The 124,207-nt window shown below is 40.0% G+C and overlaps 1 protein-coding gene across 2 annotated transcripts; it reads left to right on the plus strand.

Annotated features, from left to right (window-relative positions):
• The first annotated feature begins 24,902 nt into the window (after positions 1-24,902).
• Positions 24,903-89,015, plus strand: SLC27A6 (solute carrier family 27 member 6). 2 transcript variants are annotated; one of them, XM_066274262.1, is made up of 10 exons: positions 24,903-26,233; positions 37,388-37,591; positions 39,298-39,456; positions 41,196-41,320; positions 63,430-63,624; positions 73,212-73,302; positions 79,231-79,429; positions 80,847-80,944; positions 82,225-82,355; positions 87,967-89,015. In XM_066274262.1, exons 1-10 carry the CDS (start codon positions 25,753-25,755, stop codon positions 88,141-88,143), a joined length of 1,860 nt encoding a protein of 619 aa, XP_066130359.1. In that variant the 5' UTR covers positions 24,903-25,752; the 3' UTR covers positions 88,144-89,015. The 2 variants fall into 2 exon arrangements, with proteins under 2 accessions (XP_066130359.1, XP_066130360.1); XM_066274263.1 differs by having other exon boundaries at positions 82,225-82,387; positions 87,967-88,093.
• The last annotated feature ends 35,192 nt before the right edge of the window (positions 89,016-124,207 follow it).

A 124,207-nucleotide genomic window follows, 5' to 3' on the forward strand; every position in this document is an offset into this window, starting at 1 on the left:
GTTCATAGTGATATATGTCCAAAGAAATTAATATACTTATTTTTAATAAAAATATTTTTGGCCCTGGCCAGTGGCTCAGTGGGTAGAGCGTCATCCTGGCATCTGGATGTACATACTGGGTTCAATCCCAAATCAGGGCACACATGAGAAGCAACCATCTGCTTCTCTTTCCCCCAGTTTCCTTCTTCTCTTCCTCTTCCTTTCTCATAGCCAGTGGCTCAGTTGGTTTGAGTGTGGCCCTGGGCACTGAGGATAGCTCTGTTGGAGCACATCAGCCTCAGGTTCTAAAAATAGCTCAGTACTTGAGTATCAGCCCCAGGTGGGTTTGCTGGGTGGATCCTGGTAGGAGAACATTTAGGAGTCTGCCTCACTATATCCCATCCTCTCACCTAAAAAAAAAAGAGAGAGAGAGAGAAAGAATATTTTCTACATTTCCTAGACTTACAATTGCCTTCATGATAAAAAAAATTAAAATGTATTCATTAAACCTGATTATTACCTAACTTGATATTCATGATTCAATTTTAAATGATACTTCATGGAAGAAATAAGAGAAAAGGATATGAGGCACAGCAATGCTGATTAGAAAGACTGTTAGTCATTAAAATCAGTTAGCCTTCAGAATCTCAGAATTATTCCCATGGGCTTTGAAAAATATCATAACAGGTATAACTGGGCCTGGTCAGAAAGTATATTCTTCTAAGTTTCCTTTGTTAAAGAAAAGATGAATTTACAACTAGTACAACAGAACAGGGATGATATGTGGACTAAATCCTTTGGCTTCTAGAGCTTCTTTCAAACACTTGAAAGTCCTTAAAACTCTAGTTAATAAAAATGTAAAATTGTGCAATATCTCTTTCCATATTGCTTCTCTAACCTAGCAAAAAAAATTTTAAAACCCTCTTTTATAGTCTTTACCAAACCAAAGACTGGAGAAATGAGACTAAATTGTCTAACATATGCTAAACAGGCCTGGAACCTGTCTGCCAATCTGAGGTACAAGAGCAATGGAGGATATCTCTCCAAAAACCGTTGAGATTGAATTATTAGACATTCTTTAGAAAAAAGGATGTTGATTATGTTAAAGAATCCTGAGTTTCATATCTGACTTTTAAAACCCTTGACTGCCTTGCCTGGGTAGCTTAGTTGGTTAGAGCATTAACCTGATAACCGTGATTGCGTGTTCCATCCCCAGTCAGGCACATACAAGGGGCAACCAACGAATGTATAAATGAATAGAACAACACATCAATGTTTCTCTCCCTCTCTCTCCCCCTCCCCTTCCTCTAAATAAATAAATAAGTAAAATTCTTGATTTAGCCAGTTCAGTTGTGAGAAATATTTCAAACATCATGCATATTTCTATTCTTAATGAATTTGTTTGACATGTTAACAGTATCTGGACATGATATCATCTTCTTACTAATATCCTATTTTTATCCAAACTATAACCAAAATTAACTTGCTTATAATTTATTTCACCACTGTATCTCCTCCATCATGAACTCGCTCGTTTCAAGATGCAGAATTCTAGCATTTTATTTTTCATCTCTATCAATTTTTAAGAAAAGTGAAAGAAAAGCATTTCTGGAATAACCTAAATCATGCTTAAATGCAAAGGAATTTGTCATTCTCACTTACCACATCAACAAAACACTCACAAGCAATTTTTATTTTTACTGATGATCCATAGAGCAGATGTAGTGTGTGTGTGTGTGTGTGTGTGTGTGTGTGTGTGTGTGTGAGGGAGACAGAGAGAGGGACAGATAGGGATGGACAGACAGGAAAGGAGAGAGATGAGAAGCATCAATTCTTCATTGCGGCTCTTTAGTTGTTCATTGATTGCTTTCTCATATGTGCCTTGACAGGGGCTACGGCTAAGCCAGTGACCTCTTGCTCAAGCCAGCAACCTTGGGCTTAAGCCAGAGACCTTGGGCTTCCAGCCAGTAACATTTGGGCTCATGTTAGCAACCATAGGGTCATGTCTATGATCCCACACTCAAGTCAGTGATCCCATGCTCAAGCTGCTGACCTTGGGGTTTTGAACCTGGGTCCTCTGCATCCCAGTTGGATGATCTATCCACTGGGTCAGGCTGTATTTCAATTTTTATGGACATCTAAAATATGGTAAAGTCATGTACAACTGCTGGGACTCATGAGAGAAAATTCTGTGAGGCTCATGCTGTGCAGAGCATGATCACATCTGAATCTAGAACTTGGTAGTTAGAGATAAAATGGAAGTCTGTTCTAGATGATAAATCACTTCATAGAGCAAATAATTTTGTTAAATTTATGAAAATTCTAAAAACATATGTCAAATTGAACACAGTTTTATGAGAGTAATGACAGAGAAGTTTATGAATCATTCAAGTTCATTTAGCAGAGAATGTTGGAGAGAAGTATTAGTCCTTCACTTCTTAATACGTACTCCTAGATTTTTTTAAATAATTTTTAATTTTTCAATTATAGTTGACAGACAATAATATATAGAGTGGGGCAAAAGTAGGTTTACAGTTATTCATATGGAAAATAATACAATAATTAATAATAATACAAGAATAAACTCTTTTGCACACTCACAACTATAAACCTATTTTTGCCACACGCTATGTTAGTTTCAGATATACAACATAGTGATTAGACATTTATATACCTTGTGAAGTCTAGGGCCTTGCTGGGTAGCTCAGTTGGTTAGAGCATCATCCTGACATGCCAAGATTGTGGGTTCAATCCCCAGTCAGGGCACATAGAAGAATCAATCAATGAATACATAAATAAGTGGGACAATAAATAAATGTTTCTCTTTCTCTCTCTCCTTCCTTTCTCTAAGATAAATCAATAAATAAAAATAAAAAATAAAAATATATATACTTTGTGATCATCCCAATAAGTCTAGTTCCCATCTGACACTATATTACCTGTGCCATGTTTTACATTCCTATGACTATTTTTATAAATGGCGATTTGCACACCTTAATCCTTTTCCCTTTTTCACCCATTCCTCCTCAATCCTTTCTCACCTGGCAACCATCAAAATCTTTTCTGTATCTATGTTGTTTGTTCATTTATTTTGCTTTTTAGATTCTACATATAAGTGATATCCAACGGTTATTGTCTTTTTCTGTTTGATCTGACTTATTTCACTTAGCATAATGCTCTCTGGGTCCATTCATATTGTTGCAGATAGCAAAATTTCATTTTTTATGGCTGAGTAATATTCCATTCTATATAGGTTCCACCTCTTCTTTATCCACTCATTGATCTATGAGCACTTAAGATTGCTTCCATATCTCGGCTATTGTAAATAATGCTGCAATCAACATAAGAATGCATATGCCTTTTCAAATTAGTGTTCTGGGTTTCTTCAGATACCATAGGTTCAAAGAGACCTTTCTGAATGTTTCTACCAATAATCAGGCATGCTACAGTATCAGATATGAGCTCTTCTTCCTTTGACACTATTAAGAAATATACTATTTTTTCAGCTTTTTAAAGATGAGTTTCCAAGGAAAGCTTCTCCTTCATTCATATAATAGTTTCTCTTTTTAAAGTGTTTTTCTGTTTTAGATAGTACTGATGATTTACTCAGATGGCTTGCATTTGTTTATATTCTAGACAACCTCCTCATTTGTTTAGAATATCCCTGAAGTCAGGAGTAATAAAAAGGATTATAAGCTCATCATTTGCATTTTCCGTGTTATTGAAACATGACTGCATGATGCAGTAAAATTATCTCTATTACTTAGCACTCTACTTAGGTCAAAATAAATATTCAAATAATTCTATTTATTGGAAAACCTATACTCAGTGATATACTGGAAATCATCTATATGTTATGTATTAATATTAACATAATTTATAAGCATTCTTTAGTTTCTCTAAATGGTACCTAAGAAAGAGACCCAATTGGTACTTTAATTGAACATCTACTCAATGTAAGTCTTGTTCTTGGTGCTTCCTGGAATGCATAGAGAACTGAGAGAGTGTCTGACTTCAAGGGTCTGACCATCAAATCATAAAGATAAGGCAAGAGAACAGTGTATAACAGATAACAAAAAAATGCAATTAAAAACACAAACAAGCCCTGGCCGGTTGGCTCAGCGGTAGAGCATCAGCCTGGCGTGCGGGGGACCCGGGTTTGATTCCTGGCCAGGGCACATAGGAGAAGCACCCATTTGCTTCTCCACCCCCCCTCCTTCCTCTCTGTCTCTCTCTTCCCCTTCCACAGCCAAGGCTCCATTGGAGCAAAGATGGCCCGGGCGCTGGGGATGGCTCCTTGGCCTCTGCCCCAGGCGCTAGAGTGGCTCTGGTTGTGGCAGAGCGACCCCCCGGAGGGGCAGAGCATCGCCCCCTGGTGGGCAGAGCTTCGCCCCTGGTGGGCGTGCCGGGTGGATCCCGGTCAGGCGCATGCGGGAGTCTGTCTGACTATCTCTCCCCGTTTCCAGCTTCAGAAAAATACAAAAAAAAACAAAACAAAACAAAAAAACCCCCCACAAACAATATGTCATTGGATTCAAAGTAAGGAGAGATGAAATAAGATTAGAAGTTAAAGATTTTATGGACTAAGTGACATGTTAGGCATTATGGCAGAAACTGTTAGTTGTCTACCTGGATATCCATGCTTCCTCTTCCTTTTTAGTCCAGTATCCTGAGTTTTAGCTGAGCATATCGATGTATGAAAAGGAAAACTACATTTCCCAGCTTCCTTAAAGCTAGGTACAGTCATGTGACTAAGCACTAGCCAATGAGATATCAGCAAAAGTGTTCTGTGTAATTTCTGTGAATGTTGCTTAAACATAGCTGACCTTCAGGAAAGAGTCTCTTTCTACCATTCTGCCTTTTGTGCTCCTTCTGGCCCCACTTACATATGGCTGGAGTTCCACAGCCCATCTTGGGTCATGAGGTAACTTGGAGATGAAAACCTTGTGTTAGGCAGGTAGAATAGAAAGCTAAGAATTGGGGTTTCTGATGAAAACAGGATGAGCTTCCTACCTTCAGGTTTATTTTACATGAGAATAAAAATAAACTCACCTGACCTGTGGTGGCGCAGTGGATCAAGCGTCGACCTGAAACGCTGAGATCACCAGTTCAAAATCTTGGGCTTGCCTGGTCAAGGCACATATGGGAGTTGATGCTTCCTGCTCCTCCCCCCTTCTCTCTCTCTCTCACTCTTTCTCTCTCTGTCTCTCTTCTCTAAAATGAATATATAAATAAAAATAATTTTAAAATAAACTCCTAATTTATGTAAGCTCCTATTATTCAGGTATATTCTGGTCTATATAGCTGAAACAGATCCTAATATTATAGGCCCTAGAGTGTTTCACTCAAGGGAGGCAGAGAAGAAAGTTACTCTAGCAAAGGAAATAGTACTCTACTAAATTATTTTATCATTTTACTTATATGCTCACTTTAATAGTTTCTGTAACGCCTTTGGTAATATTCCTGTGTTCCTCTTTCCTATCAACAATACTTCAACATCAGGAGGGGTAGTTGGTATGGTTTTTTAAGTCAGACTATGTGGTTAGAACCCCAGATTGCCCTCTCGTGTGCTGTGTGACTTTGAGCAATTATTTAGGTTTTCCTAAAACTGAGTTATCTTTAACTTGAAGATATTGAGAGTCAGTCTGTTTTCCCTTTTTGTGGGGGAAAAAAATCTCATCTCATGATACTATCACATTTATATTCTTGTTGCATCTCTCCAAAGGCATCTCTTCTTTGAACTGGAGGATGGGGAACCATGGATATCCAAGTAGACTATTAACCATTCTCAGTTTCCTCATTGATAAAATCTGGTTCATTGGGGTTTCATGATTATTCATTGGTAAAGTATGTAATGGTAAATGTTGGAGAGAAATATGGCTATCACATTCAAGAATGATTTGTTGAGTGTCAGTTGTGTATTGAAATCTGTATTCAACCTGGGAACACCGAGTTAAATAAATTATATTCCTAACTCTCCAGAAGTTTATGATCTAATAATGCTCTGTGAGAGAAAATGTGTTTGCATTCTTGGGGTTGGCTCTCTTTGAAGTTCCATGTCCTGTGAATTACATTATGTTCTGAGTTATAGAACAGTGTTTAATTAGCAGATAAACTATGCAATTCAGTGCATGCTCCAGTTCAAACAAGAGATGCCCTTGGCATGGTACACAAGAATATCAACTCATAGTATCATGAGATTTTTTTTCCCCACAAAAAAAAGGAAAACAACTGGCCCTCAATATCTTCAAGTTAAGGATAAATCAGTTTTAGGGAGACCTGAAAATGAATAATGACAAAGTATGACAACATTAAAAATGTCTACTATTACTTAAATTTGTGAAAATGCCAAATTAAAAGCTTTTTAAAAATACTTTTGTAGTAAGAAAAAAAATGACAAAGCAATTTCTACATATTTATATATTTTTACTGAGAGATACTTCCTTTATTATCCACATGACAGTCCACATGTTACTTAGAACTGTTGGTGGAAATTAACAAATCATTAAAAAGTTGTGTCAGTTCTTTAAAAAATGAACATATTTCTTATAGAAGTAATGTTATACATGTAGCTTACTTAACTCACGATGTGCCTAAATATAGCAGTAATAATACTGTGAACTCTAGCATTGTACTCCACTCTCTCTCAGGGAACATTTATAACAGATTCTAACTTAGGATGTCAGGAACCATGTCCCAATGCCTAACCCTTCACGACACTTTCTCTTCAATCACTGGGAATGATTATCAGGACCTAGTCAAGAGTTCCAGCCATGTGGAGCCTGGGTGAAGGACAAATAGGAAGAGAAAAAGGAGTCCTTGGAAGTCCTTGGTTTTGCATCAGCTACTAATTACATTTCTTACAAGGCCCTGAGAGTGGTCCACAAATTTCTAGTTCTGCTACCCTGACAGTGTCCCTTATGCCCACAGGTTGTCTCCTCTTCTTAGGCTGTTGCCAGAAAAGACTAAAGTTATTCCCTAGTCTCAGAGTCCATGAATCAAAGTGTACAATCCTTGGGAGCAGTGGTTTTCAAATTTTTTGAAACTATAATCCACAATAATAAAAGCATTTATGTCATAATTAAATAAATATATACCTACATTTATACATAATTGAGACAAAAGTTTAATGGGACAAAACTCATCAAATTATATGATACGCATATTGATAATTTTAACTTCATTCTATTCTATTGCAAATGGTAGTCATGACCCTGGCCAGTGGCTCAGTGGATAGAGGTTCGGCCCAGCTTATGGACATCTTGTGTTCGATTCCTGGTCTGGAAACACAGGAGAAGTGACCAGTTGTTTCTCTCTCCCTCCCACTCCCCCTTTTCTCTCCCTCTTTCCCTCCTGCAGCCAGTGACTCCATTGGTTCCAGCATGGCTTCGGGCACTGAGGATAGCTGGGTTGGTCCGAGCATCAGCGTCAGGTGCTGAAAAAAGTAGCTCGGTACTTGAGCATTGGCCCCAGACAGGGGTTGCCTGGATGGGGCACATGCAGGAGTCTGTCTCACTATCTCCCCTCCTCTCACTTAAAAGAATAAAAAATAGTATTCACAGCTCATTGAATTGCTTTCACATCTGATTTACAGATTACATCCCACTATTTGAAAAACTCTTTTTAGTAGGTTTCTTAAATTTTTAACAATAAAAGTAAAACAAAAACTGCTTGCTACTAACAAATAAGGAAAAATTCACAAAATTTCAAGTTCTCTCAAAAATGTCACTGTACTTAGACATTTAGTTTACTTTGGATGTTTAGGTGTTTTAGCCCATTTCTGTTTGGAAAATTCTCCACCTCATGACACTTGGGGAGGCAGGGGGCTCATCTCCTACTACAAAATCTCAATTGTCCAAAATACTATCTTTCCCCAGACCTAGAAATGAGGGATGAGTACATTCTAGGCCCTTGGTCTGGAACAAGAAGTCATCTGGCAGCACGAATTACTATTGGCTGCGATCAGCATGGTGCCACAGTATACACCACTTCGCACCAAGTGGACTGCGGTGCCAGATGCTGCACCCAGTAGCAGTGGGTGCACACACATGGTGTTCGGTGGTGCAGTTCAGTCACAGTCATTGTACCCAGCCTCCTTTGATTCTTGTTCTGCCTGTGTCTGATTCTCCAGCTTTTCTGACCATTTCCTTTTTGTCTGAATCTGCATAGTGTAAGCTAGTTTCTCTTGTTTGCGGTCAGTTGCAATCAGTTTCCCTATGACTTAGTTAAACATTAGGGATTTATCTCTGCTTTATGCAAAAATAGACTATCTTGGCAAGTCTTGCAAACAGATGCATTAGAATTCCAGTGAAGAGAAGGATGGTGGACTCTACGAGGTGAAAGTTTGATTAAGAGTGGAGAATTGGCTTGCTCATGAGACAGTAAGTAAAGGAAAAATCTATCTTGGAGTTTTTCCACTTTCTTTGTCAACTAGCTTCCTCATGATCTCCCTCTTGCACTCTAAAATTCTGGAGAGGGGAGCGAGTACTGAAAGACTAAGATTCTATGGGAAGAAGAGGAAGTCAGTTATCAGATGAAAAGGAAGGGAGCCCCAGTTACATCACTGGGGAATAAGAAGCAAGCCATTGTGGTTACGCCCTGAGATAGTCTTTGTCCACAAAAGAAGGTCCAGCCTGAGAAAAAGTCTTATATGAGTCTATTTGGGCCAAACTGATGACAATTTCCGGGAAGCAGAATCTCAGTGTATTGAGAAAATGTTCTGGAGAATGGCAGTTTTGCAGCCTGTTTTATACATTAGAATCAAAGGAAGAGACATAAGAAGGGTTGCAGGAAATCCAATGCTGGTGGATTAGGGAGGTGGGAAAAAGCAAAACTGGGGAAACCTCTGAGATTAGATAAAAAGTTAAATGAAGAAACACATAGTTCTTTTACATTGGTGGGTACAGGAAGTTAACAAAATTAACATTTAAAGCACATAGAGATGGTATCCAGAGAACAAGGTAACCACGAGGGGTCCTGTGATCTAATGCGATGGGTATGCCCTACAGTCTGTAAGAGAAGGTTACTCTGACATTTCAAAGGTATTTTATCTCAGATGCAAAAAGACAATATACTGGCTTAGTCTAGTTAAGGTAAAGATTGGCCTTCATTAAGGAAGCAGGTCTAGGACCTCACTATCCATCATAACTTGCTTTTAGTTAGGAAGTTTTATGTTCAGACCATCCTGGTGGTCACTTTTGGGGTCTAAGTTTGCAAAACCCGCCCTTCAGGCTTTCCCTGAACTTGTCAAGTTTAGTATGTGGCTCCTTTTTTGTTCACACCTTTCACATCCAAGAGGCCAGTATATCTACTACCCATGAGCAGTCATCTGAATATAAATATAATTTTTTTTGGTCAATAGACTCTGAGATCCAGTTTATTTTTTTCCTAATCAAAATCTAGATGACAACTATAAATTCTCCTGGTTGACTCATTCAGATGGCACCTGAATTTTTGTACAGTTTCTAGCCAATAGAATTGGAACAAGACATCCGCAAGCACAGAGTCAGGAGCTAACGTTCATTAAACTCCATTGTTGCTTTCCCCTTTGGAACATTGTGTTTTGACATTTCAACCATCCTCGTTGCACAAGATATTTCAGACTAAATGTTTTAGGTACAAGTCTAGTGCAGATTTGTGGAAAATTTTTTAATTCATACCCAAAATGTCACTAGCCTACTAAATCTGCACTGGATTTATACAGATGTGTAAATGTGATAACTCTTTTTTTTTCTTTTTTCTTTTTTTTTTTTTTCATTTTAGAGAGGAGAGGGAGAGACAGACATTTAAAGCACCAGAGAACAAGGTAACCACGAGGTTACCTTGAGAGAGAGAGAGGAGAGACAGAGAGAGAGAAGGGGGGGAGGAGCTGGAAGCATCAACTCCCATATGTGCCTTGACCAGGCAAGCCCAGGGTTTCGAACCGGCAACCTCAGCATTTCCAGGTCGACGCTTTATCCACTGCGCCACCACAGGTCAGGCAACGTGATAACTCTTGATGCCCGTTTCCAAGCTAAATGAGTGTAATGTGTGGAAGGAAGGATTTTAAAGTGAGGCTAATTTGGGAAGGATGGACATACGACTTACCTTGATTGTGGTGATGATTTCATAGATCTATATATATATGTCAAAACATTAAATTGTACACTTTAAACATGTAGTTATTATATAATATGTATATATATTAATTCTCAAAGTTGCTTAAAAACAAAATATTCACAAAAACTCAGTCACATAAATTTGACTAATAGTATCTTATTATTAGATACCAGAGAGTGAAAGAACAGACACACATGCACACATACATATATACCTGAGCTAATTCTGAGTTGTTTACCTTGCTGTTGTTGGGAGAAAGAAACTTTCCTCTACCCTCAAGGTTCTCTGGCTGGTCTAATAACCAAATACACATGAGACAGATTAAGCAAGAGAAAATAGCCCAATACATACTGTGTATAGGAACCTCACATACATGAGTCAGAGACCCTACATGCAGGAGAGGTTCAGAAACAGAAAGGGATCATGGGGATATAACACATCCTGACCTAGGGATGAGGTAAGGTGCCTTGGGGCTTCAGAGTGTCATCGGGATGGTAAGAAGAGCAGACCTTTGGTAAATAGAAGTTTGCTTTGCCCTATAGATAGGCCAAAAGAAGTTATTTCTGTGCTTTGGTACGATGCTACAACCAACTGAGCTATCTGGCCAGGGCTCAGAAGTTATTTCTGATAATCTTTTATCAGAAAAGGCTTCTAATTCAAATTCTTCTAGGTAGTTTGAGAGTGGAGAGAAGAATAGGGCAGAAGTGTATCTTGAGCCTGTGGCTAGTTAACCTTTAGCTCACAACAATGTGCATACCACACAGACACATATTATGACCCCCCACATTGTGAAATATAAACAAACAAAAAGAACCCATATACCACTGCAAATGCCTCAATGGTAGACGTTTCTGTATATGCATGTTGTTCAGCCTCTATTTTTCATCCAGTGAACAAACATGCATTTTTTTTTCCAAAACCAAAACTTCGTAGAAGACAAACATATCATGAAAGCACATTAGAGAACAACCTACAAGCAGAAGAGGAGCTGCTGAAATAAGTGGTGTATAAATGGGTAGACTAGCCCTTGCCTGGTGCTTTAAATAAATCATAATTCTCAGCAATACAACAGAAAGAATTAATTTATTTGTTCTAATCCTTTTATTCTATTTTCTAAAACACTGAACCCATCTTATAACCCTCAAATTCATTTTCAAAGAATTAAGAGGTTTTAAGGAAAAATAAAATCTTCATTAAGATTTGTCAATCCATTTCTCATTCTAACTCCATAATGAATCTGTAGTAATCTGTAAATTTACTCCATTTTTTCCCTAATACAGTATGAAGAAATATACCTAGCATTGTGCCTGGGAAGAAAAATGTTGAACTATTTGGAAAGTTCCCATTTTGCTAAATGAGGTACCTGCCTCCTCTTATCTCTTCTCTTGTTCCACCATCTACACTTGACCCTGTGTTGACCTTTCTGTTTATATTCAATGGTGGAATGGAAGGACCCTCAGCCCATGTGCAACAGAAATGTCACTGCTGGCATTGAAACTTAAGCTCTCTGCATCTCAGTGTCACCCTGCTCCTGGAGGTGGGTCTGCCCCCCCGCCAATGACAACAGTGCTGAAACTAATCATTTTACCCATATTCCAATATTTGTCTGATGGCCTTTGGAAGGCACAAGGGCTAGCCTGAGACATTGCTACCAATAGAGTAAGATGAAAAACAAACAAGTAAAAACCCTGAAATGTTTTTTAAAATTCTCAATATCAGCAAATTATAGTTTAGTGAATTAAACTTTGGTATATTTGTCACTAATCAGATTGATCTTTGATACATCAATAATAAAGAATCAATCAAGCAGGCAGGTCAGTGGGGGATCACCAGCTGTAGAAGTTGAAAACGGGGATATGCCAACCTGTGGACGTCAGAGCCAGTAGCGCTTCTAATGGGGAAACTCAAGAGTGGGTCCCAGCAGTGACACTTCTCTTCTGTGTGGGCTGAGGGTCCTTCAAGTATCAGGTGACATAACTCATCGATCTTCCAGTAGGTGCTTTTGAATAAAACAAGGCAGGCTGTGTTCCTTGGTATTCTGCTGATTAAACAGAGCCAAGAAACTATAGTATCCTTGAGGTAGTCCTAGATCCCTCCCATTTCCCCTCATTCTACAACTGACAATGGTGGTTATGTGAGTACATGATTGTCTAGTACTTACACTCTTGGTACTCAGGCTGGTGAAGAAAGGGTTGCAACTAGGGAGCATCCTATTGGCTAATAAAAGAAGAAAATGGTGGAGGCCAGGTTCAAATCTTAAAAGAAGGGGCGAAAAGGTTCAGATAGACATAGTCTTGGGGCATTAGCTTGGTCCCTGAGCATCAGCCAGGGAGCCTCACTTTTATTTATTGAAGGTCCATGCAGAATGCTTATGGAGAGATGAGAGCGATAGCTTATGCCTACCATGGCTCCCCAATATGTACAGAGCTGGAGAATGTAGGCCAGGGGTCCCCAAACTACGGCCCGCGGGCCGCATGCGGCCCCCTGAGGCCATTTATCCGGCCCCCGCCGCACTTCCGGAAGGGGCACCTCTTTCATTGGTGGTCAGTGAGAGGAGCATAGTTCCCATTGAAATACTGGTCAGTTTGTTGATTTAAATTTACTTGTTCTTTATTTTAAATATTGTATTTGTTCCCGTTCTTTTTTTTTACTTTAAAATAAGATATGTGCAGTGTGCATAGGGATTTGTTCATAGTTTTCTTTATAGTCCAGCCCTCCAATGGTCTGAGGGACAGTGAACTGGCCCCCTGTGTAAAAAGTTTGGGGACTCCTGATGTAGGCCTTGTTGGGTATAGTTTTCTGTCTGATTTACCTACTTTGAACCCTTTTATTTGTCGTGCAACTTCTCTAAATTCAGACCTGCTATTGGAATAGTCACAATGACAGTGAGAAGAATAAAAGCTGTTATGGTGAAGAATATGTACTAATTAAATGCCTGGAGAGAATTAAAGTATGTCAATTTTGTCCAGAAAAATGTACGATACGCTAGGTGGCACAGCACTAGAGGTAGCCTCACCTTGCAGTTCTCTCTGCATTTGTTATTGGCACAGGAGTGGGTACTGAATAGAACTATGTAAACACCTGAGATTTTTTTTTAAAGGGCCCACCAAGAGAATGTGAATTAGAATTCTTTAGTCTTACGTGATCTCGGAAACCAGAGGACATAAAGACTAAGTGTGGAGCTCCGACAATGATTCACATGAAGGGGTTGAATTGGGCAACCTTAGCTAATATGAGTGTGAAGACAAATATGCAGGCCCACCGAGGCCAGATTCCAGGGTGCTTGGGCATCAAAAGCAGATACAGAAAATGCTTCGGCTCATCTGGTAGATGAATACATTCATTATAGTATGGGTCATTATGTCAAGTGAACCTCACCAAATGACCCTGAAGCTCAGATTCTGTATGTTTACTATTGCTGGTAATCCACCAATATTGTGCCTGCACACAGGCAGAGTGAGATATAAATTTTTCTGGTGAGGCACAAGTTAATTAATTAACATTCCCTCCCATTTTGTCAAAGATAGCTCTGAGTTGCATCAAGTACTCCTTGTATGTCTCTGGTACCTTTCAAGCTGCTGCTGCAGCGCTGGAGCTCAGAGGGAGCGAGTCCAACAAGTCCATGCACGGGCCCTTTAAGAGGAACTGCCTGGGACTCCAGCAGCCCTCTGTCTGTCTCCCTCAGCTTCAGTCCCTGCTGGTTTTTACAGCCAGAAGTTATGGGGACTTCTCTTCCCTGCACTGGAGCCCAGGATAGGGGTCCTGATGTGGGGCTGGGACCCCATGCTCCTCAGGGGGGATCTCTGCAGCTGAGATATCCCTCCCAGTTTTTATCTGCCACACATGGGTGTGGGACCAGCCAGTTCTGTATCTCCATCCCTCCTACCTGTCTCACGTGGCTTCTTTAATTCCCTAGTTGTAGGACTTCCACTCAGCTCAATTCCAGGCAGTTTTGACTGATGGTTGTCCCATACATTAGCTGTAATTTTGATGTGGTTATAAAAGAGAAGGCCAGTATCATGTTTACCTATGCTAGTGGTCGGCAAACTCATTAGTCAACAGAGCCAAATATCAACAGTACAACAACTGAAATTTCTTTTGAGAGCCAAATTTTTTTAAACTTAAACTATATCGGTAGGTACATTCCTTATCGAGGTAGCAATCTCACATGGTATTTTGTGGAAGAGCCACACTCAAGGTGCCAAAGAGCCGTCTGTGGCTCGCGAGCCGCAGTTATGCCATCATCTCAACAAGAAGTCCCTTGTACTCTGATCTTTAAACAAGGGTGTTGGTCACTGTGTTTGTTCTGGCATTAATTCTGGAAAGCCATAGTTCTGACAGAGTAGCAGGTTTTCTTCATCTGTTTTAGGGGTTTTTCAGCGGCAAAAGAAAGCATTTTCAAATTTGTAGTTCTATTCATGAAATTTCCACATTGAAATGATCTCTACTAGCCTTTTTGGAATCTTTCTGTGTTCAAAAGCCAGTTTTGAAGAGTTGACAAGTTTTTCATTTTGGTATTATACTATGCAATTCATGTATATCACTAATTAGCCAAAATTTGCCTGACCGGTGGTGGCGCAGTGGATAGAGCATCAGACTGGGATGCGGAAGACCCAGGTTTGAGACCCTGAGGTCACCAGCTTGAGCGTGGGCTCATCTGGTTTAAGCAAAGCTCACCAGCTTGGACCCAAGGTCGCTGGCTCGAGCAAGGGGTTACTCTGTCTGCTGAAGGCCCACGGTCAAGGCACATATGAGAAAGCAATCAATGAACAAATAAGGTGTCACAACAAAAAACTGATAATTGATACTTCTCATCTCTCTCCATTCCTGTCTGTCCCTATCTATCCCTCTCTCTGACTCTTGCTCTGTCTCTGTAAAAAAAAAAAAAAAAAAATTAGCCAAAATTTGTTTGTGCCTCCTGTAGCAAATCAGAGCACACATTCATATAATGATTTGGAGAACAATATATCTTTGAAGTTTGTGGTTTGGATTTTCAGGCCACTTTGCTGCTGTATTCTTATCTCTGAAAAGATATGTTAATTTAGTTCAGCTTTTGTTTTAAATGTTTTTCTTATTTACTATATAACACAGGCTGAAGCTTAGTACTGCGCGGTCGTAAAGCAGATGTGGATTCTGAATACATAGTTTCATGTAAAATAAAATAAATATGTACATTAAATAGTTATGATACATTTCAATAATGGTGTTAGAACACAGAACAAAAACCTTTACAATATATAACATAAATTAACATGTACATGTCTGTGGGAACATTATTATAGTCCCTAGTATTTTCAGAAGGGCATTCAGGTGAGTTGTACAAAATAGAAGGTTTTTATAGACAGAGGTAGAATTAAGAAGTTAAAAGAGTAGAGTATATACTCTTATTATAGAGACTTCTTTTGCACTTCCCAAATATTCTCATACCTGGAAGATGGGCATGCCAATGAGCCAGTGATAAAACTGACATGGAGGGGAAATTGACAATATCCAGAAAAAAATATAAATATGTTTGCCTTTTAACCCAGCAATCCCATTTCTAGTAAACTATCCTAACGTTACCATGGCAAAGGTATATACCATGTACACACTCATTAATTGTAATACTGTTTATAATGGCAAAAGATTAAAAACAAGGCCATCAGTAGACATGAGTTAAATTATATCACACAATAAAATATATGCAACCTTTAAAAAAATAAGGAGGATTTCTGTATAATGATAGATTATAATCACAGGATATATACTGATATTAGGTGAAAAAAAGCAAGGTGCAGATCATTGTAAACAGCAAGCTGCATTTCATCATCAATAGTGATGACTGGTGATCAATAGTGAGATTAGTTGTCTACTGCACAACGAATCGATATTACGTTTATCTTGATGTAATATAACGTAAAGTACATAGCATCACCTATGGAGTATCTTGCCAATACTGTTTAACCTGAGTCTCATCCAGTCACAGGTCTGATTATCCAGTTTACATGAAACACGGGGGGGAATGAATGTGTTCATGGTGTCAAAGAACAAAATTCAACCCAGTGAATTTGAAGCTCTCATTGGCTTTATTAAGCAATTCATGAATGGGGCCATGTCCCGTCTAGCAACCAGAAGGGCATTCAGGTGAGTTGTACAAAACAGAAGGTTTTTATAGAGGGATGTAGAACTAAGAAGTTAAAAGAATCGAGTATTTCAGGCAAGGACAGCTCCCATTAGGGGAAGACAGGAAGTATTATCAGGCATATTACTTCATTAGTATTGATCAGAAAATTCCAGATTCGTTGGTTTAAAATTCCACTCCTGAAAGAGGCTATAACTGCAATTAGGTTATTTATTAAATTTTGCATAGCTTAGCAAAAGTAACTCCATTGGGGCCTGTTGTTGTTTTTTTTAACAAAGGAGAATATAGGGAAGCGATCAGACCAGTGCAGAACCTGGGACACTCTACAAGACCACTGGCCTATTATCTTTACAAGGAAAAATGTCTTGAGAAAAGATAAAGAGGTTGCAATAAGGACTAGTCTGTATTAAAAGATAACTTAGATTATAGAAGTTGATTTGTGTTTTGGACCAGTCAATTCCATAAGATATTTTGGGAGGCATTAAATATGGGCTAAACATTAAATGGCATTAAGACTTATTGTTAATTTTACCATATATGATCATGATATAGTGATTAGGTAGGAAAATGTCCTTTTTACAGAGATGTACCCAAAGGTATTTAAGGTAGAAATGTCATGCTGTCTGTAATTGAACTACTTCAGAAAAAATAGTTGAAACACATTGGGCAGAATGTTAATCATGAAATCAAAGTGATGAGTAGAGAGTGGGTTTTTTTGTTTGTTTGTTTGTTTTTGTTTTTAGAGAAAGAGACAGACAGACAGAAAGGGAGAAAGATAAGAAGCACTCTAGTTATTCATTGATTATTTCTCATACATGCCTTGACTGGGGGCCCCAACCAAGCCAGTGACTCCTTGCCCAAGCCAGCGACCAGAGGTCATGTCGATGATCCCATGCTCAAGCCAGTGAGCCACACTCAAGCTGGATGAGCCTGCGCTCAAGTCTGATGAGCCCACGCTCAAGCCGATGACCTCTGGGTTTCAAACCTAGGACTCCAACCTCCCATTGTGGCACAACCATCAGATGAGTATCATTTTTATTATTTATAACTTTATGTATACTTGAAACTTTTAATTTAATAAAAAGCTAAATAGCACTGAAACAAAGAAATACCAATTGACTTCACTTCCTGGTGACCACATCTCCTCTCTTGATGACTTGTGTCGGGAAAGAGCTGCAGCAGCTGCTTTGACTCCATAGGTGGAAACCCCAGATTGACATTGGCAGAGTCATGTTAGCCCTGGATCTATCTGCACTAGACTTTCTGTCCACCGAGAAAGAAATAATTATCGTAATAAAGCCATTAGGGAGAAACTTAATTTTAAGTGTTATAAATTTGCATGATGTATCAAGAAATGAGATATTCTGTTAAACCTTTGAAACTCCCACTCCCCCTATTAAACCTTTGAGATTAAATCTTAGACCTCGTGGGACATGCTCAAGTAAGGGCCCACAAAACAATTCACTGCAATATTCAGAATATTGTTAATGCCTAGTAAAAGTTGCCAATTTCTTTGATTTATCTCACTGACAATCCAATGGTCTGTTTCTATGTAGGTGGCTTATAAAACAGAAACAAAGCTGCCCTCACAACTCAGAATCCATGATGAAACTTGACATAAATACCTTTTCCAGATAGTACACCTCACCAACACTGAGGAAGGGGAAGTTTCATAAACAGAAGTAAACAGAAGTATCTGGAGATAAGAAAGCTATTTTTAAAACCATGAATAAAATATATGTGTAAAATATCTTGTCAGGATCCTGACAGGCATAAATTTTTGAATATAGTTTATAGTCTGTAGCAAAAATAATAGTTAAATATTTAATTTGTTTGAGAATTGTTCCCAAGACTATTATTATAGGATCAATTACTTGGTGCCATAAATTTTTTATATTTCAAGAAGTGTTTGATGTGTCTAAGACATGTTGTAAAGTAAATGCCTTCCAACCCTCTAACAGCAGCCTTCATCTTTAATGTTCAGTTTGCTTCATGAGTCCTTGTGAGGAATAATATTCTGGGAAATGATTGCTCATTAATACAAACAGATTGTCGGAAGAGTAAGCTTTCCATCAAAACCAAGCTAGTCAGAGACCGAAATTGTGATTAAAACCTGAACACAACTCTGTTCCTGCACGGAATTGTAAATTGATGAATCATACATTCAGTATCTGATCCTTATTTTGAGAGCTATCCACTCCATCACATATCCACTCCACCTCTATCCTTCCCCAAGTACCAATTGCAATCTAGGTACTCAGAGCTCCTTGGCCCATTGTATACACCCGTTGTCATGTTTTGGTACCAACAAAGTATCATTTGGGTCCTTTCTGAACCTTTTCCTTCTCATACAAACTTCTCATAATCCAAAACATGACTGCCATAGAATTTCAACAGAATTCTTCTGAACACAAGTAACGTGTTTGCACAAAGTCAGAATTCTCAAGTTACAGTGGTGAAATCCTATGAGCATAAGATGAGTCAGTATCCATCGTATGATGCTATTGTCCAGTCTTACTTTGACCTACTCACGAAACAGTGGATTCAACAGAACTGAGGGTGCAGAGGGATCTTGGAGTGCATTCAAAAGAAAACTCAAATCAGAAATGAGAAAAGGGTAGTCGAGAGCATATTTAGATCAAAAATAAAAGAATTTTCTTTTCTTCTTTATTAATTTGCATTATAATAATATTTATTTTCAAATAACGTTAAAGAAAAATGTAATATCTCTATTACATTTTTTTATTTATTCATTTTAGAGAAGAGAGAGAGAGAGAGAGAGAGAGAGAGAGAGAGAGAGAAGGGGGGAGGAGCAGGAAGCATCAACTCCCATATGTGCCTTGACCAGGCAAGCCCAGGGTTTTGAACCAGGTTCTATATTTTCTAAAAGGGTACCTAAGAAATACTGCACTGTCCCTGATCAAAAGTAATGTCAATAAATGTCTAAATTATTTGCAATTATTTTTGCAATTCTTTATTTCTATTTATTTTAGTTAAATGATAAATTTACTCACTTGCAACTACCTTACTGTCTTTCCCTCATTTTTGCAATAATTAAAAACTCTAGTTTATAATTATATGTATAATATTTACTCAGATGTCTTTGACATGATTTGAAAATTAATTCAAAATTTCCGGAAAAAATAGGAAACAAACACATGGGCTGATGTAAATGCACACAATCCCAAGATTTTCATTGATTCCTTCCTTCATGATAAGGTTTCAGGACCTTGCTCAATATAAATTTTGGCAACATACGCTTGTAGTTCTCCCAATAGGTCAAATTGTCTCACATTTATTTTATTTTTAAAATTTGTATTTACTGATTTTAAGAAAGAGAGGAAGGGAAAGAGGGAGAAAGGGAAAAGAGAAGCATTGACTGATTTTCCACACACTCATGCATTCATAGGTTGATCCTTGTATGTGCCCTGTCTGAGAATCCAACCTGCAACCTGGGCATATCTAGACAACGCTCTATCCAATGGGACTATCTGGCCAGGGCTGTCTCATATTTATGGCGCCAAATATATTCTCAGACCACAGCAGTAGTTGCTGAAAATTTAGTTCTATGACTTGAGGGTCTTAGCAGGTCCATGATAAGAAGTGTAAGTGCAACACAATGAATTTTTCATGAAGATAATTTTATTTATTTTGAAATATGGTCCTTTATTATAATGGTATTCTCTTTCTTTTTAATTTTAATAAAATAACTTTAATTTAAAATTTTTTTAATTTTAATAAATTCTCCTTTTATGAAGCAATGGTGACAATAGATGTGTTGGCAGCGAAAATGACACCAGGTGTTAAACTGGTGGAGTCAGACCCAACCCCTCGGTTCAGCAACCTCAGTACTTGAGTTCTGGCTAGGAAAGAATTCAGAACCAAAACTCAAACTATCGGAGGGGGTTTATTTAGTCAGAGGGAGAAGTGAGCAGTAGAAGAAATGGGCTCAAGAAACAAATTACAGAGGGAAAGAAGGGGTCCTCGGCGAGAGAAAGGTAAAGGTAACGCACGTGCGGGGAAGAGGAGACAGATGGGGGAAAGCAGAAAAGAGCAGGCGTGCTCCTGGGAAGGAGAGCCCCTGGGGACGGAAGGGCTGGGGAAGGTCATGGGCCTGCTCCCTAGAGAGAGCTGCACTGGGCCCTCCCTCTTGAGGATATTTATCTGGACATCCCAGGGGTGGATCTCAATAGAATTTCCAGGTATGCCCTTTCAGGGTCATGGGCTCCACTGATTGGTTGGCACCAGGACAGGGGCTTATTAGTCAATACAGCTGGTCATGATGTCAGCCATGGTGTCACTTGTCTGGTTTTGTTGCTTTTCTGGGCCTGGAGCTGAAACACAATGGAGGCCTAGATGTATTTGATGTGGGTCAGAACTTTATTGTCCTTGGGGTTTAATGCTCAAGGGCTGTTCTCCAGGCCCCTTGTTTATTCCCCTTTAAATTCCAACCCACATGACTAGCAACACGCTAGGGGAGAAAAGGTTACCCTGGGGGGCGAGGTCCTTGTTTTCCTAGGTTTTTTCTTTGTGAGGCACCTAGGGCCCTCCACCCTGGTGACCTGCTGTACCTGGCCTATGGTCCTTGCTCTGCTCATATCTGTCTAACTGCCTACCACAAATGGTAATTGTTTTAATGTGTGCTAAATGTTTCTAACTTAAAAAAATATGGATAGGTATCTTTTGTCTTTACTCATTTTCTTCCACTACAGGAGGGCAGATTTTACTTGCATTGGAAGCCAAAAGTCTGAGACCAAGCCACTCCATAGTCTGTCCTTTGATTCAAATGTTTTCTAGGAGGTAACTGAATCAGACTAGAGCCAGGAGTGAATAGGAGAGAATTTCAAAGATGCTTTTCAAGTTGTCAACTAATTTTCCCAGTTGCAAACCACTTGATACTTGTAATGCTGGTGGCTGAGGCCAGGCAGGTCCACATTGGATTTTGGGAGATGGTAGAGAAACTGCGGAGCCCGAAAGTACTGAGCCATTCTCATTTAATAGAGTCGCGTAAATAGCAGTCAAGCAAACAAGCAGGGGAAAACTGTTCCTCAGGCCAACGAATGGCAAAATGGCCCCTCTCGGTGGTGGGCAGGCAATCCACAACCCGCCACTGCCCTGAGGGCAAGCACTCGAAGCCTTACATAGACTATACACATGTGGCACTGTCACATACTCACGCACCAATCAAGCAAAGTGTTTGCAGCTGGTAAACCAGCAAGCAAGCCTAACACAACTGTTTTTCCAACCTTCCACCCCTTTAGGCTTGTTCATGTCACAATCTATGTGACAGGGATCTTTAGCAATGGTCTCTGTACAAGGAGTGAGGTACATTATATAAACAGAGTCCACAGCAACAGCACAAGTTATACGATAATTACAAAGGTGTCCTTCACAATGTCTCCCTGAGCACTCTACCCAGAGAGGTAACTAGAGGTCCCCCTCTAACCCTCTACCCTACAGTAGGTGGGAGGGCATATATCACCTTTCCATAAGTGCTCTGTCCATTGCCACAAGCCCCATCCAAACCCCTCAGAGGTCCAAGCTCACAGGGCCTGGCGAGGTCAAACACACTCAAAGCCTGTGCCACCTTGACAGTTCTTTGTGCTGCTGCAGCAGCAAAAAAGCACTTATCTTCTTCTAAGGTCAACACCTGCTGCACATTAGACCAATTCCACATGGGGCCTCCAGCCGCCACTCGTCCCTATTAGACAGGTCCCTCAGCCTTCCCCCTATTCAAACTGGGACAGTGGGTCTTGGGTGCCCTCTTCGCCCTCAGCTTTCTCCAATAAGTAATCCTGCAACCGTCCAACCTGAACGCCAGCCATTTTCTTGGCAGCTGCCAGAGAAGCCTGCTTCCTCCACTTTTTCAGCGGCTGAAACCTCTATTGCAGCTTACGCTGCCACCAAAGCTCTAAAGGGATTTTATTAGACCTGCCATCTAATTTCTCTTTATTTTCCCCAGCTGCAATAAAATCTACCAACATCTGTGTTTTGGGGTAACCTTTACAGGCCTGTTTCTCTTGTTCATCGGGGGGACAGGACGGGCAGCAGCCCACACAGCCTTGGAGTCCCATGCTATCTCCAGCTCCCCCAAATCTGCTACCATCTGTGTAACTGCATTGATGGGCTGCCCAGCATAGGGGCCCAAGATAGCCACTAGTGACCCAAAAATGGCTGACGGGGTGCTACAGAGAATAAGGTCACTCATCCCTGACATAAGCACTTCCTCATCTGGCCCACGGGACCTCAGGTTGAAAGCAGGATTCTTTATACCTAGTTCCCAAAGGATCTGAGGCAGCCTATTATAGGACCGCCACTGACTCACTGCCCCTGGCAAGTCTCCAGCATTCTGCCAGACTGTACAAATGGCGGCCATCAACCATTCTAATAGGTATGGTACCCTGGGTTGTCATGCAGTTCTAAAGACGCTGCCTCAAGGAGGAGTGCATCATAATAGCAGCCAGTCTCTCAATCTCTGTTCCAGAGAGCATGGTGCCATCCACCACCATGTCCCACAACTGCAGCAATCAGGCTGCCAGGGGCTCAGTGGGTTTCTGCCTGAATTGCACCCCTGACTCCATCAGCTCTGCCTGGGGGTAAGGCCAGGCCACAGAGTGCTCCACTACGTGCAGAAGGGGGTGTGCCTGCCCCTAAGGTGCTCTTGGCTGCTGGGTTTTTACCTTCTGGGTGACCACTGGCTGGACTCTGAGTCTATGGATGGCAGTTTTATCCTAAACCTTCTCCTCAGAAGAGTTGGAAACAACTACAACTGCTGACTCAGAGTCACTCCTCCTGCACGGATACAGCTCCCTCTTCAGCGCCTGCTTCAGCTCCTGCAGCTGCCAATTCTCATCCTGAAGAGGGAACTTGAGCTCTTGAACCCACAGTTGTTTCTCCAGCAACTGTTGCTGCAAACATTCAGCTTCTAGGGCAAACTGCAGCTCACAAAACCATAATGCCTTCTCCAGCAACCATTCCAGTTCCAGGTGCTGCTGGTGTTCAGCATGCATCTCACACTGCAGCTCTCAAAAACGGTCAGCCTCTTTTTCCAGCAAGGATTGTAGTTCCTTGCCACTGTTGGTGCTCAGTCTGCAACTCATCCTGGAGGTCTTGAACTCAGGCAGCCTCTCGCACAGAGCTTTCAGGTTCTGCTCGTAGAACTGTAAAAAACACCCAGCCCATGGCCCCCAAAAGGATAGCCATGAGGAACAGCCACTCCTCTATTCCCACCCTTCAAGGGTGTTGGTGGCTCCATATTAATCTGCTCCAAATCCTGCCCACTACTCCAGAAGTAATGCTGGTGGTTGAGGCCAGGCAGGTCCACACTGGATTCGGGCAGACAGTAGAGAAACTGCAGAGCCAGAAAGCATTGGGCCATTCCTGTTTAATAGTCTCACAAACGATGGATGAGCAAACTGCTCTCAGGAGAAAACTGCTTCTCAGTCCAACAAACAGCAAAAACGGCCCCTCACATTGGTGGGCACGCAACCCACAATCTGCCACTGACCTGAGGGCAAGCACCTGTAGCCTTACATAAACCTTATACACATGACACTGCCAAAGGCTCACACACTAATCAAGCAAAATGCTTGCAGCCGGTAAACCAGTGAGCTAACATAGCTGTTTTCCCAACAATTCCAATACTTTTTTTTTTCCTTTTTAACTGAAAAGACCAGAGCTTCTGAGTAAATTTAGAAAGTGATTTCTCTATCTACCCAAAAGGGTTTTAAGAGCCTGGCATACTTCTGGGCTCTTCTCTGTGACTACAAGAAATCATTTTCAGATTAATAATCCAGAATCTGTGCTTGTACTTAGCCATTTTACTTTATTAGAAAATCTGAGGTTAGCTAGAACCGAGTTGCAGAACATAAGACAGAAGAAGCAGAAGCCTAATAAAGTGAGGCAATGCTTAATCATTTCAGTATGTACAATTAATTGTGTATACACACTTCTTAAAAACAGAGAGCTGAGATAAGTGTCTGCAAGGGGGATAATGTGTAATCAAATGCCCTTTGTTTGTTTTTTAATCTTCAGTAACATTTCGTCATTGTATAAAATTTTGTTATTCTTTGCAATAACCTGTTCCTGCTCCACCTCCTTCTCCTCTATTTAGAACCCTTAGTTTGAAATCTGAGAATTTTTTAATGATCTAACTGTTAAAAAAAAAAAAGTGGGTTTTTTTTTATTTTTTATTTTAAAAGACAGAGAATAGCCAGAATTTTATACATTTTAAAAATATATATGTGGATGTACATAATCCCCAACATCAATCAGTAGTTTTGGAAATTTTGTGAAAAGTACTGTCTAGTCATTCTAAGTTGAATTCCAATACAAATGTTAATACCAACCTATTAATATGTTTTAAAAAACTTTTTGTAGAACAAACTAATGTTGAGGCGTTCTATGAACAAAGAATTCAAGAATTCAAATATTCCATGACTGTCCAATTCATTTATCTCTCTCTCTCTCTCTCTCTCTCTCTCTCTCTCTCTCTCTCTTCCTCCCCCTCTATAATGGTTTTCTATAGTTCCCTTAATTCTTTATCCATGAGCAACTCCGACCCAATTCCAGCAGCCTGGTTCTTCCCGACCCTATGCCATGCCCTCTGGCATTCCGGGCTTTCCCTCCGTGACCGGAACCCCGCCAGAGGCCCCTGTCTGGGCGCACAAGCCCGGGTGGCATGACGAGCGGAGAGGGAGGAGCCGCCAAGAGGGAACCCGAGCAGTTCCCGCGACCGAGCCACCGGACACGGTTGGCCCGGAGCCTGGAGGTGGGAGGAAGGCGGCGGACACCGCCACCGCAGTTCAGAGAGCTAAAGCGGCCCAAGGTCACTGGGGGCGGAGGAGGCTGCGGCCGGGATTGGAGGCAGCGCCTGCAGCGAGCGCGGTGGTCTCCGGGGAGCAGTTCTCCCGGGCCCGCGGCGGGAGGGGTGCTCGGAGCGCACCGAGGGCGGCGCTGCCCGGCCCATCCCACGGGCCTCGCGGGCTCACACCGGGCAGGGCGGGGCCCCCAAGCCCTCCGCGGATCCTGGCGTGTGCGGACGGGAAGCCTCTGATTTCTCAGCGGTCGCCACGCCAGTTTCTCCCGGGTACAATTCAGCCCCCAAGTCACAGCCGCTGGGAAAACTACTCCGAGAGAGAGCATCTGCCCCGGAACCTACTTCACCTGTAGTGGCGGGGCGGCTTCGGGCCGCAGAGGCAGCGGGGACTCCCCCAGCACGCCCCCGCAGAGGGCTGGCGAGTGCGGGGCGCCGGCCGTCGGAGCTCCCACGGCGCGGGGCTCACTGACTCCGTGACCCCTGCAGCGACCTGCGTTGACTTCGCCGGAATCCCTCTCTCTCTACCCCGCCACCAGCTGTCTCAAGCCCTATTCCCGGCATCCCCTCCTCTGTGCAAACTTCTAATTGTGTTTAACAAGCTCCTCCACCGCCATCCCCAACCTGCCAAAGGCTGGTCCGAACTTCAGGTGCCAGTCCTGAGCGCTGAGGACCGGCCTGGAAGAGAAGTACACTGGCAGGGCTGGGATCAGAGAGGCCTTCTGGCCGCGTGGCCCCCATGCTCCTGTTGTGGATATCGGGACTAGGGGCCGGAATGGTCTTGATGCACTTTGTGCAGAAACTCCTGTTCCCTTACTTCTGGAAGGACTTCTGGTTTCTGATGAAGGTGGTACGCTGTGGAATTCGGATGGAGTTGTACAGTCGGAAAGGGAAGCTGGTCACTGTCCTGGATAAATTTCTAAGCCATGCCAAGAAGCAGCCTCAGAAACCTTTCATGATCTATGAGGGAGACATCTACACCTATGAGGATGTGGACAAAAGGAGCAGCAGAGTGACCCATGTCTTCCTGAACCATTCCACACTGAAAAGAGGGGACACCGTGGCTCTGCTGATGAGCAATGAGCCCGACTTTATCCACGTGTGGTTTGGCCTGGCCAAGCTGGGTTGCGTGGTGGCCTTCCTCAACTCCAACATTCGCTCTAACTCCCTCCTGCATTGCATCCACAGCTGTGAGCCTAAGGCCCTGGTGGTGGGCGCAGGTAGAGTATGGGGGGTCCTCTGCAGCGGGATGCCAGCCCTGCCTGTTCTCCACACACACACCCCACCTTTTTCTGTTAGAACTGTGCATAACTAATACTGTGGGTATGTGATGAAGTTTGCATGTTACAAAATAATTTTACAGTTCTAAGACTGGTGGTTTAATACCCCCCAATCTCCCTTTGATTACTTACTCTGTTGTAGATCAGTAAATATCAAGACAGTTTTGGAAAACGTATGAAATCTCTGCTTCTAACTATTTTAAGAAGAGGGCAATTTTGCTGCTGTTTATTATAGCTTCATTGAGTGCAAGAACACAGAGGCTTAGAACTCAGTTCTAGATTTTACAAGATTTGATAAAAGTATTGATGAGTAAGAAAGTTATCTTGATTCCATTGTGAATACCTACCAGCTTCTAATAGTAACACCACAGAGTTGACTACATTCACAGAACAAATAGTTTTAATCTAAACTGCATGAATTCCTATCTTCCTTGTCTACTCGTACTTCGCACTTCTTGCAAACTAGGATTTGCCTAGCAAGATTGGGCACCCACCTCCCAGCCAGTGGGAGGGTTCTCAGCAGACACCAAGCCTCTTTCTCTCTTGTCCCCTGTCCCCATCTGTACATCATTTATTTCTTTAAGTTCTAATCCTTTCTCCCCTCCCCTTGGAGTTAGGCTGGGGATACACCTGTTGACACTGAACTAAGAAGAAAAGTCTTTGGTTGAGTGCCTAATTAACAAGGAACCTAGGAGGATGGGTTACATTACAAAGTAAAATCCCAGCATGAAAAATGAAACTTACTCTGACCTGTAGCAATAAGTAGGATAAAAGAGTCACACAGAGTTTTGATAGCATGGTGAAACAACCGTTACCACTTGTGGAGGTGCAAGTGATAATGGGAATGCAGCAGGAAAAAATAGCACAGTTCATCTCTGGCTTCATTCTGATGTATTCCACTGCCCATATTACTGCTCATTCTAATCTAGATCGCAGTTTCTGGAGCAAATCTAAACCTCAAATTGTGCTAAAAATTGGTAAAGGTATAAATTCACTTTAGAAAAGCCAAGGAAGAAGGCTATACTATCCTTGAAAAGATTTCTGAACCCGTGATTTTAGGCCATCCTGAGAAATATGCCAGAGCCAGTCGCCTGCGGGCCTTTTAACATGCATAGACCTGGTTACCTCTCAAAATAGATATTCAGACTTTGCTAGTGACTGAGCTGTTGCTTAATTAGGACCAATTATTTTGCAGTTTTTACCTGTGCCTACTTTTCCTTGCTTGCCAATCACTAATTTCATTGTTTTCTTGTTCTTGTTTTGAACATTAGCAATCATTTTTTAAATACATAAAAACCACTTTGGGATGCTGGAGTTTTAAGCCAGAACCATTTAGTAAATTTGCCATGTAAGTAGGTATCTGGAGAAATCAACCTTAAATCTTACTAATGGTTCTTTTTAGCATGCCTCCAAAATATATAAATTGCATATGTTTTTCAAAGATGAGACAATTTTATTTGATTAATAACTAGATTTTTTTTGTAAAACATAGATTAGATTACAGTCACTTTTCTGTATTTGAAGCTCTTACCCTGAAATACTGTATTCTTAGTATCTTGAATCTAATTAGTGAATAGTATATGTATATAGATATTTTAGAATTATTGACAGAGGTCTTAGATTCTCACTGGATATTTATTTTAAAATTTTTTATTGAATTTATTGGGGTGACATTGGATAATAAAATTATCCATTTCAGGTATAGAATTCTATAAAACATCGTCTGTATATTGCATTGTGTTCACCCCCAAGTCAAGACTCCGTCCATCACCATCTATCCCCCCTCCACCCTCCTCTGCCTCCCCCTACCTGCTTCCCTCCTGCAATCCCCACACTGTTGTCTGTGTCTTTTAAGTTTTTTTCTTTGCTTAGTCCCTTCACCATTTTTCTCCCAACCCCTCCACTACCATTTCCTCTGACAGCTGTCAGTCTGTTCTCTGTATTTATGAATCAGTTTTTATTTTGTTTGTTAGTTTATTTTGTTCATGAGATTCCACATATAAGTGAAATGATATGGTATTTGCCTTTCTCTGACTGGATTCTTTTAGCATAAAAATCTCCAGGTCCATTCATGCTGTGGCAAAAGGTAAGATTCCTTTCATTTTTACAGCTGAGTAGCATTCTGTTATGTAAATGTGCCACAGCTTTTTTATTCACTCTCACCCATTGATGGGCATTTGGGCTGCTTCCAAATCTTGGCTATTGTAACAATGCTGCAATGAATATAGGGTGCGTATCTTCTTTCACATTAGTGTTTCAGGTTTCTTTGGATATGTTCCCAGAGTGAAATTGCTGGGTCAAAAGGCAGGTCCATTTTTAATTTTTTGAGGAATCTCCATACTGCTTTCTACAGTGGCTGCACCGATCTGCATTCCCACCAACAGTTCATGAGGGTTCCATTATTTCTTGATTTATTGATGATAGCCATTCTGACAGGTGTGAAGTGATATCTCAGAGTGGTTTTAATTTGCATTTCTCTGATGATTAGTGACTTTAAGCATCTTTTCATATATCTTATCACTCATCTGTATGTCTTCTTTAAGGGTCTATTCAGGTACTTTGCCCCCTTTTTTAAAATTAATTAATTAATTAATTTTTTTTTACAGAGACAGAGACAGAGAGAGAGTCAGAGAGAGGGATAGATAGGGACAGACAGACAGGAACGGAGAGAGATGAGAGGCATCAATCATTAGTTTTTCATTGTGCATTGCAACACCTTAGTTGTTCATTGATTGCTCTCCCATACGTGCCTTGACCGCGGGCCTAACGCAGACCGAGTAACCCCTTGCTGGAGCCAGCGACCTTGGGTTCAAGCTGGTGGGCTTTTCCTCAAACCAGATGAGCCCGCACTCAAGCTGGCGACCTCGGGGTCTCAAACCTGGGTCCTCTGCATCCCAGTCTGACGCTCTATCCACTGCGCCACCACCTGGTCAGGCCTTTACCCCTTTCTTAATTGTTTTTTGGGGGTTTTTTTTGTTGTTGTTGTTGAATTTTATAAGATCCTTGTAAATTTTGGATAATAAGCCTTGATCAGATGTACTGGTGAACATGTTCTGCCACTCAGTGAGTTGTCTTTTCCTTTTGTTGATTGTTTCCTTTGCTGTGCAAAAACTTTTCAGTTTGATATAGTCCCATCTGTTTGTTTTTTTCTTTTATTTCCCTTGCCCAAGGTGATATATAAGAAAAAATATTACTTCAGGACATATCCGAGATTTTACTGCCTATGTTTTCTTCTAGAATTTTGATGGTGTTGAATCTAACATTTGTCTTTAACCCATTCTGAGTTTATTCTTGTGTATGATATAATACTTCTGATGGAAATGTAACAGTTAAATCATTATACCCCCAGGGAGAGTAAGTATATAGAGATGGAAAGACAGGTCAAGTGGTTTAGACAGACATAAGCCAGACCGATTTGTATTTCATTTATGGGCAGCCTCTTCTTAGCTGTGTGACTGTAGATAAAATCAGTTGCTCTGGGATCACTTTGCTTAGTTATGAGATGGTGTAATTCTAAAAATTAAATGATATAGCTTTTGTAAAGTGGCTAGCTGAGTGCCTGGTATGCACTAACCAGATCCTGTTGAATTGAAATAATTGCTATTACCTGTATTATTACAAAGTCATCTGAGGCCTTTGATAAGGTATCTCATTTAGATTTTGCTGCTATAGCCTAATTTGGTGTTAATTATAAGAAAGAGTAGTAAGTCACTTGTTTGGAATAGGACTTTGAAGACTACTTTGGCGTTTTTTAGCAAAAAATTTTTTTTTAGAGGTATTTAGAACCAATTGCAAAAAGATTTCACAGGCCGGTCGGATAATGTTCATGGTGATAGTTGAAGATTCAGTCATGGCAGCTGTCTAATAATTCTGTCTCCAAACACAAGCCAAAGGAAAAGCCAAGCCACCAGGCTAATGTTATTGTTGCTGTTATTGTCATTAAGAAAAATACCAACAGTTGCCATTTAGTCAAGGCTGACTATGGAAAAGGTACTCTCAGTGATTCTGAGAGGCAGATGGAGAACTGTATTTTGGAGATTAAGAGGGAAAGAAATTCACCTAAGTGATTGAGATGACACAACTTAGTAGAGTCCAGCACAAAGACTCGAAACCTGGTCTCTCGCGGAAGACTCTGCTGTACTGTATAATCCAGCTGTTTCTGGGGCTGTCAGTCCCCTTATGATACAACTGTGGAAGCTATACGTATCCCACTATGTCAAAACAATAAAGTAGTCTGACCTGTGGTGGCGCAGTGGATAAAGCGTCGACCTGGAAATGCTGAGGTCACTGGTTCAAAACCCTGGGCTTGCCTGGTCAAGGCACATATGGGAGTTGATGCTTCCAGCTCCTCCCCCTTCTTTCTCTCCGTCTCTCTCTCTCTCTCCTCTCTAAAAAAAACAAAAAACAAACAAAAAAACAAAAAAAACAATAAAGTAAAAGTTGCAAATATTAAAATATCAAGTTTTTAATACACAGATCACTAGAAAAAAAATAAAATGTTTACAAAATTAGTATTCCTTTCTCAGTTGCAAGACTCAAAAATACTTGCAAAAAAGTGAGAGATGTAAAAAGGGACAAACATATGGTGACGGAAAACAATCTGACTTTAGGTGATGCGCACACAACACAATCAACAGTTCGAATGCTACAGAGATGTTCACCTGAGACCTGTGTACTCTTATTGATCAATGTCACCCCATTCAATTTCATTTTCTAAATAATTTTTTTAATTTTAAAAAAAGAAATGTTATATCTGTGTATTTTGGTTTAGAAGATGTGTCAAGTAGCATTTCAAATTTCCCTGGAAAATTTCAGTGTTTATTGAAAATGTAATAGTCTTAGATTAAACCTACTCCTTTCCCCCAATATTTCAATTCTAATTATTGCTAATAATGCCTGTTGCCAAAGTTGTTGTCTACCTATATATTCCTTTCTCTTTACTTCAAACAAACAGGAGATGTTGCGATACTTGTCTATCACTTGAAAAAGTATATGTAATTATATACTTTGTCATATTTAGCAATAATAATAATAATAATAATAATCCATTTTACTGTTTTTCCACATGTTCTTACATAATCCTCACCACACTCTTTCAAAGATGAAGAAAGCAGAGAGTGGGCAAGTAGTCTCTAGCTCAAACATCTGGGGAGGCAGTGTGGGGATGTCGCCCAGATTTTGTGATGCTAGGTCCTAAAAGCTCGTCAGGTGCGTGACTGTCTTTGTTCTCCTTTCTGCTCCTTCATAGTCCCTCATCTCTGTCTTTCCCCTTCCTCTCTCCTTTCCTTAACATCCCTTCACCTGTTCCTTTTCATTCTTCTCTCTTACCTTCCATGTATCCGTCTACTTGCTCTCAACATCTTTTACACCTCAGGTGTGCTATGATTCACAGCAGTGCCGTGGAATGATAAAGTTTTATTAGCCAATTCACCAACAGATATTTGTGTGGCTTTGAGGAATAGTCCATGAACACAGATGTAAGCTCTCTGAGCTGAAGAAGTTTGTTTCGTTCATTGATACATTCTCAGAATTTAGCACAAAGGAAATGCTCAATAAATATTCATTGCCTGAAGAATGAACGCCCTAACAGAAAATTATGAGGTACACATGGGCATGCAGCAACTTTATTTACTTACAATTTTTTGCTTGTCCATTGTCCTGTCCATTTAGTAACTGATTTTGAGAGTAGATATATCAATGGAATTTCTTTGTTGTGTTATTTTATGTCAATGCTGCTAAGTGCTAGAATCGTGACACCCCAAAAGTACAGTGTTTTAGACACACTAAGAATCCACAAGATTGCAGATTTACTTGCAGGTATATATTCTGCCCTCTCGCCTTTGTCAATATACCACATACTAAGTCATCATAATTATAAATATATAACTACAATATTATGTTCATATTACCCTGAAGTCTTTTCCTTTATATTCAATAAGTATTTTGTGTCTCAACATGTTTAGAAAGGTTTTTGATTTCTGTTCCCAAGAAGTAAAAATCCTGCCAGCTCGCTAATCTTAAAATAATGCATGCAGCCTTGCCCTGTTAGTTTTCATGAACTGCTTGCTGCATTCAGACGTGCAGGGCAAGTATTCCAGTTAACAATCGAGCCATTGTAATTCTCCAAATGACTTTCAGCCATGAAGGCATCTGTTTTTTTAAAGACCAAGAGGAAATGTTAGAGGAAAAATAAAGACCCTTTAAGTCTTTAGAAAGTGGTATGTATTCAGACAGATAAAATGGCTTATGTGAACTTTTATTATTTTATCCACCATGTACTATGATATCCTGCTGTAAATTATTTTAATTTTCAGGGAATTTTGATATTTTTACTTATATTTAGTAGAATGACTGGTTGTTTTGCATTTTTTTAAAGTTTTAGACTTAGCTAAGCCAAGAATTACCTCAATTCCAAAAGAACACAACTGATTTTTTTTTTTTTTTTTTAGAATACAACTGATTTTGATAGGAAGTTTAAGTGGTTTTGTGGTTCAGGCAGTGCTTAAGCACAGATGATACAAGGCTAATTCTTTACTGACTGTGGGGATACTGGCCCTGGGATTCTTCAGAATACTGCTGCCATGTAATTACTATAAGGGAATGATGCTTGAATACTCACAGGAGCAAAAACAATTTCAAGGGAGGTTGTGCCTTCTCAGACAAGTGGTAAGGCTGAACGGGAGAAATGCCCATCTTGGACTCAGACAAACATGGACTTGACTCCTAATTCTGCCACTGACTGCGAACACATTGCAGATGACTGATGGATATCACTGGGTCTTGTATGACTTAAATGTAAAGGACACACCAGAGTGCCTGGATCATAATATATATTCAATAAATGGTTGCCCCATAATTATTTTTAATTGCATGGTGGCAGAGACCTATATGCAGTGGGCAGAGGGCTGACTGAAGGGAAATCCAGGTATATGTAACATGACCCAAGGGAACTGGTATTAAGCAGCTGTCCTGTTCTCCCCAGAAGAAGGGCACTTCCCAACCCTCAGAGGCCGGGGCTGGAATGCTGTCAGACACAGTTAGGAACTAGATAGTTACCTTTTCTCTGGCTAAGAAGAGGAGTCTTCCATTTATAACCAAAAAGCACATGGCAGATAGCCCTGCTGGAGTCTTAATCTTATAAAATACCACCTTGAAATTGCCTAATTTTTAAAAATATATGATTTACTTACTAATTAGTCTAATTGTATCTAGAGAGATACATTTTTTGTGCATTTATTTTTCTAATTTTCACTACTTTCTCACTGAAAAATAGTAAAAAAAAATAGATAACATAAACTTAACATAAAATATATAGTAAACTTAACATAAACATAACATAAAATAGTATACTTTCTCACTGAAAAATAGTAAAAAATAGATAACATCATTCCATTGTGATCTCATTTGAGTAATAATTATTCACTGGCAATAGATGGATTGGAAATAATATCAAAAGAAGTATTCTACTTTTTTCTTTCTTGTATGGTTTTACCGGACTGTCCCCCAAAAGATGTGGGGACAACTCAGAGGGAAAACACATAAACCCACTTACAGACTTGTGTGCGGTTAGTAGAACTGTTTCAAGGAAGAATATGTAATCACAAGTGAAAGATGTGGTTCTGTGCACTTCCCAAGGTTGTGATGATTGTCAATAAACTAATATTTGTAAAAATAGCTGACACATTATTTATGATAAAATGAATTCCTGGCCTGATGTGAAAGATTACTATCTATCCCATGATCTAAATTGTTTTAGAACATTGCTTACTTACACGTGAGTCTTCTTAGCAACCGTAGTCTGCCCGTGCATTCCATGAGAAACTCATAGAGTTGCTCTACGTAGTTGGGTGGTATTTAGAAGCATGTGGTTAGATCTGTAATTCCACTTTGCATTTTTTGTGAATATTGCTTTGTAATCATGGAAAACTCAAGTTGACCATTTGTAGCTGAATATCGTATTAGTTTTATTAATGCATAAAAGTTTAAAGTTGAAATGTTTGCCAGTGTATTAAGAACGATAAGCAATACTTTTGAAAATATTAGCTTGTTTTATGTAGAAAATAAGATAATTTGAAGAGTTTTTAATACAGCATGACTAACTCACTGAGCTTATAGTCTCAGAAATTTTAATTAGATATATTGATATAATAATGAGGCTCTGGCTGGTTGGTTCAGCAGTAGAGCGTCGGCCCGGCGTGTGGAAGTGTCGGGTTTGATTCCTGGCTAGGGCGCACAGGAGAAGCGCCCATCTGCTTCTCCACCCCTCCCCCTCTCCTTTCTCTCTCTTTCTTCCCCTCCTGCAGCCAAGGCTCCATTGGAGCAAAGTTGGCCTGGGCGCTGAGGATGGCTCCATGGCCTCCACCTCAGGCGCTAGAATGGCTCCAATTGCAGCGGAGCAATACCCCAGAGGGGCCAAGCATTGCCCCCTGGTGGGCATGCCGGGTAGATCCCAGTAGGGCACATGCGGGAGTCTGTCTGTCTGCCTCCCCCACTGCCACCCTTGCTTCTCACTTCTTGCTTCAGAAAAATACAAAATATATATATATATAATATATAATATGTAGAATCAAGGCATTATATTGTACAAAAAGTGCCAAAGGATGGCAGGGAGAGACCCGTTTTTGTGCATGCAACCCCACCTAATGCAGTGCAAGAAATAATTTGTGTTTTCTGGAAGAACCTGTTGCTTTGAAAAGAGAGCTGAGCTTTCTCCTGTAATGCAGACTATTAAAGTTCATAGAATATTCAGCTATCTCATTGTTTTTATAGTAGTTGACTGTCAGGACGTGCATGTACAGTGGATCCCATGGGCAAAGCTCAATTCTGTGACCAAATATCTATCCAGCCCTTAATGGTGTGTGTGCCAGACGCAGTCAGCCAAAAGCCAAACAGGACACGTGTCATTGTTTTGAGGCACTTAAAATTCTATAGATTTCAGTGGTGATACAATTCACTAAAGAGTAAATATTCATAAAACACAGCCAAGTTTCCTTGAAGTATTTAAACAAATGTTATTTTTTTTTTTGTCAGGGCTTAATGTTCAGAATTTAGTTTCCAAATACACTAAAACGTTTCATCTTATTATGAAAGATTAACAATGAGAAGTAAATAATGATTCTTTATCCCCTACATGGTGTTTCACTTTTTAAATTTTCACTGTTCTCACCCACATTTCCTACCACTATTCAAGAAATGGTTTTGTTAGATAAATTTCAACTTGAAAATTCTAAAAGCCCCAGCTAAGTCAATTTACTTTTAATGTATGAGGGAAATTAAATTGTATTTCCTCTGATTCTTAGGAATCTGCTCACTTTTTCTGTAAAGGTCATCACTCCGTAAATCCTCACCCTTTCTTTAGACTACAATTCCAACAAAGATTCTGGGCCACAATTAAATGAGTCCTATTGTGACTTGCTTTGCATTTACATTGCCAACTTAGATATACATATCATTAAGAACATACAACAGTGTATGCTGCTAATTTATCATTCCAGATGAGAGATTTGAAATTGAGGTAATGAAATGAGTCAGACTACAGACTTGTACTTACACATACGAAGTGAGATGAAAACAAACTTTAACATTAAAAATTAAAAGAAAATAGGAAGTCTAGATTATTTGCTTGCCTTGTTTTTTCACGCATCTCTGACATGTGCTTCCCCCAGCGTCCTCGTGACTTTTCACTTCTCCTTCGGACCCGAGAAGTCTGTGCACAGCAGTTTGCTGTGTGCTCAGTAGAACTATTGATAGATGATTTCTCTGGACTCTTACAGTTTGCTTTATTTCAATTTGTTATAGATATGAAAGTTAATTTAAAAAATTTCAAGTCCCAGTGTGCCTGCCACCTACGACATATCACATCCTGATCCTTTTCTGTGTTTCCTTCATTTTCTGGCTGGTTTTGTGAACTGCCTCATCCCATTTGACATATTTTCTTGCTGCTTCTTTGTGATCAATCTGGATTATAGGTTTTGAGGAAGGAAATCATGAGTTTTTCTCAAATGCGCTGCATTATAGTGGAAGTAAACAGTGGCTGGCAGATGGCTTTCTGAGATAACTGGGCAGAGATTTGCATTTCCAGGAAAATGTTGAATGCAATACCGGGGGTTCAGCTTCAAAGCAGACTGTATCTTTCTTGTGATTGTTGTTAAAGTTTTGTTAAAAAAAAAAATTAGAATGACTCTAATTGCTTAGAAGGAAAGGTCCAAATTTACATGCACTTGAGCGTTCTGACCTGGGTGTATTTTACATGTAATAACATAATTCTTTATCATTGGTTTCCTTTATGAAATAATGTACAAATTTTAGAGTTAGACTTGGGTTAGAGTAACAGCAATTTCACTGTCCGCCCACTTGTGACCTGGTGTATCAGTTCCCTGGGGCTACTGTAATACAATACCACACTGGGTAGCTTGAAACAACAGAGTTGCTCTGGAGGTTGGGAGTCCAAAATGACGGTGCCTACAGCGCTATTCTCCTCCGAAGGATCTCAGAACGAATCTCGTCTTGCTCTTTCTGGCTCTGGTGGTTGCCAGTAGTCTTTGGCATTTCTTATGTAACTACAAAGGCCCGTGGCATCGCTAACTCTCCTCGCTTAACTTTTGACTCTGAAACAGTCTCTGAGTCATAATGACCTTGTTATGCCAAACAGGTCAGGGGAGTCTTCCAAATGTATTGCATTATGATAGAACTAAACAGTGACAGACAGATGGCTTTTTGGAATAATGAGCTCCTGAATTATATTTCAAGGATGTTTGGTGCAGTGTCCTGAATTTAGATTTAAAACAAAGTATAAAAATACTTTTATTTAAAACTTGGGGGGAAAATCATAGTCTGGATAATAAAGTCTCCAAAACCCTATTTGAATTGGCTTAGTTGCATTGATGACATTAAGTGATGACTAGATTTCCCTCTCAGTCAGTCCTGTTGAAACAGAATCATAAAATGATTTTGATATTACTTATCCAACATAAAAAGGAAATCAACACTGTATTTACATTTTATCTCTGTTCCAACACGCCAAAGAAAGCACAGGGTGCATGATGGTTTGAGATTTATGTTCTGTTTACCACTTCCAAATCCTCTGGTTTTTAGATTTGCTTGAAGCCATAGAAGAAATCCTTCCCAGCCTCCCAGAAGATATCACTGTTTGGGGGATGAAAGATTCCGTTCCACGCGGTGTAATTTCACTCAAGGAAAAACTTAGAACAGCATCTGACAAGCCGGTGCCACGCAGCCACCATGTTGCCTCAAATCTCAAGGCTCCATTTCTTTATATTTTTACCTCTGGAACAACAGGTATGCTTTATTTTTTTCTTAAGACCTAAAAAGAAAACAACAGTGTTGAGCAAATTTCTGCCATGAGTAGTGACGTTAACTTTCACTTGGTTTAATGATAATTTGGCAGGTCACCACATTCACTTACTTGGCTCTTGTCTTCAAGTTTGATAGTACCAGGAGCAAAGGACTGTCCAAAGACTTGACCAGCTTTTTTTGACATGTTCTTTGCTAGCTTCTCTGTTCCTCGATTCCTGATATAAAAAAAAATGAAGAGATTTGTTTAAATACTGTCTATCCTGGCCCTGGCTGGTTGGCTCAGCGGTAGAGCGTCGGCCCGGCGTGCGGGGGACCCGGGTTCAATTCCCGGCCAGGGCACACAGGAGAAGCGCCCATTTGCTTCTCCACCCCCCCACTTCCTCTCTGACTCTCTCTTCCCCTCCCGCAGCCAAGGCTCCATTGGAGCAAAGATGGCCCGGGCGCTGGGGATGGCTCCTTGGCCTCTGCCCCAGGCGCTAGAGTGGCTCTGGTCGTGGCAGAGCGACCCCCCGGAGGGGCAGAGCATCGCCCCTGGTGGGCGTGCCGGGTGGATCCCGGTTGGGCGCATGCGGGAGTCTGTCTGTCTCTCCCCGTTTCCAGCTTCAGAAAAGTACAAAAAATAAATAAATAAATAAATAAATAAATAAATAAATACTGTCTATCCTGCAGGATTAAAAAACTGATTAGTCTACTTTAAAACAGTTTTTTTTAATTTTCTTGTGTAAAATGTTAAATCCTAAACACAATCCAACTCCAGCTGCAATGTAAGCTACTGTTGCTGGCTCTCCTGGTTTTCCCGGGGTGACTGGAACATATCACAAACAAGAGGTCTTCAATGCATTGCCGGTTTGGGAGAAAATACAAAATAGAATCAAAACTTAGTTTCCCCTCTTTTTAGGTAAACAATAACAACATACACTCACACACAAAATAATGAAACTGCATAAGAATTCAAAGGAAATGTTGAACTTAATTGATTCTTAGGAAAAACTGAATAATATTTCATAGGCTAAAGAAGCTTTTGCAATTCGTTTGAAAATAACTGGGGACTTGAATTAAACATATGAAAAATATTGTTACTAATTACTTGTGCACAGGTAGTATTATAAGCACAACTACTATTGCTTAAGTAAAGTTTTCTTCTTTTCTTTTCCTTCTTTCCCTCCCTCCCTCCCTTTCTGTTTTCCTCCTTCCCTCCTTTCCCCTTCTTTCATTTTTTCTTTTTTTCTTTCTTTTCTTATCCTTCTTTTTCTTTCTGTTTGAAGCCTAACAATGATCTATTTTAGACGACGAAGCAGACTAAACTTTTTACTATGTTTACAACAGCTTTCATAAATGAACTGGAAAGTGCTAATATGTATCAAGTTGTCAGCATAAATTCAGCCTGACTTTGGACATTGAAAGACACAATAAAATTCTAGAAATGATAAACTTTGAAAAATTCTTCAAAGCTTCACCTTAGTTTTCTTGAGTGAATGGTGTCAGTCGATTATCTGCTTTTCTAACTTTTGTTGCTGTCATCTCTAATTCCATTCTTTTTCCCTTGAGGGTCTATGTTACATGTGTATTCAGTCTGCCAACTTCTAACTCTATTACTGCTCATTGGTCTTGGTTAGGTAGCTTCAAGAATGTCTAGGAAAGGCTAGACTTGATTTCTATTGCATATGTATTTTTTCATTTTCTTCCAGGTCTCCCAAAAGCAGCTGTGATTACTCATTTGCAGGCTTTAAAGGGGTCTGCTGGATTGTGGGCTTTTGGTTGTACTACTGATGACATCATTTATGTCACCCTTCCTCTGTATCATAGTTCCGGATCTCTCCTGGGAATTGGTGGATGTATTGAGTTAGGTAAGTTCTTATTTTCTGTATGTAAGTTTTCAAAATGCCTAATAATTAGAACTTGGGCTTTCAAAGTTTGAAACGCTTCCAGTAGAGTTCAGAGTGTGTGCGTGTTATATAATTATACCATCTGATAAGTTATAAAATGTATTAAAACTATATAATTTCATGACATACTCAGGGCATTTCTGAAGTGGAAAGCGTAGGGAATGGCCCTGCAGATGGGGCTGGCTGTCGATGGGCTTTCTTCTCCACGTGGTTGCTCCTCCTGTAATCGCCTACCTCCGCCTCCTTAAATGGTGGCAGGAACCATCCAAGTGAGTGAACGTGGAAACTGCATAGCTCTTAAGTCTTATCCTTGGAAGTCATATAGGTCATTTCATCTGCATTTTGTTGATTAAAGGAAGTCACAAGCCAACTCAGTTTCAAAATTAGAAGGGTTGGGAAATAGACCCCATCTCTTGGAGAGAGAAGTGGCAAATTCACATTGCAAAGGTAAGTCACAATAAGAGTTGCTGAGGCTATCTTCACAGTGTACTCCAGACATCCAATAAGTCTGCTGGTAGCACTTGTGACTCATAGATTCCATTCCTAAACCTGCTGAGAGTATGTGTTCGTTACTAGCTAGTCCTGAAATAAGATACAGAGATAATTTATTACTATTTATATGTCTAAAATACTATAAAGTAATTTTATAGAGGAACATATTCAGAATATGATCAATGTCCACAAAAAGTATATATAGATCAAGGTCAAATCATTCGAGTTTTCTCTTTGGACATATTCATATGACTTACAGTGTTCCTGACATTGGGTTCTGTGGTCATCAGTGAACTTTTTTGTTGGAGCTGTCTTACCAACTACCCTACTCTCAGCCTCAAGATACAGACTGTAAAATTAATGTTGTCAAACGAGCATGATATAATTGGCTACTGGTGGATTATAAAAGCCTTGAAAGTGATAAAGTCAATGATGGGATTCAGCCAGTTTGTACAGGTTTGACAGAACTGATACCTAATTTTTTGTTGAGTTTGGTGAACCAGTTGTTAAAATGGCCCTTGCAATCACGGTTCTTTCTAAAGTGGGTACTTGGGCAGGCACCCAATGTGGAAATCACACATTTACATTCCTTACTCTTTTTTGTTGTTGTTTATTTTGTTGATTTTAGAGAGAGGAAGGGAGAAAGACAGAACATGGACCTGTTCCTACATGTGCCCTGACCAGGAATTGAACCAGTAACCTCTGCACTTGAGGACAATGCTCTAACCAATTGAGCTATCTGGCCAGGGCATTCCTTACTCTTTTTTAACATTCATCTGTGCAACAGCACATTCTAAGTGCCCATAGTAATGTTCATTCTGTCCATAGGTAAAAATTGCAAGTGAGGATGCCAATCAAGAAGCAATGTGGAAATACCTTAAATAACAGTTTTATTGTTTTTTGTCAGGTATTATTTAATATTTTTTCATTAATATTTTAAAAATCTTTCTTATAACATAATCTAGTTTTGTGTACATACCTTTTTTATTTTCCTTATTTAAGTATTAATTGCATGAAATAATAAACTACCTTTCGGTATATCTTTATTTTATACTTAAAACAGTCATTACGGCAGAGAACCTGTTGTTAAATTATTTGAATCCCACCGCTGGATAAAATGTTCTAGACAGAGCAACATCATGTGTGTTTTATGTTAATTCTGCCCTTGAATATTTTTACCTGGTGCCCCTTTTTGCCTTCTCTCATAGGTGCTACTTGTGTGTTAAAGAAAAAATTCTCAGCAAGCCAGTTTTGGAATGACTGCAAAAGGTACAACGTGACCGTGTTTCAGTACATTGGAGAAATTTGTCGCTACCTTTGCAAACAACCTAAGGTAAGAATAATCATTCTCATGGAGAAAAATTAATTCCAGAAAGAAAAAGTTTTGAGAGAAAAAGTAATTTTTGTTTGTTTATACTCCATCTTCTTCCAGAACATAGTTTAGCTGACTTACACAGATTAAATGACTTGCACCCAGATAAAATGAATATAAAACAAGTCAGAAAATAAAAGCAGAGCTATCCAGGGATGTCCTTATAATATGCTTTATATTATGGCAGGAAGGGATAGACCTGCATCCTGTTCACTTCATGTTGAGACTGATTAAAATTTCTGTATACATAGCATGTGTCTGATTATGAAGTTAGATGCCCGCTATATTTACAGAAAGCAATTATTCCATGATTGAATTAAATAATCTTTTAAAATGCTGTTCAAAAAAAAAACAACAACCTAACAACACTGATTATATTGTGACAGTGATTATATTAGAATATCTTTTTGTTTGGTTTTGCTTTAAATGTAGAAGGGAATTTTGCTTTCATTTATACTTGTCTTCCCATCTAAAGCAATTTTTTCCATATAGTCTTGATAAATTGCACCCTTCTGAAAGTAAACAGGCAGAAAGAGTTGCAACAGCCTGACGTTTGTCTTTATTAGTTTGTTTGCTTTCTTTCCCTCAGAAGTTACTTTTCTTTTCCTGGTCTCATTTGTACTTTAAGATGCTTATTTTTTAACTGTCTGATATTCTAAACATTCTTCAGGCAACAAAGAAGTGACTCAGTAATCAAATCAATACCAGCTGCTTAAAGAAGGGTGATAGAGAATGCTTCCCTGTGCAGGCCGGGGCAGCAGAGCCTGATAGCCTACCCTTGACCTCTGAGAAACACGGTTCCTAGCCTAAAGCACCTCTCACTCCTCACCTTTACCATCATCACTCAGCCCCATGGAAGTGGGCTGGGATACCTCCTCTGGCTGGCAACAATAACAAATCATTCATTATCCACAGCACAGCTCAGACTAGACTGGAGGCATTTAAATAAAACTTTATTAAAATATGGGAATACAGGTCTGACCTGTGGTGGCACAGTGGATAAAGCATCAACCTGGAACACTGAGGTCACTGGTTTGAAACCCTGGGCTTGCCTGGTCAAGGCACCTTTGGGAGTTGATGCTTCCTGCTCCTCCCCCTTTCTCTCTTTCTTTCTCTCTCTCTCTCTCTTTCTCTCTCTCTCTCTCTCCCCTCTTTCTCTAAAATATTTAATAAATAAATAATATGAGATTACACAGGAGAAACAAACACAGAAAAGAATGTGAGCCTGACCAGGCAGTGGCACAGTGGATAGAGTGTCGGATTGTGATGCAGAGGACCCAGGTTCAAAACGGCATGGTCACCGGCTTGAGCCTGGGCTCATCCAGCTTGAGCGCAGGGTTGCTAGCTGGAGCATGGGATCGTAGACATGATCCCATGGTCACTGGCTTGAGCCCAAAGGTTGCTGGCTTGAGCAAGGGGTCACTCACTCTGCTGTAGCCACCCCCCCCCATCAAGGCACATATGAGAAAGCAATCAATGAACAACTAAGGTGTCACAATGAAGAATTGATGCTTCTCATCTCTCTCCCTTCCTGTCTGTCTGTCCCTATCTGTACCTGTCTGTCTGTCTGTCTCTCTAGCTCTGTCACAAAAATAAGAAAGAATGTGAAACTGGATAATCTTATTTACCAAATGCTTTCACTCATTTTACACTTGGAGTGTGCCAGGGAGAGACCTTCTGTCTAGCTCTGAATCTACCTCCTTGTGGCAAAAGGCATCCTTATTCTTTTTGCTTGGTCAGAATTCTTCAAATAGCTGTAGATTTCTTAGGTCCATAGCTAAGACAAGGAATCCTAGAGAAATGTTTTAGATTATTTTTGCCTTTATTCTCATCAGGGAGACTTTACCAATAGGTTGTGATCTTACCTGAAGAGTCCCAGTGGAAGAATTTTAATGCCACAGCCTGACATAGTTTATCTTCTAATTTTCATTGTGTTCTTTGGTAATATTTTAATTTAATTTATTTTTTACAGAGACAGAGAGTGAGTCAGAGAGAGGGGTAGACAGGGACAGACAGACAGGAACGGAGAGAGATGAGAAGAAGCATCAATCATTAGTTTTTCATTGCGCGTTGCAACACCCTAGTTGTTCATTGATTGCTCCCTCATACGTACCTTGACCGTGGGCCTTCAGCAGACCGAGTAACCCCTTGCTGGAGCCAGTGACCTTGGGTCCAAGCTGTGAACTTTTTGCTCAAACCAGATGAGCCCGTGCTCAAGCCGGTGACCTCGGGGTCTCGAACCTGGGTCCTCTGCATCCCAGTCTGACACTCCATCCACTGCGCCATCGCCTGGTCAGGCTTCTTTGATAATATGACATGTTGACAAAGTTAATATAAGAAATCAATGTCCTCCAGTAAGATAAAAACCACCTCAGTAAAGGACATAGTAGATCTGTCTAATGAACTTCATGGCCTTTCTAATTGTTCTCCCAGCCATTTCTGTGTCCTCTCATCCTTTAATAGAAACTTAGCTTTTGCAAGGTCCTTTGCTCAGTGAGTATTCATTGAATAGTTGAATACATGCATTTGTTTTTTTTCCTAAAGTTTCATCATCTTAAATAATGCTGCAGTTAGTATCTTCATGTAATATAGCCAGTATAAGGGTCTCAGAAGTAAAGGTAGTCAACGGACATGGTATGTTGATTTTTATGGAATATTTCCAGATTGCTTTTCAAAGTGGTTGACATGATTTAGGATCTCAACAATGTGGAAATATGCCTGTTGCACAGTTTTTTATCAGTACTGGGTAACATTGAAAATAGTGATCTTCCAGTTGGAGAAATAGACACTCTCTAAAGCTTCTTCAAAAGTCCCTAAAGGAACAACAGGGAAAATAGGCCAGTCTTCATGATCCACCCTTGCAAATAAGGTGGATGGAACCCAATTTGCCTGGGCTTCTAAATAATATTTTGTTTTAACAAAAAATGCCTTGTTGTTTAAACAGTGGGGACAAGATTATTTAATTTTATTTGTAATTTTATAGACTAGAAATAAGCATATTTTTAATTTCTTTATTAAGATTGCTGGCAAGCTGGGATAGTGTTCTAAGCTGTATTCCCCTTTAAAATGTCTCTTCTGAGTCTTTTACTCATTTATCTCTTTAACACATACTCTTTTACCTATTTGAGCTATCATTTCATATAATTAAGATATGAATAGTTTGTTATACTTCCTATAAATATTTTTCCAAGGTGTTTTCCTTTGAATTTTTAATGAAATGAAATATCTTTCTCACCTCTTTGAATTTGTAATGCATAAGTTTTGGGGAAATGAGATAATTTGAGAGAACTGAGACTTGGAAAATGATTCCTGATTGCTTTTAGTTAATTAAATATTTTAATTCTTAGCTAAAGTTCTATGAAGGAAAGACAGTGTTTGTGAAATAATCTCCAAGCACTTATTTCCAAGCAAATTGAGGAGAAGCAAGAGAAATAAATATAGCTTTGCCCAAAGAAAAGCTTAATCATTTTTCTGAGCAGAGATGCATTACATTACCTAATCTCCTTTGTTGATCTCACACAGTAAGGGTACAAGCAGTTCTTGGCATTAAAAGATTAGGAAAAGGAGAGTCATTCGGTTAGGACATCTTATCCCTTCAAGGAAATCTTGCTTTTTGCTGTCCAATATTTATCCCTTCCAGTGACCTCTGCCTGGAAGAGGTAGCGCTGCTGTGCAGCCGGAACAGCCGCAGATGCAGGTATGGCCAGAGAGGGGAGCGGGAGGCGTGGTCCATGGCATCAAAGAATCAACCTTGACTTTCTCATAAGCAGTGGTTTCAAGCCACACAGACATTTATTTAAAATAGATGCCTAAGTAAAAGAAAGCAATACCATGTATTCTCTAAATATAGCCAGATTTGTTGCCAATCTCAGGGTAAATCATATATTCTTTTCTTGTATTTTTCTGAAGCTGGAAACGGGGATAGACAGACAGACTCCCGCATGCGCCCGACCGGGATCCACCCGGCACGCCCACCAGGGGGCGACGCTCTGCCCACCAAGGGGCGATGCTCTGCCCCTCTGGGGCGTCGCTCTGTTGTGACCAGAGCCACTCTAGCGCTTAGGGCAGAGACCAAGGAGCCATCCCCAGCGCCCGGGCCATCTTTGCTCAATGGAGCCTTGCTGCGGGAGGGGAAGAGAGAGACAGAGAGGAAGGAGAGAGGGAGGGGTGGAGAAGCAGATGGGCGCTTCTCCTGTGTGCCCTGGCCTGGGAATCGAACTCGGGACTTCTGCACGCCAGGCCAACGCTCTACCACTGAGCCAACCCGCCAGGGCCGTAAATCATATATTCTGAAGGAGGTTTACTTACCTGCAGAATCCCAGTGTGAGTTGAGGATTTCTATGTAGCTGCCTAAAGACGCCCTAGGACTGGCTTTCCCTGGCGGAAAGTGTTTATCCGCCACCCACCCAGTCCTGTTGCAAAGGTTCCTTTGGCATAAACATTAGTTGTGCCTCAAACTGCTGGCAGCAGCAATATCCTTAAAAAAAAAAAAAAAAAGCCAAGGTATTGGCCCCTCTTAGTCACAGAGTGATGGGGTAATTATCCTCTTCCCCTGAGGGTAGGAGAGCAGCTCTTCCTAACTTGTCAATCTTCCCAGTTTTCTACATTACTAAAGCAACACCATACAATTTCTGACTGGACCTAGTTTTATATTTTCTTACTATTGATGTTGCATTAAATATTGATAGGTGAGGCATATGGTGGCATTCTAGACATCAGTAATCCTCTGGGAGAATTGCTACAGAGTATATCTTATTTGAAGAACTGTGCCTAAGGCAGTCAACAGCCATCCATAGGGATATATCTAGGGAGAGGGTCATATATGTCACTCGCTCATTCATTCATTCATTCATTCAAGTAATATTGTAGGTTTGAGTGTACGGGGAGCACATAAGACAAATGAGAACTGACACTCTATTTGGGGAGAAAGAAAATAAACCAGCAAACATGTGAAGAAAAGTAATTACAGACCATCCCAAGTATTATAAAGAAATAAAACAGGTTGAGGTGCTCTAAAATGATGAGTGGTGGAAGTGGGCGTTGCTTAATAGATTGAGTGATCAGGGAAGATCTCACTGAAATGGTGACTTATGAGATGGGAAACTGATATTTCAAGTGGGATCCAGCCATGGAAAAGCTAGGGGGTTGCAGACATGACAGAATAAGCTGACAGTGAGGAAGCCCACAGAAGACACAGCCTGAATGATTGAAGAGAAGTGTATGGCTGAGCCATCCATGGGCCAGGTCTTAGAGGGCTCAGGAGACCATAGAGAGGAATTTGGATTTTACTTCCATCACATTTGCAAAAAGATAAAAGCAAATTAGAAAAAGCTGTACTAATTTGGGATCTATTTTGAATTAAAGATAATAGAACATGTGAGTTCAGGGATAGGGAGTGAAGGAACGGATAAAATCAAGAATAGATCTCAGATTTTTGGTTCAAACATCTGGGTAAATTGTGAACCAGTTGAAAAGATAAGGAAAACTGAGATTTGAGGAGTGAAATTAAAATTCTTTTGGACCTGTTAAGTTTGGTATGTTAATTAGGCACCTAAGTGAAGAAGTGAAATAGGCAGTTGGATGTACAAATCTGGAGCCAAAAAAGTACAGAGGACAGGGCGTAATTGATGAAATGATGCATCTGTGCGATGCCCACTTTTCAAGTTAGTATCACACTTCTTATTATTTAGGCTATATACTTTGTAGCTATTAATGTGGAACACCTACGTTTTGGCATTCTCAAGGCATAACCTATACCTTTTAATATATGTATTTTAGTATGTATCTTTTCTGTAAATTATACCCCCTTTCTTTGTTCTGTTTTCTTTTTTTTTTTTGGTATTTTTCTGAAGCTGGAAACAGGGAGAGACAGTCAGACAGACTCCCGCATGCGCCCGACCAGGATCCACCCAGCACGCCCACCAAGGGCGACGCTCTGCCCACAGGGTGTCGCTCTGTCCCAACCAGAGCCACTCTAGCGCCTGAGGCAGAGGCCAAGGAGCCATCCCCAGCACCCGGGCCATCTTTGCTCCAATGAAGCCTCGGCTGCGGGAGAGGAAGAGAGAGACAGAGAGGAAGGAGGGGGGGTGGAGAAGCAAATGGGCGCTTCTCCTATGTGCCCTGGCCGGGAATCGAACCTGGGTCCCCCAAACGCCAGGCCGACGCTCTACCGCTGAGCCAACCGGCCAGGGTTGTTCTGTTTTCTTAAAAGCTAAGTGATTCACTGGGAGCTAGCAAGTGTCCTTATTATTATGAATACTTTCATTAAGGTGTATTAAAGCTTTGACAAATGGATTATACTGAACTCCCATTATGAAAAGAGAGACATTTGAAAACTTCTGGATATTTGATATTTATTAAATATTGTTTGTTAAAAACTATACCAACTGTACTAAGTTTTTCACTAGTGATGTTTGACAATCCTGCAGTGAACCCCTAAGTGTTTGTTAGGTCTGACAGCACTGTGAGATTTGTTTTTAAGACTTCATTTTGAAAGGACACCTTTACTTTATTTTCTCAAATAAAAGTCTACCATTTCTTTCAAGATTTAAGAGTTTTCCTTTGTCATATTTAGATAAGATGTGGGGATGAGGAAGATGTTAACAGTACCAGAGAATAAAATTCCAATGATGTTGACTTGGCCTTGATCTCTTGAACTTGTTTATTTGTTTTACCAGTAAAGTTTTAAATGAGTCTAAAGATAGTTACAGGCTAAAGGCATTGGCTGTATCTTGTCCCTGGTTAAGTGCATTACTTTTTTTTTTCCTATTGAAAATGGATATATCAGAATCATATGTTCTTTTATAATGTTTTCATTTTCTTAGGTTATTTTTAATGCAAAAGTTCAGGTTTATTTTTTACTTATTTTTACATTGGTAAGGACTGATGTCAGGAACTTCACAAGAAGTTCGACGGTTTTGTAATCATGTTTTCCCCATTTTCCATCTTGTAAAAGATGTAGTTTATGAAAGCATTCATCTTTGAAAACTTTTCTCATCATACTTAGTAAGCTATAAAGAATGACATGTTTTAATCAATGTAAACTTTAATTGTTATTAAGATATGCTTATTTAGTTTTATTACCATTCTTCTCTGCAATACTCAAAACAATTGATTCATCTCCAAGACCTAGTTGTTTTTAAATATTTATACATTTTTATTATTTTTCCCCAAGTACTTGAAACATATTATTATGTGATTGAGAAAATCACCTCTCTTATAAAACCTAGTTGTCCTTAAGTAAATCAAAGATGTGTTTAATGTGAGAATACTAGATAAGAAAACATTTAAGAAAGGTGTCAAAGTACCAGAACCATTTTTTTCTGCTTAGAAGTACAGAAACAGAAATATGAGGGCCTAAGATAAGAAATAGCTATTCACAAAGTAAATGCTAGCAGAATTAGAAGAGAAGTAATAAATATTTTGGGAGATTTTAGAAGCATGTATATATTAAAGGCTTTTAATAAGTGCTAATTTTAATACATAATGATTCATAGTTCATGGGTAAGGTACATATAAATTATATCTTTTTCTGTCTTCTTGTTTATATAAGTCATGCTGTTGTTTACACTAAAAATACACACATCCCTTATTTATTAAATTTCCCCAAAAAATGTAGCTTAATATAAATATAACCTTTAAATATGTAACTTTAAATAGAAAGTCATCAGGTAGTACAATAGCTGTAGAATCAAAAGATGTAGGCTCAACTTCATACTCTTGTTGTATGACTTTCTATTCGTTGCTTCTCTCTTAGTCATAGTTCATGTCTTTATATAAAATAGGTAACAATATCTACTTCTCCTAATTTGGTCCTTGATTCTCCCAATCCAGTTATGACATATGTGTGAAAAAACTGTGACCTGAGAAGCCCAATAGAAATGGAAGGATTTTATATTTAAATGGAATGTAGTGATGTTTCCATGAATATAGTTATAAAAGTATAATAATTTTTTCGGTGCTGAAAAATAATTGGTGCCTGACCAGGCGGTGGCACAGTGGATAGAGTATCGGACTGGGATGCGGAGGACCCAGGTTCGAGACCCCGAGGTCGCCAGCTTGAGCGCGGGCTCATCTGATTTGAGCAAAGCTCACCAGCTTGGACCCAAGGTCGCTGGCTCCAGCAAGGGGTTACTCGGTCTGCTGAAGGCCCGCGGTCAAGGCACATATGAGAAAGCAATCAATGAACAACTAAGGTGTCGCAAGGAAAAATTAATGATTGATGCTTCTCATCTCTCTGCATTCCTGTCTGTCTGTCCTTATCTATCCCTCTCTCTGACTCTCGCTCTGCCTCTGTAAAAAAAAAGAAGAAAAATAATTGGTTTTTGACTAATAAAAAATCATACAACATTGATTACAAAAGTCAATTTAAATAGATCATGATCATTTAAAATTTTAATATTAAAATATTAACAATTTAATGATATTATACTTGTCATGGATAAAACAGCAGAAATTGAAATATAAAATCAGAAACCCTGAAAATATTATGCCTGTTTCCTCTTGGGTTACACACTATTGTTACTATAAATGTGGTATGTTAGGTTTTCCTACATTGCAAATTGATTTAACATTTATAATTTTACATCCAAGATTATTTACCTTATTATTTATTTGCTATGTTTCATATGGCTTATTCCTTTACTAGTTTGTTCCTTAGATATTCTTCTAAGGATATACAAAATCAAGGTCTGAAATGGTCACTATTTGCCCTGCAGTGAGGGCTTACCAGCAAACACAAGAATCTTCAGTTAATGATTAATGACTAGAATTTTCCTATAGATCATTTCATTCCCAACGGAAAATAAATAGCAATTAATTTAGATTAAAAAAGATCAAGGATCTAATTCCAGCTTTTCCATTAATTCACCATGTGACATCAGGGAAGTCATTTATTTATTTAGAGTTGGGGAGCTTGATATTTAAGCCTAAATTCCATGTCTTCCAAGCTCTGTGGTATTGAGCAAATTATCTTGCTTCTCTCAGCAACCCTGACCCCAATGTTTTCAACTTTAGAATGAATGTAATAACAAGTACATCCAGAGTTGACATAAGGCTTAATGAGTTAACTTAAGTATAGAAATTCACATGGAAACAGACTGACCACAGTGGTAGGGGCTCTCTGGAAAAGGAGACTTAGCCTTCTCCCAGGAGGCCTTGCAGGATGGTTTTCATCTTAGTGATATGCGAGAACGGAAGGTCTAGTCTCCAGCTTGACAGGTTCACAACCCCGTTTAATCAGTACATGTCCTTAGATTAGACTCACATAAACTAGACTCAAAAATACCAGTGTAGAACTTTAAATTGTCTCCATTGCTGGATCTTCCTCAATATTCCTGATCTCTAAATGTTTGAGTGCCCAGGACTCACAATCCAACCTTTTTTCTTTTCTCTCCTTCCTTAAACATGCTCCTGGCTACAAATACCATCTACAACTTAACTCTCAAATTTGCATCTCCAGTCCTGTCTTCTCCCTTGATTGTAAGTTTTATATGTCTAGATGTCTACTAGATATCTCCACTTAGAAATCTAATTGACATCTTATGTCAAAAAATGACCAAAGCCTATCTTTTTACTACCTCCTCCATCAAAATGTGCTCCTTGCCATCTTGACCTTCTTCTCAGTTAATGACAAATCCATCTTTCTAGTTATTCAGTCACAAAAACTCTGGAATCTCCCTTGAAACCTTTCTCACACCCCCTGTCTAATCCATGAGCAAATCTTGCATAGTCTACTTTAAATATACCCACAGTCAAACCTCGGTTTACCACCTACCTGCTTCTCTCATTTAAGTCAGCACTACTCCCTGCCTAAAATGTTAGGGATAGCTTCCTTTTAGCTCCACGTTTGCTCTCTTAAATAACACTCTGGAAGCACAGTTGATACAATTCTATTAAAGTGTAAGTCAGGTTATGTTACTCCACTACTCAGATCCCTTTGATGGGTTACTTGGAAGAAAACTGAAATTCCCTTAGCATGAACCCCACAGCTCTGTGATCTGCTTCCCAGCTGGGACCTCCCGGACCCCCAGCACCAACCTCACCCCACCCCCACTCTCGACTCCTGTTCACTCCACTGCAGCCTCACCAACCTCCTTGCTTTTCCTTCAGTGCACTAGGACTCTGTTACCCTCTTGAATGTTCCCCCAGATGTTTGAATGTCTTACTCCCTAACCCACTCACAGCCCCTCCTAGGTAAGGCCTTCCCTACCTGGCCACAATCCCTATTCATGTCTGGTATGATCACCTTACCAACTCAGATGGACCCTGTACACTAAGTTAGATTGTTGATACCACACATGCACCAGGAGGACACAAACAGGCTTATTCTTCACATAATGGGGCTTCCTGGGGGGAGCAGGGCACAGTCCCAAGCATATCCAAAAATGGCTTGAGAGCCCAAGGAAAGAGGCTGGTTCAGCTTTTATTGTGATAAGCAGGCAGCACTGGGGTAAGGGGTCTTGTGCATACAGAACTGCTCATGTGCTTTGAACTTCCTGTGGATGTGAAAGAAGAGAGCCCTGTGCTTTCTTTTTTTTTTCTTTTTTTTTGTATTTTTCTGAAGCTGGAAACGGGGAGAGACAGTCAGACAGACTCCCGCATGCGCCCAACCGGGATCCACCCAGCACGCCCACCAGGGGCGATGCTCTGCCCACCAGGGGGCGATGCTCTGCCCCTCCGGGGCGTCGCTCTGCCGTGACCAGAGCCACTCTAGCGCCTGGGGCAGAGGCCAAGGAGCCATCCCCAGCGCCGGGGCCATCTCTGCTCCAATGGAGCCTTGGCTGCGGGAGGGGAAGAGGGAGACAGAGAGGAAGGAGGGGGGGGGTGGAGAAGCAAATGGGCGCTCCTCCTATGTGCCCTGGCCGGGAATCGAACCCAGGTCCCCCGCACGCCAGGCCGACGCTCTACCGCTGAGCCAGCCGGCCAGGGCCCCTGTGCTTTCTTATTAGCTTGCCAGATGTGGGGCAGCGGAGGGAAGGAGACTGGTGGGACTTGAAAGTCTTCAGTAGTCAGACATCAGCAATGGAGTTAGACTCTGTATTACAGTGTTTGTCTCCTTGTCTTCATTCGCTGCTTTATTTTTCTTCATATACCTTATTAGCCCATTACATATTACCCTCACATTACCCCACACACACTATCAGTCCAGGAAAGCAGGGAGTTCATGTTTCTTATCTACAGTTGTATCCTCGGTATCAACATGGTGTCTGACGTATAGTAGGTGCTCAATGAAAATTTGTAGAATTATTTTTTTAATCAAGTAATAAATATAACAAGCCTAGTTGCTGGGATACTTATGTGCTCATGCCCAGAGCAATCTTTCTTAGCTCTAGACCTACAGGGGAAGCTTGATTATACAAATATTGATCGACTTATGACCTATGCAACTTATGACCATTCAACTTTACGACCACAATCGCTAGCCACGACTGCTCCGTGTCTGGCAGCACAAGCGTTGCCCAACTGGGTGTACGACAGTGCTGACCAGCTTCTGGCAGCACTACCATCTCCATGTGCACCATTTCAACTGTTATCCCAGACTTGGTACAGCAATTTGTGTCTTGGATATTTTTCATCAAACCCCTTCCAAGATGTCTACCAAGAGGAAATTGTCTTTGCAAATATTAAACCAGTTGTACTGGTGATGCAGTGTTTTACTTAAACCTGACGAATGTAAAAATAAGAAACAAAATGGTGTAGAGATGATACAAATGGCATAAAATGAACAAAGAAAATTATGATATATAACAATAATGAAAGAAAATTATGATAAAATATGACTTAAAGATTTCTATAACATCATTTCACAGTACTGTTCATATAGCCATTCAACTTACGACCAAATCGTCGGAACCAATCGTGGTCGAAAGTCGAGCACTAGCTGTAATGAGAAATTCAGAGTTCCTGGGGAGGACAGAACCAAAGAGGAAGTTTAGATGAATCGAAGATTTGCATCATTGCATGGAGGGAGTTAGGCCATTGCTGCATCCAACTCACAGCAGAAATGATCTTGCTGATGGGCACCTATACTTTTCATAACATTTCATTAAGGAATCATAGTAGCTGTGAATCAAATGACCCACTTTCCTGGGTTTGCAGGAAAGAGCAACCTCCCTTCATGTCTCTACAGCCTTTTTTCAGTGAGTTAGCGTAGTTAGGTTAGCAGAGGTTAGAGGCAAGTCTAGCAGACTCTCGAGGCTGGTCGTTCTTTCCAAGACAACTTTGGAAAAGCATTGTTTTGCTTCCACTTTCAGTTTTCCCAAGCACTGCCAGGAAAGAAAGCACCAATTCAGAATAAGAGGTCTTTAAATGGCAACCCCTATTGCTATTATATCTAGAAAATGAGTTCTAAATAAGCCCACCATGTGATTGCTATTTGCTGTAACACTTGAGATCACAGAGGTCCTTTCTTTTTTTTTTTTTTAATAATTTTATTTTTTTAATGGGGCGACATCAATAAATCAGGATACATATATTCAAAGATAACAAGTCCAGGTTATCTTGTCGTTCAATTATGTTGCATACCCATCACCCAAAGTCAGATTGTCCTCTGTCACCTTCTATCTAGTTTTCTTTTTGCCCCTCCCCCTCCCCCTTTCTCTCTCCCTCTCCCCCCTCCCCCCGTAACTACCACACTCTTATCAATGTCTCTTAGTCTCACTTTTATGTCCCACCTACGTATGGAATAATGCAGTTCCTGTTTTTTTCTGATTTACTTATTTCACTTCGTATAATGTTATCAAGTTCCCACCATTTTGCTGTAAATGATCCGATGTCATCATTTCTTATGGCTGAGTAGTATTCCATAGTGTATATGTGCCACATCTTCTTTATCCAATCTTCTATTGATGGGCTTTTTGGTTGTTTCCATGGCCTGGCCACTGTGAAAAATGCTGCAATGAACATGGGGCTGCATGTGTCTTTACGTATCAATGTTACAGAGGTCCTTTCTAACTATTATTTATGCCTTAAAATAGTTTGTGAACTGATGGCTGCCATCTCTAAAACCATGGCCTGCCCAAACCCAAACTGGAGAGGCAATACGACAAAGATTATTAGGGAACAGTTGGAGCCCACAATATCTTAGCCTGGCAGGCTTCTCATTTTAGGTACTCGACCCTCCACTCTCAAAATAGGCTCCTACCTCCTCCCACTACCATTCTTTTCCTGCTTCAGTATAAGAAAGTCTGCTATTTTATGCCTGGGAGGGGAGGTGGTTGCCCCAGGATTCTCTCTGATATCCTATTTGTATTTAGTTTTATTTTGTACCTGTTCTAGAATATCTACTTAGCTTGCTGTCAATATGTTTTCAATGTATATTAGTGACTATAAAGGAAGCCAACTGTGAGAACATATAGTTAATGTTATGGGGCATGTTGTTGTGACATGTGCATATGTAATTATCAGGGAGTTTTAAGAAAAGGGAGTTTTATATTAAATGGAATCAAGATGAAAGAATTTTAGAATCCCTAACATGTGTTGTTATATATATTTAGATGATCCTTTAGGAATTAGACCATATTTTTGTTTTAGGCATTAAGCAGCTAGTTTTCTAGAGTTGGAGGCAGAAATGATTTGCCCCTTTGTTTTCACGATAAATTTATGTTTCTTTTCTGTCTCTCCATCTATTAACAAACAGTACAGTCTTTGTTTACAGAGAAATCAAGATTGATAGAAAATTACCTGTATTTAAACAGAACTTCCAGAGTTGGACTTTTCATAGGCATATAAAGAGGCCATTCATTTGTATGTGTTGTAGATCTTTGAGTAGGATTAAGCTCCTGTTCTGAAAGAAAGAAACTTTGTTTCTAGGAGGGCATTGTTAGAGGCCTCTGCTATCTCCAACAACTGACAAATAAACCTGTAACCCGGTAGAAGGTAACTATAGTTCATTCACTGTCTCATATACTGGTCAACAGACCCTACGGGAAAAACAGGTCCCAAAGAAGGTTTTGAAGAAACAAGAACCTTGGTTCAAATAAATGTGACTCTTTTACTGGTATGGTCACATCAATTTGATGCATGACACTGAAAGCCAGAAGGAACTGGTCTGCTGAAATCTAAAATTTGGGGCATTATTAAAGCTCTGATCCGTTCAGCAGATTCTTTTTTAAATTCCTAATGAGATTTTAAATGGCTGAGATAAAATGTGGACTTTCTGTATATCATAAAATGGCTTACTCTACATGTGTGTGAAGTGTGTCAACATTTCAGCACTAATTACGGAAACAAACTCATGTTCTGATTGCTTCTTACTGAAATCATGGGACAGACTTGGAAAAGTAGAGCATGAACTTTTTTGACAGAGACAGAGAGAGTTAGAGAAAGGGACAGACAGACAGGAACAGAGAGAGGTGAGAAACATCAATTCTTTGTTATGGCTCCTTAGTTGTTCATTGATTGCTTTCTCATATGTGCCTTGACCATGGGGCTACAGCAGACCGAGTGACCCCTTGCTAGAGCCAGTGACCTTAGGCTGAAGCTGGTGAACCTTGCTCAAACCAGATGAGCCCGCACTCAAGCTGGCCACCTCAGGGTCTCCAACCTGAGTCCTCCCTGTCCCAGCTCTATCCACTGCGCCACCACCTGGTCAGGCTAGAGCATGGACTTTTAAGGGTTTTTTTTAACTTGGTTTTCTCCCCACACACTATCTTTTCTTTCCTTATTTCTTCCTTCCCCTACTCCCTCATTCCCTTCCTTCTTCCATCCTTTCTTGAACCTGACTTTCCTCCCTACCCCCCCCCTTTTTTTTTGAGAGGTACAGATAGGGACAGACAGGAAGGGAGAGAGATGAGAAGCATCAATTCTTTGTTGGAGCTACTTAGATATTCATTGATTGCTTTCACATATGTGCCATGACTGGGGCTACAGCAAAGTGATTAACCCCTTGCTCAAGCCAGCGACCTTTGAGCCATTTCTATGATCCCACGCTCAAGCTGGTGAGCCTGCGCTCAAGCTGGCGATCTCAGGGATTTGAATCTGGGTCCTCTGCATCCCAGGTCAATGCTCTGTTCTCTGCACACCACTGCCTGATCAGGCCCCTCCTTTTCTTTCTTCCTGTCACACATGGGTTGTGAAGGTCGCTTGCTTGCTTGTTTTCTTTCTTTCTTTCTTTTGCCTTTATTTTTTTAATTTTTAAATTGAATTTATTGGGGGTGATATTGGTTTACAAAACCATACAGATTTCAAGTGTACAACATTTCATTGTGCACCCATCACCCCAAGCAAAGTTTTTTTTTGTCCCCACCCCCGTTGGCCCACCTCTACCTACTGCCCACCCCCTTCCCCTCTGGCTATCAGCACACTGTTGCCTGTGTCTGTGTGTTACATCTATATGTTTTTTGGCTAATCCCTTCACCTTTCATCCAGGACCTTCTCCCCCTCCCCTCTGACAGCTGTCAGTCTGTTCCGTGTATCCATGCCTCTGTTTCTATTTTGTTCATCAGTTTATTTTGTTCGTTAGAGTCCACACAGAACGTCGCTTATGCACTAGGCAATTGGTACAGAAGAGGATAGAACAAGCAACAGTCCCTGCCCACATAGCACTCGCATTTTAATATGGTCAAATTCTGTCTCTGTTTATTTGCTATGTGACCTTGGTCCTGGACTTCATTCTCCTAATGTGCAAAATGGGGGTAATGCTTCTTATTTTATAGGGTATCGTGGTGATTAAAATGAGGTAATACCTGGACATGGAGCTCAAACATATTCACTCCCGTTGCTTCTCCTGATTTGGCTACAAAGATGTTTGTATGGGTCTCTCGGTCTGTGTCTGACTGCCTCACTTTGCATCCCTATGTGGGTGTGTCTCCCTGCACCTCTGTTTCCCTCTGAGAGTGGCTCTCTCTCTGTCTCTGCATGTCACTCTGTGTCTGTGTTTCTATGTAGTATCTCTATTTCACTTTTTGTTTTGTTTGTATTCTCTGTGTGTGTCTCTCTCTCTTCCTCTTGCTCTTTGTGTCTCTCTTGCTTGCTTTCTCTCTGCGTCTTTTACACTTTCTTTCACTTTCACTCTCTTTCTTGCTTTCAGTCTGTCTCTGTCTCTCATGCAGTCTCTCTGACTCTGTTTGCCTCTCTCAGTCTCTGCACACTATCTTTCTCTTGTGTATGGATAGACGCAGGTGTTATATTCATCCGTTCTCTTAACTGTACTCGTATTTATGCACATGTGCTCTCTTCATGCCATTCCCAGCAGAGCTTAGATATCCAGTGATATTTACCTAGTAACCTCATGGCTCAAGAAAAATAAAAAGGAATAGGAATTGTTCTAAGAAGGTTTGAGGGAATGGATGAACAGAGAAGAGAATTGATGAACAGAGCAGGGGATTTTTAAAATTATAGGTGGTCCTATTTTAGAGGATGCACTGCTACTTTCACAGCCATTTCAAAGTGGGCACACATAAAACCAAATATAATACCAATGCTGAGACCCTCCTCTCAATTTCCATGTTTTCCAAGTCTCTTTTTAAGGCTCCTTTAGCCAATTCAGGTGACTTTTTCTTCCTTACCTTTGTCATTCGGCTAACTCTCTTTTTCCATTTTCCTGACCATCATCTGAGTTCTTCCCCTGATCATCTTTTATCTGGACCACGTCAGCCACTATCCTTGACCTGTGCCAGCCTCCCAGTCCGTCACGCCAGACGGAGCCGGGTCAGTGTTCACACCAGGCTCTGCTGGCCGCACTGCCCCTCCCCACTTGGCTTCTGGTCATCTTCTAGCAGGGGTCCCCAAACTTTTTACACAAGGGGCCTGTTTACTGTCCCTCAGACGGTTGGAGGGCCGCCACATACAGTCCTCCTCTCACTGACCACCAATGAAAGAGGTGCCCCTTCTGGAAGTGCGGCGAGGGGCCGGATAAATGGCCTCAGGGGGCCACATGCAGCCCACGGGCCGTAGTTTGGGGATGCCTGTAAGAGCTTCACAACATTACTAGGTGGGTAGCTGTTTTTTTTTTTTTAAGACCCATCTGTTCAATATTTGCCCACCTAACAGTATGCTCAGTGTGCCTAAGAAGCTCTTCATCCCCTTTACAAATAAAACCAACTTCCAGTTATTTCCAATGAGGCAAAGCCCTTCTTAAGAAAGAAACATAAAATGAATATACCAGTACATGGGATCTGGATGAGAAAGCTTAATGGACTAGTATTTATATTGTCCACTTAATACATGATGCTTGACTTGTGTTAATATTAAGAACTTGTTGCTTTTTTTACTTCATTTATAATTTAGGACTGGTGTCAGCCTGTTTTTTCTGTAAAGCACCAGATTAATAAATATTTTAGGTTTTATGGATCATACTGCCTTTGTCACAACTAAGTTCTGCCTCTGTGTTGCAAAAGCAGCAATAGACAATTCATATAAATGTGTGTGACTGTGTTCTAATAAAACTTTATTTATAAAAACAGGAGATAGTCTGGATTTGGCTCCTGCAGGCTGTAGTTTGCTAACCCCTAATTTAGACTTTATGATATCTTATTGTATATATCTTTTAGGTAAAATTTCTATTCCTATGTAAACTTCTTTTTTTAAGCTTCTGGGTTTTTTCCTTTTTCTCTCTCCATATCTGTATATATGTATATATGAATGAATGAGAGAGAGTGTGTGTGTGTGTGTGTGTGTGTGTGTGCATGCCAAAAATAATAATATCTTTTGGGCTTTCTATAGGGCTTCACATAATTTCTACATTATTATATATTATTTATATATTCTTTTCTTTTTATATATGTTATATTTCTTTTTATATATTTTATTTATGCATATTACCTGGATCATGATTTGAATCAAGCAAACAATCTGAATAATGTCAATGACAACTTCAGATAATTATCTCAATAAACTGTAAAATAACTAATTTATATCATGTATCATTTAATTTTGCTCCTTTAGGAGTGCTTATATTCAGTTTCTCAGTTATCTTTTTTCCTTTTTATTGAATTTATTGGGGTGACACTCATTAACAAAATTATATAGGTTTCAGGTGCACAGTTCCACAACATATCATCTGTACACCGTATTGTGTGTTCACCGCCCCAAGTCAAGTCTCCATCTTGTCTTCCCCACACCTACCTCCGCTTCGCTTCACTCCCCTCCACCCCCAGCAGTCACCACAGTGTCCGTGTCCATGAGGTTTTTCTCTCTTTTTTCACTTTTGCTCAATCCCTGCATCCCTACCCCAACAGCTGTCATCCTGCTTTCTAGCTCTGAGTCTGTCACTGTGTTGCCTGTTAGTTTATTTTGTTCATTAGCTTTCCACGTCTGAGTAAGATCATATGGTACTTGTCTTTCTGTTCTCAGTTAACTTTTTCTTTATTTTTTTTTATTCATTTTAGGGGGGGGGGAGAGAGAGAGAGAGAGAGAGAGAGAGAGAGAGAGAGAGACGGGGGAGGAGCAGGAAGCATCAACTCCCATATGTGCCTTGACCAGGCAAGCCAGGGTTTTGAACCGGCAACCTCAGTGTTTCCAGGTTGACACTTTATCCACTGCGCCACCACAGGTCAGGCTCAGTTAACTTTTAAAGGAAGATTTTAGAGAATTCTTTAAAAGTAGTTTGTGTACATATGCTTACTGAATCAGCTTAAAGATGTCTGTAAAATTTTAGGCATTTGTTAATTGAGGAACTTATATTTGTAAGTCTTTGGATATGGGCAGTTGAATAAATTGAAAATTAGACTTTTACGAAGTCTGAATTTGCAATAAATGAGACAAATAATTGTATGAAATTTAAAATGTTACACCTTTCTCACAACTATTATATTCTAAATGATATAAAAGTTAAATTGTAAAGAAGAAAAGATATTGTTTTTTTATTTTGGCTATGGGATGGAAAAGAGATTTTTAATCACAAATTAAGAAAAAATATGGACCCTGACCGGCCCTAATCTGCCATCATGCAGATGTCCCAGGTCTCATCCCTAGTCAGGGGACACATGAGAAGCAACCATCTGCCTCTCTCCCCCTTCTCTCCCCCTCTCTCCTTCTTCCCCCTCACAGCCAGTGGCTCAGTTGGTCTGAGCATCAGCCTCAGGCACTAAAAATAGCTTGGTTGAAGGGGAGATAGAGAGGCAGACTTCCGCACGTGCCCCAACCATGATCCACCCTGCAACTCCCATCTGGGGTTGACTGCTCTACCCATCTGGGGCCATGCTTACAACTGAGCTATTTTTAGCTCCTGAGGTGGAAGCTCCATGGAGCCATTCTCAGCTCCATTGAGAGATGTGCTTGAACCAGTCAAGGCATGGCTGCAGGAGGGGAAGAGATCAACAGAGAGAGAGAGGGAAGGGGAAGGGGTAGAGAATCAGATGGCCACTTCTCCTGTATGCCCTGACCAGGAATCAAACCGAGGACATCCACACACCAGGTCAGCACTCTATCACTGAGCCAACTGGCCAGGCCTGGTTATAACATTTTATGTGTATACATATGGATATATAAAAATAATAATGGGGCCCTGGCCGGTTGGCTCAGCGGTAGAGCGTCGGCCTGTCGAGCGGGGGACCTAGGTTAGATTCCCGGCCAGGGCACATAGGAGAAGCGCCCATTTGCTTCTCCACCCCCCCCTCCTTCCTCTCTGTCTCTCTCTTCCCCTCTCGCAGCCAAGGCTCCATTGAAGCAAGGATGGCCCGGGCGCTGGGGATGGCTCCTTGGCCTCTGCCCCAGGTGCTACAGTGGCTCTGGTCGCGACAGAGTGACACCCCGGAGGGGCAGAGCATCACCCCCTGGTGGGCAGAGCATCGCCCCTGGTGGGCGTGCCGGGTGGATCCCGGTCGGGCGCATGCAGGAGTCTGTCTGACTGTCTCTCCCCGTTTCCAGCTTAGAAAAAAATAATAATAATAATATAATGGTGTGGTAGGATTACAGCTTATTTTTATTTTTTTTGTACTTATCGAATTTTCTATTATATGCACACCTTTCATCATAAAAGGAGATATAAATTATTTTTCTTCCCACAACACTACATAATGAATCAGCTAATCTGTTCTCACATCCCTAAATGTGATCTTCCAGATTATCTTTTAAAGGAGAGGAAAATAGAAATAAAATAACTTAAGTTAAATAAATGAATTTTATATTTCTTGATAAGAGCCTGATCTTAGTTTTGATCATTTGATTTTCTATACCAATTAAATCATTTTGGATGAATGCTTATTCTTATTTAGTAAGCTTATGTAATGATAGCCCACACAGATTAAAGTCTATGGAATTTGGTTTATAAGCCACCTTCTTATTAGTTTCCAGCATGTGCCAACACAGTTTATAAATAATAGTACTTGCTAAAACTTATCTCCGACCTGAAAAGCATCCAAGAGTTATTCCATATTAAAGAGTGTTCTCTGTTCAAGCAGAATGACTCCTAAGATTTGCAACACTAGTGTTTGATTTAGGAAGATGGCAGCGGAAAGTCCAAGAGCTAGTTCCCGCCAGGTAGGCAATATCTGACATGCCCATGGGTTGGAACCAGGGCAGAGTGCTCAGAGTTATATTTATTACTAAGAAAGATTCTTCTGTGTTGGAAGGAGCTGCTGTTATCTGAGATTTTTTCTCTACCTGCAAAAATTTCACTTAAACCCCAATGATGTGGGCCTAAGCCCACAACAGCAAGTCAGATGCTTACTTCCAGTGTATCCAAAGTCTTAGCTGTCTCTTATTTTATTTTTCAATTTAATTTTTATGTTATCAAGTTAAGTTTTACAGTTTAAAATATCAAATAGTACTCTGAAGACAAACAATAACCCTTCTACTATCAATAGACAAAGGTCTGCAGTGAACATGGGGGTGTACATTTCTTTTCAAGTTACTGATTTCATTTTCTGAAGTGAATACCCAGAAGTAAAATTACTGGATCATTTGGTATAGTTAATATTTTTAATTTTGTATTTAATTTTTTGTGGAAACTATACTGTTTTCCGTAGTGGTTGCAATCTACTATGGAAATCCCACCAACAGTGCCCAAGAGTTCCCTTTTCTCCACATCCAAACACTTGTTATTTCTTGTCTTTTTGGTAATAGTAAACCTAATAGGTGTGAGGTTATGATTTTTGATCAGTGTACAATTTATATTAATATTGTTCTTTTTGAAAATAGACTATAGTTCTAGTTTTTCTTTTAATTACAAAATATCTAAAAGTAAAAATATTATAGGCTCTGGCCAGTTGGCTCAGTGGTAAAGCATCGGCCTGGTGTGCAGGAGTCCTGGGTTCGATTCCCGGCCAAGGCACACAGGAGAAGAGCCCACCTGCTTTTCCACCCCTCCCCCTCTCCTTCCTCTCTGTCTCTCTCTTCCCCTCCTGCAGCCGAGGCTCCATTGGAGCAAGGTTTGCCCAGGTGCTGAGGATAGCTCTGTGGCCTCTGCCTCAGGCGCTAGAATGGCTCTGATTGCAGCAGAGCAACACCCCAGATGGACGGAGCGTTGCCCCCTGGTGGGCATGCCAGGTGGATCCCGGTCGGGCGCATGCGGCAGTCTGTCTGACTGCCTCCCCATTTCCAACTTCAGAAAAAAAAAAATACAAAAATGCAATAGTTACAAGTAATAGCCAAATATTACAGTGATTAGATGACCTCAATTTATTGTTTACTATATGCTAAGCACTGGAGTTAATTGTATACTGCAGTATATAAGTGAGATAGGTATTATCATCATTTTTACAGATAAATAAACGGAGAATCAGAATAGTTTTCAACCTCTTATTCAAAGTTATATAGATAATAAATGATAGAGCTCAGAGTAGAAACTTAAGTATATTTTATAACTTTTTTAAAGTAATGCTTTTTTTTTTCTTGAAATGTGCTCTCTTATCTACCTGATCTCTACCAAAATAAGGCTTCAGTAAGCTGGAGTTTGGGAAGAGCTTTTCCCTCATATGGGAAGTAAAAGCTGTATTACTCTGGGGCAGGTTTCCTTAGCTATTGGACTCAGTCTGCTATTGGACAGACTGACATGGTTTTATTTTTTACTTTCCTTCCATTATTGCATTTGGCAACTTCTAGATATTTACTCCTTAAGTACTAGTAATGAAAGAAAGAATTGGGAACTAGAATTAATAAATTACAAGTAAAATCTTTGCTTCTAACAGAGAGAAGGCGAAAAGGATCACCAGGTGCGTCTGGCAGTTGGAAATGGTATCCGGAGTGACGTATGGAGAGAAGTGTTAGACAGATTTGGAAATATTAAGCTGTGTGAGTTTTATGGAGCTACTGAAGGAAACATTTGTTTTATGAATCACACTGGGAAAATTGGAGCAGTCGGGAGAACAAATTTCTTTTACAAAGTAAGTATCATATTTTCTTAACAAAAGAAATACTTTGAGACCTGCTAACTTCTCTCTAGCTCTGTGGATGTACATTACGGTAAATATTGTCACGTATTTTCTTTTAAGTGGAGAACTTCTATGAAATAGTGGCCTCTGTGAACTACAGTGCTATAGGTTATGACAATCTCAACCTCCCATGTTTTCCCCCTGTCATATAGGGGTAATGATACCTAATTCTTTTCTTCAGTTTTCAAATTTAATGATATAAGTATAAACATCAAGCATAGATTCTGATATAATTAATTTGACTCCATTTTCTTTTTAAGTATTTTCAATCTACTATTTCTCTTTATCTTTCATTTTTATATCATTCAAAAATTATGTATAGCCTGACCAGGTGGTGGCGCTGTGGATAGAGCATCAGACTGGGGTGCGGAAGACCCAGGTTCGAAACCCCGAGGTCACCAGCTTGAACACGGGCTCATCTGGTTTGAGCAAAAGCTCACCAGCTTGAGCTCAAAGTCACTGGCTCGAGCAAGAGGTTACTCAGTCTGCTGAAGGCCCGCAGTCAAGGCACGTATGAGAAAGCAATCAATGAACAACTAAGGTGTTGTGCAACGAAAAACTAATGATTGATGCTTCTCATCTCTCCGTTCCTGTCTGTCTGTCCCTGTCTATCCTTCTCTATGACTCTCTCTCTGTCTCTATAAAAAAAATAATAATAAAAAAAAGAACAAAAATTATGTATAGGCTTCTAATATATGATTTTTTTTAAAAGCTACTATATAAAGATACCTCTAAAATCTTAAGCGCAGCCAAAAATTGCCTTCTTAAGAGTGAAAGACATATAGCTGATTTCTCAATAGCAACCATGAAAGACAAAGGCTAGTAAGTAGATAGATATCTTCAACTGTCTTGGAGAAAATAATTGTCAAAATAAAATTTATACTCAACAATATTTTTAAAGAAGAAAATTCAAAATAAAGAAAATAGACTCAAAATTTGTATCACTTCCAGGGAAAATAAATTCAGAATCATATTAAGATATTGTATTTATAGCCCTTTCAATATTTGATAGAATAAACAAAAAAACTTTAATGATATAGAATATTTAAGTAATACAATAAACTACTTAAACTAATGGACACATATAGGACACTACATCTAAAAACTGCAGAATATCCATTCTTTTTAAGCACTTATGAAAATTCATAAAGATTACTGGGCCACTTAGAGGATTCCAGCAAAATTGAAATGATTGAATTTAGCCCTGGCCGGTTGGCTCAGCGGTAGAGCGTCGGCCTGGCGTGCAGGAGTCCCAGGTTTGAATCCCGGCCAGGGCACACAGGAGAGGCGCCCATCTGCTTCTCCACCCCTCCCCCTTTCCTTCCTCTGTCTCTCTCTTCCCCTCCCACAGCCGAGGCTCCATTGGAGCAAAGATGGCCCGGGCGCTGAGGATGGCTCTATGGCCTCTGCCTCAGGCACTAGAATAGCTCTGGATGCAACAGAGCGATGCCCCAGATGGGCAGAGCATCACCCCCTGGTGGGCATGCCGGGTAAATCCCGGTCGGGTGCATGCGGGAGTCTGACTGCCTCCCCATTTCCAGCTTCGGAAAAATGAAAAAAAAAGAAAGAAATGATTGAATTTATATGAAGTATGTTCTTTGACAACAATAAGGCAAAAGTAAAAATTTTAAATGACAGGTAGATCATCTTCTATGTATTTGGAAATAAAACACATCTGTAAATTTTCATGTCAACAAAGAAATCAAATTAGAAAATAATGAACTAAATTATAATGAAAATGTTACATTTCAAAATTTGTAGACTCAGATAAGAACAGCTGAAAATTAGTGGGCTACATATCTTTTTATAATAAGTTAATTAAAAAAAAACTCAAAGGAAGAAAATAATAAAAAGCATAAATTTAAAAAAATAGTAAAAAAACATTCAGTTTCAAAAGATAAAAATATGCTACTAACTGAAACTAATGCAATATAATATTGAATATAAATTCTAATTTAAAAATTTTTTAAACTGAGACTTATGTACATAGAAAAAAAGTGAAGTGGTTACTAGGGGTAGGGGTATGTGGAGGAGGGGAAGAGGGAGGAGTGTAAAGAGGGACAAATATAAGGTGAAGGAAAATGATTTGACTTTGGATGATGCGTATCCAACACAATCAACAGTTCAAATGCTATAGAAATGTTTATCTGAAACCTATGTACTCTTTTTTTTTTTATAAATAAATTTTTATTTTAATGGGGTGACATCAATAAATCAGGATACATACATTCAAAGAAAACATTTCCAGGTTATCTTGTCATTTAGTTCTGTTGCATACCCATCAACCGAAGAGAGATCGTCCTCCGCCACCCTCCATCCAGTTCTCTCTGTACCCCTCCCCCTCCCCCTCTCCCTCCTTCCCTCCCCCCACCCCCTGTAACCACCACACTCCTGTCCATGCCTCTTAGTCTCGCTTTTATGTCCCACCAATGTATGGAATCCTGCAGTTCCTGTTTTTTTCTGATTCACTTATTTCACCCTGCACAATGCTACCAAGACTCCACCATTCCGCTGTAAGTGATCCGATGTCATCATTTCTCCTAGCTGAATAGTATACCATGGTGTATATGTGCCCCATCTTCTTCATCCAGTCCTCTATTTTTTTTTACAGTGATTAAAAGCCTTTAAGCAAACTCTTGGCCAATACAGCAAGAATCCCTAAAAGAGTAGTGTCCTTAACATGTTCACCAAGTCCAAGTTGGCCCCATCACCATGCCAAATCCCTGAAAAATGCAACCCAACCACAGTTCAGTCTGTTAGGAGCTGTCACAGGGAGCAGAAGTCCAGGAAAGTTCCCCACAGGAAAAGTCCGCATGGCACTGGAATTGTTGTCACCATTCTATACTTTGCAGCTCATGTCCAAGTCCCAATGACCGCTGCTTCTAGCTGGTATTGATTCAGGTAGACTGGAAAAAGCCATTTGCAGCATACATGGATATGGAGCTTCTGTTCTCCTCTGCCTGGAGAGTTGAGACCAGGTTGCTTTTCCCTGGAGCTCTGTGACTGTGGCCTGGTAAAGAGAACCTTGGGATACACTAAGCTGGGTGGCAAAGGAAACCTATGTACTCTTATGGATCAATGTCACCCTGTTAAATTTAATTTTCTAAATAAAATTTAAAAAATAAAAAAGATACAAAATTATAACTTTTAAAAAGTAAAAAAATAGATTCAAAACGTATAAATTGCTCTAATGTTTAGAACTTAAAGAAGATGCAAACTATTTTTATAACACATTCTTTGGGATTTTAAGGGTCTTGTTACCAGGTCAGAAATGCGTTTGCATTCTGAACAAAAGTCATTTGGGAAAAAGTAAGTGCTGATATTACTGAGTTTTACATTCCTTACAGTTAATTTTCTCAATTCATTGAACTGATTCCATTAAAAATTGGTTTTTATATTAAAAATTCCTTTAGTGAAGCTGAATCATTTTAAAGTAATTATCCCACGGGAATGAAGAATATTTGTATTCTTATTACTTTATTATATCTGATATCTTAGATTCTCTGCCAGACTGTCATAATGTCAATAATGCAGAAAGTCATGATTGTCTCTAGTTTATTTAGAAAACTTCTGATTTTCAATTCAGTTTAGTTTTGGAGTTTTTTTTCAGTTTGGAAATGATAAAAAAAAAACAGTACCTATTATGGTTTCTGTCTTTTATCATTTCATTCACATATTGTTTTGTTACATAGCAGGCGATCAGAAAAAAATGGACCAATAACTTTGATGATTATGTGGGGATATTTGATAAGTATATCTCTCCCAAATTTGAACCTAACGGAGGCTTACACTGACTGTCTCAAGGAGGACTCATTCTCTAAACCAGGGATCGGGAAGATATGGCTCACGAGCCAGATGTGGCTCTTTTGATGGCTGCATCTGGCTCGCAAACAAATCTTTAATAAAAAATAATAATAACGTTAAAAATATAAAACATTCTCATGTATTGCAATCCATTCATTTCCTACCACTCATGTTCATGGTTGCGGGTGGCTGGAGCCAATCACAGCTGTCCTCCGGGACACCACCAAATTTTTATTGGATAATGCTTAACATACATGGGTCATTGTATGGCTCTCACGGAATTACATTTTAAAATATGTGGTGTTCATGGCTCTCTCAGCCAAAAAGTTTCCCGACCCCTGCTCTAAACCGATAGGACTTTATAAGTAAAGGGAAAAGGTAAAGCAGTAACACAAAGTTCCCATGACCTAAATTTCCTTCTTGTGTGCTATACTTGCTATTCAAATGCATGCAACCAAAGGGATATGTGTCCCATATATGTTCCAAAAGCACAAATAAAAAATATTTGGTGACAGGCCATTTGAGGAACAAACCTAAGTAACAGTTATAAGCTTGCCTTTTGTTCTACACCTGGGGATAATATCTGAGAAGGAACAAACATGAAATCCCTAGAGGAAATAAAACTTGAAAGGGGAGTGGAAAATGAATCTAAATAAAAAGCAGCTGAAAAAAATTCAGATGCACATCAAAATAACGAGTCCTCCAGAATGGCCAGGATAGGTTTAGAAAACAATTTCCCATGGGTTCAAAAATTGCAAAAATATTCTCTTTAAAAATAAGATCTCGCCTGACCAGATGGTGGCGCAGTGGATAAAGCGTTGGACTGGGATGCAGAAGACCCAGGTTTGAGACCCCGAGGTCACCAGCTTGAGCGCGGGCTCATCTGGTTTGAGCAAAGCTCACCAGCTTGGACCCAAGGTTGCTGGCTTGAGCAAGGGGTTACTCGGTCTGCTGAAGGCCCACAGTCAAGGCACATATGAGAAGGCAATCAATGAACAACTGAGGTGTCGCAACATGCAACGAAAGCCTGATGATTGATGCTTCTCATCTCTCCATTCCTGTCTGTCTGTCCCTGTCTATCCCTCTCTCTCACTCTCTCTGTAAAAAAAAAAAAAGGCCCTGGCCGGTTGGCTCAGCGGTAGAGCGTCGGCCTGGAGTTCGGGGGACCTGGGTTCTATTCCCGGCGAGGGTACATAGGAGAAGCACCCATTTGCTTCTCCACCCCCCCCCCTTCTTCTCTGTCTCTCTCTTCCCCTCCTGCAGCCAAGGCTCCATTGGAGCAAAGATGGCCCGGGCGCTGGGGATGGCTCCTTGGCCTCTGCCCCAGGCGCTAGAGTGGCTCTGGTCGCGGCAGAGCGACGCCCCGGAGGGGCAGAGCATCGCCCCCTGGTGGGCAGAGCGTCGCCCCTGGTGGGCGTGCCGGGTGGATCCCGGTCGGGCGCATGTGGGAGTCTGTCTGACTGTCTCTCCCCGTTTCCAGCTTTAGAAAAATACAAAAAAAAAAAAAGAAAAGAAAAAAGACCTCAAAGAAGGGAAAAATGCAAAGAAAACAGAAATCAACCAACAGAGGTGGAAAGTAGGCATGCTTAGCTCAAAATAGTAAATTAATAAAAGGAAAAAATGAAAATATCACAGAGGTGAACACCACCACACTAAAAGACTTAAACAGGACTGTCAACATTATTAGGAAGCAAGATGGATGGGATTAAGGGGTTACACAAACAATAAAAATAATATGTATGTAACACATAATAACATAAAATATGTATATAATAACATAAAATAATTTATAAACATAGATTTTGAAAATATAAAAAGTGATCTGATATATGCTTAATTGATGTTCCTGCAGAAGAAAAAAAACCAAAGAGATAAAAATTTATTTGGGGCCTAATAGAAGAAAAGTTCCTTAAAATAAAGATTTGAATTTTTAGTAAAAGAGCACATAGTATTCCAATTTTCAGTAAAAGAGCATATTATATTCCAGGAGGAAAAAATATGGTACATCATGCCTGACCTGTGGTGGCGCAGTGGATAAAGCATCAACCTGGAAACGCTAAGGTTGCTGGTTCAAAACCCTGGGCTTGCCTGGTTAAGGCACATATGGGAGTTGATGCTTTCTGCTCCTCCCCCCTTCTCTCTCTCTCTCTCCCCTCTCTATAATGAATAAATAAAATCTTAAAAAAAAAAAAAAAACATGGTACATCACAAAATATGATCGTCAGAAAAGTATGTGCTGGTAAAATTATAGCGAACATAAATTAAAGGACCGTAAGGAGATGCTGAGGAAGAAAAAACAAAGGGTGTGCCCAGTGGAAGGCAAAGATGTACAGTACCTATACATTTAGGAGATATTAAAACTGTGGCACTTTTTTTTTAAATTTGTGTTACAACAGCCTTTTTTTGGACCTCCTGAAGGCAGGAAATAATATGGAAATCCTTCTGACTGAGACTCTGATCCTGGCTACTTCTAGAAGATACTGTGATTTGTTTACATTTCGTTTGTATTGTAAAATTACCCAATCTCTGACCATCAAGTCCCCTGTACCTGATAACAGGCACAACAAACAGTGGTGTGGAGTGAATATCCCCCATGCATGTGGTTGCCAAATTAATTTAAAGGAAATAACACTATAACTGATAACACCAGTTGCTTGGCAAAGCTTTCAAAATATAAAACATGTTAAAACAGGAAAAAAAAAGATTGGATAATAAACATGGCTCCTTCCTTTTTTGGCCAAAATGATAAATGCAGTTCCGGAACTTCTAGACTCTCATTTTACCAGTCATTAGGCAGGTGGCCAATATCCTGTTATCCCAATTACAGACAAAGACCGACAAGATGCAAGCTGCATTTTAATCAAGAGTCTGTATGTCTAGAATAACAATATATTATGCTTTGCAATCTCTTTCATTGGACCTCATCTTAAAATAAGACAATACTATAATAATTTCTACCTCATTGGGTGTTTTAATGATTAAATTAAATGCTGCTCTTAAAACTCTTAGCAGTGGCTGGCATACAGTAAGTGCTCAATCAATAATAGTTGCTCTGATTTATATTTTAATTCAAATAATGAATTGTGATCTTTATTACATCCTGATTTTACAGAGATTAAAAACTAGAGATATTTGTGTTTAGTTTTTAATAATAAATAATGCTATTACATTTGTCTCGTTAATCTTACTCATCTTTTTCCCACTTATTTGTTCTATACTTGTTCACTGCTCACCTCCTTCTTTCCTCCTCTTCTTTCACTCTTCTATTTTTACTTCCTTGCCATTCTTTCTCACTTCATTTTATTTCCTCCATTTTAGTTTTCTAGTTCAGCTTAGTAAAACTGCTTTTTTAATTGATCAGGAAAATCTCAATTTTTTATCTATAAAATGAGGGAGGTTGGATTGAACCACCCTGTAATTCTCTCCCAGGTCAGATTTTAGTGGATTTATGAATCTGTATGGCATGGTAATAAAGGACAGCTAGAAATATTTGGGGACAAGGAGAGATGTCCAATAAGCTTGGTACCTATAAGGCCAGTAGCTACAGCCACCATCACAGCCGCCTGGCCCATTCAGGTTCGCATTAGATTCAGACAGAAGGTAATGAAACAATGGAGCCAAGAACTGGTGGGCCATTAGCTTTAATCCTAGCTTGCAAGAAATACACACAGTGGGAAAACACTTCCTGTAAAGCCAGAAGCCACGGCCAGGGCCACTATCACAGCAGCCTGGCCCATGCAGGTTCGCATTGGATTTGGACAGTCGGCAAAGAAACAGCGGAGCCAAAAACTGGTGGGCCATAGTCTTTAATTCTAGCTTTGCACCCGGCGGGCAAGTAAAAATACACACTGGGCTCCAAAACCCAGTCACATTCAGTGCTCACAAAGCTACTGACTTATCCGAGTTTCCTAGAATCAAAGGTTTCTAGCTCACCAGACTTATTCACCTCTGTTCCCCATCTTCTTCCTTATCCCAGATACAAACTCTACACAAACTGGCATCTCACTCAGCACTCCGCCATCTTGGCTGCTTCTCCTGGCCTCCTCCACGTGGCCTCCTCCCGCTGCTGGCTCTATTCTCTCTGCTCTCTCATGCTAACCTCAGGAACCAAGAGCCCAAGCTCCCACTTCGTCCCCATTTTATAGTGTAGCAATCCAAACTCTTAATCCAATATACAAAACAGGGAAGTCTCTAATACAAAGTCACTTCTCTGAGGCATGATTGGATTGTACCGCCCTACATCAAAAAGGGTAGGAAAGGCTTAATCCCAAAACCAAGCCCCAGGCTAAAGGATTCTGCCTGCCTTTAGCCCACCCCAACACACATTAATATCACCTGGGCAATGGCCTCTTTAACAAAGTGAGCATAATACATTTTATCTGCCCAACACTTCCCTTTTCATTCAGGGCTCCCAAAGGCACTGACTTATCCGAGTTTCATAGAATCAAAGATTTCTAGCTCACCAGCCTTATTCACCTCTGTTCCCCATCTCCCTCTCTCTGCACAAACTCTGCACAAACTGGCTTCTTCAGCACTCCACCATCTTGGCTGCTTCTCCTGGCCTCCTCCACGTGGCCTTTCTCTGCTCTCCTCCTCTGCTCTCCTCTCTAATGCTGATCTCAGGAACCAAGAGAGAGCAAGCTCCCGGTCTGTCCCCATTTTATAGTATAGAAATCCAAACTTTTAATCCAATATACAAACAAGGAAGTCTCTGATACAAAGTCACTTATCTGAGGCATAATGGGATTCCTCATAAGAGTGCACCACCCTACATCATGCAATCAGTCAAGGATGTGGGGAAAGGCTTAGTCTTAAAACTAAGCCTTAGCCTATAACGACCCAGCCTGCTTACAGCCTGTCCCCCACACCCAATACAAACTATAAGCGAACAAACATATATATCATATCTAAAAACTTATTTGGCCAACCCCTATACTTAAAAAAGGATGAATTTTTTTAAAAAAAGGATGACTATTTGAGGAGAAAGGTGTAAGAAACTAAAAGAATGACTTTGAGGTGGAAATTAAAGGAGTTTGCTACAACATTATGGACATTTATCTTAAAAGCTTGGATTATGAGCTAGTTTACATTTTAGTTCTATTAAAACTTTCAACTTCACCTCACCAGGCAGTGGCACAGTGGATAGAGCATCGGACTGGGATGCGGAAGACCCAGGTTCGAGACCCCAACGTCGCCAGCTAAAGTGCAGGTTCATCTGGTTTGAGCAAAGCTCACCAGCTTTGACCCATGGTCACTGGCTAGAGCAAGGGGTCACTCTGTCTGCTGAAGGCCCGCGGTCAAGGCACGTATGAGAAAGCAATCAATGAACATCTAAGGTGTTGCAACGAAAAACTAATGATTGATGCTTCTCATCTCTCTCTGTTCCTGTCAGTCTGTCCTTATCTATCCCTCTCTCTGACTCTCTGTCTCTGTAAAAAAACAAACAAACGAAAAAAACTTTGAGATTGCTTGCATTCACTCATGCAGGATTAAAATTAGTACTTCTTTGCTAAGGTGATATCCAACATAAAAGAAATGAAAGTAAATGCCAATACAGGAGTGCTGTTCATTAATACCTTCAGTTTTTATTTCCAGATATTTAATTTTGCATCAGTAAAACTTGTTTGTTTTAATAAAACTGCATTCTATGTTTCAATTGAGTATAAAATCTATTACCAGTAGATGTCACTACACAAATAACTAAATCTTGTTTCCATTTGATTTTGTTTTTGCAGCTTTTTTTCAATTTTGACTTGATAAAGTATGATTTTCAGAAAGATGAACCCATTAGAAATGAACAGGGCTGGTGTAGTCATGTGAAAAAAGGTAAGATTCTTGTATTTGAAGGTGTTGCCTCAGGCAAGGTGTTTAATTTCTTCTTAAATTACTACTAAATTTAGAAAAGAAATGTGGTTCTTTCTTTCTTTTACTTTTTAGTCAGAGGAGAGGAGGCAGAGAGATAGACTCCTGAATGCACCCTGACCAAGATCCACCCTACAAGCCCACTAGGGGGCGATGCTCTGCTTATCTGGGGCATTGCTCCATTGCTCAGTGTTGGGAGGATAAAATGTATTATGCTCACTTTGTTAAAGATGGCGCTGCGCTGCCCACATGGAGGCCGTCACCCAGGTGATATTAATGTGTGTTGGGGGCAGGCTGTGGGCAGGCAGAATCCTTGTAGCCTGGGGCTTGGTTTTGGGATTAAGACTTTCCCACCCTTTTTGATGTGGGGTGGTACAATCTCATCATGTCTCTAATAAGTGACTTTGTATTAGAGACTTCTCTATTTGTATATTGGATTAAGGGTTTTGATTTCTACACTATAAAATGGGGGCAGAACGGGAGCTTGCTCTCTTGGTTCCTAAGATTATCATTAGAGGAGAGAGCAGAGAGGAGAGCAGAGAAAGGCCACGTGGAGGAGGCCAGGAGAAGCAGCCAAGATGGCGGAGTGTTGAGTGAGAAGCCAGTTTGTGCAGAGTTTGTGCAGGAAGAAGGAAGGAGATGGGGAACAGAGGTGAATAAGTCTGGTGAGCTAGAAACCTTTGATTCTAGGAAACTTGGATAAGTCAGTAGCTTTGTGAGCACTGAATGTGAGTGGGTTTTGGAGCCCAGTGTGTGTTTTTACTTGCCCACCAGGTGCAAGCTAGGATTAAAGATAATGGCCCATCAGTTTTTGGCTCCGTTGTTTCTTTACCGACTGCCCGAATCCAGTGCGAACCTGCATGGGCCAGGTGGCTGTGATAGTGGCCCTGGCTACTGGCTTTACACTCAGCAACTGAGCTCTTCTTAGCACCTGAGGTGAGGCCACGGAGCCACCAAAGCTCTTGGGTCCAACTTGCTTGAGTCGAGCCATAGCTACAGGAGAGGAGGAGAGAAAAAGAGAGAATGAGAGGAGGAAGGGTGGGGAAGCAAATGTCCCCTGACTAATAATCAAACCCAGATATTCACATGCCAGGCAGATGCTCTACCACTGAACCAACCAGTGAAATGTGGTTATTTCTTTTTTTTTTTTAAACAGAGACAGAGAGAAAGTCAGAGAGAGGGATAGATAGGGACAGAAAGACAGGAACGGAGAGAGATGAGAATCATCAATCATTAGTTTTTCGTTGTGACAACTTAGTTGTTCATTGATTGCTTTCTCATATGTGCCTTGACCGAGGGGCTACAGCAGACCAAGTAATCCCTTGCTCAAGCCAGCAACCTTGGGTCCAAGCTGGTGAGCTTTGCTCAAACCAGATGAGCACATGCTCAAGCTGTCAACCTTGGGGTCTTGAACCTGGGTCCTCCGCATCCCAGTCTGACGCTCTATCCACTGTGCCACTTCCTGGTCAGGCGAAAAAAAGTGGTTATTTCTAATATGCAATGTGACTTACTTGGAATTTCAGTATAGGTAGAATGGTTTAATTATTAGATGTTAGGAGCCCCAAGTGAGTCTCTCAGATGGTAAATTATTAAAATTTAAAAGTAATTACTGTTGGGCTCATTTTTTATAATCTGCCACTTCTGGTTTGTAACAGTAGCATATGTCCAATATACTATACCAGCAGAATACAACATAAAAACGAATGACTTAATTCAAAGTTCTAAGTGTAGTGGAAAGTCAGGCAGACTTGAATTTAAATCTGGACTGTCACACTTAGAGACTGTACTGCTTTGGGAACATCACACAACCTGTCTCAGTCTCATTTTTTCATATGTAGAGTAGAGCTGGCACTTATTTCATTACTGTTGACAATTAAATGAGATGATGTGTGCAAAGACCTGGAAGGACCTGGCATGTGCCTTGTCACTCCCTCCTCTTCTTTTCTTCTTCCCACTCCCTCTCCTCCACCAAGGTAGACTTTCTTAAAATTTTTAGATAGAAATTTTTGTGTGTGTGTGTGACAGAGATAGAGAGACAGAGAGAGGGATAGATGGGGACAGACAGACAGGAAGGGAGAGAGATGAGAAGCATCAATTCTTCATTGTGGCTCCTTAGTCTCCTTAGTTGTTCATTGATTGCTTTCTCAAATGTGCCTTGACCAGGGAGTTACAGCAGAGTGAGTGACCCCTTGCTCAATCCAGTGACCTTGGGCCCAAGCCAGCAACCTTGGGCTTCAAGCCAGCAACCTTTGGGCTCAAGCCAGTGACCATGGGGTCATGTCTATGATCCCACCCTCAAGCCAGTGTCCCTGCACTCAAGCTGTAAGCCCCCGCTCAAGCTGGATGAGCTTACACTCAAGCCTGCGACCTTGGGGTTTCAAACCTGGATCCTCTGCATCCCAGTCCGATGCTGTATCCACTGTGCCACCGCCTGGTCAAGCTAGATAGAAATTTTAATGAAAGCAAGTGCTCCACCAATTAACTTGCCACAGCACATAATCAGTCTAAAAATAGTAGAAGTATTGAGCAGAAAAGGAAAAGAGGGAGGGAGGGAAGGGAGAGAGGGAAGAAGGGAGGAAGGAAGGAAGGAAGGAAGGAAGGAAGGAAGGAAGGAAGGAAGGAAGGAAGGAAGGAAGGAAGGAAGGAAGGAAGGAAGGAAGGAAGGAAGGAAGGAAGGAAGGCTCATGGAGGAGAGGTTGAGGAGAGTAAAGGGGGGATAAACGGTGAATGATGGAGACTTGACTTGGGGAGGTAAACACAATACGGTATTCAGAGATGTGCTATAGAATTGTGCACCTGAAATCTGTATGATTTCATTAACCAGTGTCACCCAATAAATTGGATAAAAGAAAAAAAATGAATATAAAGATGTGCATTTAGAGATCCAGTCTGAATAAATCAGGCCAAAATTAACTTTTACTGTCTCAAAATAGTTTAAAGAAAATCACTTCGGAAATGTAGTTTAAATTTTTACTTCAAATGTGGAGATAAAGGTTGCAAAGTTGGTTTTTGTTTTGTTTTGTTTTTCCTGGCAGCTAAAAGACTGGAAAAAATGTAAACCTTATCTATTAAAAAACAGATTTCCCAATCCTCTGAGTTTCAAGCCTAAAGGGATTTATCAAATGTCTTCCCTAATTGAACTCTATAGATAGCATTCAAGAGAAAAGCCATTTGAAGGGAGATCACAAAGAACTTCATTTAGGCGCACTTAGCTAGTGTGTGTGTGTTTTCTGCAATTACAATAATATCTGATATCGGAACTTGAGTCCCAGAACTGTTTATTACTATTTTGCAATTCTCATTATGGGTTACTAAATATTTTCTTTTTTCCATTAAAGCATTGTTTTACATAAATTATGCCTACAAAGGATAGATAAAAATACACTATGACCTTTCAAGCATTTGCAATCATTGGTATCTCAGGGAAGAAACTGTCATTCGTGCCCTGAAAAACAAAAACAACATAAAATTTAAAGGCAATGTGAGGCTTGAAAATTCTGCACTATAGGAAATGCGGACTGATAAAATATGTGGTAGAAGAGAGGCTTTGGAGTCGGGGGACCTGGTTAACAAAAAATTCTAACCCCAACTGCTGTGCGACACTGGGCAGATGACCTTTTCTCGGTCAGTTTTTTAAATTGTAAAATGAACATTATCTGAGGGCCTGTTTTACAGATTTGTGATGGGGATCAGATGGGACACCATGCCAAATGCTCAGAGCAGTGACTGGTCCCCAGAAAGTGCTCAGTAGTGTCATAATGAAGATAATGCAATGATGACGACAGTGGTCGTGCTGGTGGTGGTAGAGACGGTGACAGTGACGCTAAACGGCCTCTGCTGTAGCAGAGAAGGCTGGTTCTGGCCTCTGGCTGATGCCCCTGGAAGCCAGAATGTCCAGACAGAGTGGGAGTCATTGGAAGTTGAACAGACAGTGTTTAAAAAAAAAAAAAAGATACCACTGGAATTCAGCCCACTTAACTGATCAGGAGAATGCTGACTCTCTTCCCCCAGGCAAAGCAAGTCAACAGTGCCCTTGAAATCTCCGGGGGTGATTGCTGCTCTCCTCTGTCTTCTGCTCTTCTCTCGGAAGTAGTTTTTCACTTTGCAGCTTGCTGGCCAAACTCCTGATTCATTTAAATAAATCTGATTTAAAAATTATGTTCAATAATATGTCTACCTGTAAGTAAAACTAATAAATTTCATGTTTCATCTCTTTCCTGTCAAGGATTTCCAGACTAACATCCCAGAGGAATAAAACATTTTCCTAAACTTTTATTAGCATATTAATTAGATCAGAGATAGTATTATACGAAAACCTTGTTGCAAATCATTGAGACTTGAATTTGAGTACTAGGTTCATTCCTTTCTATCTGTTGAATTTTGGAAAATGGATTTGTCCTTTTGGGCTCTACTTCCTTCCTTGTGAAATAAAGATTATAATGATCAATTTCAAAGAATTTCTGTGAAAAATAAACAAGATGGCAGTCGCAAAGGTCTTATGGGGCTTGCTACGTAGTAATTACCCAATAAATGTTGCTATTATCAGAATCTTGTTGTTGTTGTTATTTATATAATTGCCATTATTATCAGTAGTAAAATCTATGCAATCTGCCTGACCAAGTGATGGCGCAGTAGATAGAGCATCGGACTGGGATGTAGAGGACCCAGGTTTGAAACCCCGAGATGGCTGGCTTGAGTACAGCCTCACCGGTTTGAGCAGAGAGTTCCTGGTTTGAGCTCAGAATCATAGACATGACCGCATGGTCACTGGCTTGAGCCCAAGGTCGCTGGCTTAGCAAGAGGTCACTCGCTCTGCTGTAGCCCCTCTGTCAAGGCACATATAAGAAAGCAACCTGACCAGGCAGTGGCACAGTGGATAGAGCGTCGGACTAGGATGCATAGGACCCAGGTTCAAGACCCCGAGGTCGCCAGCTTGAGTGCGGGCTCATTTGGTTTGAGCAAAAGCTCACCAGCTTGGACCCAAGGTCGCTGGCTCGAGCAAGGGGTTACTCAGTCTGCTGAAGGCCCGTGGTCAAGGCACATATGAGAAAGCAATCAATGAACAACTAAGGTGTTGCAACACTCAACGAAAAACTAATGATTGATGCTTCTCATCTCTCCGTTCCTGTCTGTCTGTCCTTGTCTATTCCTCTATCTGACTCTCTCCCTGTCTCTGTAAAAAAAAAAAAAAAGCAATCAATGAACAACTAAGGTGCCTCAACGAAGAACTGATGCTTCTCATCTCTCTCCCTTCCTGACTGATCCAAGATGTAACATAAATTTAATATACCTTTCTTCACATTCAGTTTTCTTTCTGTTAGTTTCTGCAAAGTAATTTACATTTGTGGTCATCTGGGAAAGGGTTTGCTGGATGTGCACTCAGCACCCAGAGCTAATGATGTCAAATGTGTAAGAATGAGACGGCACTCGAACACCAGGTGTGCAGGCTTTATTAGAGGATAAAGACCTGCTGGGGCACCCCTCCAGGAGAAGTGCACCCAAACAGATTCTGAGGCAAATTTTTTATAGGGTTAAGGGAGAGCTTTGAGCAAGTGTGTATTGCATCAGCAGTTCTGGTATGCTCCCTTCTGCAGTCCTACGATATCGGCTTCTTGGAACGCTTCTCCTCGGGGTGGCTGACCAGCTTTCTAGAACTTTTCTGTTTCAGGGGCGATAGTCCAGTAAGGGTGGGGTCAGATAGCCAAGCAGAACAGCAAAAGGGCAGTTTGGAAGTTTTGGTAGATTCATGTATCCATCAAAATGTAGTAAAAATTAATTCAGAGGAAAGGAAGATGGACAACACTGATTGTGTTAGTCAGATATAAACTAGCTGCATGCATGGTGTGTATAATAGTTTTAATCAGATCACTAAAGAATGCCTTTCTCTCACAGGGGAACCTGGACTTCTCGTTTCCCGAGTGAATGAAAAGAGTCCTTTCTTTGGTTATGCTGGGAATAAGAAGCACACGGAAAAAAAATTGCTACATGGTGTTTTTAAGAAGGGAGATGTTTACTTTAACACCGGAGATTTAATGGTCCAAGATCAGGAAAATTTTCTTTATTTTTGGGACCGTATTGGAGACACTTTCAGGTATGAGACATCATCAGTCACAGTGCCTGTTACATGACTGTGAACAGTGCCCACAGCAGGCTCTATAGAAACATTATATACCACATGCTGTTTACTTCAGCACAGACACAACCTTTTTATCTTAACTTTGTCTCCTTATTTAAAAATCTGTTGGCCATCTGTTTCTAGATCGAAACATACGTTAAATTTTTATGTCAATTTTTGTAATTATCTTAATGAATCCATTTGATCCAAATTAGTAAACTCCTTTTTTTTTTTTTTTAGAGTTTCAAAGGGGTAGACATACGTGCAGTCTAAAAGGGAAGAGTTAAAACAGAAAACCAGGCCCTGGCCAGCTGGCTCAGTGGTAAAGCGTCAGCCAGGCATGTGGATGTCCCGGGTTCAATTTCCGGCCAGAGCACACAGGAGAAACTCCAACCAGCTTCTCCACCCTTCCCCTCTCACTTTTCTCACTTCTATCTCTCTCTTCCCCTCCCACAGCCAAGGCTCCATTGGAGCAAAGTTGTCCCAGGCGCTGAGGATGGCTCCATGGCCTCCACCTCAGGCACTAGAATGGCTCCAGTTGCAATGGAGCAGTGGCCCAGATGGACAGAGCATCACCCCCTAGTGGGCATGCTGGGTGGATACCAGTTGGGCACATGCAGGAGTCTGTCTGTGCCTCCCTACTTCTCATTTCAGAAAAATAAAAATAAATAAAACAAATTTGATCAAATATGATATAATTCTTGGCCTTGTGATAAAAATAATGAGTCAACAAAATTTCCCTTTCTGTGGTTTTTCTTTTTTAATTACTTAATATTATTTTAGGCTTATGAAATTATTTTACTGTACTAATCAATGACTATAGAACAGTGAAGGACAGACAAAAGACATTCAAAAAATGTTTGCATGAATAAATGAATTATACTGTACTTCCTACTTCCCTGCCTTTTTGTACCACATTAGGAGCTCGCTTTATGGAAAATTCTTTTAATTAAAATAAAATATATATTTATATGTAATAAAAGAGCCAAAGGGATCAATCCCTAGGAATTAAATGGATTCAATACAGTAAAAGACAACTAATTAAAGTTTTTCTTTCAGTTTTTTTCTCTGTCATTAAAGATAGGAAACATTTTATACTTAGTTATTATATTACAAAATAAAGAGGGAGTCTCATTTTTCATGACATATTAAAAACATAGTAAGCAATTTCTAGCAATGAGACATAAAGTAATTTTAGCTAAAAAACAGATAACAAACTCCCGACTCTGTTGACTTATCAGCAAAGTGCTTCCTTTACCTTTTGTTTTGAAAATTGCTATTATTTATGTTTACTAGGTGCTTGGACAGAGCCAAATGCGAGGCACTAAAACTAAAACTGGGTACGTAATTCTTCAAATATGGGTATACTAACTGGAACTTGTTTTTTGTTTAGATGGAAAGGGGAAAATATTGCAACCACAGAGGTTGCTGATGTTATTGGAATGTTGGATTTCATACAAGAATCAAATGTCTATGGTGTGTCTGTGCCAGGTATGAATACATTTTGGGATTTGAAAGGATACTCAGAGTGTGCCAGCTTTTCTTTAGTTTTGCAATGATCTTACTAATTCAACGCTTTGTTTTTTATATATTCAATAGTATCTTAGTATTGTCATGGCAAATAATGCCCTCGACCAAGCTAACAGACTTCTTGATCACATTAGGGGAAATATAACCACTGAAATTCTTTTATGATTTTTGCTTTTTATTTTAGTGTGGGTGATTTTTTTCCCATTGAATTTTAATACATGTATCTATTTTTAAGCAGAACTTAAAAATTCTGGTCAGTGACTCACTGCTTGACAATAGTTATAGCTTTTCAATAGTCTATTATTTTTCTCTTTGTTTTTTAAAAGACTTTATTTTTCTTCATTTTAGAGAGGGGTGGGGGGAGAAAGAGAGAGAGAGAGAGAGAGAGAGAGAGAGAGAGAAGAGGAGGTAGGATCAGGAAACATCAACTCCCATATGTGCCTTGACCAGGCAAGTCCAGAGTTTTGAACCGGTGACCTAAGTGTTCCAGGTCGATGCTTTATCCACGGCGCCACCACAGGTCAGGCTTTATTTCTTTGTGACTAGAGTTTATACAAACCACTAAACAGAAACATGTTCTAGTTTAAATGTTTAAATACACTGACTTGTGGTTAAGTTGAATCTTTTAAAAATCATTTTTAAATTGTTTGGCCTCATTTATCTTAATAAATATGCAAAGATTGTACCATGATGGTGGAAATGGCATATAAAAGTGACCAACTTGAAATCACAGGATTCCTCTTCACTGTCTTTTTTTTTTTTTTTTTGTACTAATGACAGTATTTTCCAACTAATATTTGTAAGTGCATGGGAACAAGGGGTGGGGATGACAGTGTGCACAGAGGAGCAGAGGAAGGGGATGTCTACTGTAATAGTCAGCCACTGGGTATCAGGAAAAGGAGATTAGTTACCTTAAAACTATGCCCTTTATTTTTCATATTAATATTTTGTATTTTATGTTCATGGTTGTACGATGCAAATTATGGGTCATTTATGATTTTTTCCACCCCATCTATTTTATTTTTGTAGTGTAGACAGGGATAGATTCTGCCCCTCTCTGTTTCTAAGTTATTTCTAGGGAATAAATCGTGTGCTCAGGGAAAGACAAACTGTTACATTGTCTTTACTGCAGTAGATCTAATGGCTCCCTTTACAACAATTAGTATGCAATAGACAGCACTATTTTAAAAACTCACCTGGAACTAGTAGAATGGACTCTATTTCAAACTTTTCTTTTTCAGATTGTGAAGGAAAAACAGGAATGGCCTCTATTATTTTAAAACCAAATAAGTCTTTAGACTTGGAAAAAGTGTATGAACAAGTTATAACATTTCTACCAGCTTATGCCTGCCCACGATTTTTAAGGATCCAGGTAATTTTGCTGTCTGAATTTTAAGAATTAAGGTAATTTTATTTACCCCCCAAATTTAAAGTCAGGAATCTAGGAGATGGTTTAATTACAAAATAATATTTTATCCTCTAGCTAATATATGCAATTTATTTCTATTAGAGGATTTCAAGAGCAATGAAAAGGCTTGGGATGCTAATTTATGCCATATTTGAAGCCCAATTATAGAAGGGGGAGCAGGATGAGTTGCTGGGGTATCTTTGTCCTTGTCCTAATTATAGAATTGCTCTCTTCCTCTTCAATCAAGACCTCAGAGCACAATGATGGTCCCAGAGATTGTGGCAAGCCAAAAGCCACATCGCGCACATGCCTCGTAAAGACATTTAATGCTGTGTGCCTAAATTAGGTTGTGCCACGCTGACACCAAGGTGCCTGGAGGCTGTGGCTTTAAGCAATTTTGCTTTTAAATATTTGTCCTCATTCTGTCCACCCCCACCCGTGGACTCTGGGATTGTATATTTTGGAGAAATCTGAATTTATTTGTTTTGAGAAGATGGCTCCCTCTCTTGTTAGGTTACTAGGCTAAAACACAATGAAAATCAAACAAATTTATTCAAGTACTGAGTAGCTTTACTTACTTATTTCTTCAGCCATTCACTTATTTAATATTGTGCTTCAAATGTAATTTCCCAAAGCCAGTACTCATCTCTTAACATCCAATCCCATAGAATTTTTCCAGAAACATTTTTCATATTGCTATTAGATCTCTAATAAAACAATAGATGACATCATATTCATTTGTAATGCATTTGCTGAGCAATCCTCATGGGCAAGCACAGGAGGACACATCATCTAAGCTGTCATAAAAACGTATTTTATTTACATGATATTTTTAAGAGCTTTTACATTTATCATCTCAGATTATGTTCATAACAATCACCTGAAATACTAAAGGGAAGTAATTATGAAACATAAGTAACACATTTTTAATTGAAAACATGTTTAAATAATTGTAGATTCACATGCAGTTATAAGAAATAATACAGAGAGATCCTGTGTGCCCTTTACTTGGCTTCCTCCAATGGTGACATTTTTCAAAATTATTACTATTAGGATATTGACATTGATACAATTTTCCCATCTTATTAAACTTTTCTGTTTTATTTGTACTAGAGTGTGTGCATGTGTGTGTGTGCACGTGTGTGTGTGTGTGTGTGTGTGTGTGTTGTGGGGGAGGAAGATGTTTTCCTCTATCCTCAGTTCTTCCAGCTAGTCTAATAATTAAATTGACACGAGACAGATTAATAAGGGAAAATAACCAGATTTAATTGCATACATACATGTGGGAACCACACACAGCTGAGGGAGTCAGTGACCCGTGTCCATGAAAGCTTTAGAGACAGGAAGTTTCAGTGAGGTGTACATGGCCTTCTGAGCTAAGGAGGAGGTAAGGTGCGCTGGGGCTTCACAGAGGAGAGAAGTTGTTTACAGGACAAGAAGAGCAGATGTTCACTACGTAGAAGTTTGCCCTGTCATATTCAGTGTGTTTCAACTGCTGACCTGCGGACCAGTCTGCCAGAAATTTCGTGTTGGTCAGTGAAAGAGTTAACCACCGTGATGTTGTATGAAGATTACAGACCCCATGGTCTTAGTCGAATTTCCTTATGCTCAGGGTGATTTCTGCCTTAGCTGTCCTGGTAATAATTCTCATATTTTTACCAGTCCCCAAGTGTAAAAAGGTCGAAAACCATAGATTAGTCATAAAATGTTATTTCTGGTGACAACTTATTATGGGAAAAGCCCCTGATTTAAATTCTTTAAGGGAGAAATAAAAGTTCCTCAGGAGGCCCTGGCTGGTTGGCTCAGTGGTAGAGCGTCAGCCTGGCGTGCGGAAGTCCCGGGTTCGATTCCCAGCCAGGGCAGACAGGAGAGGCGCCCATCTGCTCCTCCACCCCTCCCCCTCTCCTTTCTCTCTGTCTCTCTCTTCCCCTCCTGCAGCCGAGGCTCCATTGGAGCAAAAAAGGCCCGGGCGCTGGGGATGGCTCCTTGGCCTCTGCCCCAGGCACTGGAGTGGCTCTGGTCGCGGCAGAGCGACGCCCTGGAGGGGCAGAGCATCGCCCCCTGGTGGGCAGAGCGTCGCCCCCTGGTGGGCGTGCCGGGTGGATCCCGGTCGGGCGCATGCGGGAGTCTGTCTGACTGTCTCTCCCCGTTTCCAGCTTCAGAAAAATGCAAAAAATAAAAATTAAAAAAAATAAAAATTAAAAAAGTTCCTCAGGAGCCCTCACAGCCTTCAAAATAATTCACATGCCAAAGTGGCACATCTTGGGGAAGCCTATACTGAACCCCTTAAGTATTAATTTCTTTACACTTTTTTTTAACATTTTAGTTTTTATTTATTTATTTTAGAGAGAGGGGAGAGAGAGAGAGAGAGAAGGGGGGAGGAGCAGAAAGCATCATCTCCCATATGTGCCTTGACCAGGCAAGCCCAGGGTTTCAAACCGGCGACGTCAGCAGCTCCAGGTCGATGCTTTATCCACTGCACCACCACAGGACAGGCTATTTACATTTTTATTAACTGTGTAACTTTATCATCAATGGCCACAGTCAGGATATGAACAATTTTAACACCACAAGGATCCTTCCTATTGTCTTTTTATAACACACCCAGCTTCCTCATGCCCCTCTCTATCTTACCCTAGAAACAATGTATTTTATTGGAGCAAAAAGTTGAGGAATCAAATAATATTTTAAACATTTTCCTCTAGGGCTAAAGTTCACTGCTATTAAGCAGAAGAAAAATTTTGGCGTAGGACTCCTCCAGCAGACTAAATTAGTCTAATACAAATTTAGAAAAGAGTTTAGCATCATTAAACACCTAAAAGCACTTGAGCCATGACTGTTATGTTTATTATGATATTTGCTATAGTTAGCATAATGCAAAACACTTAGTTGGCAGTCAAAATATTTATATAATGTTACAATCTGATATAAGCAAAAGAATAAGTTACTTCTGACAAAATGAAACAACTATCTTATTAAAAATCTGTTTAGCACAAATTTTGAAAGGATTCTCTTACCAATAAATTCATGAGAAAATTTTTAATATTTTATTATTCAATATGACTGGGAAGAAATTAAGCTGGTCTTCCATTCTGCTTGTGGAAACACAAATTGTTATAACTTCTCTAAGAAACAATTTGGTAAACTCTTAGAATTTGCATATATTTTGACTTAGTTATTTCCCAGAAATTTATTCTTAGGAAGTAATCAAAGCTGCGCAAATGTTATGTGGAAAATGTTCTTCAAAATATTATTTATGGCCTGACCAGGCGGTGGAGCAGTGGATAGAGCGTTGGACTGGGATGCAGAGGACCCAGGTACGAGACTCTGAGGTCGCAGCTTGAGCACGGGCTCATCTGGTTTGAGCAAAGCTCACCAGCTTGGACCCAAGGTCGCTGGCTCGAGCAAGGGGTCACTCGGTCTGCTGTAGCCCCACGGTCAAGGCACATATGAAAATGCAATCAATGAACAACTAAAGTGCCACAACAAAAAACTGATGATTGTTGCTTCTCATCTCTTTCCATTCCTGTCTGTCTGTCCCTATCTATCCCTCTCTCTGACTCTCTCTCTGTCTCTGTAAAAAAAACAACAAAAAAAACCCAACAAATTCATTAAAATATTATTTATGGTAGTAAAAGTTTTTTACATTCTAAATTCAATAATAAGAGTAGATTAATTAAAATAATATAGTTAGATGAGATCTTATCACACCGTTAAAAATTGCTGTTTTAATGAAAATCGCCTAACTTGGGGAAATATACCTAGCATAGTATTTTTTTTAATTCAGAATATCAAATTGTATAAATACAGTGAGCTCCTAATATTCTTGAAGAAGAATATATGTTTCACTTGACATAATACCTTTTAGGTCAATCCATGCTATCTCAAATGATATGATTTCATTTTTTTATGGCTGAGTTATATAGTTCATTGTATATATGTACCACCGCTTTTTTATTCATTCATCTGTTGATGGGCTCTTTGGTTGTTTCCATTTCTTGGCTGTTGTAAATAGTGCTGCTGATTTCATTTATATGTGAAATTTAAAGAGCAAAACAAGCAAACAAACGAAATAGAAACAGACTCACAGATACATAGATCAGACCGATGGTTGCCAGAGGGGAGGGAGGTTAGCAGGCAGGGTGAAAAGGTGAAGAGATTAAGCAGTACAAATTAGGAGTTACAAAAGAGTCATGGGGGAGTAAAGTACAGCATAGGGAATATAGTCAGTAATATTGTAATAACTATGTATGATGCTCAGTGGGTACTTGAAATATCGGGAATCCACTTTGTAAAGTATATAATTATCTAACCACTATGCTGTATGCTTGAAACTAATACAAACTAATATTGAATGGCAGCTGTAATTGAAAAATAAAAATTAAAAATATGTCTTTCTACACTATCACATCTAATTCTGTGATGACAGTGTTTGGTAGGAGAGGGGAGAGAAGGGTTAGGGAAGGAGGTTCAAAGAGAAGTTGACTCTAGAATTAATCTAGAAGAATAAATCAAAGTGACCAAATTATGCACAGAACTTTGTATGGAGCTACGTAGTCATTGGGTTTAAGCAATGTTGCTTCTCCACGCTTGAACTTGCTGCAGAGAGATCCACTCTCACCTTTCTCAAATCCCTCAAGCAGAGAGTCTTAAACTTTCTAGATTCATGGCAATTTTAGTATCTAAGTAATTATTTCATCTTGTTCTTGAGCCCAAACAAATACCTTAACATTCATTTTTTCAGTGGTTAGATCAAAACAAATTAACAAGTATTTAAGTCTAACATATTAGTTGCCATTTGAAAAAATACCACATGTAAATTGAAAGCAAAAATACTTTTATTTCATTTTCAAATAACTACAGTACTAAAGATGTGTAAGTTGGGTTTTGCACAACTCTTCAAAGCTTGGCATTAGATTGGACTGAATGGGACCAGCCTAATTCCACATTCCACATTGATTTAGAGATGGATTTGCTTTTATCACAGCTCCACTGAAAACTCTGTTTTGCAAAGATATGACATCATTGAAAAGAATATGACACGAACTAATACTGAGCTAGTAGTCTGCAAGTGGTGACTGACAGATATCATTTATTTTGAAAATTTAGAATAAATTTTACACAATCCCGTGGAGACCCTAGAAATTCAAAGCTACCACAAGGTGCTGCATGCATAGCTTGGAATTCTACCTTATGAAATAGACTGCTGTCTTTTACACCTTTTATCTTCTTGGTGCCTAATAGCATTCTCTGTACATAATATTGTATTGACATTGAATTGAAGATATAAGTCTGTGTGTCTTAGAAATATTTATAATCAGTTGTAATAAGTTATTGACTATGTTTATTATTTTTATATGTTAAATAAAAAGTTCACAGTTAAGTCAAGCTAAAGATTCAGATGTTCTAGAGGGCATTTTTTATTTCTAATGTTAAATTTTTACTAGTAAATAGGGATGGCCATTGAGTATGAAAATGTTATAACTCAATATTACAGTCTATATTGTTAAATATGCTACTTACATATTATATATAATATTAAATGATTCCACTAATCCTGGTAATTGCTTTATAGGAAAAGATGGAAATGACAGGGACATTCAAACCAAAGAAGTTTCAGTTGGTGCAGGAAGGATTCAATCCATTGAAAATTGCAGATCCACTTTACTTCATGGATAACTTGAAAAAAGCTTATGTGCCACTGACCAAAGAAATTTATGATCAAATAATGTTAGGTGAGATAAAACTTTAAGATTTTTTTTTATATATGGCATTTTATATTTGCTTTCTTAGGAGACGTGAGAGTGTGTGGTTCTCCAGTATGAAATGGGGAAAAGAAATTTAACATTTATTAAGCATATGCTGTATTTCCTTATTATGCAATATTTTCTTTAATTAAGAACTTTAATTTGTTTTAATAACAATCTTTAGTTTATTATCCTTTTTACCTATTTGGGGATTCAGTGCATAACTAAATATACTGCTCACAAAAATTAGGGGATATTTCAAAATAAGTATGAAGCGATAAAATATCCCCTAATTTTTGTGAACAGTATATTTATTTGCCTTAATCACAATGAGATTTTTTTGGTTGGGTTTTTTTTTTTTTTTTTTTTTTTTTTTGTATTTTTGTGTAGTGAGAAATGGGGAGGCAGAGAGACTCCTGCATGTGCCCAACTGGGATCCACCCGGCACGCCCACTAGGGGACAATGCTCTGCTCATCTTGGATATTGCTCCGTTGCAACTGGAGCCATTCCAGCGCCTGAAGCAGAAGCCATGAAACCATACTCAGTGCCTGGGCAAGTTTTGCTCCAGTGGAGCTTTGGCTGCGGAAGGGGAAGAGAGATATAGAGAGAAAGGGGAGGGGGAAGAGTAGAGAAGCGGATGGGCGCTTCTCCTGTGTGCCCTGACCGGGAATCGAACCCAGGACTTCCACACGCTGGGCCGACACTCTACCACTGAACCAACTGGACAAGGCCCAATCACAAAATCTTTAAATAATAAATGATTGAGTAATTTTTGATACTAAAAATGTACTTTTAAATACTTAAAATTCCTAGTTTTGAAAAAATGGTTATATTTTACTTGGATATTTCATTTTTATGTGCCATCCTGTAATTCAATAAAATCATCTTTATTAATACAGTATGTGTTTTAAGGTTCTGTTCTGATGTTTTTAATTGTAAATTTCCAGTCAAAGGAAACTGACTAAATGCACACACTCCTATCTCCCTTAAACTCACATTAAAATGGTAGAAGAAATATAAAAATACAAAACTACAAAGCAGGAAAACTGGTAAACCCAAAGGATTTAGGCATTTTTCAAGATATATAAATGGAATCAAATATACAGTTAAATCCAATAGAGTTGTAGAAACCACTAACAACACATGGAAAGAATAAACTAAGATATAACAGGTATTAGCACCAAGATCAGAGGCAGAAAGGGCTTTGCGTGTGACAGGTTTGTGAGTAGAGTAGTTAACTGGGGAATGTATTTCAAGGATAGTGTAATGAGCACAATTATACTTATCTCAGTCTGGAAGCACCATGCTCAAGTGTTTGCTTCAAGCTTGAAACACATAGACGACTTTCTTTAGAAAGTGAGCTATCTTTCATAGGAAGGGATTATTTATTAGTTAGTTATTCATCAACAAATATGTATCACACATCTGAGAAGTATCGGCAAAGGTCCTAGTATAGGAAAGAATCTGAGATGTTGAATGAACAGAAAGGAGGCCGGTATTCCAAGTGATGGGAGCATAGTAACCACAGAGGAGAAAGCTTGACTGGAGGATGGACCTGTTGGCAAAGGGTTTGGATTTTATTTCAAGTGCAGTGAGAAAGCAATGGAAGTGGTTTAATCATGGAAGAGACACTATCAGAAAGATTATGCCAACTGCTCTGTGGGAGTGAGACTGGGAAATGAGGCCAGCGTGGAAATAAGAAACTAATTAGAACTACTCGTGTGAGTAGTTTTCTGTGTCAACTTCAGTTGCAGTGGTAGTCAACCTGGGTGTTCCAGCTTTCATGGTGGGCAGTAGCGGAGCAACCAAAGTATAAATAAAAAGATAGATTTAACTATAGTAAGTTGTTTTATAAAGATTTATTCTGCCAAACTTAGCGAAAATCCGACATAAAGTATTTGGTAAGTAATTATTATTATATGCTTTAACTTGCTTTATAAATTTTATAAAGTAAAGTTACTTCCCTACTTTATAAATCACATTTACTGTGGAACCAGTGGGCCGTTAGAAAATGTTACTACTAACAGAGATACAAAAGTGGGCCGTAGGTATAAAAAGGTTGTCTACCCTTGAGTTATGGGATGCAGTTGCTTGGGCAGCCACTAGTCCAGAAGTTGCTGTGAATGTATTTTGTAAATGATTAAATTTACAGTCAGTTAATTTTAAGAGATTACATTCCAAAATAGGCCTCATCCAGTCAGGTGAAGGCCTTATGAGCAAAAACAAGTTTCCTAGAGAAAAATTCTGTCTCAAGACTATAACACATAATCCTGCCTAAATTTTGAGCCTGCCAGAGATTTCTGACTTGCTAGCCCTTACAATCATAGGAGCTGATTCCTTTAAAGATAGATAAATATATAGATGATAGATAGATAGATAGATAGATAGATAGATAACTGTATATATTCAAATCTTATTGATTTAGTTTCTTATTGTGGTGCAGGCTAGAGATAAAATTGGAAAGGTGATAAAAGAGAAGTATACAGCTTCAAGATACAGTCTCTAAGTATAATTGACTAGATTTAATGATAGATAAGGAGTTAAGGGAAAGGGAGTGGATTACCTCCTAGGTTTCAATTTAAACAACTAGGTGGATAGAGATTTTATTTACTGAAATGAAGGTAACTGGGAAACAGTAAGTATTTGGGTCGTGAGAATAGTGGAAATTAGTTCTGTTTTATCTAGCTTCATCTTGAGATGTCTGCAGATAGCCAAGTGTATGTGTGAAATTGTGAATATGTGATTCTAGAGTTCTGAATTAGAGATAAAATTTGGGGAGTTTCACATAAATATGATATTTAGAATTAAGGAGTTTGAGGAGAATTTACAGTAGCAGAATGAAAGACCACCCAGGACCAGCCCAGAGAGCCTAGGACCAATGGGAGGAAAAATACAGTTAGAGCTCAGGTAGAAGTGGAAACATACGTGTGATGGGGAAAGCAGGAGGTAAATGAACACTGTGGCATCAGAGATCTGTCAAGGGAATGCTCAATATAGAATGTAGAATGGTGGCAGCTGATCTAGAAAGATAAGGCTGGGGGGAAAGTGTTATGTGGGTTTGTCAAAAGGGGTGTTATTAATGACCTCTATAAGAAGTTTTGACTGGTGGGGAGACAGCAAGAGAGATTCAAATAGGTTGAAGAATGAACAGTAGGTGAGGAAGTGGAGATAATTCTTTTATAAAATTTTGTATTAAACAGGGAAAGAGAAAGAAAGACATTGAGGGTTACGTGGGGCCAAGAGAGAATTTAAATATTTTATTTATATTCTGTTTCAAGTAAATCATCCTGATTTAAATAAAGCAATATATAAATAAGGCAAGATGAAAAGATGCATTGATATATCTTGGTTGCATCCTCTCACCCACCCTTGATAAATACTTTTTATTCATTTCTTGTGAAAACTTTCAGTGTGTCTTTATGAAGATTTAGTAAATATGAATAAATATTCTTATTCCTGTACCATTTTAAGCATTTAAAATACTATTCTGTACCTGAAGTTTTCTATTTAATAATGTATATGGGAGACCTTTCCAAATTAGTATACAGAGCGTCTCCTCGTTTCTGTAGTAGTAGTTCCTGATGCAGATATCACACTTTAAGCAGCCCCTTATTAGTGCATTCTTGGATTATTTCCAACATTGTGTGTAACTACTACAGATAGTGCCCAAATGAATGACCTTGTAAATATTTTTTCCTATAAATGTCCAGGTGCATCTGTTGGGTCAATTCCCAGAAATGAGGAGGCGGGGCCATGTTTGTATAAGGTAGATAGATATTGCTAAACTGATTTTTGTGGGGTTATATTATTTTACATTCCTATCAGCAATATATGAAGGCCTGCTTCCCTAGTCCCTTGCCAACTGTTGTGAAAGTTTTGAATTTTGCCAATCTGATAAGTGAAAAATAGAAGCCAAGTGTACTTTCAGTGTGTATTTCTCCTATTACGAGTACAAGTTGGACATTTTTGTACCTTGAGTTATTTTCTCTGAACTGTTTGTGCTTATGACTATTGTCTATTATTTTTACTGTTACTTACCTTTTCTAAGACATCTTTATTTGAGAGTAGCCCTTACCTGTGGTATGAGTTGCAGATATTTCCTCCTCCACTTTTTCATTCGTTACTGATTTTGTAATTTTTTCCCAAGCAGACTTTTTTCTTCTATCTTCTTTCTCTTGTCTCCCCTCTTCCTTCTCTCCATGTGTTTTCTCTGTTTCCTCTCTCTTTCTCTTCTTTCCTTCCTTTTATCCCTTTCTTTTCTTTCCCTTTCCTTGTCTTCCTTCCCTCCTTTTATATAGTCAAATATTTTTATCTTTCCTCTTTGGTTTGTGAATTTTGAGTTAAGCTGGAAAGGCTTTAGCCTCTTCAATATTATAAAGAACTTATATTTTCTTTCAGTGTTTTTATAAGATTTTAATGTTAAAATATTTTTTGTATCTAGAGGTTATCCTCCCGTGTACTGTATGGTATTAATTTAACTTTGTCTTTCCCAGTGGTAATCTTATCTTAAGACCATTTTTTTTTCTGCTTCTCCACCCCTCCCCCTCTCCTTTGTCTCTATCTCTCTCTTCCCCTCCCGCAGCCAAGGCTCCACTGGAGCAAGGTTGGCCCAAGCACCGAGAATGGCTCCATGGCCTCTGCCTCAGATGCTAGGATGGCTCCAGTTGCAACAGAGCAACACCCCAGATGGGTGGAGCATTGCCCCCTAGTGGGCTTGCCAGGTAAATCCTGGTTGGGCATATGCAGGAGTTTATCTCTCTACCTCACCACCTCTCACTTCAGAAAAATACAGAAAAAGAGATCATTTTTTAAAAATATCTTCATCCCATGGATGTTACTTTTATTGCACACTAAATTCTTGTCTTTGTTCTAACCTTTTGATTATTTTTCATTGTTCTGTCTGTTCATGAACCAGCAACACTGCTTTAGTTGCTGAGGGTTTATAATATGTTTTAACCTCATGGCTCTTCTCTTTTCAGAGTTCTCTTAAATATTTTTACCTGTTTATTTGTCCACACAAACTTTAAAGTCATTTTGTCTATTTCTAGAAAAGGGAAGTATTTTTTCAGTATGGGAAGTAATAGAGCACATTTACCTGCTGAGGAAAAAAACCCAATAGAGAGAGGTTCGATGTAAAAGATAAAATAGAATAATCAGGAACTATTCTTAAGACGGGGAGAGAACATGAGTTCCAAGACTTAGACCAGGGGTCCCCAAACTTTTTACACAGGGTGCCAGTTCACTGTCCCTCAGACCATTGGAGGGCCAGACTATAAAAGAAACTATGAACAAATCCCTATGCACACTGCACAGATCTTATTTTAAAGTAAAAAAAACAAACAAAACGGGAACAAATACAATATTTAAAATAAACAAGTAAATTTAAATCAACCAACTGACCAGTATTTCAATGAGAACTATGCTCCTCTCACTGACCACCAATGAAAGAGGTGCCCCTTCTGGAAATGCGGTGGGGGCCGGATAAATGGCCTCAGGGGGCTGCATGTGGCCCGCGGGCTGTAGTTTGGGGACCCCTGACTTAGACAGTAAGTATGGCTTTTGATCATTAAAAGGACATTCATGCCATGGCAAGAAAAAAAAATGAAGACAGCGGGCATATACACTTACATTGTTTCAGTGTATGAAAACGATGGTGTTCCCTTCTGATGACTTGTATGGTCTCAAGTATGAGGAGAGCCGCCAGCTGCATGCAGGGGGGTGGGTGCAGAATGGAAGTTAGGAAAAGCATGAAAAAGTTATGGTATAGTGGAGAAAAAGTAATACATCAATTGGAGATTGGCATTGATTGAAGATATGAATTGGAACGAGAAGAAAGCCGTAAACCGCTTGAAGTCTTCAGAGGGTGAGGTGTAGGGACCGAGATGTGAAGATGATTGAGACAGATCATAGGCGAGGAAGCATAATAGAGAAGGGCCCATGAGGCATAGGAGCACAACCTCTTGACCACAACATATGGGGTGTAGGAGAGTTACAGCTTTAGTCGACCAAAAGGGAAATAGTGCCCTCACAGGGGTCGTCAAACTTTTTATAAAAACCGCCCACTTTTGCAGTGCTGGTCAACCTGGTCCCTACCGCCCACTAGTGGGCATTCCAGCTTTCATGATGGGCCAATCGCGGCGCTGTTTGGTTGCACGGTAGGGACCAGGTTGACCAGCACTGCAAGAGTGGGCGGTTTTTATAAAAAGTTTGACGACCCCTGCCAGGTTTTCAAAAAGGCAGATATTGAAGGAGGGTTTGATACGACATTGAGGGTTTACAGGGGATTTGGTATGCACATATCTGGATTTCAAGAGGGCCCAGAAGAGAGTCTCTACAGCAGGGACACTTAAAGAGTGAGCATAAATTTTTTTAAAACACGGTATAATACATAGCCAGAGTTCAGAATTCTAGGAGAGTTGTTTAAAATGCAAGTTCCCGGGTCTCACATCTAGAGTTTCTGACTAAATAGAGCGGGGTATAGTACCCGAGAATCTGAATATTAAAAGCTGTACATGATTGTTATGCACGCTGGCCTAGAGAAACATTTGCCTCTTGTAGGCTGGGAATGTGGTAATAATGGCTTCCCATAATAATTTGGTGGGGGAGGAACCATCACTGTTCACAGGTTCAGATGTTCTTGTTGGCAGCCGTGGAAACAGCGCAAGGTGTTAGAGCACGGGGGTCAGATCGGACTTCGGTTCAGCAACCTCAGTACTTGAGTTCTAGCTAGGAAAAAGTTCAGAGCCAAGACTCAAACAATGAAAGAGAGTTTATTTAAGAAGTCATAAAGTCAGAAGAAGTGAGCTGTGGAAGGAATGGACTCAGGAAACACGTCGCAGAGGCAAAAGAAGGGGCCCTTGGAGCTTAGGAGAAAAAAGGGTAAATGTTGCCCATGTAGGGGGTGGGAAGAAGGAGGGATAGGGAAGGCGCTGGAGTGCTCCCAGGAGAGCAGAGCATGCTGGGTACTTCCTAAGGGCTCTGAAGGGTGGGGGTTTTAGGGGAGGTCCCAGGGGAAGACCTCAGTAGAATATTCATCAGTTCTCCAGGTGTATATATTCACAGGTCATGGTCTCCACTGATTGGCACCAGGGCAGGGGGTCATTTGTCCATGCAGCTGGTCCTGAGATCAACCATGGTGTCACTGGTCCAGTTTTGCTGCTTTTCTGGGCCTGGAGCTGGAACACAACTGAGGTCTAGATGTTATCCCTAGGGCTTAATGCTTAAGGGAGTGGTCATTCAAGGGCCCGCATGGGAGTCGCATGAAGCTACTCTTTGTCTCCTTGTTCCTCCTCTAAAGAGATCTATCTACCACATGACAAGCAACATGCCAGGGCAGGAGAGGTCAGAGGAGGGTCTGAATTGCATGACTGGCAATGTGAAAGGTCAGGGTGTCTAAACCACATGACTAATGATATGCTAGGGTAGGAAAGGCAACCCTGGGCGGGTGGGGTCCTTGTTTTCCCAGTTTTGCCTGTTGGTAGGCACCTGGGGCCCTCCACCCTGGTGACCTTCTGTACCTGGCCTATGGTCCTTGCTCTGCTCACGTATAACTGCTTACCGCATTTTGACACATTCACACTTCCAACCCTTTCACCTCGCTGTTGAAATGTGACAGCGTACACAGGTGGTCATTATACAGTCATGCTTCTATCTCTAGAAGAATTTGAGTCAATTAGTGTACTAGTAGTCAGAGTAAATCAAGAAACCAAAATTCTGAGTAAGAAAAAGACAATAAAAGCACTTTTATTTCCAGATTTGGGAAAGGAACTAGGAAACTCATTCACTATCTTTGTGCGATTTCTCGGATGTGTTATTATCTAAAGCAGACAGCGCAGCCAAAAAAAAATGTCATTTTCTGTTTTATAAATTGTCAATGATATAATGAAAAATTAAAGCAAGTTCTCCATATATTAAGAACTGCAGCATTGAGACCATATATTAATTCTCATGCAAACAAGCTAAAATATTAAAGGTGATGCCTGCAAGCTTAAGCCAACAGAGCACTAACATAATGAACAAGTGTCTGCCAGACTGAGCTGACAAACAAAAAGGCAAGGGTTTTTTATGTTGCCAAGAAATCTCCCTCTCATACTATTTGGCAGCATCTGAGGTTTACAATTGAAAGTCTTCAATGAGAAGGGGGAAGGATGATGAGGACAAGTTTTCTGGGGTTTTTTTTTTTGTTGTTGTTTGTTTGTTTTTACTTTTTCCTGACATAAAACTTTGCAAGCACCATATGACTGGAAGCGAACAGGCTGTACAAATGTGAGTGAATTCTTTTCTTCCCCAGCACATTTCATTCTTCATGGCATTTTTTAAAATCTAAAAGTTGACATATCAAGAAAAATTACAATAAAGAAAATTACACATACATTAAAATAACTGGTTAACTAGCATTTTTTTCCCTCTTACCTTAGTTTCTATTCTAGCCTTTAAATTTAACTTGTTAATGCTATTGCCTCTCAAATAGAGCCATTTTCACCCCACAACTCACTTAATTTCAAGAAGTCCACATAATTTAAGAGCGTCCGCTCCAAATCTTCATGCTCATATTTGTTCTTTTCCTCATCTTTATGAGTTTGAGAATATGACCCTGCATTGTATCTACCTCCGAGATATCCCAGTAACAACCCTTTCTCACGCACACACACGTGCGCGCGCACACACACACACACACACACACACACTGGCACCATCACTGCCCCCCCAGCCAGCTAGGCCAAGAGGCATCCATTACCTCAAAGTTGGCCTGTTCGGTACAGCACAACTTGGAACAAAGAAGTCAGTACAGGTACTGAAGTGTAAGCTGCAGAGTCAATCAAAACCACTGTTTATTCTTTCTGAAGATAAAAGTCAAGTTTTCCAGACTGGCAGGTGTGTGGCGGGGCAGATACAAAAGGGTTCGTATTGGTATGATTCCCAGAAAGTGGGTTCTGTGCCCTGGCTGATGTCTCAGACCAAATACCAGGAGAGAGAGACGAACAACAGAAGTCCTAATAGAAACCTGGTGGGGGGTCTGGACTCCCGTTTGAATAAAGCCCTGGGAGGCAGCAAGACCTCCAGGACCTCTTTATCTAACATGCATGGTGTAGGTAAGAACTGCCAGTTGCATGTCAAGGCAAAAAGGATCTGAGTTAGCCTGAGAGAGTAATTCTTGTGCCAGCAGGGCTTGAGAGCTCAGCCGAGAATTTTTCCAAGCCCTTTAGAAGGGTGTCACAGTAATGAAAGAATTGGGGCAAAAAGCTTTCACATTAGGGAAGAGGAAGACTCAGCTGCCAGGATGCGCCACTGGTCTGATCTGCACATGAGATGGGCTGAGGGGGTGACAGACAAGCCAGCAGATGCCAGCATGACGTGATGAAAGGGACTGAGGACGGGTGTCATTTCCATGCCCCTGAGCACCAGTCACGGCTCAGCTTTTCCCATCTCCTTCAATGATTCACTTTGATAAAGGAGAGGAACAAATTAACTCTTCACATAAAACTTTGAACACAAATAATATCTACCTACATATGTACCAATTCAGAATTCCTATAATATGTGTGTATCTGAAATATAATGAAACAGGCATTTGAATCTATGGAAAAGTTGAAACAATTTAGAGTATTAGCTACATAATAATTTGTTTAAAAAATTTTTAGAATATCTTCTTTATTACTCTTATTGCAGTTAATAACAATATTTCACACACCTAGTTAAAAATAGAATGTAAATTCTATAAATGATTATAGTTCTTGGGAAATGTTCAGGAGGAATATAAGCAAAAATAAAAGAAAAAAGAAACAAAATTTTCAAATGTGGCAGATGGTGGCATTTGAACATTTTGAAAAGCAGCTGGTATATAATTTTAATATGCATGACCTAGATGATAATAAATAATTTTAAATGAGTTTTGGCAAATAAATCTGTATGATCAGATACAATAATTCAGGAAAATAAAATGCTGTTGTACAAAGATTTCATTGAGTTTAAAGGTTAAGCCTTTTACTATAACAGTAATGTCAATTTTTTATCTAGGTTGTATGAACCTAATTATTTTTTAATGAGGATATAGTGGCGGTACAAAGTGGAGAGTGTCTCCATTGTCTAGCACAGTACCTGGCACATAGATGCTTTAAAAACAAACTTTTGAATAAATGAGTGTTACCACATTTTCTATATATTATACTACTGTTAATTCAGCTTAAAATTGCATTATCTTAAGAACTCATATTGAACATGGAGACCACTAAAAAATCACAGCACTTTTGTCTTTACAATAGTTTTATGAAATCATGTCTTTCTATTGCTTTGAAGGTGGACTAATTTGTTCTTTTCTATCTTTTTTCAATTGACTGTGTTTCCATTGTGTGCAAGTTTTACATTAGAAGACTGGAAGCAACATTATTTACGTGTGGGTATAAATATCTAATCTGAGAAGTTTTTACAATTCATGGAGTGGCTATTAGAGTCCTACCAAATGTTAGAAGTAAGTTTATGGTGCTTAATTGACAGCCACAATTATTATTTGTTTTATTTGACTGATGTTGAAATTAATGATAATTGATCAAGAGCTAGTGTGTATTAGAGATACTGTAGTAGAATCACGTCCCACACACACACCCTGTATATGCCCTAAGTCCCAGAACCTATGACTATGTTCACTTAAATACAAAAGGGACTTTACCAATATGATTAAGTTAAAGATACTGAGATGGGAAGGTTTATCCTAGATTACCCAGGTGGACCCAGTGAAATACTAGGAGCCCTTATAAAGGGGACTTGGAAAGCTGTAGGCTCAGAACAAAAGCCAGAGTTGTGAAGAAGAAAGCGGAGAGATGTGAAGTTAGGCTGCTGGCTTTGAGGACGGAGGCAGGTGCCACTGGCCAAAAAAAAAACAAGTGGCCTCTAGATGCTGGAAAAGGCAAGAGAACAGATTCTCCTGAGCCTGCAGAAAGAACGCAGCTCTGCTGAGTTCAGGATTTCTGACCTCCAGAGCTGTGAGACAGTAAGTGAATGTTGTTTGAAGTCACAACGTTTGTGGTAATGTGTTACAACAGCTAAAACTAAGATGGATGCCTAGTTCTAGGACACACTAAGATGAGGTAAACACAGAGACTGAATATCAAGTCAATGGGAGCCCACCTGATCCTGATTCTGCAATCCTTCTGGAAGTAGCCCTTCATTTGATAAAATTGAAAAACTGCTCTCTCATCAGGAAAGGATCAACTCGAAGCACTTAGAGCAGGAGGTTCTCAATTTGGAGAATCCAGATCCCAGTAAATCATATGCATCTACCTGGGAAAACTGTCTAGAACTTTCCTCGGTTTCTCAAAGTAAGTCCAGGACCTAAAATATTTAAGAACTACTAAATTAGAACAATGGTTTATGGTTTGTGTAATTTCATTACATGCTCGGTAAAACAGTCTGTTTATCTTTAAAATTGCAATTGTTTGAGGATGTGAAAGAAATGATGCTTCAGTGATTGTGGATGAGTTCTTTCTGGCCTGCTCGGGGGTCCAAGGTGAGTACCCATCACACATGGAGGATGCTCTCATGGACATTTCTCCGTCTGGCTCTTCCGGGCATTGCGTTGGTAACCAGTGGACTTGGGTTTTTAATCAGGCACGTTGGAAGCCATGTAACTAACTTAGTATGTTCTCAGTTCTCACAAGAACCCCCATAGGTCAGAGTCTCTTGAAGAACATAATTAATCAGAAGTGACCTAGGATTTCAACGCAGGCCTGAATTTTCATTGATTCTAGGAAGCTGTGTGGTGGGAAGAATGACTCAGGGCTTCTCAGCCACCACACTGAGGAAGGAAGGGGTGTTTTTCTGGACCGGCAGCGTGGGCATCACCTGGGAAGTTGTTAGAATTGCAGTTCTCTGGCTTGGCTCCATCCCCACTGAAACAAACCCTGGAGGCACTCGGTTTCAACAAGCCCTGCAGAAGCTTCTATTGCCAGAGTTTGAGAATCGTTGAGCTGACCTGTAAAATTCAATCTACATATAGAGCATTTTGCACTGACTTTGTATTCAGAAAACAATATTCAAAATATAAGTTTTCCAGAATGACGAGGGAGATAGGAAGGGAAAAGAAGAAAAGCAAAGCAAATAAACAAGAAAAGGAGAAATTAATCTGATTTTTTTCTTGTTTTTCTCTTTTCTCTCCTTTAAAAAAAATGCTAGACATGGACAGGAGTGTGGTGGTTACGGGGGGTGGAGGGAGGGACGGAAGAAGGGGGGAGGGGGAGGGGTACAAAGAGAACTGGATAGAGGGTGATGGAGGAGGACAATCTCTCTTTGGGTGATGGGTATGCAACAGAACTAAATGACAAAATAACCTGGAAATGTTTTCTTTGAATATATGTACCCTGATTTATTGATGTCACCCCATTTAAATAAAAATTTATTTATTAAAAAAATGCTAATAGACTCTTTCCTGATCACTTGTGGCTGCATATAACTTTCTTCCTTTTTTGTAAGCAAAAGAGAGAATGAGAGATAGGGACAGACAGGAAGGGAGAGAGATGAGAAGCATCAACTCATAGTTGCAGCACCTTAGTTATTCATTGACTGCTTTCTCATATGTGCCTTGACCAGGGGGCTCCAGTGATCTCTTACTCAAGCCAGCAACCTTGGGCTTAAGCCAGCGACCATGGGGTCATGTCTATGATCCCATGTTCAAGATGGTGAACCCACGCTCAAGCTGGTAAGCCCGCACTCAAGTCAGCAACTTTGGAGTTTTGAACCTGGGTCCTAAGCATCCCAAGCTGGTGTTCTATCTATCCACTGCACCACCACCTGGTCAGGCTGTAAATAACTTTTTTTGAGGGCACTGGCTCTTCTCCTAGAACCAATAGGATACTGAGAATATTTCCAAGGTTTTAGGAGCCTCTTGAACATTTTTTCTGTGATTAGATTTTTATCATCATTGATTAGATTTTTATCATCAGGTCAAGAGTTCAGCTTTAGCCAATTTCCTATAGTCTGAAAAGCTGAACTGATAAAACCAAGCATACCTAGTTCAAAATAGTTTAAAGCAAAATGCACTGGCTACAAGTGGTTTAGTGCAAACAGCAATGAACACAGCAATCTTATTAAAAAATTTTTTTAGCTATTCTAACTCAACATATTCATTCAACTCTGGCATGACTTTTCTTAGTTTTAATGTTCAACCAGGTGTGCCTAAATCTAGAATCACCATATGACGACCACTAAACAGGAAATGATGCTGTGACAGTAGGTATAAACCAGGCAAATGAGGGTGCATGATCTTGATTTAAATCCCAAAAACTAATAAAAATAGGCAAGATTACCAGTTACAATGAATTGTAATGAATGCTTCAAAAACCCTCTTCTCAGCTCTTATTTTGCATCATACTTTTAGACATGACTTCCTCTTTGACTTCTGCATCTCAAATATCCACCTTATCCTGACTCCTGCATTTTCTTTGGTTGATGGACTGGCTGTCCTTGAAGTCTAAGTGTAGACTTACTAATGAGACTATAGCCTTTGGGGAACACCAGCAGCTCTCTTCCAGCCCATAATCATCATTCAAACAGTCTTTTTTTTTTTTTTTCCTGAAGTGAGAGGCAGGATGGCAGAAAGACAGATTCCTACATGCGCCCCACCAGGACCCACCTAGCAAGCCCACTAGGGGGTGATGCTCTGCCCATCTGGGGCATTGCTTCATTGCAACTGGAGCCATTCTAGCACCTGAGGTGGAGGCCATGGCCTGGGCCAACTTTGCTCCAATAGAGCCTTGGCTGTGGGAGAGAAAGAGAGAGATAGAGAGAAAGCAGAGGGGGAAGGATGGAGAAGCAGATGGGCACTTCTCCTGTGTGCCCTGGCTGGGACTTGAACCCCAGACTTCCACACACTGGGCCAATGCTCTACCATTGTGCCAACTGGCCAGGGCCTCAAACAGTCTTGCATACAAGATTCTTTTAAAATCTCTTTGGATTTGTTTGCAATACAATTTCTTATTTGAGTCTTTATTATGTGGATGACTATTATAAATCATCTTATTTTTCTTAATTATAACATTTGTATTAAAAGTCAGCTTCAACTGAGTTTTTAGTGTGCCATTAATCAATATATATTGCATAATTTAGGGTCAGTTCATAAATCATCTGCACAGCTAACCTTCTACAACATTCATATCATTAAGCTACTTTTGACTACCCTCAGATGTTAAAAATCTTCTGTTTTATGGCCAACTACCTCCCATTACTTTCCAACAAGACTTCTCTTTCTCAGTTGGTATTTTCTCCATCAATTAAACACTTTTTCTCCTGTATTTATCCTACCAGTCCTCTGCATCTTTCTTGGTCTCTAAGTTTTCTCCTTCTGAGGTAAAATAAAAAACAACAAACAAAAACAAATATTAAAAACCTTTCTTCAACCTTGCATCCTTTTATAGCTATACCTCACTCACAATAACCAGGATTCTTGAAAGTCTACTATGCCCTTATTTTCACTTTCTTTGTATTTTAACTCATTTAAATCTTCTTTTGATGCCATCATAATGTCAAAGGTACTCTCTAAAAGACCTTAATGATCAATATATTGTTAAAGCCAATGGCTTTTCAGTATTTTCTGCTTAGATTCACTGGCTTTACTTGACATCTTTGAGAACTTATTGTTTTATTGAAACTCTCAGATCTCTTGACTTGTGGGATATTATTGGGGGGGGCGGGTTCTCTTCTTTTTACATCAATGTCCTTTTCCCCTCTTTTTCAACTCATTTCTTATATCTCGGTGTATCTCAAGATTTTAACCTACTGTATTTCTTCTGATTATAGTAAACTGCACCATTTAGTTACTCAAGTCAGAAACTGTTGTCTGATTAGGGGCAAAAATTACTCCTTAGCTTCTAACATGACAAGATCTTAAAATATATCTCTTAAATATCTTCCTGCATTGATTACACTTTCCCCATGCCCTTCTCTATCTTACTAATTCATATTCATTATTCAACAGTCATCAGAGACTTGTTCTTTACCAGGAAGTTTTTCCCTACTTCATAAGTAGTTTCTGAATTAAGCAAAACTTGAAGTATTAAAGTAACTGAGTCCACCTCTTGCCAACTGACCACACATTTCCATTCACACAAAGAAAAGCAACTGAAAGTCTTTTAGTTATTTAAGACTAATTCCCATTTAAGTTCTGGTAGCTGTCTCTTGAGCCTGTTAACTGGCCATACCATCTATCTAGTCTTGTTTTCATTATTTTTTTTTCACTCTTTTTTTTTTTCTTTCATTTTTCTGAAGCTGGAAACGGGGAGAGACAGTCAGACAGACTACTGCATGCGCCCCACCGGGATCCACCCGGCACGCCCACCATGGGGCGACGCTCTGCCCACCAGGGGGCGATGCTCTGCCCATCCTGGGCGTCGCCATGTTGCAACCAGAGCCACTCTAGCGCCTGAGGCAGAGGCCACAGAGCCATCCCCAGCGCCCGGGCCATCTTTGCTCCAATGGAGCCTTGGCTGCGGGACGGGAAAAGAGAGACAGAGAGGAAAGCGCAGCGGAGGGGTGGAGAAGCAAATGGGCGCTTCTCCTGTGTGCCCTGGCCGGGAATCGATCCCGGGTCTTCCGCACGCTAGGCCGACGCTCTACCGCTGAGCCAACCGGCCAGGGTTTTTTTTTTGTTTGTTTTGTTTTGGTATTTTTTTTTTTTTGGTATTTTTCTGAAGCTGGAAACGGGGAGAGACAGTCAGACAAACTCCCACATGCGCCCGACCAGGATCCACCCAGCACACCCACCAGGGGCGACGCTCTGCCCACCAGGGAGCGATGCTCTGCCCCTCCAGGGCATCGCTCTGTCGTGACCAGAGCCACTCTAGCGCCTGGGGCAGAGGCCAAGGAGCCATCCCCAGCGCCCAGGCCATCTTTGCTCCAATGGAGCCTTGGCTGCGGGAGGGGAGGAGAGAGACAGAGAGGAAGAAGTGGGGGGTGGAGAAGCAAATGGGCGCTTCTCCTATGTGCCCTGGCCAGGAATCGAACCCGGGTCCCCCACACGCCAGGCCGACGCTCTACCGCTGAGCCAACCGGCCAGGGCCTTGTTTTCATTATTTTTAATAACCAAGCATAAAGCTATGAAACCGAGATGGGAGTGATATTCACATGAGCCTCCAGTTGTACATAATTTGCATGCTAGAAGAACTGTCAGCTATTCTAGAACAACTTCAGAGAGCCATAGTAGATCCTAGAAAAATTGAGACATGAAATTGTCTTCTATACATATCTACCTTTGTTTCTGCCTTCCTTTTCACTTCATGGTCCTCCTATTTCTTTGTTTCATCCAGGTTATAGATAGGTGGAATCCATTTGTTCCTTATCCATAAGATTATATCTATTATTGCTATGTTCCTCCTTATAATCAGCTAAGTTGAAGGAAGTTGATGTTGACATGGTTGCATAAAGCTTCTGCCCATTTGAATATTGATAAAATTGGACATGGGGATAATGTATACAGTAAATTCATTAAACCCTTGACTTATAAGTTATAAATATAATATTAATAATTGACTTCAGAGATTCTCTGACTTTTATTTTTATTATTTATTATTATTATTATTTACTTATTTATTTATTTTTTTACAGGGACAGAAAGAGAGTCAGAGAGAGGGATAGACAGGGACAGACAGGAATGGAGAGAGATGAGAAGCATCAATCATCAGTTTTTTGTTGCAACACCTTAGTTGTTCATTGATTGCTTTCTCATATGTGCCTTGACCGTGGGCCTTCAGCAGACCGAGTAACCCCTTGCTCGAGCCAGCGACCTTGGGTCCAAGCTGGTGAGCTTTGTTCAAACCAGATGAGCCCACGCTCAAGCTGGCAAACTCAGGATCTCGAACCTGGGTCCTCTGCATCCCAGTCTGACGTTCCATTCACTGCGCCACCACCTGGTCAGGCGGCCATACCATTATTAAAACCCTTCTGTTTAATAAATTTAAAAAATAAAAAAACCATTTTTGCCAAATTAGAAGGTGAAGTGATAGCCCATATGCATGTAAAAAATAATAAGAGAGGAAGTTCCTTTACTGGTGCTGGTGAACTAGTTATTGAGACCCCTCTTCCCACTGAGGACAACTAGAAAACCTGCACAAAATATGTTACTAAAAACTTGTTTGAAGCAATCAGAATTCTTACAAGGAGGTAAAGAATTCTTGAATGAGTAGACAGAAATGCAGATAACTGAGTGTTGACAGAAATGGAGAGAAATGAGTATTCCTTTGGTACTGATTTGGCCCAGAGGTCTTTGGTCAACTCCAAAGTGGCAGCAGGGAAGCTGAGCAACACTACGGGAAGAATTTGGGGGACATGGGGCCAAAAGTTGCACCAGAGCTCACCAATGGTGGGAATCCTTAGAAACCCACAATGCCTTAGGGCTCAGAACATTGCATTTTAGGAGTTAGAAACTGGGAACGATCAACTCTTGTGCAAATGGTAGAATAGCCTGAAGACATTTGAGATGTTCTGAAAAATCTCAGTCCTGGCACTTAGCATATTCACCTTTAAAGTAACTAGTAACAATGGTATTTGAGTTAAAACCTATAATCTTGCTACTTGCTTTATATATATTCTGCCTATTTGTTGTTCCCTTTTCTACTTTTGTGACTTCTTTAACCATCTTCCCATTTATTTGTGTCTAACTTAAATTTGATGATTGCAATTTGAGTTTCTTGAATCTAAGGATCAAAGTCTTTCATCAGTTTCTGAAAATTCTTAACTGTTATCTCTTTAAATAGTCCTTCTGTTTATTTCCCCTCTTCTGGAGGTGTAGTTAAATATATGTTAAACATTCTAGAAAAATACAACTTACTTAAAGTGATAAAGAAGCAAATGATAAATCTGAATTTTCTTCTAGTAAATAAGTTCAATTTGTAATTAAAGATTATATAGCTAAAATAATCAAGATATTATCACAGTGTCACAAAGATAAAAAAAAAATAGAACAAGAAAGAGATGAAGAAAGCCAGAAACATACCTGTATAGTTCTACGTTATTTTTGAAAAAAGTAGCACTACAGAGTGGTGTAGAAATGATATTGATTTCAAAATACAGTGGTACCTCGGTTTTCATTGATAATACATCTGAAAACAATCAGCAAAACATGAAAGTGATGAAAACCGAGGCAATTATTTCCATATGAATCAATGTAAATCCAATTAGTTCATTCTATACACCCCAAAATACATACCAAAAACACGTTATAGAAAATAAATGTAGTGTTTAATGCTAAAAACAATGAGAAATTAATATAAAATGGATATAAAAGACAAAGTAAAGAATAAATGAACATTTAACATGGCATTTACTTTTCTGAAGACTCTTCTTGACATATGAAAGACGGCCAGGCGGGGAGAGAAATGTGCAGATACTGTATACGCAGTAATCACTTACATGTAATTGTAGTATTAGCACTCACAATCAATTAAAAAAGCACAAAAAGCCTAGAAAGCACTGAAATTGTTTGGCCAGATGTACGGAGTGATGCTCACACGAGAAACAATGCCACACAGAGCAGGCGAATGCGTGGGTTGCCCTTTGTTTTCGCAAAATTAGCAGTGAGGTCAAGTGGGCATGCCAACAAAATCCAAGGCAACCGACAAAAACCAAGACAAATTTTTCGCGGAAAAAAATCGACAAAAACCGAAACCAACGATAACCAAAGTCAACGAAAATCGAGGCATTCCTTTATTATGTTGTGGACATTCAATATCTATGCGGGAAAATAATGGAACTTGTTTCAACATCATGCTACAACCAAAAATCAATTACAAATTGATTATCATTATAATGATATGAGAATTTTTTTAAAAGAAATAAACATTGGCTATGAAGAAAATTTATATTTCTAATTCAATTAAAATTCAGACCCATGTTTTTCTAAATTCATCATTAAGAAGATGAAAATTCAAACCACAGAGTATGGGAAAATATTTGTGGGTATGTTTGTACACTCAGACACACAGAGATCACTCACTCTTTATTGAAAAGAATTCAAAACATCAATTAAAGGTCTAGAATAGCAAAAATATATAACCCTATATTAGTAAATTTATTAATTTTGCATTTCACCTTCCATGTGCATGAATATTTTTTTATATTGTAATCATGATGTACATGCTATTTTCAATTAACATATTTTATTTTAACATAAATATGTTTTGATTTTCAACATTCTCTATTTTTAAAGTCTTCCTAGATATAAGTAAGGTATTTAAGCATAATAAAAGTTGGAGCTAATATATGTTAATATTTTAAAGAGAAGAAAATTTTACTGGTACAAAGAAAAAGTATGGCATAAATGAATGACACATGAAAAATACTTAATAACTTAATAAATTAGTTTTTATCACTTTCTAGTTTTATGGTTTTCACTATAAAAATTAAATAGATTTTAAGAAGTCAAGTATAAGAAAATCTTTCAGACTGGAAAGTTTGTGATGAACTTAGTGAAATAAAAATTTCTCTGAGTGACATGGACAAGAGAGTGGTGGTTACCAGGGGTGGGGGGAGGGAGGATGCAGGAGGGAGGGAGGGAGAGAGTTAGGGGGAGGGGGAGGGGCACAGAGAAAACTAGACAGAGGGTGATGGAGGACAATCTGACTCTGGGTGAGGGGTATGCAACATAATTTAATGACAAGATAACCTAGACATGTTTTCTTTGAATATATGTACCCTGAATTATTAATGTCATCCCATTAACATTAATAAAAATTTATTTAAAAAAAAAAGAAAATAAAACTATAGAACTGTGAAAAAAAAAAATTTCTCTGAGTTAAAGCCTAATGTTCAAATTAAATTTACTCAGTCTTATATAGAAAGTAAAAGAGTAAGTCCATAATCATAAAATAACATAAACATCAAAAATATGTGATTATAAATTATGCAAACTTTTTAACCACAAGATTAAAATTTCATTTATTAATATAATATTCTAGAAGAACATTAACATGAAACCCATACCATTCAGTCAACCTGATTCTTGTTTGAAATTCATCATGGCATACTACTGTGATTAACCTTAATAAAAATATGTAAGCCTCAAGGGTATTCGATAGAATATAAGATTAAGGTCAGGTGACCTAGATTTCTATTCTATATTTTGCCACTTGAGAGTTTTGTGATCCTGGATACATTTAACTTCTCTGTGTTGAAGTATCCTTTATTATATAAAGACACATATAATAAAGTTTACTCTTTTTATTTATATTCCATTTTAGATTCTTGTATACATAATTTATATATGTATGTATACATGTACAGGAATGTGTAAATACATGAAAGGTAAGACATTCCTCAAAATTTTTTTCCAAATTTTGTATTTATCATTTTGCCATCTGCATAAACTTTACCTCAGCAATAATATTCTCTACATAAAAGAAATGTCTCCAGTGCAAAGGAGTAGTTTGATTTTAATAATTAGCAGTCATCAATTACCAATGAGTTGTTAGACACTGTTAGGTGCTGCTTTCTTTTTTTTTTTTTTTTTCTTTTTTCTTTTTTTGTGACAGGGACAGAGAGAGAGACAGACAGAAAGGGAGAGAGATGAGAAGCATCAGTTCTTCATTGCAGCACCTTAGTTGTTCATTGATTGCTTTCTCTTATGTGCCTTTACCGAGGGGCTACAGCAGACTAAGTGACCCCTTGCTTGAGTCAGTGACTTTGGGCTCAAGCTGGTGAGCTGTGCTCAAACCAGATGAACCTGCGCTCAAGCTGGTGACCTCAGGGTCTCGAACCTGGGTCCTCCACGTCCCAGTCCAATGCTCTATCCACTGCGCAATCGCCTGGTGAGGCTGGTGCTGCTTTCTTAATGCGAGAACATATGAACAATTATACTTTTCTATTGTTTAATAAATTTTAACAATTACAATCTGGATAAGTGCCAACATTAACACACACATGGATCACCAGATGATGTGATTAAAATGCAGACTCGGATTCTGTAAGGTTCAGGACCCAAGATTCTGCATTTTTATCACATTCCCAGATGACACCATGGCTGCTGGTACACAGACGTGCTGCTGGTGCACAGACGTGCTGCTGGTGCACAGGCGTGCTGCTGGTGCACAGACGTGCTGCTGGTGCACAGACGTGCTGCTGGTACACAGACGTGCTGCTGGTGCACATGCGTGCTGCTGGTGCACAGACGTGCTGCTGGTGCTGTGGCCTCAAGGGAGAGCCTCCTGGATGAACTTTTATCGTAAAGTTTCCTGGGCTTCTTTCTTTTCTATTGTCTGTTCCCTTTGGTGTTTGGCATTCTATACTCCTTCCCAGATTATTTTATTATTGCCTGATGTTGTTCTTCCTGAAGTATAATCTACATATAAAATATACCCCTAACTCTTTGTTTCTAATTTATCAGTCACTGATAATAGGTATGAAATAAAAGCCTTCCATTCTTATTTTTTTAAATTTCCCTTCTTTTTATAGATCTTCCTTCTCTAAGGGGCAGACTCACTTGGGACCAAACAAACTAGATGCCAGAAGCACAGGTACTAGACTTCAGCCCAAATGAGCTCAGGGACTGCAGACTGCACAGGCAGGAAGAAAGTGAGGTGGAAATAGAAGAGAAATGCATTTGCTAAAGGAGTCCTGGAGTTTAAATTTAGCCAGCTCCCAGGGTAATTTTATTTTGCAGATCTGGAAACTGACAGAAATGCCTGAGATAAAAGTCAACTGTGTCATATCCTAGTGCCTATCACTGTTTCTATATGATGCATAGGGTTTTAACTTCATCATATTAACTTGGCAAAGTATTGAATAGTGGAAGCTCCTTGGGGCTCTTTTCCAGGCATCACCCTAGGCTTATTTTGGAATGAATGAAATGGCAGGCAGCCTCCTGATCCTACGCACTGGTGAGATTCACAGAAAAATCACTAGAATATTAGCAGTTTTTGGCAGTTCTTAACTTCCTAAACTGTCTACTATTTCCAGCCTTATCATAGTACCTGTTTCTGTTACACTAATGTATGGTGTGTGTGTGTGTGAGTGTGAGTGAGTTGGGTGTGTTAACTTGTCTTTTTAGTTGATGAGTCTCCATTCCAGAAGTAGCCCCGTCCAACTTGGAAGCAGAGACTGATAAATATTACGCAGAGGTCCAAGATACTGAGCTCAGTGCCATAACTGAGTGGAATTCTTGGGTTGTCTTCTTTAGAGGAGGGGTAGATGTATTCTGTCTGCGGAGTAGAGAGTGAACCAATTAAGCCAACATTGGAAAATCAGAATAGGTGGTCTTTGGTAGTCACTGTTATTTATCAAATATTTCCAGTTCACTCTTTTCCAGGCATGTCATGGGAGGTACAGCGGCTCCTGTGAAGTTGTAGGTGCCCTTGGGATTTGCTGTGGACAACCAAGTGTGATTTGAAATGATGCATATCAGTTTGGAGAGGAAGCTCTGATGATCACAGAAGTTTCTATCTCCTGAGTAACTACATTGGGCAGAGCCCCCTCTGACCTATGCTGAACATGTGCTGTAAGCAAGAAAAAGTTTTATTGGGTTAAACCATTATTATTAGGTGTCAGTCAAATAAGTTTGCAAATATGATATATATGTTTGCTCGCTTAGAGTTTGCATTGGGTGTGGGAGACAGGCTGTAAGCAGGTAGGATCCTATAGCCTAAGGCTTCGTTTTAAGACTAAGCTTTTCCCACCCTTTTAATACTAAGATCTTCTCAACACTAAGCTTTTCCTCACACCCTTGACTGTTGTACGATAGGGGGTGGTGCACTCTTATGAGGAATCCCATTTATGCCTCAGATAAGTGACTTTGTATCAGAGACTTTCTTATTTGTATATTAGATTAAAGGTTTGGATTTCTACACTAAAAAATGAGACAGACCAGGGGCTTGCTCTCTCAGTTCCTGAAATTAGCATTGCATAGGAGAGAAAGAAAGACCACGTGGAGGAGAGGAGAAGCAGCCAAGATGGCGGAGTGCTGAAGGAGAAGCCAGCTTGTGCAGAGTTTGTGCATAAAGAAGGAGATGGGAAACAGAGGTTATAAGGCCACTGGCCAGAGCTACCATCACAACAGCCTGGCCCATGCAGGTTCGTATTGGATTCAGACAGTTGGTGAAGAAACAACAGAGCCAAAAACTGATGGGCCATCATCTTTAATCCTCGCTTGTACCCGGCGGGCAAGTAAAAACACACACTGGACTCCAAAACCCACTCACATTCAGTGCTCACAAAGATACTGACTTATCCGAGTTTCCTAGAATCAAAGGTTCCTAGCTCACCAGACTTATTCACCTCTGTTCCCCATCTTCTTCCTTCTCCCTACACAAACTCTGCATAAACTGGCTTCTCACTCAACACTCCACCATCTTGGCTGCTTCTCCTGGCCTCCTCCATGTGGCCTTTCTCTGCTCTCTGCTGTCTCCTCTAATGTTAATCTCAGGAACTAAGAGAGCAAGCTCCCGTTCTGCCCCCATTTTATAGTGTAGATTCAAAACCTTTAATCCAATATACAAAATAGGGAAGTCTCTAATACAAAGTCATTTATCTGGGCATGATGGGATTGTACCACCCCACATCAAAAAGTGTGGGAAAGGCTTAGTCCTAAAACCAAGCCCCAGGCTACAAGGATCCTGCCTGCTCTCAGCCCGCCCCCAACACATATTAATATCACCTGGGCGACAGGCTTCCGTGTGGGCAGCGCCATGTTTAACAAAATGAGCATAATATATTTTATCTGCCCAACAGAGGTGAATAAGGCAGGTGAGGTAGAAACCTTTGATTCTAAGAAACTCAGATAAACTTTGGGAGCCCTGAATGGAAAGGGAAGTGTTTTCCTACTGTGTGTATTTCTTGCCCGCGGGGTGCAAGCAAGGATTAAAGCTAATGACCTACCTGTTCTTGGCTCCTTTGTTTCATTACTGTCTGTCCAAATAAAATTCGAACCTACATGGGCCAGGCGGCTGTGATGGTGGCCGTGGCTACTGGCCTTACATTAGGGATTATTTGTTATACAGTATAATCTAGCATTTGTTCTGACTAATGAAGACTTTAATTTGCTCAGTCTCTGTCCTCCCAGTCTTTTCTGACTCTTTCCTTCTTTTTCTCTCATCCCTCCCTTACATCCTTCAAACTCTAGTGCTTGTTGCAGTCTGTACTGTAATACTCCAGCCCGCTGGGAACTACCAGTGTCACGCCGAAGAAACCTACTCAAGACACAAACGTATGTCAAGAGGAAGAGGGGGAGACCTGCCAAGGGAGGCAAAGAAGACCTCCTAAATTTTCTTCTCCCTTAGCTTTTATTGATCAGAAGCAGAACAGAGGTAACAAGATTACAAGGGAGGGAGATCAGGTGATAAAGGGAAAGAATGATTAATGGCTGTTTTGCTGACCTGGAGAAAGGGCTAATTTGGTCAGTACATTCTTTTTCTTTTGCTAATTATCAAGCACAAAGGAAGGGGCAATCTAGAACCTCTAAGCTAATTTTCTAAAGCCTGTTCACATGCATTCCTTTGTGTCTGCACAAAGGTCACCCACTCACACAGCTTCTTAGTATTTGCATGAAAGAGACATTCACTCACTCAGGCTTCTAACTAAAGTTCTCCAATCCAAGTCTTAGATCAGTGGTAGTCAAACTGGTCCCTACCACCCACTAGTGGGTGTTCCATCTTTCATGGTAGGCGATAGCAGAGCAACCAAAGTATAAATAAAAAGATAGATTTAACTATAGTAAGTTGTTTTATAAAGATTTATTCTGCCAAACTTAGCAAAAATCCGACATAAAGTACTTGGTAAGTAATTACTATTATTATATGCTTTAACTTGCTGTAACTCTGCTTTATAAATTTTATAAAGTAAAGTTACTTCCCTACTTTATAAATCACCATTACTGTGGAAGCGGTGGGCAGTTAGAAAATTTTACTAACAGAGATACAAAAGTGAGCAGTAGGTATAAAAAGGTTGACTACCCGTCTTAGAGGGTTCAAGGTTAGATGGGTGGTTCCCTACACTGTACCTCATCATTTGTGATGAGCAAGTGGTCTTTTTCAGAGTTCCTCAATAGTTAACACAGAAGCAGCTACCAGTGTCTGCTCTTAAGGTCAACCCTGGCAGATGCCATACTACACAAACAGAATTCATACTGACAATATAAATTATCTCTGTATCATCAGGAAATGACTCACATTAGCTAATAACTGGCCTTCCAACTACTGGCCATATGTTTTTGTTGTAAATACTATTAACTGATGGACTGCAGCCATTATCTAAATTAGCATATATTTAAGCCTGAGTGAGCAGTATGAAAATCCTGGACGGTTGGCAGCACGTTTAGAGTCTGTCTTTAGCTGCAGGGAAGGGGAACTGTAAGGGGTTCTGTGGTTCATCTTTCTTTGATCTGAGTGGAATATACATTTGTGCCCAGAAATCCCTTCAGTGAACCACATGTATTAATCACAATAAAAACAACTTGGAAATAATTATAATTTCCCACCAGAGTTACCAAATATTAATTTGACTTCTAAATTTCATTGTTAACCAATATAACAGGCCACAAAATAGGCAATGACGTGTGGGATGCTTGTATTTTAGAATGAATTTAGTTTGAGGATCTATATATAGAACCCTGCAAATCAATCAATAAAAGAGAAACATAAATGGCCAAGAATTAAAATAATAATTCTTTGTTATAAGATGAAACTAAAATGTCCAAAAAAAGTCTGAAAAATGTTTAACCTCATAACTAATCCATGAAAGGAAAATTAACCAAGAAACATATCCATAAACACCAGATGATTGGTAAAGAGAGGCAGACTGAAAAAATAGAAAAAAGGGAATAGAAAATTGAACTGCAAATATTTCTAATAGAATATAAATGAAATAAGAGGCCAATTTAGCAATATGTAATAAACCTCAGTTTAATTTCCCTTCTGCTATTATATTCTAGATCAGATGTTGGAAACCTATGGCTCGTGAGCCAGATGTGGCTCTTTTGATGGCTGCATCTGGCTCGCAGACAAATCTTTAATAAAAAAATTTTTTTTTAATATAAAACATTCTCATGTATTACAATTCATTCATTTCTTACCGCTCATGTTCATGGTTGCGGGTGGCTGGAGCCAATCACAGCTGTCCTAAATATATGGTGTTCATGGCTCTCTCAGCCAAAAAGATTCCCAATCCCTGTTCTAGATATTGTCTGCTTAGGAGTCTGACAAGTGTGATGCCATAGGATGTTCAGTCTAGAAAAGCCTTTCCTGGGATCTAAAGTTTGCAGAAGAAACTTCAGGCTGTGGTATTGGGGGTACAGGAGTCTAGCAAGCAGTTCTGAAATGGTATGTCTTAAAAATTAAAAAGATGATAAGATGTATCTAGCTTTTTTTTACTGCTTATTGGTGACTCGAACATGGTGTTTCTTTGATGGATTGCTTAAAAGTCCATTCATTCAGCAAATACCTAACCTGCATACAGTTTATACAGCACACTTTTCTCACACTGCTCTAAAAGCCCTGCACTTAAAGTGATTGTGTATGTATAAGATGATAAAGTACACGATGGAACAAGGAGTCCTGCCAAAGATGAGAAATGGGAAATTCCATAACCTAGGAGCACTGCCTTTAAAGGCAAAACCGCTTTTCATTTGACTTCTGTCTTGGCACATTCAGTGTGGGAATTTATTCTATAAGATTTTTTTTTTTTGATTTTTTTTATTTTTTGGCATTTGCTTACAGTGGCAGCTAGTTTTTAAGGTCATAAATTTTCTGGGTTCAAATCCTGGCATAGCCACTTAATGACTATAAGTAAGTTGTCTAATCTCCCTGCCTCAGTTTTTTCATTAGTAAATGGGTATAATAATAATATTTATATTCATAGCCATGTGTTTAAGTTAGTGATATAAGTAAAATTTGTAGCAGGCTGAACTATGTCTCCCAAAGATACCTGGTCCTAATCCCTGAAACATGTGGATGTTACCTTGTATTATGAAAAGTGTCTTTGTGTATGTGATTAAGTTAAGGATCTTGAGATGGGGATATTATCCAGATGGACCCTAAATGCAATCAGATGAATCCATATAAAAGGGAGGCCAGAGGGAGAGTGACCACAGACAGTCATAGAAGGAAGTGATATGAAGATGGAGGTAGAGATTGGAATGATGTGACCACAAGCCAAGGAATGCCAACAGCCACCAGAAGCTAGAAGATCCTCCTCTAGAGTCTCCAAAGGGCGTATGGCCCTGCTGACATCTTAATTTTGGCCCAATGATACTTATTTCAGATTTCAGGCCTCTAGTACTGTAAGAAAGTAAACTTCTATTGTTTTAAGTCACCAAGTTTGTAGCAAATTTGTTACAGCAGACATAGGAAAGTAACACATACACTCAGACCCATGCTTGTAAAATGCTATGCATTATAAAAGTGTCTGTTATTAGCCATGTAAGAAAATGGCCAGAAGTTCACACTCTGAAATACTGAAAACTGGAGAGCTCAAGAACCATTAACTGTGTGTTTTCAGGACATTTGTTTGTGCCTAACTACAGAAGGGAGTTCCAGATAGAAGCTTATTCTGATGAGGAATGTGAGAAAAACATGCCAAGTAGCAGTCCACCTTCTACCAGCAGACCTTGTAATCAAGTGCTGCAAGGGAGAAGGGACCCCTGTAGTCTTCGCAATGGCCACACTACAAAGCCTTCCCCCTTCCCTTAATTAAGAATATGTTGGCCCTGGCTGGTTGGCTCAGTGGTAGAGCATCGGCCTGGTGTGCAGGAGTCCCAGGTTCGATTCTCGGCCAGGGCACACAGGAAAGGTGCCCATCTGCTTCTCCACCTCTCCCCCTCTCCTTCCTCTCTCTCTCTTCCCCTCCCGCAAAGTTGGCCCGGGCGCTGAGGATAGCTCTGTGGCCTCTGCCTCAGGTGCTAGAATGGCCCTGGTTGCAACAGAGCGACACCCCAGATGGGCAGAGCATCGCCCCCTGGTGGGCATGCCAGGTGGATCCCAGTCAGGCGCATGCGGGAGTCTGTCTGACTGCCTCCCCGTTTCCAGCTTTGGAAGAATGCAAAAAAGAAAAAGAAAAAAAAAAAAAGAATATGTCCCATTTATATTCCAGGGAGCAAAGTCACCTGGAAGAGTATGTGAGGTATTTGTCAAAGCTTTGAAGACTGTGGCACTGAACTATCTGGAGCTAAAATTTGTTTCCTAAAGAATAACAAGAAGCTCATGTAAGAGAAAGTGGTCTACTGAGTTACTTGACCCCAAGCAGCCATTCCGCCTCTCTGGGCCTCAGTTTTCTTGGTAAATTTTGTGTGTGCAGTGGCGCGGGGGAGGGGAGAAAACATTGCTTCACTGGAATACTGTATGAATCAAATTAAATAAGACATGTAAAGTGCTTAGTCTGGGACCCGGTGAACGGTAAATATTCAAAAAACAGTATCCAAAAGAGATGAGGCCAAAGCACTAATTTATTCAGAAAAATGAAGAACTAAATAGACAACTGATATAAATAAAGCTAAGTGAAAGGAAAAAGTTTGTCAACAAAATGTCCTATTATGTTTTTATTTGTTTTAGCCCCCAATTGTTTTTTTGTTCTGTTTTGTTTTTTACTTTATAAAGCTTAACAATCCAGTAGTACAATGTTTGGGGGTATCATATTTGGAGGTTTTCCTGAAAAGAAAAGTAATAGGAGATAATACAGTTTTTAAATAGGAAGAAAATCCTGCCTATTTAAAAGTAGAGGTTGGCATCGAAGCAATATTAATTATAGAAATCCTCTTTTTGCCAAGTTTCCGCTCCAGAAAGGAGATTATGAGAAATCATTTAAACTTTTCAAAACTAAATTTTAAGTTTTAATGGAGATGAAAGAATTGACAATATAAAGTGGCCACAGAGGCCGTGTGGAAAAGCCAGGCATGTGACACCTGAATGGAGTAAGCGCGAGGCCTCCCCATCTGCTTCAGTCACGAAGCGCGTGTGTTAAGAAACATCCCAAAACTGCGAGTAAAATAATGGAGTGGAAGCTGGGGCAATTGTCATCTGCCACCTTCCCAAGCAAAGCCTAAAAATAGAAGGTGAGTTTGGCTTACCCTGGGATAGTTTATACCCTCATCCTTTGTGGACCATCAGGAGCCATCCCCTTCTTCTTCCTTAGTGCCAAAGTACCCACTTGTAAGTGGAAGGGTGAGCATATGACTCACTTCTGGCCAGTGGCATGCCAGGAAAAGTTTGCTCAGGGGGATACTGGAAAAAATATTTTTTCTTCAATAATGGTAAGAGAAAAGTTCTCTCCCTTGTGCTGTCCTTGCTTCCAGCCACTGAATACAGTTGTGTCATGCTTGGAATGACAGGGTCTATCACAGGACTGTGAGAGAACAAGTGAGAGAAGTAGAAAAACATCAACCTTAAACTATGACATTGTTGCCTAGCCAGGTGGTGGAGCAATGGATAGAGCATTGGACTGGGACGCAGGGGACTCAGGTTCGAAACCCAAGGTTCCTGGCTTGAGCACGGGCACATCCAGCTTGAGTGTGGGATCATAGACATGACCTCATGATTGCTGGCTTGAGCCCAAGGTCGCTGGCTTGAACAAAGGGTCACTCACTCTGCTGTAGCCCCCCCCCCCGCCCCCAGTCAAGGCACATATGAGAAAGCAATCCATGAATAACTAGGGTGCTGCAACAAAGAATTGGTGCTTCTCATCTCTCTTCCTTCCTGTCTGTCTGTCCCTATCTGTCCCTCTCTCTGTCTCGCACAAAAGAGAGAGAGAGAGAAAGATAAATCAAATTTAGTAATTCATTAATTTGTTCAAGTATTTATTGAGTTTATATTATTTGACAGGCACTGTGCATTTTGGAAATACTTTGATGAAAGAGATTGACAATGTCTTTGCTTTCATGTAGAGTACATTTCATAAACAAACATGAAAAAGTAGAATACTGAATGACAAGATCAATTTTGGAGACAGTTCTAGGTTTGGGAAACAGTTTACAATTCTGCTTTTTCCCTTCCCACAGTCTCTATATTGAAAAATGAACCAGACTCAGCATTGGACAGAAACTTCCTGATGAGACACAGAGAAATTCTGAAATACAAGACATAATAAATTACAAACACCTTTCTATCTACAAAAGATGGTCATGGCAAGGTGAAAGTACTAAAATAGAAATATGGCTCTGGAAGTATGTTTTTTGAAAAAATAAAGACAGTTATGAATACCATACTAGGCCAAAATTATGACTGACTTTTTTATAGTAATATATAACATGTATATTACTTATACCAAGAATTAAAGATAATAGACATTTAAGAATAGTGTACAGTTATATACAATAAAAGATAAAATTAGACAACTCCCTCATTTCCTTATCCCAAAGTTATTAATCTGCCTTTATGTTTATCCAAATTCTCTGCCTTTCATTCTCAATAGAACAAGTGTTTCTGTTCCTACAAGAAGCCCAAACCCCCTTCTGTGCTCTGGATTCCTTCCCTTTCAAGCTCTGTCCTCCTTCAATTATCCTCTCTCCACTGCACCATAAATCTGTCCCTTCCTTCCAGTTAATTCTCACCAGTTTGGAACAATAATCTAACATTTCTAGGATTTTCTGTCTTTAAAGAAATATTTTCAAACCCTTGACCCCCTTTTTTTAATTTTAATTTATTGTGTTTACATGGATTCAAGTGTCCCACTGAATATAGCTCCCTCACGCCCACCCCATGTCCCCCTTTATACCCTCTTTGCCCCCCTCTGCTCAACACCCTCCCCCTTCCCTCTAGGATTTGCTGTCCTGCTATCTATATCTCTGTATTATGTATATGCAATTTCACGAATCCCTTTACCTTCTCTGATCTCCTCATCCCCCTTCCCTCTGAACGCTGTTGCTCTGGTCCCTGCGATCATGCCTCTGCCTCTATTCCGTTCCTCAGTTCACTTTGTTCGTTAGATTCCACATATAAGTGAGATCATATGATATTTGTCTTTCTCTGCCTGGCTTATTTCACTTAGCATAATAGTCTCCAGGTCTATCCATGCTGTCGCAAAAGGTAAGATTTCCTTCTTTTCATAGCCACATAATATTCCATTGTGTATATGTTTCACAGCTTTTTAATCCACTCATCCACTGACAGACACTTGGGCTGTTTCCAGATCATGGCTATTGTAAACAATGCTGCAATAAACATAGGGGTGCATATCTTCTTTTGAATCAGTGATGTGGTGCTCTTAGGACCCCTGTCCCTCTTAATGTAAAGAACAAACTGACTCATTTCTCACTATCAATTTTCTCTTTGATCTCAATAAAACCAATGTTCTATCCCATTCATTTCCCTAAAACTGTCCTTGTCAAAGTCACCAAGGACCTTTTTGTTACTGTTGGTCAAATAAGTTTGTAAATATAATATATGATATATAGGTTTGCTTGCTTATAGTTTGCTTTGGGTGTGGGGGACAGGCTGTAAGCAGGCAGGGTCATTATACCCTAAGGCCGTGATGGCGAACCTTTTTATTAAAACCACCCACTTTTTCAGTGCTGGTCAACCTGGTCCCTCCCGCCCACTAGTGGGCGTTTCAGCTTTCATGGTGGGCCAATCATGGCACTGTTTGGTGGCTCCGCTACTGCCCACCATGAAAGCTGGGACACCCACTAATGGGCAGGAGGGACCAGGTTGACCAGCACTGCCAAAGGCTTAGTTTTTTTTTTTTTTTGTTTGTTTGTTTTTTATATAAATAAATTTTTATTTTAATGGGGTGACATCAATAAATCAGGGTACATACATTCAAAGAAAACATTTCCAGGTTATCTTGTCATTTAGTTCTGTTGCATACCCATCACCCGAAGAGAGATCGTCCTCCGCCACCCTCCATCCAGTTCTCTCTGTACCCCTCCCCCTCCCCCTCTCCCTCCTTCCCTCTCCCCACCCCCCATAGCCACCACACTCCTGTTCATGCCTCTAAAAGGCTTAGTTTTAAGACTAAGCCTTTTCCACCCTAAGTGACTTTGTATCAGAGACTTCCTTGTTTGATATTGGATTAAAGGTTTTGATTTCTACACTATAAAATGGGGCAGACTGGGAGTTTGCTCTCTCTCAGTTCCTGAGATTAGCAATAGAGAAGAGAACAGAGAAAGGCCACGTGGAGGAGAGGAAAAGCAGCCTAGATGGAGGAGTGCTAAAGGAGAAGCCAGTTTGTGTAGAGAGAAGGAGATGGGGAACAGAGGTGAATAAGACTGGTGAGCTAGAAACCTTTGATTCTAGAGAATTTGGATAAGTCAGTGGCTTTGGGAGCCCTGAATGGAAAGGGAAATGTTTTCCCACTGTGTGTATTTCTTGCCCCCTGGGTACAAGCTAGAAATAAAGCTAATGGCCCACCAGTTCTTGGCTTTGTTGTTTCATTACTGTCTGTCCAAATCAAATGTGAACCTGCACTGGCCAGACGGCTGTGATGGTGGCCGTGGCTACTGGCTTTACAGTTACCGTGTTCTCTATGCTCATTCTGTTCAGTATTTGCCATAGCTGGCTATTCTTGCTTTCTGCGAGGTTGAACTATCTGAAATTTCGGGTTCAGCAGATCTAAAGTGACTTAGGGAATTTCATTTGACTCAACATAATAGTAATACTTTTGTAAGTCTGCAGTGACTTAGGCAATTTCATTTTGGCTCAGTATAATAGTAATACTTTTCTGTTAACCTCCATGATTCCAGTGTTCAGGGGTTTATTCCTGTCTCAGTACCTATTTCTCATCAATATTATTCTTACTTTCATCAACTTTCCTTAGCTCTTTGTTATAAGCCCTATTTTCTACTCTAGCTATGATCTCCCTCCAGGTGATCTCATTGGTTCCCAATACCTTCTTTGTGCTGATGTTTTTTGTATTTATATCAGAGTTTCCTCTCCTGTGAGGTTCAGATACATATATGAAACTACCTATACTCACCATTATAAGCTTCTCAAATATGGACAAAATAGCATTTTTAGCTTTAACCCCTGACATGATATTCTCCTGGTCATCTTCATCTCAGTAATGGCCTCATGGCATTGCCAGATAGTCAACCACAAAGACTACATGTCATTCTGGATTCCTGCCTTTTCCTATTTCCCACATCTGATCTATAGAGAGTTCTCTTATGTTTACCTCCAAAATAATAGCATATTCATCCATTCATTTCCATTTACACCACTAATTGCCTAGAACCGTGTTCCTCAACATTGGTACCATTAACATTTTGGGCTAAATCATTCTTCATTGTGGGTGGCTGTCCTGTGCATTGTTGGGTGCTTAGCACCATCCTTGACCTCTACCTTTTAGGTCCAGTAGCATCCCAGTTCCTTACTGTGACATCCAGGCATGGCTAAATATGCCCCCGGGGAAAATCACCCCTGGCTGAGAACCACTGCTCTAGAGCTGTCTGCCACTTTCTTTTATCTAGATCAGTGATTTTCAACCTTTTTTGAGCCGTGGCACATTTTTTACATTTACAAAATCCTGGGGCACACCACCTACCAAAATGACACTCTAACACAGTATGTATTATAAATATAGTTAATAATATAGTTTCTAAATGTATTTAGACTTGCTTAGTGTGAAATCTGGACCTGTTTCTTTCCTTTTTTTTTTTTTTTTTTTTTTTTTGTATTTTTTCTGAAGCTGGAAACGGGAGAGAGAGATAGTCAGGCAGACTCCTGCATGTGCCCGACCGGGATCCACCCGGCATGCCCACCAGGGGGCGATGCTCTGCCCACCAGGGGGCGATGCTCTGCCCCTCCAGGGCATCGCTCTGTTGCGAACAGAGCCACTCTAGCGCCTGGGGCAGAGGCTAAGGAGCCATCCTCAGCGCCTGGGCCATCTTTGCTCCAGTGGAGCCTCGGCTGCGGGAGGGGAAGAGAGAGACAGAGAGGAAGGAGAGGGAAAGGGGTGGAGAAGCAGATGGGCACTTCTCCTGTGTGCCCTGGCCGGGAATCGAACCCGGGACTTCTGCACACCAGGCCAACGCTCTACTACTGAGCCAACCGGCCAGGGCCTGGGCCTGTTTTGATGAACACAAAAGGGATATCCTGGCAGGAATGGTAGAAAGACACACACGAAGCTCTTCCTTAACAGTTCTCAGTCTCTCTCTGTTTTTAGTTTTTATCGCAGTTAAGCTTGAGAAGCTCAGCTCACATAGATATGTGGTTGAAAAAAGGAGCAATACCAAAATAGCTTTGTTGGCCAGAATGGGGAATTCCTTGACAACAGATAACCAAAAACTGTCCAAAGGAAGATCAGCAAACTTTAGCTTTAAAGTTAGATAACATTGTGATGCATTGTATATCACCCTCTGCGGGGGCCTCTTTTAAAAAGAAAAAGGTCAAATATCTATATACACCATCAGGATAGACATAACCAGCTGAGGCTGAGGCTTCATCTAGTGGTGGCAACATTTACCTCCAGTCCTGACCAAGATTAGAAATCGAGACCATGGGGAGGAGTAGCAGCTTCAACTACTCGCTGCAGCCACAGAATGACAAGTGCACGGCAGCCCGAGTGGGGACCTTCCTGGGTGTGGATGAGAGGCGGCCTACTATTGGTTCATCACTAGTGGTCGGGATTAATCCTAGAAGGTGATTGGTCAGTGAGCGTTCCCTGTGCCTCCACTCTTCCTGTCACTGATAGCTGGAGAGATAGTGAGGGGAATGTTTATGTTTGGATGGAGGCAACTGGCGGCGGGCCAGATAAATAGCCTCCACGAGCTGTATCCAGCACGTGGGCCATAGTTTGGGGACCCATGTTTAATTTCCCCACAGCACACCTGACCATGTCTCACAGCACACTAGTGTGCCACGGCACACTGGTTGAAAAACACTTGACCTAGATAACTAATAGCCAACCAACCAGGTCTCTCCTTGCTTGTACTTTTAACCTCCTACATGCACTTCTCCTCATACTAGTTAGATGAGTTTCTTTTAAATCATAAATAAATTCATGTCATTCCCCTGATTAAGACATTACTCAGAATAAAAATAAATTCTTTGTGGTTATAGCCATTGCTCATATCTCTGATTTCATCTCATACAATTCACTATTTCCAATCCCACCATTTCTCAAACATACTAATCTTCTTACATTTTAAGAGCCTTTGGACTTGTTCTTCCCTCTGTCTGGAATACTTCTCTTACCATCCCAGATCACAGCTTAAATGTTTTCTCCTATGAAAGTAGATCACAGATAATTTACTTAAAAGATCCTGCACCCTACTATTCCCAGTGATGCTCTATGACTTTTTCTTCTTAGTCATTTCACCAAGGGTTATCTCATTTATTTGTTTGCCTGTTTTTTGTCTACACATTCCCAGGACATTGCAAACTCCACAAGCAACAGGAGGTCTGTAAGAACATTATCCTTCTTGTTCACACAGAACTCTGAGGGTAGATTATTCGCTGATCAAATGAATAGGTGAAAAATTTAAACAATTCAACTTTATATTAATTTGAATCACATTATGGGTGATAGTCACAGTAGGATGTGCCAACAATCGACTATAAGGTCTTTGGTGATATTATAATAAAATAATAATAAATCCTAGCAATAACTTTCTGCCATATGTCTCTATTACAGTGGTTCTCAAACTTTTTGAAGTCAGGGTGTTGGTCAAATAAGTTTGTAAATATGATATATGTTTGCTTGCTTATAGTTTGCATTGGGTGTGGGGGACAGGCTGTAAGCACAGGGTCATTATAGCCTAAGGCTTAGTTTTAAGACTAAGCTTTCCCCACACCCTTCACTGTTGCATGATAGGAGGTGGTGCACTCTCATGAGGAAACTCATTATGCCTCAGATAAGTGACTTTGTATCAGGGACTTTCTTGTTTGTATATTGAATTAAAGGTTTTGATTTCTACACTATAAAATGGGGCAGAGGAGCCCATGCCTGAGGAGAGCAGAGAAAGGCCATGTGGAGGAGTGGAGAAGCAGCCAAGATGGTGGAGTGCTGAAGGAGAAGCCAATGTGTGCAGAGAGAAGGAGATGGGGAACAGAAATGAATAAGGCTGGTAAGGTATAAACCTTTGATCCTAGGAAAACTCAGATAAGTCAGTGGCTTTGGGAGCCCTGAATGGAAAGGAAAGGGTTTTCCCACTGTATGTATTTCTTGCCCACTGG

Source organism: Saccopteryx bilineata, chromosome 4, assembly GCF_036850765.1.
Source record: "Saccopteryx bilineata isolate mSacBil1 chromosome 4, mSacBil1_pri_phased_curated, whole genome shotgun sequence".
NCBI lineage: Eukaryota > Metazoa > Chordata > Mammalia > Chiroptera > Emballonuridae > Saccopteryx > Saccopteryx bilineata.

What these genes read in the sequence shown, in the direction of transcription:
- SLC27A6 (XM_066274262.1), top strand. Translation starts at nt 25,753, where the DNA reads ATGCTCCTGTTGTGGATATCGGGACTAGGGGCCGGAATGGTCTTGATG. An exon ending in ACCTTTGCAAACAACCTAAG is followed by an intron (nt 41,321 to 63,429) that starts GTAAGAATAATC and finishes TGCTTCTAACAG; the next exon opens with AGAGAAGGCGAAAAGGATCA. An exon ending in CACGATTTTTAAGGATCCAG is followed by an intron (nt 82,356 to 87,966) that starts GTAATTTTGCTG and finishes ATTGCTTTATAG; the next exon opens with GAAAAGATGGAAATGACAGG.